Below are 144,179 nucleotides of genomic sequence, written 5' to 3' on the forward strand. Positions count from 1 at the left end.
CAACCTGTTTGGCAGTGAGCATTTTGAACTTCAGTGACATTACTCAGAGGTTAGATGACGTAAGTCTAAGATCAGACGCAACCCCCCATCCTTCTTTGGAACTATGAAATACCGGCTATAAACCCGGACTCCCTGTCTAGAGGAAGGACCACCTCGATGGCCTCCTTCCTTAATAGGGTATTCACTTCTTGTTCCATAACCAGAGCCTGCCGGGGGCCGACTATTGTCGGTGTAACCACGTTGAATGTCGGCGGTGGATGGCCGAACTGAATGCGATAGCCTTTTTCTACTGTGTGCAGGAACCATTGAGATACATTTGGCAGTAGTTTCCACGCTGCTAACTAATGTACTAAGGGAATCAGTCTCTCGAGACTGACCTCTGGTGTAAAAGGCCCCCGAAGGGGCGGTGAGCGTCTCAGCTCCGCTATGCTGACGGGCGGAAATAACTGAGATCAGTGCTCGCTGGAAGCCGCTGCACCCTGAAACTCTGGCAGGTTTGGCAGACCCACCTCCCGAGGGCACTGAGGTGAGACGGGCACCGTGTAATGAGGTGGACACCGCTCTACCCCAGTAGGGGCCGCCCTCTGTAGTCGTGACCGAAATGCGTCATGACTTCTTGGCCGTGGACCTCCCAGCCTGAAGTATGCTCCATCCGATTCGGATTAGGCTGAGAAGTCACTGGCCCAGAGCGTTCCTCTGGTCCCGAAGCAGCAACGCTCTGTTTGTACGCGGAGGGGGTTGCTCCCGCCCAGCAGTCCCTCCAGTACATCTAACTTCATGAGTCAAATAACTGTCATTATATTCCTCAGAATTTAATGCAATCAATCAATTAGACAAGTAAATACGGTCTGGATTGTGATACAATACACATTGAAGTGATATATTGAACTTCTCAAAGTTAGATAACAGTCATTAGATTCCTCAGAATCCAATGCAATCCAACAATCAGACAAGTAAACACGGTCTAGATTGTGATAAAGTACACATTGTAGTGATATATTGACTTTCCAAAGACATCATATTCCTCAGAATTTTAAATAATCAAACAATCAGACAAGTAAACACGGTCTAGATTGTGATACAATACACATTGCAGTGATAGAACTAACTCCTCTTTATTAAATGGAGTTTAAATAACCAGACACCGGGGCGGGTATGGAAAAATTCACATCAAAACTGAAAATGATGTAATACACGCGTTGCCTCGACAGCGCGCGAATAGCTTAGTCACACAAACAATATTAATCCCCTTGGAGATTAAATAACTGTTCATTAACGCTGCCCGTATAATGTTAGGCATAACACTGTTTGTTGTATACTGGTGCTTATGCAACTTTATGTTTGTGCAACTACAAGCTCGCCGACGCCCTCCGTGTCAATCTCCTCGGAGAAAGAAAGGCAGAGCGTCAAGCCCGATGCTCGGGGGGGTGGGGGGGAGGGTGGTGGGGGGGGGGGAGAGAAACGAAGCTCGGGCTTCCGAACCCCGGAATCGGGCAGATCTGGTGGGTAAGGTAGGAGATAAGGACATGCCCGTCTCCATTCCTTCCAGCAGATCGATCTGCGATCCCAACGAATGCCGGCGCCGCTCGCCTCGGCAAAAGCGGGACCGGCATCGCGAGGAACGCTGGCGAAGACTCACTTCTCGAAGAGAGCCCTCCAGGATCGAAGCGCACGTGAAATCATAGGCTACACAGCACGCTTTGATCCCGGGCAGACCACGCACAGACCTTGTGTATCCCCGCCTCTAACGTTAGCTTTGTTGAGTAGGGAGGAACACGCAACTCTGAATTCACCCTTCAGATGCAACACAATGACAGGGTGAAATGGGCTGTGATGCATGGGGCGCCAGGTAAAATCTTGCCTAGGGCAACAAATTGGTCAGGGCCGGCCCTGCCTTCCAGTATGTATGTGTGTGTGTGTGTGCATGTGTCCGTGTGTGTGTAAGTGTGTGTGTGTCTGCATGTGTGTGTGTGCATGTGTGTGTGCATGGGTCTGTGTCTGTGTGTGCATGTGCGTGTCCGTGTGAGTTTGTGTGTGTGTTTTTGCATGTGTGAGTTTGTGTCTGTCTTTGTTTGTGTCCGTGTGAGTTTGTGTGTGTGCTTTTGCATATGTGAGTTTGTGTCTGTCTTTGTTTGTGTGAGGTTGTGTGTTTGTGTTGTGGTTTGAATCCTCATAAATGTGCTGTGTGGACCTGCTGGCGTGAAACCGGAGATCTAGTCTAAATCAGCATTGATACACACGCTTCAGTCTGTCAGTCAGGAGGTCAGACGAAAAGTCCACAACAACAGGCTGAGTCCAGTCTAACCCAGATCTTCTGTTCATCTTCCCCTTCATGCTTCACGCTGATTTAAAGAGACAGTTCTCCCAAAAATACAAATTCTGTCATCATTTACACAAAAACACAAGGCTCTCTTTATTCTGTGGAAAAATTTTTAAAGGATGCTGGTAACCAAGCAGTTTCTGTTCCCATTGTCTTCCTTCGTATTTAGGGGCTTTCACACCAGTAATAGCAACTAGCGGTCATTGTTTTCCTAAAGCCTTTTTACTGGTTTCATTCACAGTTCACCTACAGTTCACCATCAGTAGGAAGCCGGCTGTCGAAGTGTCTGGACTTTACTGTTGGTTCATCGATTGCTGTTTTCATGTTGGTAGAGTTGGTTTGTAAACTGTGTGCTGTCATGGCTTTTTAACCCTTTGATGCACAACATGGGTCTAAAGTGACCCGACTGAGTTTTCTTCGCAATAAATTAATTTCATCATTCAGAATCCCAGGAATTCCTCAATTAACTTGTTTTTGATCATCACAAATCCTTATTTTTCTTTTCCTATGTTATTTCAGTCTTGCCTGAGTGATTCTTCGCTGAATCTTTGAAATAATGAATTTCATCATTTATTATTCCAGGTATTCATTAAATATCTTGTTTTTGATTTCCACAAATCACTATGTTCATTTGTCTTTTCTTTACTTTATAAAATGACCTATGTTGAAAACTTTGATATTTGCAAGTAGGAACATATTTACTGCAGAAATCTTTTCACCTGCCCAACATTTCAGCAAGGCTGCTTTTGACAAATTGATGCATTTAATCTTATTTTATAATTTATTACTTTCTATAATATGTTATTACAGTATATACAAGTACTGTATATATCATTGCTGTCAGGCAGAAACCTTGTATTTTCACATTACATCGTTTTTATTTTTGTCATAAATCAATACTATTGGTAACCCTTTATATCTGTCACTACAGCTTCACTACAGACAGCTTAATTTCAGTGTTATCTGTGATATGTGTATGATACGTGTGACAATGGGGCAAATAAACCTATTTCAAGTGTTAAATGTGCTGGTGTAAATAACGCTAAAATAATAATTTTAACAAAATGTCTTCATTCTTTTGTTTTTTCATGCTTGCATATGTGTAAAAATGATGTAGAAACAAAAACCTAGGGGGAAAAATTTAATATTTATTTGTGGTCATTTATAGATCAGGGAATATTAAATGCTGAAATAAACTGATTTTAAAAGATAAAACAAAACAAAAACAAAAAGCCCAGCGAAGTATGAAATAACACTGGAAACTAATTTGGGTCATTTTAAAAGCATGCTGTGTATAAGAAGAGGTTTTCATAGCTTGTGCATCAAAGGGTTAAAAACGGTGGGTGACGGTGTTTCGTATCCGGCCAAGAAACATGCGCTTACATCACTGGTAGTTCCTATTGTCCCTACCATTTTAGTTTCCCAAAAAGGCGTTCCTATGACTAAAATCAATCCCAGTTGTGGTGTAAACTCGTCAGATAGCAGGCACTTCTGCCAATGGTTATAGGAACTATGAAAACATAGTTTCATTTTTATTTGTCCACATAATGAAAGTTTTTATATTAACATTCAGTCTTAATTGCATGCCTAATTTGTGAAAACAGCTCTATTTGTCTTGTCAAATGCAGTTATAAATTACATGAATCATGTAATTAAAAAATACAGTAAAAACATCAATATTCTGAAAAAAATATATAATTGAAAATAATTATTTTCTGTGTGAATCTCTGTTAAACTGTAATTTATTTCTGTGATGTGCAGCTGTATTTTCAGCATCATTACTCCAGTCTTCAGCGTCACTCAGAAAATATTCTCATATGCTGATTTGCTGCTCAAGAAACATTTCATTATTATTATCAATGTTGAAAAAAGCTTTGCTGCTGAATATTTCTTGTGAAAATCATGATAATATTATTTTATGTATAGAGAGTTCAAAAGAGCAGCCTTTATTTGAAATATAATTCTTTTGTAACATTATAAATAACATTAAACAAAAGTTTCTTCATAGTGACCCCAAACTGAACATTTTGGCATGACGTATAGGAGAGGGTCTTTGAACTTGTATTTTTCAGTCAGATGAGGAAACCTGGTTTGTAGGCTCACTACAGCCCCCAGAATAAAGGGAAACACTTTCATATTTCCTCCTCACTTCCTGCTTCACTTCCTGTCTTCATGAAAGGCATAGCGTTGTGTGTCTGAGAAGTGTGTTACTGACCCAGCTTGTGCTTGAAATAAACAGACTCACTTCTGAATAAACAGACTCATTTACAATCGCAACACTGCTCAGGAGTCCATCAGATCAGCTTAAAAATGTGTTTCATACCAAAAGTACACTACCAGACAAAAGTTTGGAAAAATAAAAAAAAACGTAATATATTTAAAAAAAAGTCCCTTCCTCTCTATAAGGCTGCATTTATTTGAACATAAATTGAGTAGGCCTACATAAAGTAGTGAAATTTGTGACCCTGGACCACAAGACCAGTCATAAGGGTCAATTTCTCGAAATTGAGATGTAAACATCATCTGAAAGCTGAATAAATAAGCATTCCTTTGATGGTTAGTTAGAATAGGAAAATATTTGTCTGAGATACAACTATTTGAAAATCTGGAATCTAAGAAAAACTCCTTTAAAGTTGTCCAAATGAAATCTTAGCAATGCATATTACTAATCAAAATATACATTTTGATACATTTAAAGTAGGAAATTTACAAAATATCTTCATGGAACATGATCTTTACTTAATATCCTAATGATTTTGGGCATAAAAGAAAAATCAATCATTTTTACCCACATAATGTATTGTTGGGTATTGCTACAAATATAGCTCAGAGATTTAAGACTGGTTTTGTGCTCCAGGGTCACATATTATTACAATTTAAAATAACTGCTTTCTATGTGAATAAATTGTAAAATGTTATTTATTCCTGTGATCAACACTGAATTTTCAGCATTCTTCAGTGTCACATGATCCTTTAGAAATCATTTTGATTTGCTGCTCAAGAAACATTTGAAAACCATTTCAAAATGATTCTTAACTGTATAAAATCCTTTTTTCCATCACAGTTTTTTACAATAGTATGAATATTTGAAGTGAATGAGAACTCCAGCCAATCTTTTCCAATTTCTTTGCTGCTTGTCTGTGCGCCTCTGAAAAGAATCGTCTGTTGGGAAGTTGACAGTAGACTTTTCCTTTTGAGATGTAAATATTTCTGTGAAAAAAGGAAGACACGCTCATTATTCCGCTCCGTCATTATGAAAATTTCTCTGACACTTCAACCAAAACACTCCCGATGTGTTTACTTTCCCACCACCCATTCATCTGTGTTACCAAGCCTTGATGGAAACGCTCTCCTGAGGGAAGTTTGTGTGGTTTGTGAAGGGCCACTCTAGATTCTGCTCTTTATGATGGATTGGTTTCATTGGGTTATTGTCACGGTGGCGTCTCGTTTCTTTCTTCATCCTGTTCAGAAATCACAGTCTGGCTGCTACTCATGGAAGCAGAGCTTTTGGTCTGGGAATTTCAAGAGGCAGGTGCATTAGACAAAAGGACCGGCATGAAATCAACATCAGCAGCCAAATCTGCCTGTTGAAGCTTTGATTGGGTGCCAGACACTCTTGTGGAACAGGAAGTTTGATTGGAGCCTATAGTTAAAGGCAGGGTCAAGAGAGGTCACGTCACATCCTGAGAAGAGGAAAGTATGTCCTACTCATTTGTAGAAAATTCTTTCATTTTTTATTCACCTTCATGTAGTAACTATACTGTTTACTTACAAAAAAAAAAAAAACAGAACTTTACCATAAAAAAAAACAGTAGCAAAATTTTAGGTTTTATGGACTGAACTAAACACCGTAAAAAAAAAAAATATATATATATATATATATATCAACCCAAATAATCTTAATAATAATCCCCAAAAATATATATATACAGGTGCATCTCAATAAATAAGAATGTTGTGGAAAAGTTCATTTATTTCAGTAATTTCAACTCAAATTGTGAAACTCGTTTATTAAATAAATTCAATGCACACAGACCGAAGTAGTTTAAGTTTTTGGTTTTTTTAATTTTGATGATTTTGGCTCACATTTATCCATTTTTGTGAACTGTTGGCTATTTTTTGGCTCTTTTTGCTTTAATGACTGCCTCAGTTCGGCGTGGCGTGGAGGTGATCAGTTTGTGGCACTGCTGAGGTGGTCTGGACAGTGGACAGATCTTTGACAGTGGCCTTCAGATCGTCTGCATTGTTTGGTCTCTTGTTTCTCATCTTCCTCTTGACAATAGCCCATATTCTCTGTGGGGTTCAGGTCTGGTGAGTTTGCTGGCCAGTCAAGCACACCAACACCATGGTCATTTAAAGGGATGGTTCACTTTGAAATTAAATTTTGATAAGTTTTAGCTTACCTCAAGGACATCCAAGATGTCGGTTTCTTTGTTTCCACAGTATTTCCCATTTTGATATTTTTAGGTATCACTTCGGAAAGCCCCGGAAGTGATCTCTCACGCGTGTGCATCACTCATTGTTTACACTTACTGTCTATGGTTTACACAAAGATTTCGGAAGTGTTACCTTTCACTGTGAAGATCTAAACATATTTAGACGTACAGGAAATTGCAATGGAAGACGATTTCAATATATCCATAGACAACGTTTAATTTTTTTTCACAACTATATTTATTTTAACCAGAATACACAGATCAAGTACTCAGGAGCGATCCGCTGCAGCAGCACGTCTTCAATTCAATTCAATTCAAGTTTATTTGTATAGCGCTTTTTACAATACAAATCGTTACAAAGCAACTTTACAGAAAATTATGTTTCTACAATATTTAGTAGTAGCTAGTAGTTTGTGCACGTTTGACAGGATTTTAGAAAAAATAAAAAATAATAATAATAATTCAAGCCTCAGAGAGACAGATCTCTTCAAAATTGGTGGTGTTTTAGTAGAAAGTGTTGCGAGATGCCAACAGAAGTGGAGAGCATATGTTGTCATGAATGGAACAACTACAAGATGACGACGAGGACATTGACAGTATCGCATCACACACCTGCCTCACTGAAGATCCTGAGTTTTCTCCGCTGTTGAGACGCAGCGTTTTGCACGTTGTGTTTAGTTTGCCACTTATAAGCTGGAGGCGACGTCCAATGCCAGAGGGACCCGATGGGACGCTGTCAATAGAGTGAGTAATGTGTTGTATATTTATTTTAATCGCAACGATTATAGGGTGCATTATAAACAAATTAATTAATTACAATTACTGCATTATATTTATTATATTATATATTGTGGTAAACAGTAAACAATGAGTGACGTTCATGCGCGAGAGATCACTTCCGGTGCTTTCCGCGCTTGCACAGACTAAGCCAGAGCGCGCGCACGTCACATCAGGAAGCACTCGCGCACTCAGATCAGTTGGACGTGGTTGTGTACAAGAGGTAACAATGTTATAAATACTGTTTGTTTTCTTACACAAACTGCTCGTTTCGTGTCTTAGGTCTTCAATGTGTACTCACGATGGGGTATTGTTTAATTTGGACTCCTCTGTGCATGCTCTTTGAGGTGGTGACCATAGACCTCCAGTATATGAGTCACAGACAAGAACGGTTTGACCTAAAAATATCAAAATGGGAAATACTGCGGAAACAAAGAAACCTACATCTTGGATGTCCTTGAGGTAAGCTAAAACATACCAAAATTTAATTTCAAAGTGAACTATCCCTTTAACCAACTTTTGGTGCTTTGGCAGTGTGGACAGGTGCTAAATCCTGCTGGAAAATCAAATCAGCATCTTCAAAAAGCTGGTCAGCCGAAGAAAGAATGAAATTTCTCGGTAAACGGTGCAGTGACTTTGGTTTTCAAAAAACACAATGTACCACCACCAGCAGATGACATTGCACCCCAAATCATCACAGACTGTGGAAAAATAACACTGGACTTCAACAGCTTGGGCCATGAGCTTCTCCACCCTTCCGAGGACTTTGGACCACTTGGCAACAGTCCAGTTCTTCTTCTCCTTAGCCCAGGTAAGACACTTTCACACTTTTTCCTTGCACTCAACATTCTGTTAACATGCTTGGATACAGCACTCTGTGAACAGCCAGCTTCTTTGGCAATGAATGTTTGTGGCTTACCCTCCTTGTGAAGTGAAGTGACATTCAGCCAAGTATGGTGACCCATACTCAGAATTTGTGCTCTGCATTTAACCCATCCAAAATGCACACACACAGAGCAGTGAACACACACACACACACTGTGAGCACACACCCGGAGCAGTGGGCAGCCATTTATGCTGCGACGTCCGGGGAGCAGTTGGGGGTTCGATGCCTTGCTCAAGGGCACCTAAGTCATGGTATTGAGGGTGGAGAGAGAACTGTACATTCACTCCCCCCACCCACAATTCCTGCCGGCCCGGGACTCGAACTCACAACCTTTTGATTGGGAGTCCGACTCTCTAACCATTAGGCCACGACTTCCCCTTAACCACGACTTCCCCTTAGAAGGGTGTCAATGATTGTCTTTTGGACAACTGTCGGATCAGCAGTCTTCCCCATGATTGTGTAGCCTAGTGAACCAAACTGAGAGACCATTTTGAAGGCTCAGGAAACCTTTGCAGGTGTTTTGAGTTGATTAGCTGATTGCCATGTCACCATATTCTAATTTGTTGAGATCGTGAATTGGTGGGTTTTTGTTAAATGTGAACCAAACTCATCACAGTTAAAAGAACCAAAGACTTAAACTACTTCAGTCTGTGTGCATTGAATTTATTTAATACACGAGTCTCACAAGTTGAGCTGAATTAATGAAATACATTTCCACATTCTAATTTATTGAGATGTACCTGTATACTGTATATTTAAACTTTATGACAAACTTAATTTTTTATTCATTCACTTTCATATAGTAACTGTTAACTACACATGAGGGGAACTTAAACATTTGGAGAATTAAGGAATTAACAAGTCACAGGTGTGACGGCAGCTGAAGTATTTAATAAGATAATGATGGGGAGGGGAACCACAAAGACAATGAGCACATGGTAAACTGTCAAAACAAAGACAAAAAACAACAACCTGCTGATCAGACTGAAGTCATTACAGTAACTACAAAAAATTAGCTTCATGAAATAAGAAATTACAGAACTTTACCATAAAAAAATACAGTAACAACAGGTTTAGGTTTTATGGATTGAACTATATATACAATGTTATTATGAAAAGAATCATCATAATAAGAAAATAAAAATTTTTAATTAACCTTCATTTATCAAATATTTCATATTACACAGTCATATAGTAATATAGTAAATATATGTGAAAATCTTTAGAAAATGTATGATAAAACTGACAGAAATGTACCATTAAAATACAGTAGCAACATATTCGGTTTTATGGTTTTAACCAAAAACACAGTGAAAAATTTTTTTTGTATAGTTTTATTGTGCTATTTTCGGTCTCAAATATTTTTTTTTAGTTTAACCATCACTGTCCACAGTGTGGACTTTTTGATAAAAGCTTTTGTGCTTTACAGAATAACGAATATTCGCATTTACATTTAATCATTTATCAGACACTTTTATCCAAAGCGACTTACAAATGAGAACAATAGAAGCAATTAGATCAACGAGAGAACAACAGTATACAAGTGCCATGACAAGTCTCAGTTAGTCCAGGACAGAACCCATAGCTGTTTTTTGTTTTCTTTTTTTCTCAAGAATAGGACAGACAAGAAAAGGTAAGTGCTAGTATTAGTTGGTCAAGTGCTTGCAAAAAAAATGAGCATTTAGATGTTTTTTGAAAATAAGTAAAGACTGAGCTGTTTGAATTGAGATTGGGATGTCATTCCAACAGCTGGGCACAGCCCAGGAAAAGCTCTGTGAGAGTGATTTTGAACTTCTTTGGGATGGCACTACAAGGTGTTGTTGCCTAGCAGAACGCAGGTTTCTTGAGGGCACATACATTTGAACTAGTGAGTTTAGTTATATTGGTGCCTTGCCAGTGGTCGTCTTGTAGGCAAGCATCAGTACCTTGAATTTGATATGAGCGGCTACTGGTAGCCAGTGTAACCTGATGAGGAGAGGAGTAATTTAAACTTTTTTTGGCTCATTGAAGACAACCCTCACTTCTGCATTCTGGATCAGTTGCAGAGACTTGACAGTACATGCAGGAAGACCCACCAGGAGAGCATTACAATACTCCAGTTTGGAGAGAACAACAGCCTGGACAAGAAGTTGTGTGGCTTGCTCTGACAGGAAGGGTCTAATCTTCCTAATGTTGTATAAGGCAAATCTGCAGGACCGGGTCGAGGTAGAAATATGGTCTGTGAAGCTTAACTGATGATCCATCACAACTCCTAGGTTTCTGGCTGTCCTCGAAGGAGTTACGGTTGATGAACCCAGCTGTATAGAGTAGTTTTGATGAAACGATTGGTTAGCTGGAACCACCAACCACCAGTAGTTCTGTCCTAGTAAGATTGAGCTGAAGGTGATGGTCATTCATCCAGCTAGAAATGTCACTCAGACAGGCTGAAATGTGAGCAGCTACCGTCGGGTCATCTGGTTGGAATGAGAAGAAGAGTTGAGTGTCATAGGCATAGCAGTGATAGGAAAAAGCCATGCTTCTGAATGACAGATCCTAATGATGTCATTTAGATGGAGAAGAGAAGTGGTCCAAGCACTGAGCCTTGAGGGACCCCAGTAGCAAGAAATTGTGACTTAGAAACTTCACCCCTCTAAGACACCATAAAGGATCGGATCTATCTGAGTGGTAGGATTTGAACAACAGGAGTGCGGTTCCAGAGATGCCCATCTTTCTGAGGGTGGACAGGAGAATCTGGTGATAAACGGTGTCAAAAGCAGCAGACAGGTCCAGTAAGATGAGTAATGAGGATTTGGAAGCTGCTCTTGCCAGTCGCAGGGCTTCAGTAACCGAGAGCAGGACAGTCTCATTTGACTGGCCACTTTTGGAGCCAAATTGGTTACTGTCCAGGAGGTTGCTCTGTACAAGAAACATAGATAGTTGGTTGAACGCAACTCGCTCAAGTGCCTTTGCAATGAATGGAAGAAGGGATAAATGCTGAGGCAAATGTACCAGAGTGAAGAGGGGTGTTGATAATGTGAGTGTATGACTGAAGGAGATATCACTTGAAGGAGTTGAGTGGGGTTAGGATCAAGGGGACAAGTAGTAGGATGATTAGTAAGGATAAGTTTGGAAAGTCCATCTCTGAGAGTGGAGAGAAGGAGGAGAGAGAGTGTGTATTAGTTGTTATGAAGTCATCATCACTCTGCGGTGTGGAGAATTGGTCACTGATGGTTGTTGTCTTGTTTGTGAAGAAAACTGCAAAGTCATCGGCTGTAAGAGTTGATGAAGGTGGAGGCGGACAAAGAAGAGAAGAGAAAGTTTTGAAAGGTGTGCGAGAGTCAGAGCAGGTGTTAATTTTGTTGTGGTAGTATGATGTTTTAGCAGTGAAGACATTTGCAGAGAAGGAAGAGAGGAGAGACTGATACACACTGAGGTCGGTAGAGTTTCCTCTCTGCAGCCCTGAGTTTAGAGCGATGTTCACAGAGAACATCAGACAGCCAGGGGACAGATGAGTTGGTGCGTACTGGTCTGGATGACAGTGGGCAAAAGTTGTCCAATCAAGAGGTTAGAGTGAAGCAAAGAGTGTCAGTAGCACTGGTCGTGTCCAGAGCCGAAAACTGAGAGAGTGCAGGAAGCGAGGATGAAAACATAGAGGATAGGCGAGATGGAGAGAGTGAGCGTAGGTTCCCGTTGAAAGGTGACCTGCGTTGGAGTGTGTGCCACATCAGGAATAAGTGTGATGTTAGCAGTAATGAGGAAGTGGTCTGAGGTGTGCAGTGGAGCAACTAAAGTGTTGTCCATGGAGCAACAGCGCGTGTAGATGAGGTCCAGTTGGTTGCCTGATTTGTGAGTCGCTGTAGTAGACGCTCGCTTGAGATCAAATGAGGCGAGCAGAGTGTTGAAGTCAGCAGCCTGGGGTTTATCTAGGTGGATGTTGAAGTTACTAAGCAGTACCAGAGGAGTACCATCCTCAGGAAAGTTTTCATTCCTATATATAGTATATAGAATAATAGAATAATATCTTTATTTCTCTCATTCTATAGTTTCCATCAATCCATAATTTTTGTATTATTCCATCCATCCATCCATCCATGGTTCTTTTGATTGTTCTATAAATCCTTCTATCCATCAATACATCATCTTTCTATTGTTCTATTTTTCATTCTATCATCCAACCATCCATTGTTCTTTCTATCGTTTTATCCATCAATCCATCCACCAATTCATCTGTCTATTTATTGTTCCTTTTATTTTTATCTTTTATTCCATCCATTTATCCTTCTTTCTTTATGTAATTCTATATATCATTCTATAGTTTCTATCCTTCCATTTATAGGTCATTTTTTATATTTATATTTATATTGAGTTTGCTTGTCCTACTTACAGATGCTCTTTGTGCAGGTTTATACAAGTTTTATTTTGGACAGAGTGGGCCGTACCAGAGACAGTTTATAAGAGACATGCCACTTCCTCAATCCTCAATACAACTACATAAGGAAAATCCGTAACAGCAAAGATGGCGGTTGTGTGCACATGTCCCGCCCCTCCCGCTGGAAAGCCAATCATCTGCTTTTAACAGTCAAGCCGGGAAACATTTAAGCCTATCGTCTGGTTCCACTTACGTATGCGCACAGTTAAGGAACCCTTGCGGATACGTAGTAAAGGTATAACCTGTGGGGAAAAAGGTGTTTTAAACCTTATTTTGGGGCAAAGTCATCAACATTTTTCAGCGATTTTTATCATATTTCACTGCTGTTTCTATACATGCGGTTTTTATGTCCTAGTGACCAGTGAAAGTGCAGTTTTGACTCTCTGCCCATTCATTTAGATAGGAGCCTGGTCTTGTTATTCTGAAATAGCTGCCCGGAGCCAAGATGGCGGCCGAGTGGCACGACTTGCTTAAAAGGACTTTGGCCGTACAGCAGGCAAAGTAGCTTCCTGTTGATTCCTGTTGATGTTGTTAATTTCTAAGTCTTGGTACTGTAGTTGTTGGGTTGCTAAGATCAGAATGGCATGTGTGTCTGGTCACCTTCGCTGAGTGTGTGTGTGTGTGTATGAGAGAGAGACTATTTATGTGCTTCTGTTGCTGAAACGTGTGGTATGAAGTGTGTATAAATGAGTGTGAATTATTGTGGAGTCAGTCTGGGGACAGCTGGCATCTTCTCTCCTCTCACACTGTTTTTATTAGTGTGTTTTCTGAGGCACGCTTTACTAGAACTTTCACTTCTGTCTGGATCAAATCACTTACAAGAAGCTTTAAACTTCAGTATTACACTTTGGCCCCAAACTTTCAGGAAATTAAAGTGGACTTTGAACTGGAATTTATGACAGAAATAGGAATTTACTGAAGTGTTCAAAGTAGTTCAACACAGGTAGTGCATTCTGGGAAATGTGTTCTTCCACCCTGATCCACAAAAGTTAATTTATTAAATAAGATGAAATAAAAACACTAAATACAGGCCCATGGATGACATTTCATGCATCCATTCATCCATCCATCATTCAACAATCTATCTATTAATCCATCCTTCTATTTATTCATCCAACCATTTATCCATCAATTCACCCATTGATGAAAAAATGACAGGTTTTCTCCAGAGAATATGAAGTTGTGCTGTCTTTATTTTAGTTATTTATTTTTTGTAAAGACTTTAAAGGTGTGTCCCATTTTTCATTTCTGCCTCACTTTCCTTATCTCTCCTCAGTAGTTCTCTCTCACACCCACACACACAAACACACACACAAACACAAACACACACACACACACACACACACACACACACACACACACACACACACACACACACACACTCTCTTTCTCTCTCTCTCTCTCTCTCGTGTCCCCCTGCATCTCACCTTGCATTGTGGTAACAGCTTGATTAAATTTCAGAGATATTAAGCAGAGGTGATAGTAAATCTGCTCCTGCTTGCGCAGCGTCATCAGGAATGCTGCCTGTTCTGCACTTTCTCAGCTTTCCTTCACGGTCCGTCCCAGATCCTCTCTGGGTGAAACATTTCACACATGCACTGATCCCAGAGCAGCTAGATAAAAGAGCAGAAATACTAGTGTTTACAAACAGCTTCTCTAAACACCACAAACCAGCTGCCCTTGACATAAATGATACATTGTATTTTAATTTATTTTAATTTAATATTGTCACTTGCTTTAAGCATAAACCTCACTCTAGTTATTTTTAGTTCTCATTTTCTAACAGCTATGTTTGTGAAGTGATGACCTTATTTGCTAACTGATTATTTACTTGAACTTTTGATTTCAGCTCCTTTATAATTTGGCACAAAACAGATTCGAATGGCAGTGCCAGTTCAGATGATGTGCTGAAATAGTTCTTTATCACCATAAAAGCAAATATTATTGTCTTAAAATGGAAACACTGTATCAAGGTCCAAACTGATGAGCACGCTGTGATCATGTCTGCAGGTCACAGGATGATCACGCCAGCCTTATTTGGGTTAGTCCTCTCTGCCTTTGTTCAGCACTGATGTCACACTCACTCTGAATCAATCGCTCATCTCTGTCAGATTTGCTCACCGCATGATACTAATTTTGTTGTCTTTTGACAGCCCGATCACAAGTGACCTGCAATGTTTGCTCAATATTTAGGTTATTCCCCTGCCAAACACTGAAGGAGGAATCCACAAAAATAAACTGCTCCCTCTAAGAAGGTTTTGCATGCATTGTCTGTGTTGTTTTCATAGAATATTTTTAATTTTTTTGTGCTAGTTTTAAAAGAATTGTTCACAACTTAAAATGAAAATTTGTTGAACATTTCCTCACCATGTGGCCATCAGTAGATGAGTCTGTTTCTTCATAAAATTTTGAGAAATGTAGCATTGCATCAGTGTCTCATCAATAGATGCTCTGCAGTGAATGGGTGCCGTCAGAATGAGAGCCCAAACAGCTGATAAAAACATCACAATAATCCACAGCACTCCAGTCCATCAGTTAACATCTGGACAAAGGATGTACTTATAAGAAACAAATCCACCATTAAGGTGTTTTTAACTTTAAATGGTTGTTTCCAGCTAAAGTATGATTCTCTCCTGATTCAGACCAGACCACTTTTTTCATTGGAGGAGGCTTTATTATGGACTAATATTTTAGCAGGAAGCAATGGTTTAAAGATTAAAAACATCTTAACGATAGATTTATTTCTTACAAACATGCAGTTTTTGTCTTCTCCAGATGATAGCTGATGGACTTAAGTGGTGCGTATTACTTGTGGATTATTGTGATGTTTTTACCATCTGTTTGGACTCATTTTTGACGGCACCCATTCACTGCAGGGCATCCATTGATGAGCAAATGATGCAATGCAACATTTCTATAAATCTGATGAAGAAACAAACTCATCTACATCCTGGATGGCCTGAGAATGAGTACATTTTGGGTGACTGTTCCTTTAAGAACAAACAAGTTACAAAACAAGTGAAAAAATATGCCCATGTAGTAAGTCAAAATGCACTTACATAGTGTTAATATCATTTGCAGCAATGTTTGGGTATATTTATCTTATTTCAAACCCAAAAAGTCTAATTACAAACTCATTAAGAAGCCAAAAACACTGTTGCAAAATGCACATTGCACTATTCAGGGCATTATAAATGAGTCCAGCAGATTGGATCTTTACTGTGAATTCCTCTTGGTTTAGTCGGTGTTTCACTATTATCTGATGGGAAGATTGTTGGTTTTTTGGTTTTCTTATCTGGGAGAAAATGGACATCTTTGTTTGAGGGTGGGCTGGTCATTATATCACTTATGAGATTCTGGAATTTGTTTGATCATGTGAGCGTGTCAGAGGTCAAAGAAAGGCACCTTTACATGTATTAGTCGTCCATCATGTATGCTTCATCTGCTCCGCTGAGACCACAGCGGGCCGAGAGCATGGAAAAGGCCATCTCTGTTTCACCACAAGCCTTTGTGCACTAAAGTTCTTCCTGTCTTTCTGTCCTATCCATGACAAAAAGGCCTTTGATTGAGAAAACAGAAAAGAAGAAGATCCCAGGAGAGACGGGTGCTTTCTTAGGAGACTTCCAGACCTCAGGAAGATCCAAAATACGTCAGACCTCTGATGTGATAGGAGTCTTCTGTTTGTGTTGTGCAATAATGTGAAAGGAAGCAGTCTTCAGGTTTAGAAAGAGCCCATGAAAGGTGAACACTGAGACCAGTGAAAAATGGAAGGTGGTTTGATTTTGCTAAATTCTTTCATTTGTAGTCTTATACGTAAAATGTGTATATTTTCTTACATTAAAATAATCTCACATTTTTGTAGAAAAACATAAGAAAGACATTTGTAAATTTAGCTGGATTGCTGTGATGTTGTAAATAAAGTTGTACAATAAATACTTTATAATTCAGTATTTAATCTTTAGAAATGTCATAGAATTGAATGCTAAATGGCATTTCTTTGTATAGCAATTTAATGTGAATTTTTAAAAGAATAGAAATGTGCATTGGTCAGACTTCTAATATAATGAATGTATGATTTCATGCATAAAAATACATGTATGCCAATTTTGCATGAATGATTTTACATGAATGTCCAGCTTTTTGAATAGCAGTCAATGGAGAATGATGCTTTGTTTGCAGATACGGTAGGAGCCAATCCAGCCAAACACTGGCCCCTTTTAATATATGATAAATATTCCCATGACATTTATGGTCAGGTGGAAGAGAATATGTTTACAGAGCTAAGATGTGCAGGTCTTGTATACTGTATACATTCATGGCTGAAGGCATTGAGATGGATGGGAATGTGAACAGGTCATTCTCTCACTGGTTTGGCAGATTTACGTCATCATGCCAATATAAGTGAAATATCGCATTACATCTTTGCCAGCAGACGTTACAGATGCAATATTGGAAAGATGTTTTATGACTAGTCTCATGTTAATGTGTGTAATGTTGAAATCTTGTAGCTGAGCTTTACAAACTGTATATTCTGACATTTATTGCATTTATAATGTTTAATGTCAGTGTTATAGACATTATGCTGTGAAAGCTGTTGGAGCTGCACTTACAGTACACTGAACACAGATGAATCCTTTGACAAATGATGACAAATTCACAGCCTGGAAGACCACCAACACTGTTACTGCTATATATGTGTGTGTATGCTGTATATATATATATATATATATATATATATGTTTTGATTTCTGAAAATATTTGTATTTTTATTTTTTAGTGTCCACAATGTAAAAACACTGTTAGAAAATAAGAAATAAGAACTGTATTGAAGTGTATAATAAGTAATCTATTAGTTGTTTCTTAATCTTTATGGTAGGAAAAACTGCTTCTGTGTTTGTCTCCGAGTCCTTGGAGAAGCAGTGAACTGTCAGGTTCAGACTGCAGCGTTCAGTGTGAGTTCATTAGAATCGGATTAGATGTTGACATGTGTCGCAGACTGAAGTAGTGAAGCTCGTTTATTTGGGAATGTGAGACCTGAGCAATTAAATCTCACCTCGGAGACACTGATAACAGACACAGACAGAGATCACCGAACTCTGCCTTAGGAAAATATTATCTCCCTGTGTACGGTCATTCATGGATGAGGAGTTTTGTGTGGTGATCCCTTGTGCATTTACTTTACATTAATACAATGCATATATTTATACTCCATAGTGTCTGAGTGACTTGATTATGAGAAGCACATTTGACTGGTTTAAAATGCTATTTCACTGCTTTTTCTAAAGGGCTAAAGAGATCAATGCTATTGCTATCTAAGAAATGTTTTTAGTAGTAGTTTTATACTTCAGTTTTACTTCAGTTAGGTAGTACTTTTAGTTTGAGTTTTAGTAATTTTGTTATGTGCATTTGTCATTCTTATATATACAAAAGCTTAAATTTATTTTCATTTTAGTTTTATTTCATTTTAGGATGGAAGCTTGAATTCCACCTTGAAAAAAAAAATATATAAAAAAAAAATAAAAAAATAAATCGAATAAAATAGAAAAATATTAATAGAATAAAATAAATAAAATTGTAATTGAGTTTTTTTTAAAATCTCAAAATTCTGACATTTTTCTCTGATCTTTTTTAAATGTATTGCTTTCATATTTTAGTGCTTTAACAGTTGGTTTTCAATTCTTTCATATGAATTTTAATTTAAAAAATTATATATTTTATTTGATCATGATTGATCACTTAAAGCAGTTTCACTGGTGCAGAAATAACATACTTTAACTTTGTCTTAAATACTGAAAAATGACAGAATGCGTGTTATTTAAAAATGAAATGCAGCCATTTATTAGTATACTGGAATGCATTCACTATATCATTAGCAGTTACATCATCATAATATCATCAGTGCATTCTGACGGGTTGACAAAACTGACATTTTCAACGTAAATGAAGATTAAATGTCAATATGCACAGGCAGGAGATGGCCATTCAGTGATGCTTTGCTGTTGATTTGAGTGTCCAGAGGTCAAATTCATCAATGCTTTCAGTAATAATACACATAACAAACAGCAGCGCTTACATCAACATCCTTACATACAGTACATATATGTTCAGAAAACTTACATATAGATAACGTTAATGTGTGTTATGAGTACAGACATTGCACGTTTCCCTGTTTGTAGACTCTGCACGCCATTTAAAGCAAATACTAATCATCATATTCATTTTCTCCAGAAAGAGCATCAATGCATCACTTTTAGTGTGTCTGAGACCCTCAGAGTTTATAAAACACAAGTCATGTGTCCTCACAACTGACTCAACAGAATCTTTTGGATATACAGTATAAGTTTGTGCGCAAGATGCATGACTTCAAGACATCTACAGCAAGTCCAGATGTGTGTAAATATCATGCCACAGACTGTAAGTGTTGTGAAATTCTAGTTAATTATAACCAAAATCTTGTCACAGAGAACACACCGCTTTCACTTTGACCATCGCTGTGATGTGTCTGTGTGAAGCAATGCATGTCTGGGTTAAACTTAGAAATGCAAAAGTACTTGGTTCCCTTTATTTCCACACTTGGCACATTTTTAGGGGTCTGAAAGCAGTTTGAAAAAAACTGGACAGGAATATATATATATATATATACTGTATGAAATAATCTATATGTATGCATATTTAAAAATGTAATTTTACATATACAGTATACAGAGTGCATGTCTATCACATTTTAAATAATTATAAATAATATCGTACAGTTTATATAGGCATATATATATATATATATATATATATATATATATATATATATATATATACGTACACACACACACACACACACACACACACACATATAAATGTAAATTCTCAGTTCTCGATCAGTTGATTAATTTAAAGTGAATTTGATTCTTTTGAACTCAAGTGTGAAACACTCGATGAAACTCAGATTTAATGTAGATGTATTTGTGTGCCTGCTATTTCTGGGTTTCTCTCCGATCTATTTTCATGGCTCTGTGACCTTTCACCCTTGACCTCTGTGACCTTTCATCAGTTGAGAACTGATCATCGCTGTGTGTGTTAGTAATGCACATCTCCAGCACATCAAAGTCTTTGTAAATATAGCCCACGTGTGTGTGTGTGTGTTTGCCAGATGTCTATAACAGATAAAGGTCATGCATTTATTCCCCGTCAGACCTTCACAGAAAGTCAGAGTGGATTTAGTCCAACTCTATTGATAGATATGAACACACATCTACTGGTCAGATTCTACACTATCTTCTCTCGTGTGCTGTGAACACTAGACTTTCGTCTGCTGGTTTGTGTTGATTGTGTGTCGGTATCGGGTTGGTCTTGCTCTAGTTCGGACGGGACAGGCCTAACGCTGCACTGATGGAGGCCAGAATCAGGACGGCGCTGGCGGTGACCGCTGCTCCGCTGGACCGGTAAACCACACGCCCATTACGTGGCTGTACGGGTCTAAACGTTCCCACCATCGAGTTCCCATCGTGAAACTTCAGGGTGGAAAAAGCCCGGAGCTGTTTGAAGACACATATGATCAGAGCTTTATCACACAGGTTCAAAATTATGACAGGAAGTAGATTTTTTAGGGTGAGCTGGCCCTTTAAGTGCTCACTTCTGAAGTCCTAATAGAAAGAAAATCCCATTCATTTTCTCCATAGATAAATGATTTCTTTAGCCTTTAAAAAACAGAGCAACAAATTAGCTATTCGACGGTAGATCCTTTCTTTGAGCCATCAGTTCCCATTATTTCAACTTTTCTTTTAAAGAATTGTTTAAAAGCAGAATTTCTGGTGAAAAACTGCATTACCCATAATTCTGCAAGATAATACAAATCAAAACAAGCTGCCAAAATAACTCTTTAGTGTCTCGTGTATATATATATATTACTATTACTATTAACTTCAAATATGTTGTTTACATATCTTAGTTATTTTAATAAACTAAAACTAAGATCATAAAAATTGTTTCTACAAATAAAATAAACATTAACTGATATTGAATATAAAAACATTGACTATTTTATTTCTGCTAAAAAATAGACACATGAAAAAACTAATAGAAATTACAAAAACACACAACAAAATGACTAAAACAAGAAAACAAAAAAGATGGCAGAAAAATCTGACAATATACAAAAAGAATCAAATTGAACACTAATAAAAACTATATTAGTATTTCAATTATACTAAATTAACGCTGTTTAACATGACAATCAAATAAAAAAATGATGTATACCAAGAATTTAAGTTGATCATTTTATTATTCACAATGCTTCACGGGTTTGTAATTATTTCTTCCATTATTTCACATTGTTATTTATTTTTGTATGATTTTCAAATACTGGTTTTCTTCAAATCAGAGTTTGTTGTGATTCTTCTCATTCCTATATTAATTATTGTCCATTTATTGGGGAAATCTTATCAAAGTAAGAAGCTATTGTAGATATTTAGTCAATATCCAATGGATGCTGAATAAAATGTAGCACCCCATTCATGGTCAACCTAATAAATGTAACCTGCACTATTTGTATTATTCACTTCAGATTCTGAAGTTTAATGCAAGTAAATGCTAAAATACATGCAATGTGCATAAACAGTTATTGAAATACAGCTGACTATAATGGCAAGAGATAGCAAATTAAATGAGTTTAAATACGAGTTCATGTCCAGTTTTTGATATGCAGGAGGATAATACCTGTTCTCTGTCGAGGGGAATGGGGTTTTCAAACACCGTCCACACCACAGCCTCCGTGCAGCCCGGTGTGGTCAGAGAGCCGTCATACCGGTAATAGTTCGTCATGTTGGCTTCAGGCAGAATGAGCTGATTCAGAGAAATCTTACGGAGCGTCGTGTTTCCATCTGCGCAAACGAAAAGAGTCATTCAGACAGTTTTGTTGAACTATGTCTCTTCTGATTAACAAGGCTGAATTTAATTGATCAAAAATACAGTAAAAATTGTTAAATATTATTATAATTTAAAATAGCTGTTTTTATGTGAATATATTATAACATGTGATTTATTTCTGTGATGCACAGCTGTATTTTCAGCATCATTGCTCCAGTCTTCAGTGTCACATGATCTTCAGAAATCATGAAAATATGCTGATTTGCTGCTCAAGAAACATTTCTGTTTATTATCAATGTTGAAAACAGTTGTGCTGCACAATATTTCTGTGGAAACTGTCATGCAATTTATTTTTCAAAAGAACAGCATTTATTTTAAATCATAACACTATAAATGTCTTTACTGTCGATTGAATGCCTCCGTGCAATAAAAGCAATAAAAGCATTTGTGTCTTTCTTTCAAACACATTTTAAAAAATCTTACTGACCGCACACTTTTAAACGATGCAAATGCATAAAATTATCTCTCTAGAAATTTCTAGAAATGCATAAAGCTTCCTTTCAGAGTTATCATTCAACATCCAGAACAATAGCATAATATTACATTTTTCGTGAAGATTTCAGGATTTATATTTCATCAAAATTAATTTTACTTTCTTGTTTTAGAGAATACAATATTATATATACATGTTTTTTATCAAATTTATTTTAAACAATTATAATTAAAAGTGTGTAATTTCTTTGCTAGAAACAACACTAAGCGGAACAAAATAAAGATAGCAATTGTTTCCAGATCGTCCTTTTGTCCCTCAAGCTCACGTCACTAGTTGAGTCATAATAAATCGTCTCGCTCAATCAAACAGATCAATGTCATGAAAGTATCAGTGTTTCACTCTTCAGGAAGTCAAACTATGACCAGTGACTGACTGACACATCAAACTGAAACACTAAACAAATGACACGCTTCACTCTTAAAAGAAATATTACAGCATATATTCATCCTGATCAGGATGCTATTGAATAATGCAGACAATGCATTCACAAGTAAAAGAATCAGAGTGCCATCAATATATGTTTAAAATATAAACGGTGTCAGAGATGCACATATTCAAACCAAGTCAAAATGATTGTCTGTGCTGATCGACAGCATGTCACATGAAATATTCCTGTAATATCGTAGAAGCGGTTGTTCAGATTGAGGTTGCTTTCTTACTTGTATTCTGGATGCTGCGCAGGCCGTGTGTGAAGAGATCGTACTTTCTGTTAGAGCTGCTCGACTCCTGAAAGTTAGAATCAGTGTTGTTTTTTATTCAACAAATGAAAAATCATCTCTGAGCATACTCATATTTCTTGATTTTAAAGCACATGCATTTCAAACCTCATAGAAGAATCCCAGCACCGCGATTCCTGAGGGATCTCTGAGTGCGTCTTCAAGTCTGTTGTATCTTTGTTTCATGTGCACAATATGCAGCTGGTGAGAGAGTAATACACATAATAATACGGATTTTTATATGTAATAATAAAAGTCAAAAACTCGAGGAAAACAGTATTTTTGGAATCAGCACCACACTGGTATGGTGTTGGTCGCACCTCCATAGGATACTGCTCTCCATCGACGGTGTGTTCAGATCCAGGACCTCCGTTGTTGCCCCAGTGGAGGTGAAACTGCACAGCTTTGTACGTTTCTCCCAGGTTTCCTCCAGACACTGTGGCTGTGATGGGTATACTGACCTGAACTGATGTGGAAAACACAACATTACAGTCCAGTGTCACACAGAGCAGTTTGTTTCTTCATCAGATTCTGAGAAATGTAGCATTGCATCAGTGTCTCATCAATGGATGTTCTGCAGTGAATGGGTGCCGTCAGAATGAGAGTCTAAACAGCTGATAAAAACACCACAATAATCAGTGGAAGCAGTTTTACCCGAGTGGCCGTTGTTCTTCATGGTGCTCTCGAACACGGTCTGGTAGCCGGTGAATTTGAAAGGCGTCAGCCGCTCGTCCAGCTTGGTTTTCTTGGTCACTATGTTGATTGGTGACTGTCTGCTCTTCCCACAGTCTGCATTGACTTCACTCCATCGGTCTGGTCCTTACAGAAACATGGAGAGGTAACGTTAGATTTAGTTATATACATCTTAGATAGTTGATGTGTTGATGTGATGACACAGAAAATGCTCAGAGGGTCTCAACTTACCTTTACAGTGAGATTCACAGCTCACTTGTGTCTGGTAACACCAGTCTGTGTGAGTATAGAAGATGAGTTAGTAAACTCAAATACTTCATATTTGCTTTAAAGCTTGATTTTCAGCAATTTTATGCTTTTGTTTATCAATATTCACACTATATCCTTTAAGCCTTTTTTTGGGGGGGGGGGTATTACACTATCAGTCAAAATTGGGAATAATTAAGATGTTTTTGCAAGAAGTCTCTTCTGCTCACCAAGGCTGTATTTATTTGATATAAAAATACAGTAAAAACAGTAAAATTGTGAAATATTATTACAATCTAAAATAACTGTGTGAATATCTGTTAAAATATAATTTATTTCTGTGATTCACAGCTGTATTTTCAGCATCATTCCTCCAGTCTTCAGTGTCACACGATCTTCAGAAATCATAATAATATGATGATGATTTACTGCTCAAGAAACATTTCTGATTATGATCAATCCTGCAAAAAAATTTCTGCTTTATATTTTAGTAGAAACTGTGATAGACTACCATAAGTTTGGAGTAATAAAAATATAAATATATTAATATGTTTATCCAGAAAAACAAAAGACATTAAATTGTTTAAAAGTGATTTAAAGCTTCTATTGTTTGAAAATATTTCTACTTTCAACATTGAATAAGTCCCATCATTATCAATAATTAAACACCAATAATAAATGATAGTAATTAAACAGCAAATCAGCATATTAGAATGATTTCTGAAGGATCACGTAACATTGAAGACTGAAGCTGAAAATGCAGTGCCGCATCACAAAAATAAATTACATCTTAACAGATATTTACATAGAAAACAGTTTTTTTATTTGCAATAATATTTTACAATTTTACTGTATTTTTGATCAAATAAATTCACCCTTGGAGCACAGAAGAGGCTTCTTTCAAAAACATAAAAAAACTGTTTTAGTGTATTAAACAAGTTATTAATGTTAATGACTTCATTCCATTGACTCACGATGAGCACAGGCTATATTACATTGATCTGAGAATTGTTGATGATGACTGAACTATCTTCATATTCTGAACAGAAGTAACTAACGGGATGTTTGAAGTCTCTCAGTCATCATGACTGGATTTCATGTCCTCGAGTCTCCTTTTCAGATCCTGTTATTTTAGAAATTAAAGAGAAATGTCACTGATGACCCAAATGTTATTGCTTGGAAATTGCACTCGGTTCTCGTTTGTTTCTTTGTCTCGTCTTCAAACTGGCTGTTATTAAGCCTCTCATCAAAAAACCACAAATTGACCCCAAAGAACTAGTTAATTATAGACCAATCTCGAATCTCCCTTTTCTGTTCAAGATACTAGAAAAGGTGGTATCCACACAATTATATTCCTTCTTAGAGAAAAATGGTATATGTGAGGATTTCCAGTCAGGATTTAGACCGTATCATAGTACTGAGACTGCTCTCCTTAGAGTTACAAATGACCTGCTCTTATCATCTGATCGTGGGTGTATCTCTCTATTAGTTTTATTGGATCTTAGTGCTGCGTTTGACACAATTGACCACAACATTCTTTTGCATAGACTTGAACACTTCGTTGGCATCAGTGGAAGTGCATTAGCATGGTTTAAATTGTACTTATATGACCGCCATCAGTTCGTAGCAGTGAATGAAGATGTATCATATCGATCACAAGTGCAGTATGGAGTACCTCAAGGCTCAGTACTAGGGCCGCTACTCTTCACGCTTTATATGTTACCCTTACATTTACATTTATTCATTTAGCTGACGCTTTTATCCAAAGCGACATATCACCCCTTGGGAGATATCATCAGGAAACATGGTGTTAGCTTTCACTGTTATGCTGATGATACTCAGCTCTATATTTCTTCGCAGCCCGGTGAAACACACCAATTTGAAAAACTAATGGATTGCATAGTCGATATAAAAAACTGGATGATGAGTAATTTCTTACTGCTAAATTCTGAAAAAACAGAGGTGTTAATTATAGGACCTAAAAACTCTGCTTGTAATAACCTAGAACACTGTCTAAGACTTGATGGTTGCTCTGTCAATTCTTCGTCATCAGTTAGGAACCTAGGTGTGCTATTTGATCACAATCTTTCCTGAGAAAGCAACGTTTCTAGCATTTGTAAAACTGCATTTTTCCATCTCAAAAATATATTTAAATTACGGACTATGCTCTCAATGTCAAATGCAGAAATGTTAATCCATTCATTTATGACCTCAAGGTTAGATTATTGTAATGCTTTATTGTGTGGTTGTTCTGCACGCTTATTAAACAAACTACAGCTAGTCCAAAATGCAGCAGCAAGAGTTCTTACTAGAACCAGGAAGTATGACCATATTAGCCCGGTCCTGTCAACACTGCACTGACTCCCTATCAAACATCGTATAGATTTTAAAATATTGCTTATTACTTATAAAACCCTGAATGGTTTAGCAAATCAGTATTTGAATGAGCTCCTTTTACATTATAATCCTCTACGTCCGCTACGTTCTCAAAACTCAGGCAATTTGATAATACCTAGAATATCAAAATCAACTGCAGGCGGAAGATCCTTTTCCTATTTGGCGCCCAAACTCTGGAATAACCTATCTAACATTGTTCGGGAGGCAGACACACTCTTGCAGTTTAAATCTAGATTAAAGACCCATCTCTTTAACCTGGCATACACATAACATACTAATATGCTTTTATTATCCAAATCCGTTAAAGGATTTTTAGGCTGCATTAATTAGGTAAACCGGAACCGGAAACACTTCACATAACACCCTATGTACTTGCTACATCATTAGAAGAATGGCATCTACGCTAATATTAGTCTGTTTCTCTCTTATTCCGAGGTCACCGTGGCCACCAGATCCAGTCTGTGTCCAGATCAGAGGGTCACTGCAGTCACCCGGATCCAGTACGTATCCAGACCAGATGCTGGATCAGCACCTAGAAAGGACCTCTACATCCCTGAAAGACAGCGGAGACCAGGACAGCTAGAGCCCCAGATACAGATCCCCTGTAAAGACCTTGTCTCAGAGGAGCACCTGGACAAGACCACAGGAAACAGATGATTCTTCTGCACAATCTGACTTTGCTGCAGCCTGGAATTGAACTGCTGGTTTCGTCTGGTCAGAGGAGAACTGGCCCCCCAACTGAGCCTGGTTTCTCCCAAGGTTTTTTTCTCCATTCTGTCACCGATGGAGTTTCGGTTCCTTGCGGCTGTCGCCTCTGGCTTGCTTAGTTGGGGTCACTTCATCTACAGCGATATCGTTGACTTGATTGCAAATAAATGCACAGACACTATTTAACTGAACAGAGATGACATCACTGAATTCAATGATGTACTGCCTTTAACTATCATTTTGCATTATTGACACTGTTTTCCTAATGAATGTTGTTCAGTTGCTTTGACGCATTGTATTTTGTTTAAAGCGCTATATAAATAAAGGTGACTTGACTTGACTTGACTTTTGCATTTGAGTCTTGAGTCCTAAAATTACTTAGGAAAATTCACAAATTATTTGATTATTGTCATATAATAAGAGTATAGAGCTGTAAAATTAACGTGCACGGAGCAGCTTAGATCATTTTATGAGGATTTCTGAGTTCATATTGAGATCTTTGACTTTTAATTGCAGATGTTGCTGCACATTTGAGACATTGCTGAGATAAAAAATGACTGGATGTAAAGTTGGTCAGACCTCTTTAAAGAGAAAGTGAGGATAAAATGCACATCACACAGTTGAGGAAGGTCATTTCTTGGCTAATGCATGAGATATTCTCTTCTGCAAGAAGTTATTCATTCATAAACTGATTTGATGAACTTTCATTGAGCTCATATGATCTTGTATTGACACTGATGACAAAATATTTATTAAAAGAAAGAATGACAGTAAGATAGTAACTTCCTTCTTATTACTGATGTAATAAACTAGATAATTATCATATTTAATAGATCTGACTGTTAAATTAGAAGTAAAAACATTTTATTTTTAAATGTGCATTTTTTTTATCAGAATATCAGCCAATTTGCATGTTCACATTTATTAAACATTAATGACTTATATAGAATAAATATAATTTAAATTAAGATTAATGTATTAATGCACATAAAATGCATTTGCATTACATAGGTTTAACATAAAATAATAAACTTAATGTGATGCACATTTTCATTTTTATTTAATTCATGCATAAATAAAAGTAGTTGTATTTCTATAATAATACTAATAAATTATGCCATGATTTTTTGCCATGCATGACTGAGAAATATCCATCACATTAAATTCATTGTTTGTGTTAAAACTTTGGATGGACATTTTATCAAGCTCAAAATCACTGTTCTTAATTTATTTAAATTTTTTTCGAGTTTTCGTTTGATTCATTTCTTTATTGAAGTGCATCAGTTTTCATTGCTTAGATTGACCTCACCAAGATTAAAAGTTCATGGCCTTGGCACCAAACTTGTTTTGAGTCACTTCAGTGTCAATCAAATCGATCATGTCATGTTTATTAAACTCTTCCTCGACTGTTCACTTGTTTTGTTTCCTCACAAACAAAGTATTGTTCCCACGTTTCCATCATTACCTGTTATTTTCTGCCATTCAGATGCCTCTTATACACAGGAACTGAGTTTCTATTGTTCATTAGCTGGACAGACACGAGTCGAGGGTCCAGCACTCTTATCTATCTCCGCTAGCTCATAGACGACTCTTATTTTATTAATCTTTCACTATGGAGACACATGTCTCCATCTCACAAAATATTTTGACCCTATCTCTGAAATCCAGTGTCCTGTTTATCATCTCCCATTGAGTGCTGCCTGCACCCAGAATGCACCTGATCTCATTCCCATAATAAGTGCAACAGTCGCTTCCAGATATTAAAACTTAAGAACAAATTATTTGTATAGCAAACGTTTCAGTCCCTTCCCAACCAACTGGAAACAGGCTGCCTAAGAAGATATTAAATCAAAGGTTCAATCAATATTGAATTTATGTATGTATGCATGCATGAATGAATAAATACATTAAATTTTTTCATTCTTTTTTTTCTACATTTTATTTTTTCCTCTTCTTTTTATTTATGTTTTTATTCTCAAGAAATACCATCCATAATCAGATTGCTTTAGGAGATAAAAAAAAAGTCTTATTATTTTTTATTATGTTTTTATTTTATTCCTATTCTTTTTACATTTTTATTCTCAAGAACTACCAAGCAGAAACAGAGCGCATTAGAAGACATTAAAGCAATCAATCAATAAATTTTTTTTTTCGCTCATTAATTTGATAAAAAATTGTAATCTTCTTTTTATTTATTTTGATTCACAAGAACAAATGTTTTTATTCTCAGGGAACTAACAACCAGAAACAGACTGCCTATCAAACAAAAGGTTACACTAAATAAACAAACAAACAAATGAAAATATGATTTAATTAAAATCATAAATCAACCAAAAACAGACAATATTAAATAAAAGGCTACAATCAATAAAAATGAATGAATAAATAATTGGAAAATAGTTTTTTAAAGATAACTTATAACCTACTTTTAGATCAGAGTTGTTAATCGATCCATTGCATATGCTTTTGTAGAAGCTGCGAGCCTGCATTATTTCAACTTATTTTAAAATCATTATTTAACAGAGTCTGTGTTGAAAAACAACTTTGCTCATAATTTAAAGTCACGGCGAGGAAATAGTGTCAAAAGACCTCCGCCCACTCTGTGAAGCACAGCAAAGGAAAAAATAAAGTGTACAGGTGCTTCTCAATAAATTAGAATGTCAGGAAAAAGTTCATTTATTTCAGTAATTCAACTCAAATTGTGAAACTCGTGTATTAAATCAATTCAGTGCACACAGACTGAAGTAGTTTAAGTCTTTGGTTCTTTTAATTGTGGTGATTTTGGGTCACATTTAACAAAAACCCACCAATTCACGATCTCAACAAATTAGAATACTTCATAAAACCAATTAAAAAAATGTTTTTGTGAATTGTTGGCCTTCTGTAAAGTATGTTAATTTACTGTACATGAACTCCATACTTGGAAGGGGCTCCTTTTGCTTCAAGCAACTTGGGCTATGAGCTTCTCCACCCTTCCTCCAGACTCTAGGACCTTGAAATACAAAATTTGCTCTGATCTGAAAAGAGGACGTTGGACCACCGGGCAACAGTCCAGTTCTTCTTCTCTTAGCCCAGGTAAGACGCCTCTGACGTTGTCTGTGGTTCAGTAAATTCCTCGACACGTCTGTGTGTGGTGGCTCTTGATGCCTTGACTCCAGCCTCAGTCCATTCTTTGTGAAGTTCACTCAAATTCTTAAATCGATTTTGCTTGACGATCCTCATAAGACTGTGGTTCTCTCACTCAACTTTCTGTCAACATGCTTGGATAAAGCACTCTGTGAACAGCCAGCTTCTTTGGCAATGCATGTTTGTGTCTTACCCTCCTTGTGAAGGGTGTCAATGATTGTCTTCTGTACAACTGTCGGATCAGCAGTCTTCCCCATGATTGTGCAGCCTAGTGAACCAAACTGAGAGACCATTTTGAAGGCTCAGGAAACCTTTGCAGGTGTTTTGAGTTGATTAGCTGATTGCCATGTCACCATATTCTAATTTGTTGAGATCGTGAATTGGTTGGTTTTTGTTAAATGAGAGCCAAAATCATCACAGTTAAAAGAACCAAAGACTTAAACTACTTCAGTCTGTGTGCATTGAATTTATTTAATATATGAGTTCCACAATTTGAGTTGAATTACTGAAATAAATTAACTTTTCCACAACATTCTAATTTATTGAAATGCACCTGTACTGTTTCTATTGACATAATCAACAACTTAAATAAATAGATTACTAGTTCGCCATTTGATGATGTCATCTGCATTGCTTCATGTGATTGGAGTGTTTTCCCCTCATTAAAGTTCACTTTCTTGTGTCTTTGATTTTTTGTTCGCTTTTCAAACACCTGTTTGCTTCAAATCAAAGTTTGTGTAGTTGCGATTCTCCTTGAGGCTGGTTTGTTTGCCTCGTGGCTTATAATGCTTAAATAGAGACTTGATGAAAATCCCTATGGGAAAAATGTATGGAAAAAAATACTTCCTGTTGCAGAAAAAGTGAATGGCACAAGTGCAAACACTCATGCTTAATTACTTCTGACCATAATACATACATTTCTCTATGCATACTGTAAATGTGGATGAGAGATTGTGTCTGCTGATCATTAAGAATTAATTTGGCATTAATGAGCAGGAGTTATGAAGGTATATATTGGTTTCGAGTTCGGAGCGCACGTCAGTGGAGAACAATACCTGTCTGTTCACTGATATGAATTCACAAACAGACTTTGATCTTTAGAGTTGCGCAAAAAAAAAGGTGATATCTCAAAGAGCAAAGACGCAACTCTGCAGATGAACAACGACACAAAAGACAAAGAAAACATGGGTTCATGCAAACCAAAACTAAACCATCACAGTGAACATGGAAATCTGCTTAGAGACAGAAGAGTTCCCTCATTTATACAGCAAGGCATTTTGGCAGAGCATGCAAACTGCATATCAGCCAGTTTTTTTTTTTTTTTGTAAATGTATGCTGTTTGATATTCTACCCACATGACTGCATTTAAGCTACGGTATAACACTTTTGCTAAAGTTTACCTCATATTTATTGCTTTTCACACATTATTACTTGAAGACATGTCACTTTTCATTTTGGTTAAGAAGCTGCACTAGAAGGAAGCTGTCTGTGTAGACGGTGAGATCTGCAGTGTTGCATTCTGTACATTTTCTCTCTAGGTATTACGTTTAATATTTTAGCATGTCATTATGCAGTTCTTCTGCGTGTAAATATTCCCACTGGCTTCATTAGTACCATTAAAGGAGCAATTCATAAATCATATTGACATTCACTGACCTTTTATTTAGAAGGCTGCCATTTAGCAGATGCTTCAATTAAAAGTCATTTACAGTTGACTTCACGTCAGGTTACTACAGAGAGACTGAAGCCGTGAGACAGTGTGTTGATTAAAAGATTCATAAATGATGGATAGTTATGAATGCTGATTTGAAGATTACAGTAAGTGTTTGTTTGTTCTATACAGAAGCACTTGAACATGCATCTAAAGTGGCTCTTAAATGGAGACATTCAGTCTTTTGATGACTAAAAAAAGTATATTTGGATGCTTGTCACACTTAAAAAGGTTGGAATGTCATTGCATTAGAAATGATATCCATCAAATGCTGCATTATCTTTTCCATCCTTTTCAAAGTTTTAATCACATTATCTAACTATCAACAAACAAAGTCACTGAATACCGACTGTCCTCATTTTCAACACTCTATCTATTGTTTTAAAGTGAACACACTTCCTTTTGTTGAGTCATTTTTATTTATATAGCGCTTTTCTACAATGAACAGTCATTTCAGAGCAGACACAAAAAATGTGTGTCAGTGTTTAAATATCTTTAGATCCTAGAGAACAGGAAATCTAACATCAAAGGCAGGAGATTTCATGTGTTTTAATGTCTTTAAGCTAGAATCATTCATGTCGATTATTTACAGTAACTGACACTTGCTTTGATATTTCGTAATCTACAACTGAGACGTTTTTAAGTGTGACTTAACTGTCTAAATACGTTTTGGCACCACTGGAATTAATCCGTCAATCATCAATTTTTTTATTTTATTTTATTATTATTATAAATATTTTATATAAAAATCGCCTTTTGTCAAGGCAATCATATAACAGTGCGCTGCCCAGCCACTTCACGTCTAAAACAACAACAACAACAACAAAAAAACAAAAACAAGAAGCATATAGGCTACTGTAATTATTTAGAACTTTTTTGTACATTTAGCTGCCCAAATACGTTTCAACTAGCTTTTCAAACGTTTTAATAACCACAAGTTTAGAACCCGTGTTATTTACACTGTAATTATGCATCCCTTTATTGTTTTACATAGTACTTATAAATAACAACAAAACCTGACCAATTCAACCCGGCTATTTTCATCTAGGTAGCCTAAATAGACCCTCACAAACTTTTTGAAATAACTTTTTTGGAGGTAGCCTATCGCAACAGAGCGCTTCTAGAGAAATGTATTGCTTCGGAAAACCAAATAATTATTGATCACCTTCTATTAAAAAGATAGGTTGCACAAGTCGATAGCAAATAAATAAATTAATTAAATGCTACCTATCAGATTGTGCTACCAGCAACGTATTACTATGGTTTGAGGCTTTTTTAATGTCCATACCTACCCCCTGTCCTAAACTTACCTAATGCAGATATATTTTTGGTAGCACGGTCTGATAGGAAGCATGTTTCGTTCGGTGCAAAGGGCGCCAAAGGACAAATCCGACGCACTTAACAGATCACGCACGGAACATTTCTACAGCATTTCTATGGTGCAGAAGGCACAGGTGCAGCTCTAGTCACGAATCATGCCTCTGCATCGACCGCATTACTCTGGCAAACACTCTTTGGTGATTTTAGGAGCTCGTCCTATTTAAGCGAGTGTCTCTGAGCGGAAAGAAAGATGCTCCTTCCTCCAGAAAACGAGCTAGTGACTGCCTGCCTAGGTAAGCTTACATTATTTAAGAGACTTACTCAAATAGCCTGCAAAAACGTGTTTTGGGTTAAATTAACTGTGTGTTAATTTGTCATTTTCAAAACTGTAATAAAGATGTTTTAAAGAAAAACATCATGCGTTTACATTGTGTAATTTTGAAAAGCTTAAAACTTGCTTAAACGTTCAAATGTTATTGTTTTAGTGTCTTTTGCATAAAAAATAACACTAAGCAGCTTTTTAAAAGGTCTAGTTATATAACTGTTTGAGAATATGTTAATTTCTAGTCGGCTACTCAGAGGAGTCGGTCTGTTCACCTTTAAATGATGCACATCAGCTATTACTGAATACTAATACATTTGATATAGGCTAGATCATTCAGTAAATCTGATCAGTTCGAAATGTCCTTATGGCTATATGATCAAAGTGATGTTACCTGCACAGCACTGAACACTTGTAGATCTGTAGAGTTAGTAAATCACCCTGCAGCAGCATCACTGAGAGGCTGTGAGGACTCACCTGCACCGGAGCACAGGTGCACAATCACAGACAGAAGAGCAGCTGAAAGCAGACACCGCATCGTCAAAGTCCTGGGACTCCACCAAATGTGACCCTTGGAGAGTGAGATCGTCTCTTATATAGTAATATATCTATCTGTGGTCAGGATGGAGTCTGCTGGCCCCTCCCATCACATTCCTCAATAACCACAGCATCCATCCATCCATCTATATATCTATCTTAGAGAGTAGAAATGTGCAACTTACAGTTTAGATAAACCTATATTTATAGATAATCCAACTGTGCATGGCAGCATATAAGCAAAATAAGTAATGCCCAATCAGGGTTAATCTTATTCAAACTTTGCATATTTATCATTGATTATTTTTTCTAAGCTGGAGCCAATTCCATGAATCTGATTATTCCAGGTGAAGTCCTTAATAATGATCCCTTCAGTATTTTTGTTTGGGGCTATTTCAGGGAAACTTATGTTTAGTCAGGAAGTATGAAGTGTTGAATTAGGCTTTTGTTATTGTTTTATTTTCATTTTTTTTTTTTGGTTCCTATCTTTACACACATGCAATATTCCGTAACCTTACTGTGCTCTAAACATATTTCTGTTACTCATATACTTTATATTGTGCATATGGGAGATTATTATATCTTGTATAAAGTTACCTGAGTAAACACCTACTTTATCCACAAGAGAAATATGCAGTTATGAATACTGAGCACAAACCCAACATTAATGTGAGTCTGGTGACATCTAATGGCCAGTTCAAGCCTCTTATCATCAGCTGAAATCTGTGATGTTGAACTGGAGGCTTTTTCTGTTGCTTTTTTTTTGTATAACTGGCACTATCTGTTGGCTTTCTTCTCTTTTCTGACTGCAAAACGCTGAACCTTGTACAGTCTGTATAAGAAGAAACTGAAGGGTTGGCAAGTTTCACTCTCACTAGTCTCATGTTTATTTTCATAATGTTGCAATGTTGTGATTATTCTTTTGATTTATTGTAACAGTAGGCCTGATGCTGTTTTTCCTTTTTATAGAATTTTTTAAATGTAATTATTTTGTTATGTTATGTTCTTTATGTAAAGTGTGCGAAAGGTGCTCCATAAATAAAACTGCTAAAGATCAGACTGTTGTTTGTCTGTTTTAAAACCAGCTTCTGGATGATATTATTATAGCATATTACTGCAGTATTAAATATAGGGTGAAGTCAGCTAAAACGGGTCATCACGTAAAATGGGCCAAATTAGGTTAAAGAGTCATATCTCTTAAAATTTGTAGTCAGTCACAATAACTGATCTTGCATTGTTGCTTCAAGACTTGTTGACATGTAAGAATATTTGAGATTGTTCTGAGTTTTTTAAGGCAGGCAGGGCAGAGTGTTACATGAAGCATGTCAGAGAAATTGTAAGGTAAGTGAGCATGACATAGTACACTTCATTCATCACCAATAATAGTACTAAAGCAATTATACACATGCTTAACAACAAAGCAAAGGTTTATAAACAATGTTTTGACATGCTCTATAAAATAAAAAAAGTTTTATTTAAAAAAGAATCTTCGGTTTATGTGAAAAACGGCATTTTAGGAAAAATAGCTGGTTAAGCTTAAATGGGCTGCATACACACACACATATTTACACAGAAATTGAGAGTGAAAATAGGTTTATAGGCCAAAATATGTATGAATGTAAAATCTAGTCTTAAAAAATACAAACAAACATTAACTACAGTGAGATTAAAAAATGTTGAAATGTTGAAATATTTTTTGATATTTAAAATAGCTGTTTTCTATTGGAATATATTTTAAGATGTAATTTTTTCCTGTGAACAAAAGCTTAGATTCTAATATTCTGATTTGCTGTTCAAGAATCTTTTTTTTTTTATTCAGTTGAGTACATTTTTTCAGGATTCTTTGATCCGCATTTAGTAAAAAGCCATTCAAAAGCTTGGAGTCGATATTAAATAGTATATATATATATATATATATAGCATTTTATTTTGAATTTGCTACTTTTAGTTTTTAGTATTTTTTTTAAAGTAATTTAAAAAAAAATTTTGTGGTTATTTTAATACATTGTTAAGAAGTTATTTTGGGTTTCACTATTCACTACACTATTATTTGCATTATGTAAAATTTTTTGTAAATGCTTTTATGGTTTCAATTTTTATTTCAGTTTTGTGTATTTTGGTGCATCACTAAAAATATTTACATATTTCAAATTAGTTATTTTTAAATTTGAACTTCATTTAATTTTTTTTTTTGTTTTTTGTCTACATAGCTTTTTAGGTTTATGAGAAAAATGAGAACAGTTTCCACTAGCTTCATTTATTTTTCCTTTTATATTTTATTCCAGTTAACATTTTCAGTTACATAAAAGGTTTATTTCAGTTAACTATAATAACCATGTTCACATTGGTTATCATGATAGAAGTCTTTAATAATAAATGTATATAAATTCAAGCTCCATGCTTGATATGATAACGAACAAAATGATAAAGCACAGATGAATAATCTCAACACAGGATGCAGACGGCTGATAAAGACGTATCTTTTTATTTAACCCATGGGATTGACTTTATACAGTGCATGTCTTTACAACAATTTTTCACTAAGTGACAAAGTTTAGCCACTATTACAGACCAAATAACTATACATCACATTTTTGGGTTCCTTTTCAATGCATTTAACTCAAAATGTGTCCTTCATCAACACCACAGAGAAGAAAAATGAATCCGTCAGACAAAATCAAACCGGTTCTCAGTGTTTTTAATCCTCTGATTGTTAAGCCTCTAGCTATTGCACCATCCAACATGTTAAAAAAATCAAACACATGGCACTGTTGAGAAAGAGGTTCACCAACATTACAATACACAATCAACGAAGGGCCTGAAGACGCAGACGACGAGAAAATAAATCATAGCACTTGTTTTGAACGTGTGATGGACAGCAGCGAAACGGTGCTCCAATACAAAAGTCCTTTCAATCGCTACCAGCTTCCACTGATTCACCTGTTTCAGCTGCACATTTTAATTATCATCATTGGTTTGTTCAGATGAAGTCACAGAAAAGAAACTAGTACACTAGTAGTAGTAGACGGAGCAGTGCAACATGGCTATAGGTTTACCGTAACACACACAACAACATACAGCATAACTACTGCTCAGCTTGCTTGGCTTTTTCTTGCTTTTCCTGCTACAAAACATCCACATGAAACATGAACTGATTCTGTTAAGATATTACTGATACGTTAGAATTTGAGTTTGGCATTTAAAGTCAAGAGTGAAACCATTTCAGAGTTCAGCGAAAGCGCAAGTTTTGACGGGAGTGGCTGAAAAAAACAAGAAACAAGAAGAAAAACACAAAACTGCCATTAAATCAATGCAAACTGGCAGCTTTAACTCTGCACGCGCCAATCCCTCCAACTAACCAAACAGCCGTACATTCAAGCTTCATCCTAGCAGACGGACAGCTGGAGATCTCTCTGTTTTTGGTCTCTAACCCCCTCCGTAGTGCACAAAATAATAAAGGATAAAAAAGTAGAATTATTCTTTTTTAAAGGACTGTAGCAGCTTGGTTGGTTTTAAATAGAAAGCCTCTGGATGGACGCGTGTCTGATGTGTGTGGTGAAGAAACGTATCTCTCTTTGGAACCCAAGGATCCTTTGGGTCCCATTTCTGTCCTCAACCAGAGAAGCTTGGAGTTCACTTGCAGTGATCAAATCGCCCATCCATCGCAAACCGCACTGGTGTTTTGGAGTAGATCCGTCCCGTTCCTCGAGTGGATCAGTTTCAGAGTCGATCCGGACTGCAGAGGAGAGAGCAGCTCTTGCTCTAAAAGACGGCCGTCTGATTGGACACCGGTGTGTGTGGAGCGCTGTGATTGGCCGTCTCAGCTGGAGGCGGTGGCGATGGGCTTCTCCAGCTGTTGCGAGCGCAGCTCTCGCGTGCGGGACTCCAGCAGCAGATCGTGGCAGGCGTTACACACCAGAACCGGGTCGTACAGCTGCTGGTCTGGGATCGGCAGCTTCAGGTGACAGCAGTCCTTACAGAACACGTTCCCACAGTTCCTACGAGAAATCAGGACGGAATCCGAATCAAGCATTCAGTCAAACATAAACTATAAACTATCCATCCATTATTTGAAATCGCATCCAAAATAAAAGGGGTCGTCTACATAATATGTGTGTATGCATAATATATAAATACACACACATATAGTATATATTTTGGAAATATTTACATGCATATACATTTAGATTTTATATATGCATTTAAGATATAAACAGAACATTTTTCTTTAATATGTACATGCATGCGTTTGGATTTATATATAAATAATAAATATACACAGTATACACACATATATTATGCAAACAAAAACTTTTATTTTGGATGCGATTAATCGTTTGACAGCACTAATTTTAATACAATTAATCAACAATTTAACCCTTGTGGATTGTTCAAATTCACTACCCTTTCGAGTTGTTCGGGGTTGTTCAAAACTACCAAATGTTTTTAAAAAATCCAAGATTTTAACTCTTAAATTGCCAAGTTCATAAATGATGTCACTGATTTGGGGGGATAAAAACACACAAAATGACTTATTTTCAATATTAAAGTAATTGTGGCTGGATTTTTTTTTTTACTTTTTATAACAGTCTTGGGCATGTCAAAGATTAATAGCAACATTGGCTTTGATGCATTTTTAGTTTTTGTGCAACATTAGATTTAATTTTTTTCTCCCTAATTTGTTGTTGGTGGCTGTTTTTGCCCCATTGACTTCCATTATAACGACATTTTTTGATTGCAAAGCCATGACACCATGTAATCATGCATTCTTGATTGTTTGTGGTTTTCCCTTTTGGGAAGAGGTAACTCCATACAAGCCAGAAACGAAGCCTTTTTTTGCACAGGCCTATCTAAAGGGTTAATGGTCCCACCTAGTGATCAACTGTAAAAAATAACAAATGTTACCTCTTCCCAACAGGGAAAACCACCAACAATCAAGAATCTCACACACACACAAACACTATAATTTGCTGTTATACTCCATATAACTCCATATACAAGCCAGAAACTAAGCCTTTTTTTGCACAGGCCTATTTAAAGGGTTAAATAGTGATCAACTGTAAAAATAATTTTTTTTACCTCTTCAGAAAAGTGAAAACCACAAACAATCAAGAATGCATGATTTTATGGTGTCATGGCTTTGCAATCAAAAATTGTCGTTATAATGGAAGTCAATGGGGCAAAAACAGCCACCAACAACAAATTAGGGAGAAAAAATGTAAATCTAATGCTGCACAAAAACTAACAATGCATCAAAGCCAATCTTGTTACTAATCTTTGACATGCCCAAGACTGTGATAAAAGGTTAAAAAAAATCCAGTCCACAATCACCTTTTATATAGAAAATATGTAATTTTGTGTGTTTTTTTCCCAAATCAGTGAAATCATTTATGAAAATCTTGGATTCTTTTTTAAAAATTTGGTAGTTTTGATCAGGACTGAGGTTGATTAATAGATTTATGCAAAAAAAATTGAAAAAAATATTTATCTGATACATTTTTACAGCAGTTTAATTTAGTGGATGTTTTCATCCACGAACATCCCGAAAGGGTAGTGAATTTGCCCACAGTGTACCGTTGAGTTTTTGAAAAATTTCAAAGCATTTTCCCAAAATATGGGTCAAAATAAGATTTGTCACCAAAAATGATTCCATTAGCTCAAACACAGAGAAAGTTGTGGCCAAAATAAGACTCAACTTTACCCCCTAGTGGACAAAAATGGTTCAATTGCCACTGACAAAATATATAGTAAAGTCCAATATACAACTATCAATAACTGGACACTTTGATTGTAAAAACAATTCGATATTTTAGTTATCTGTGATAAATCATATTTACTAAACTAGCATTTAACTAGTGGTCAACTGATATATTGTCAATGCTGATATATCGGCCGATATTTGGCATTTTTTAAATATCGGCACTGGCCGATAAGTTTTCTGCTTGGCCGATGTGTTCGATGTGGTCTTTTATTTTGACGGCACTGAGAGCAGCAGCCCCTGAGCGCGCACAGTGCTCACACTCATTAACAGTTCTGTCTAATACAGATAGAAGTCTGTCTAATAATCAGATAGAACGGTAAAATGAATTAATGTATACAGAAAGTATTATAATGATTGCTTTTATATTATTAGTAATAGCAAGGCAAACATTATATTACTTTCTCGTTTGCCATCAGCATTAAGCAAATATGCATTGTCAGACAATGTCAGAAAAACCCAATATCGGTCGACCACTACATTTAATGTCATTTAAAATCTCAGAGGGACAGAGTCTTGGGGATCCCTGAAAAGTCTGAAGATGAAGTGATATGTAACTGATGTGCTCCTATTGGGCCGCACCTGCAGTGATGCCGTCTCTTGACAATCCAGAACTCACAGTCGCAGTTGAAGCAGTGAGAGGCCATGTGATCCGGCACCCATCTGGTGACCTGTGCGTCCAGAAACAAGCTGGTTAAACTCTCTAAGCATCATCAGCTGTACTGCGCAGCGTCAGAGAGAGAGACTGACCTCTGTGTCCTTCCTCTCCACACGGTCCCAGCTGCCCTCGCTGAAGCCATCCTCGCTGTGACTGGACAGAGAGTCTTCCTCGTCACTGCCGTCCGACTCCCGCAGACACGTCTGGAGACACGAAAGAGACGTCAGTGGAGTCACAGACACAAGAATGGAAACACATACGCATCTAAAAGGACCGACGACACAGCTGTCAATCAAACACTGCACTGAAACAAGGGTTTAAACTGTGTTCTTATTTTAAACTCGCCAAAATAATGCACATTTTGCCCAAAACAACACTCTTGTGTTGCAATTGAGAAAATATATAATTTATCTAGTCATGAAAGCACAGATTGTACCTGGAATAAAATCACAAACATCTCAGGAGACCGGTGATTTTATATGCAAGAGTCAATTATATAAAATATATTTTAAGATACGCACGAATAAAATACACAATATCATCTGAAAATCTGAATCTTTCACTTAAAAAAACAAAATGTTTTAGTTAATAATTACTTTTTTTATGTTTTTGAAAGAAGCCTCATGCTTTCAAACGCTTAAGATATATTTAAGTAGAAAAATGATACAAATACTTCACAATATGGATGCTTTTACTGTATACAGTGTATTTTTTTATTTATTTTTAAAATAAATGCAGCCTCAGTGACCAGAAGACACTTCTTTTAAAAATGTTTTTATTCCACAAAAATAACTAAATTAAATAAATTAATAACAAATAAATATTCTTATTTTGGATATATTTATTACGTATATATAAATACAAACACATGCATGTATATTTCTAAGAAAAAAAAAGTGTATATATTAAATATATGTATACAAATTAATAAAATAATTAAATACTATAAATATATAAACGTATATACATGTAAATATTTAAAATATATATAATATGTGTGTGTATTTATATATACACATAATAAATATACATGGTATATATATGCGATTAATCATGATCAATCATTTGACAGCACTAATATAAAGTTTTTTTTTTAAATATTTTACTTTTTAAAAATGTTTTTTTATATATATATATATATATATATATATATATATATATATATATATATATATATATATATATATATATATATATATATAGCAAATATGAAAAAGGACCCACGGAGAGCATGATGAATGCACTGGGAACACAGACTCACGATATCGTCCTCGTAGTCGACGTCGGGTTCGGAGGGCGTTGTGCAGGACTGATTTCTCTCCAGTTTGAGCTGCAGCTGTCGAACCTGCCGTCTCAACACCTCCACTTCCTGTTTGTAACTGGCCTCGATCTGCCGCAGCCGCTGCTGCACCGCGTCCACCGCCACCGGCAGGCCGTCGTCATCCAGGTACACCGGAGAGCCGCTGGAGGACGGAGAGGAATGGGACGGGAGCAGCTGCCGGAAGGACGGCCCCATCGCTAGCGAAGACGCCGCCGAGGAACAAAGCGCAGCGTAGCTGGAGTTTCTGACCGCAGAGAACCAGCCCGACTGGATGGGGCTTCCAGGAGCACGCAGAGGGTCTCGACGAGGGCAACACGGCCCGCCATTAGCGCTTCCAGCGTGTGCACGGAGGAGTTTGTTCGCCAGGCGGCGGCTGTGATAGCTGCCATGTTGTATAGCGCCGCCGCAGGCCGACTGGACCAGGCCTTGAACGCTGTCCCATTGGGAACCTAGCAGAGATAGCTCCGTCAGCTGGCTTTGAGAAATCAAACGGCGTGCTGCTTTTGCGTAGTAGGCAGGTGGTGGTCGTTCTCTGGCGGGAACCAGTTCGACCTTTCGTATCGCCGTTTCGAACGCCACGTCAATGGCTTTCCTAGAAGGCGGGACTGCGCTTTGCTCTGTTAGCGTCTCCACTGACGCCTCCATTGGTGCAATGGCTTCAGAGTTCGCAGATCCGCTAGCGTTTTCTATGTCTACATTACAAAGGGGAGGTGGATTTGTGTTTTCTGCAGTCCTGATTTCCTGTGTTGAGCTAATTGGGATTTTGAGGTTTGTGACTGGAAGGGGCGTGGCTTGGTCTAACGCTAAGGGGTGGGGCAAAGATGGAAGGGGCTGGGTTGTCAAACAAGGCTCTACCCCTAAATCGTCCTCACGAGATCTTGAAGAGCTGGTTTCCTCACACGCCGGCTCAGCGGCGCTCTGGATGGACACGGGTGGGCTGGGCTCCAGCGCCGGACGACCCTCTTGGCAGTGCTTGTTCAGGTTGGGGTCACTCGAGGTGCGGGTGAGTGCCGCGCCGTTCTCACAAGCAGACACCAAGTTGTCCATCGAGCGTGTTTTGGGGAGCCTGAGGGAATTGAAAAACTGTGTTTACAATGAGCTTCAGTTCACCACAAGAGGGCAGGAGCTGAACACAAAACATCTCAGAAGAGTTGAAGGGATGATGGTTAGATCTTTATACATGCAAGTACACAAGAGTGTATAAAAATGTTAATTTAAATACGTTGCATTATTCCAAGGTCTGTCTGAATTCTGTCTTGAATTCTGATTGGCTGGCAGTCAGTTTAATCACTGTTCTACTGTTCACACACACACACACACACACACATATATATATGTGACCCTGAAGCACAAAGCAGTCTTAAGTCTCTGCGGTATATTTTTAGCAATAGCCAGAAAAACATTGTATGGGTCAAAATATTAGATTTTTCTTTTATGCCAAAAATCATTAAGATATTAAGTAAAGATCATGTCCCATGAAGATATTTTGTAAATTTACAACCCTAAATGTATGAAAACTTCACTTTTGATTAGTAATATGCATTGCTAAGACTTTAAAGATGATTTTCTCAATATTTAGATTTTTTTGCTCCCTCAGATTCCAGATTTTCAAATAGTTGTATCTCAGACAAATATTGTCCTCCGAACAAACCACACATCACTGGAGAGATCATTTATTCAGCTTACAGATGATGTATAAATCTCAATTTCAAAATATTGATCCTTAAGTAATATATATATATACTAGGTCATTAGGAAAAACGTCCAGCACTCTGTAATTTACTGGCAGCAGATGTGCTGGAATCTGACTGTAGAGAAGGAAATACATCAGGATATTACTTTCAGGAAAGTAGTTTGGAATGTGGCCAAATAAAGATTTAGTGAAGCAATATGTGAGCAAATGTAATTGTGCCTCATTGTAAGCCCTGTAATGAAACGAGCGGTCACCTGTCGATGGAGCGCGAGCTGAACTCATCTCCTCCGGCCGAAGGGCTCAGGTAGATCTCCATGGCATCTTCAGCAGCGGTGCACGGCGAGGACGAGGGCAGATACACAGCCGTCCACAGCTGCAGCGCTCGAGTGTGACAGACCGGCTGCAAGACCTGCGGACATCACCACAACATCAGATAGCCCTTCAACACAGCACCAAAGCTGTGAAAACATTCAGATATCTGTGATTCTTAAAACAGGGATCTCCAATCTGTAAAAGGCACAGAAATGAAGAAAATCTTAAAAAGTTATGGACATTTTTTCTGGTAAATATATAGTGTTTTTAGCTAAAATTGCTTAATTGTTACTTGAATGACATGACATGACTCAAATCAATGTCATCATATAGTTAATTAAAACCATTAAAAAACATTTCAATTACTTGACATAAAAATAAAAAATTGTATTTAAGTTGCCAGGGGAAGATTTATCATTTTTGCTTGAATTTTTAAAACTATATAGACATATATAGTATATATATAAAGGAAATAACCCTGCATTTACAGGGGATTACATAAATAAAGCACAACAAATGAGAAAGTTGAATGTGTCTTTTAAACCGGGTTCTCACAGGAAACCTTTAAACATCTGTGAATTTTAAAATAGCAATTTCCATTCAGGAAAAGACAGAGATATAACACAAATCCTAAAAAGATATGAAAATTTCTATAGTGAATATAAACAGTATTTTTTCAGCTCTAAAACGCCTAATTGGCTAAAACCCATTTTTTTAGCACCTGCAGCTGGAAGCACAGTTATTTTCAGGATGTGAGTGCATCATAAATCCTCTTTGAACCAATCCAGAGGTGTGTTTTCCAGTGTGTTGTGTGTGTTTGTGTTTGGAGGTGTGCTGACCATATCATGGCAGGGGATGTAGAGGAAGTTCTGGAAGTTCTTGTTGCCGTTGCGCAGGAGGGACCAGACGGAGCAGGTGCGTTTATACACGTTACGTGCCTCGCGCTCTTTCGCGTTATTGCACAGGAACGTACCGTACAGACAGGAGTACGTGTGCTGAACCAGCTTCACCTGGAAATACAACAGGATTAATCATATAAACTGAGGGTTTTCCTTCCTGCATAATCCTGGGAATCAGATTTATGAGTCAATTATAAATAAATGAAAAGGACAATTAAATGTCAACGTGCAAATTACGGAAGAATTACATCAAAAAAGGAAGCATAACTCAATTTCTGAGGCTTATTTGTTTATAAAGCAATATTCTGGCCATCAGGCTTTCTTATGGTTTGGCATCACAATGGAAAATGCATATATATTAAGGTCAACAACAAAATAAATTGGGCAATAAACATCAGTTTTTCTAAAACCATTCAAATACATTTGAAAAATCTTGAAAAAATACTGACATTATTCAAGTAAAGCAAACCTAATGTTTTTTTTTTTTTTAAATATATTTAATGCTTTATAAAAATACTTTGTTTCCCATTTAATAAAAATACGGACACAAACTATTTTTGCAAAAAAAAAAATATATATATATATTATATTTTATATAATATAAAAAAATATTTTATATTATATAAAATATAATATTTTATTTAAAACATTTAATGCTTTATAAAAACATTTTGCCTCTTTATGAATAAAAATATTAACGACTAAAATATTCTGACAAAAGTACAATTTTAATATGTCTTCAGGGCATGTGAACTGTTCATGACTTATAAAAAAGACGTTTTGTAAACTACGATTTTTGTTTAATAAAAATACAGACACAAACATATTTGTGCAAAAAAAGATATTTTTTTAAATTTTTTATTAAAAAAAACTTTTAATGCTTTATAAAAACATTTTGCTTTTTGTTTAATAATAAAAAAAAATAACGCCTAAAATATTTTATGTATATATATATATATATATATATATATATATATATATATATAAATAAATATATATATATATTTTTATATATTTATATTTGCTCCGACATTTAAACAAGGCAACATTAAAAAAAACTGAACTGAATAATAATGAAAAAAGAAATAAATATCATAATAATTAACAAGCAATTATAAGTACGTGTTTATTTTTTAATACCATGATGGTACGCATTACACACATAAATGAAAGCGAAGGCTTCGCACCAGAAAGGCCTCGTTGAACTCGAAGAGGCAGGGGAACTGCTTGAGGAGCTGATGAACACAGTCCAGCCACTGCAGGAACACAGGACACTGTTCACTCACATCCTCACCGCTTTCCTGATGACCACAGCGGTCCGCAAACTTATGACCGTAGTCCAGCCACTCGGTCTCCACCAGCACCTGGAAACCCTGCCCAGAGACACCACGGATTCATTTAACCTTTCTAAAGACACATTCACACGCCAAAGCTGGCATTCAGATGAATTCACATCTACACCTGCATGAATACACTGCCTTTGATGCTTCAGTATCACTGACATACTACTAGAGCTTCTCTTGTTAGGTGCTGTATAAATAACTGTGGCTTGACTTAAATTAAACATGCATTTAATATCAGTCTCTCTGCTGCATTTGGCAGATGCTTTTATCTTTGCATTCAAGGTGCACGTTTAAGTTCATGTATTCCCTTAGGATCAAACTAAGTCACACAGAGCCTTCTTCATGTTTACCTCTATGGTCCTGTAGAAGGGATCCAGGAGGATCTTTGCGAGGGCCACGATCTGCGGCGTCCGGTCCCATCCGTCTGAGCAGTGCACCAGCACCGGTCTTCCTTCACGCTCCACCGCGGAGCACACCAGAGACGCCGCCTTCAGCATAACAGACAGGTGCTGCAGCCAACGGGTGCTTTCCAGAGCCGAGAGCCAGCTGGAGAGAGAGCAGATGCATCGGGTTATAAACATCTGAACACTTTACCTGAAGCCTTACATATAATGCACTATAAAAGTATTTGAATGCTTTAATTATGCATTGCACTGCACCTTATAATGCATTGTACGATCACATTAATAATTGCAACCACAGCTATAATACATATATTTTCATCGATACACCTTCAGAAAGCATAATGCATTAAAAACAACCGATTTCAGATGCAACAAGAAATCTGCATCTATAATGCATTTTCACTTTGGTTACACTTATTTATAAAAATATATATATATATAATGCATTGCAATGTGCATCATGACTAACTTTTTATACATTATGCATAAAGGCCTCAAGTAACGCATTAAAAATAAATACATTTACCTTCTGAAGTAGTTTTTTTTTTTTGTAATGTCTACTCAATGATTCACTCATTATATTTTTAATATCTTTGAATTATCTACAAAGGCATATATATATATATATATATATATATATATGCCTGTATATACAGTATATAAGCATGTATATATATATACACATTTATATGTATATGTATATATGTGTGTGTGTGTGTGTGTGTTTTAACGTCAGAAAGGGAGAATGCATGCAGATTCACTTACTTGCCGGGATCCGGGATCTGACTGCAAACAGCTCTGAGTGACTGAAAGCTGTTTCTGATGGAGTGGATATTGGCCATCCCCATAAACATCACCTCACAGTTGGGATAGTACTCTACAAACACAAATGAAGCAGAGAGAAACCAGCCTTCAGCTAACAAACAGACAAACAGTGATGTCCGACAGCATCCAGTGCATGAGTTCAGCGGCGCTCACCTTCACACTCGCAGCCTCCTCCTTTGGCACGATTGGCCACAGCGGCGGTGTAAGAGCGTGCATCCAGAATCAGTAACTTCTGTGCTGCACTGCTGGCATCAGGAGCGGGACAACCTGTCAGAGACGAGTCTGGGGAGAACAGAGAGAGACTTCTGACATACTGCATACTACACTGCATTCACTGCAGGGCTGGAGATTTATGGAGACTTGGTGTCATCGAAATGAACAAAAATTCCCGCCAAATTTAAAATAAGGGGGCATTCTATCACTTGTTCGTCAATGGATGCTCTGCAGTGAATGGGTGCCGTCAGAATGAGAGTCTAAACAGCTGATAAAAACATCACAATAATCCACAGCACTCCAGTCCATCAGTTAACATCTGGAGAAGACTAAAGCTGAAATAAATCCAGCATTAAGATGTTTTAATCCAGCATTAAGACGTTTTTGAATTCAAACTGCTGCTTCTCGCCAAAATATGAGGCCATAATCCATAATAACGCTTCCTCCAGTGAAAACGTCCAACTCCTGTTGTTCTCTCACATCAGAAGTTTGGGTGGTAAACAGTGTTTGATCTGTGCAGATTTCTCTCCTGATTCAGACTAGACCACTTATTTATTTATTTTTTTTAACCGGAAGAAGCGTTATTATTGATTATCAACCGTTTGAAGTTAAAAACGTCTTGATGGATGTTTCTTATAAATACGCTGCTTCACTTAACAAGACATTAACTGATGGACTGGAGTGCTGTGGATTATTGTGATGTTTTTATCAGCTGTTTAGACTCTCATTCTGACGGCACCCATTCACTGCAGAGCATCCACTGATGAAACACTCATGCAATGCTACATTTCTCCATCTCACTCATCTATAACTTGGATGGCCTGAGAGGCCTAAGAATTTGACATCAAAGAAAACACAGATACATTTAATAATGCAATTATATATAAAAATAGTTATAATAAAAAATAGATAAAAGCATATATTGCACCTTTATACAAAATCTCGTTTCTGACCCTGCTGCATACGATCAAAAACAGTGTGCAACAAATGTTTCAAAGCAAATCAGTCACTACTCCATATACACTGGTGTCTAAACAAACATCAACAAAATTGAACTGCTGGTTTGGAGCAGCTTCAATCGTGATCCATTTATGATATTAAGATGCTCTGCAGTGTCTTGAATCGTGACATCTTCACAATACCAGCCCTGCTGCATACTGCAGAAATCAGTATCAGTGTGCCAAAGAAGAGAAGAAGTTATAATTCTTCAGTCTGTCCTGCTGGAAAATCAACGACGGCTGCATACGGAGAAACTTCTGCCATCACGACCATGACAGCCAATTCACTTACGGACATTAAGACTTTACAGAGGCCAGCCAAAACCGAGCAGAAGAGTTAAAGATGAGTCTCGACTCAGCAAAAACAGACACGTCTGCATTCAGTGGAACACATTCAATTAATAAGAGTGATTGCATTAGGTAATGAAACGCAGGATAAACGATTACTGGATTCGAACAGAACCATCCTGCTTTGAATAATTTAATTAACTGCATTTTATGTAGAAGACAAGTGAGGTTCATTCATCCAAAGCTCTTTACTGTTGAGCGGCTGCGGCACAAGACAAAATACAAAGATTATATACAATAAATGGATTTTGAATTTAATATTTAATAATGAAATTGTGTGTGAAATGGTTCCAATTGAAATATTCACATCTTAAATGTACAAAAATGTGTTTCCACACAATTTTTTTGTGCAAAAAATGCAAGCCCTGACAACACAAAACATTAAAACACAATCGTTGTGAATGCAATGCATTTCTCAATTATAAAATTATATAAAAGAAGAGAGAAAAAAACCCTACATATATATTATATACAGGAAAATAATAAAAAAAAAAATTCCTAATGAATAAATATATATATATATATTTTTTTTTTAAATAAATACAAAAAACAAAAATAACTATGTACATGACACTTAAATCACATTTCGGCAGTTTGCGAAATTGTTGATTATCAAGAATCTCTGATTTGGCTGCTGTGAATTAAAACCAACCTGACTCTCTTTAAAGGGACAGTTCACCCAAAAATGAACACATGCTGTTAATGTGCTCAAGCTCAGGCCACACGAGATGTAGATGAACTTGTTTGTTCAGCAGAACAGTAAAGACGACTCTTAGCTAAAGCTGTGGGTCAATGTTATCAATGGCTGTGAGTTCATTCATCACAGGATCAAATTCAACACGATTTAGGTTCATTTCCAGTCGGAGTGACTGTCACATGTCTGAAAGTGAGTTCTGATTGAGTAACTTGTAGATCTCTGAACTGCCAACTGTTTCAGACAGTTCAATCCGATGAACTGACTCAACTAGTTCACTAAAAAGATCCGGTTTAAAAGAATGACGCGTTTACCGTGTGGATTACAGGTAATGTTATAAACAATGTACAGTTTCTTGCACAGACCAAACGTTTTGCTTCATAAAACCTCAATGTATCATCAGGAGGCACGGGTTTAATTTAACCTTGTCTGTATATGCTTTTTAGACTCTTAAAGAGACGGTAGGCATTGATCAAGGATCACGGTTTGAGCTGAAAATCTTCTTTACTGTTCTACTGAAGAAAAACGCCACCTGCATCTTGGAAGACCTGAGGGTGAGTAATTTAACAGCACATTTTCATTTTTGTGTGGACTAATGCGTTAATGCATTTCTGCAAACCATCACAGTTTCATCCGTTAGAGAAGCGTCTGATTGGGGGATGTTGGCATCGGCCCTCGACTCATTAGACGGCGCGGTCACGGCTGTAATTAGAGCGCATTAACTCTTCAACTCTCAGACAACAGCCTCCGAACTCATTTGCAGGCGCTTGTGGAGGTCAGTCTGCAGTCGAGTCGAGTCGAGGCAGCGTCCCCGGGGAATGAGGGTGTGATGTAAAGAGTTTTCCCATGGCAAACCCCATGATTCTTAGCAATCGGGTTGGCGCAAATAACTCATCTGCCGTCCAACAGTGTAATTGTGTCTATACAGGTTTACGCTCTGCCTTTGTGGGAAATAACGAGGGTGAGAATGCATTTTAAGATGGAAACTAATTACAAATGGCATTTCCGTCCAACATGCATGCAGTAATTATCTGACAGAGAAAACACTTTCAAAGGATTCAGTGGTCTAAAACTGGGACTAGGAGCGCCAGGATCAAGAGAGATGCTTGGCGGAAACATTTACTGATTCATGTTTGTACTTACAGCTTTTATTTTTTATTCATTTGGTTCTTCTACAAAGAAAAACAGACCCATTTGTCACAAGTTCCTCGAAATTACTGTCCCAGTTAAGAAAAATGATCACGTAAAATGAAGCAGTAAAATAAAATATACAACAATAAAATAAAATTAGAACAAAACTTTAAATTTAAAGTTAACTTTAAGTAGGGCTGGACGATTATGGCCTAAAATCAAAACCTTGATTAATTGAACATTTTACCTCGATTATGATTAATGAACGATTATTTAGTTTTTTTGCCCTCATAGTTCACTGACAAGGTTTGTACTGTAAGCAGGGCCGTAGCTGGGGTTAGCAGGGCCCCAGTGAAGGTTGTATCAGTGGGCCCTGTTTGAAAGTGTTTATTTTGTATGTTCGTTCTGTTTATTTGTTTGTGCTATTTACACAGTGTTTAAGTTTTTACAAGTTTGTAAGTGTCCAGGTACAGAAACCGAATAATTAAATGTAAAATAGCACTGTAAAAATTAAACATACAGTCAAACCAAAATTTATTCAGACACATTATCAGTTTATTTGCTATAGTTTAGAAAATGGTAATAAAATACGACAAGAACTCAAGAGCTAAACTGTCAGAACAAGTTCATCTTGATCATTTCAGATAACTTTGATTGTAATCCATTACATATCTTTCTATCAAACAAAACTTCAGACAACAGTCAATACTTTTTTGGCCAATAACCAAGCAATGATTAATTGTGTTTAGTCTGTGGTGTGAAAAGGTTGCATTAGCTATTCCGCAAAGGAGAGCTCAGTTCAGTGTTACCGTGAGACGCGGCTCTCTCTCCGTGTGCGTACAGAGCACAGCGCGCGAGTAACCAGCTGCCCAGTTCAGCTTTTCCGCGTCTTGTGTTTGAATGCTTTAAAGTTTTTTGAATGGTTGAATTGGCAAGTGTACGAGTACGAGTGATTGCGTGTGAGAATTAGTCATACTGTCTCTATGTTATTGAGAAGCTGTGGGTTGTAAATTGCCTAGTTTCTTCAAAAGTAGAAAAATATACTATAATAAGTTTTGAGTTTTGTCTGTCGTGGTGAAGAAAGAGCTGAGCCGCAAGGCAAAGCTCTCGATTTACCGGTCAATCTACGTTCCTACTCTCACCTATGGTCATGAGCTTTGGGTCATGACCGAAAGGACAAGATCCCGGATACAAGTGGCCGAAATGAGCTTTCTCCGCAGGGTGGCTGGGCGATCCCTTAGAGATAGGGTGAGAAGCTCAGTCACCCGGGAGGAGCTCAGAGTAGAGCCGCTGCTCCTCCACATCGAGAGGGGTCAGCTGAAGTGGCTCGGGCATCTGTTTCGGATGCCTCCTGGACGCCTTCCCGGGAAGGTGTTCCGGGCGCGTCCCACTGGGAGGAGACCCCGGGGGAGACCTAGGTCACGCTGGAGAGACTATGTCTCCCGGCTGGCCTGGGAACGCCTCGGTGTCCCCCCAGAAGAGCTGGAGGAAGTGTCTAGGGAGAGGGAAGTCTGGGATTCTCTGCTTAGACCCGGCCCCGGATAAGCGGAAGAAGATGGATGAATGGATGGAAGTTTTGAGATTATAAGCTACTTTAGTAATAAATCACAGAACAGCGCTGACAACTAGTTTCTGTGTTCCTCCGTGCCCGCGATCTTCACAGCTAACGTTACTGTTTATATGAGTGTTCATGCCACAGTGCAGCTCCGATCGTCCGATCGTCCGATCGTCTAATCGCTTGAATGCCCAAACCATAAAACAAATACAACTGACAAAGTTTAGTGAAGACGCAAGGCTCACCGCTCACGCGCAATCACTATGTGTTGAACCGGCGTTAACCTCCGCGTTTTGCTTTTATGCCACTGACTGGACGGGGCAGGGTCATGTGGCTACACACGCGCTAGTATGCTTTTAAGGGGGAAGTATTAACAGGATTAAAAAAACGAAATAACAGACATGGGAAAATTAAGTCGGTTAGAGGTTCTGAATTTCGGTTTCGATTACTTTTCGATTAATCAGTTAATAAGTTAGTTTAACTTGAAGAAATTGTGACAGAAATATATGACTGTAGTACAGCAGAATGCACTTCATAAAGTAGTAATATTATATATGCTATATGATATATGACCCTGGACCACAAAACCAGTCATATTTTTTTATTGAGATTTATACAAGTGCTGGGCGGTAAACCGGTTCATACCGAAAACCGGTGTATATTTTCAGTCACATGGGTTTTTGGCTAGGTTTAAAACAAGAAAAAGAGCACTTTTAGATAAACAAGGAAAACAATACATATGTTCACTTTTATGGAAGCAGAAAAAGACCCGTGGGATTGCTTGTGATAAAGATTTAAATGCTAAATGCACAAGACTGTTTCTGTGTGTGGTGTTTTAATTTTAAATAGTTTAACAAGAAAAGTAGGCTAAATATTATGTTTAAATGTTTTGCCGCTTGCTTTAGCAGCTTATTATACAAACCCAGAGCCGTCGCTAGTTGGGTGAAAGGTGGTGACGATTATAGGGGCCCACGGCTGAGGGGGGCCCCCAACGATCTCAACCGTCTGGCTGAGGCCAGCCTAAAAAGATGCTCAGGACAGTTGACGGGCCACTGCAGCGCGTTGTCACGAAAGCTTATCTTTTTCACAAGTTTTTAAGACTTACCATTTGTCGATTTAAACATTAAAGCATCCAAAAACAAGACACGGAAAAGCTTAACAGAGTAATGTTAGCTGGTTACTGTTTGGTGCGCATGCAGAGAGAGAGTTGCATATCACAGACAGCGACACTGAACCGAGCTCTCTTCTGAGAAGTTCTCCTCGAAGTCCCTCCTGCACCTGAACGAACAAATAAAAATTTTGTTTGAACAAACAAAAAGGGTGTGAAAGAGCCCAATTCAGCACCGCGGTGTTCTGTTGTTCAGGGCTCACACAGAGAAAGGCGTCTCAAAACGCTTGAACAACGAGTTTGAATCTCTTTGCTCTTGTGCCAATAAATACATACAAAATATGTATTCAAATTATCCGGCTTGGAAAGTATGCTCGAAAAAACTGGCAGTTATTTCTTAAGTGAGAGTAAACAGTTGAGGTAAAAAATTATTTTGGATGTGTTCATCGTCTCTTAAAGTGACCGCGCCTAATATAGCTACTGCCTGCTGTAATGTTAATCCAAGAAAATGAAAGAAAATCACTCACTGCTCTTGACTGAATTACTTTGTAGTTTTAACAAGAATTTATGCACAGTCAAACCAAAAAATTTTCAGACACCAGATATAATTTTTGATATATATATTTTACTAATAGGTACAGGACACTATAAAACATTTATGTAAGTAAGTATAGCAAAATTAAGCGAATGGTGACATATTATACCCAAATATATATATATATATATATATATATATATATATATATATATATATATATATATATATATATATATATATATATATATATATATACACACACACACAGCCGTGGCCAAAAGTTTTGAGAATTACATAAATATTGGAAATTGGAAAAGTTGCTGCTTAAGTTTTTATAATAGCAATTAGCATATACTCCAGAATGTTATGAAGAGTGATCAGATGAATTGCATAGTCCTTCTTTGCCATGAAAATTAACTTAATCCCAAAAAAACCTTTCCACTGCATTTTATTGCTGTCATTAAAGGACCTGCTGAGATCATTTCAGTAATCGTCTTGTTAACTCAGGTGAGAATGTGGACGAGCACAAGGCTGGAGATCATTATGTCAGGCTGATTGGGTTAGAATGGCAGACTTGCAGAGGTGGAAAGAGTACAAAAATATTCTACTCAAGTAAAAGTACCATTACATTAATGAAATTTTACTTAAGTACAAGTAAAAGTACCAGTCTAAAAAATCCACTCAAGTAAAAGTAAAAAGTAGCTCATTTAAAATTTACTCAGAGTAAAAATTACTTAGTTACATTTTAACAGTGGGAGGGAGTCAAAAATGGGACAGACCAAGGGTGTCAAACTCAGTTCCTGGAGGGCCACAGTCCTGCACAGTTTAGATTTAACCCTAATTAAACACACCTGATCCAGCTAATCTAATCATTTAGGTTTATTTGAAAACTACATGATATGTGTGCTGGAGCAGGGTTAGGGCTATGGCCCTCCAGGAACTGAGTTTGACACCCCTGGTATAGGTCTATTAATCTCAAACTAGTTGTTTTTAATTAAAGGAATCAGTTATTTAGAATAATAAAACATTTGGGCTGTTATCTGGCAAATCAGTATCAACAAACTCATCTTTTCAATACAGAGGAAATGCAAAAGCTTCATCGGACGTGGCATTTAGATGTATTACACTGTTTAGTGCAGGACAAGAATGCATTTAACCTGCAGTTACAAATGCATGAATAATGTTTTGATATGCCAGACATAAAATGTTGAATACTCATTTGAAATTATAAAAACTTAATTATAAAAATAAAAAATAAAAATCAAAAGATACTTTAAATGTGAAATTAAAATGGCCAGTATGTGTCAGCAAGTCACTGTTAATAAGTGAGTCATTGCGATTGAACCAAATCATTTAAACAGTTGATTCATTCAGAAACGAAACACTGTCACGTTGCTCAGAGATGCAAAATTTTGCTTTGGTGGCTGTGTTTGGAATAAATTTTTGTCGTAGAAATAGAGCAAAAACAATGGCAATATGGTGTCTAAAATGCAAGTCTCTTAGTTTACTGTCCTGTTGTAAAAAAAAAAATATATATATATATATATATATCAGTGGCGGCTGCTGGTCTTTCAAAGAGGGGAAGCTCATTTTCGGCCTACATTATAACCCTCTGATGGTCTTCATTTGTAGTGACACTCGGGGTATTTTTGACCCCAGACAATAACATTTCATTTTGTAATAGTAAAATATTTAAATTTTTTACAAATATAATTTTACTCTGTTCATTTATGTTTTTACTAAACTTTGTACAGTTTTTGGAGGATTTAAATCTTTTACATTTCTATAAATAAATAAATATTTATTTAAATAGGCTTTTTTTTTTACAAAAAAAAGAAAAAAGCATTTCAGGTAAAATTCACTTCATAAAAGACCCAGATTTCTAACTTTCATACATGGGGATACCATGGATAATTTTATAAGGTTTAATGTAAGATTTTTGCCCATTTTTGGGGAAATTCAGTTTAAAAATTGTAATAAATCACTTTAACCACTAGATGGCTATAGTGTGTGTGTGTGTGTGTGTGCGCGCGCACATTTTCAATCTGTCTTAGTTACCAATTTAATTTTGTGGTGGTTCTGCATTTTACAAATATCAAGAAATATTGCCGCAGTTTGTCTTTCGAATACACTTGAGAAATCCGCGATCATGGGACTGAGCGTGAAACAGCTTCGCCGACTTCTTATGGTGCAGACCGCTGTCAGTCAAAAGGAGATCGACAGATCCTCCAATCATCATGCGGAAGCCCAGTCTTCATTCACCTCCAGAGACGCTGAGCGTCCGTGGGCGGGACATAATCGCAGCATTTATCCAATGACCGTCTAGCTTCGGAGCACTGAAAAAAACTGTTCAAAGCAGCCCCATCGAAGTCAATGGACGCTCGGCTTCAACAGGGAAATGCACTGTGACGCTACGGGAATGTATGAGAAGAAAATCAGAATATGACGGGGTTTCGTTTTCAGCGGTGTCTGCACCACTAACTCCTGTTTTGTCCGTCTGCATCTTTCTTGTGATTTTAGCGCCAGTTTGCCCTCCTGCCCATTATTTACTGACATACCATCCAGGGAGCGATTTTTTTTTTTTACTCAGTAATTAATGTGTTTTAAAATGTAGCGAAGTACAATTTTTCAAACAAAATATACTTAAGTAAAAGTAAAATTACAGATTAAAAAAAATACTTAAAAAAGTAGAAGTACACAAAAAAGCTACTCAATTACAGCAACGCGAGTAAATGTAATTCGTTACTTTCCACCTCTGCAGACTTGACATGTTAAAAGGAGGGTGATGCTTGAAATCATTGTTCTTCCATTGTTAACCATGGTGACCTGCAAAGAAACGCGTGCAGCCATCATTGCGTTGCATAAAAATGGCTTCACAGGCAAGGATATTGTGGCTACTAAGATTGCACCTAAATCAACAATTTATAGGATCATCAAGAACTTCAAGGAAAGAGGTTCAAGTCTTGTAAACAATGCTTCAGGGCGTCCAAGAAAGTCCAGCAAGCGCCAGGATGGTCTCCTAAAGAGGATTGAGCTGCGGGATCGGAGTGCCACCAGTGCAGAGCTTGCTCAGGAATGGCAGCAGGCCGGTGTGAGCGCATCTGCACGCACAGTGAGGCCAAGACTTTTGGAAGATGGCCTGGTGTCAAGAAGGGCAGCAAAGAAGCCACTTCTCTCCAAAAAAAACATCAGGGACAGATTGATCTTCTGCAGAAAGTATAGTGAATGGACTGCTGAGGACTGGGGCACAGTCATATTGTCCGATGAAGCCCCTTTCCGATTGTTTGGGGCATCTGGAAAAAGGCTTGTCCGGAGAAGAAAAGGTGAGCGCTACCATCAGTCCTGTGTCATGCCAACAGTAAAGCATCCTGACCCCATTCATGTGTGGGGTTGCTTCTCATCCAAGGGAGTGGGCTCACTCACAATTCTGCCCAAAAACACAGCCATGAATAAAGAATGGTACCAAAACACCCTCCAACAGCAACTTCTTCCAACAATCCAACAACAGTTTGGTGAAGAACAATGCATTTTCCAGCACGATGGAGCACCGTGCCATAAGGCAAAAGTGATAACTAAGTGGCTCGGGGACCAGAATGTTGAAATTTTGGGTCCATGGCCTGGAAACTCCCCAGATCTTAATCCCATTGAGAACTTGTGGTCAATCCTCAAGAGGCGGGTGGACAAACAAAAACCTACTAATTCTGACAAACTCCAAGAAGTGATTATGAAAGAATGGGTTGCTATCAGTCAGGATTTGGCCCAGAGGTTGATTGAGAGCATGCCCAGTCGAATGTACATCACAGAAACAACTGAAACAAAGATCTAAAAGCAGTTTAGCAGCAAACCTTTTTATGCAAACTAATATTTATGTAATTCTCAAAACTTTTGGCCACGACTGTACACCTGATTATGCATTAAAAAAAAAAACATCATAAACCAAAAAACCGGTATAATTTTGAAAAAAAAAACAGTGATTTACATTTTTGGTCGAACCGCCCAGCACTAATTTATACATCATCTGAAAGCTGAATAAATAATCTTTACATTGATGTCTGGTTTGTTCGGAGGACAATATTTGTCTGAGATACAACTATTTGAAAATCTGGAATCTGAGGGAGCAAAAAAATTAAATATTGAGAAAATCATCTTTAAAGTTGTTTAAATGAAACTCTTAGAAATGCAAATTACTAAATAAAAAATTAGGTTTTGATATATTTACGGTAGGAAATTTAGAAAATATCTTTACTTAATATCTTAATGATTTTGGCATATGAGAAAAATTTATAATTTTGACCCTTACAATGTATTTTTGGCTATTGCTTCAAATATTCCCCAGTGACTTAAGACTGCTTTTGTGCTACAGGGTCGCATATAATATATAAAATATAATATATTTTAAGAAAATTACTCTTTCTTCCATGTTTTAATTTGAACAGTAAACCTCTGTTTTGCTTACCCAAGAATGGTATTATTAATTTGATTACAAATAGATAAAAAAATAGATAAAAAGTTAAAAAAGAAAAAGCAAAAGCAAAATTGCTGAAAATGTAAACATTTCATAGGGACCTCTTATTGCGAAACTTATTGCAAAAGGTTTCATGAATTAAATTGCATTAGGGGAAAAACTAAACCTTACCGAAGTCACTGTCATACGAGTCGGGTCCCTCTCCTCTGGTCCTGTAGGCCCTCGGCCCAGCGTCCAACTGGCTGGCCTTCGCTATAGACGTCACCAGATACTCGTCCTCAGTGTTCCTCCAGCCCCACCAGCTGATCTCCGGCTGACTGCAGCGGGCGATGACCGCCCCGTTACGCTGGTGCCTGATGGGACACACAGAAGAGATCATCAGTCACCGTCAGGTGTTCAATAGGCCAGGAGGCAGACCAGCTGCTTCTCTCACCTGTACACCACCACAGGAATCCTCTTCCAGGACCTGAAGGAGGCCACGCTCTCCAGCTCCTTATCTGTGATCCAGACGGGCACCAGCAGCTTTTGTGGGTAACTTGAACACAACCTACAATGACAAGAGTCAGACGCTAAAACTCACAGACAAATCGCCCTGAATTAATTTATTTACTAATATTATATTTAACACCATATCAGCAGAAAATGATTAAACATATTAGAAATCAGCATACAACAATATAATAACATGTCGTAAAACCAATCAATTCAAAATACTAATAAACCCCAATAAATGACTTATATGCAGCAAATATATTATGAAACAGCAATTACACAAGCTAAAATGCCTTTGTACTCAATAAATAAACTGATATAAATTATAAAAACTATATATTTATTTATTGAACACCATAATTACAGCAAAATCATTCAACTTGCATACAAGAAAGTTTTTGAACATCAAAAAGAACAAGTAGTTTTCTCGCTCTAGTCTCGTTCTCATGTTCAGATCAATCACATCTCTGTCTCACGCCTGCTGTGTCCGTCTCACCCTCAAATGACAACCTGAGTCCAATTATATGCGGACACTCTCCATGAGCCTGGATGACCGACCCGACCCGACAAACACACACACACACACACACACACACACACAAACACACACACTCAAGTTTGTCTGATGTGACTCATGCCGCACAGCAGGTTCTGGCTCACTTTAATTATCCTTCTCTACAGCACGTCTCACAACACAACACACTCCTGTATGAGTGTTACAAACTCAACGCTCTGCACACAGATCTAATGGATTTTTGCTATACCATGACCTTATACCTACAGCAAAGTTAAGTCAAATTTGTACATTTAGCACTCAAAGCAGCTTCACAGCAAAAAACAACAACAATTATTCAGCCAGAAAGCAGCTCTGCATAAGTGGCAGTAATCAAATTTAGGATCGGATTAGAATTTTTAGCATTTAACGATTCAGGGAAGTCGTGGCCTAATGGTTAGAGAGTCGGACTCGCAATCGAAGGGTTGTGAGTTCGAGTCTCGGGCCGGCATGAATTGTGGGTGGGGGGGAGTACATATACAGTTCTCTCTCCACCTTCAATACCACGACTGAGGTGCCCTTGAGCAAGGCACTGAACCCACAACTGCTCCCCGGGCGCCGCAGCATATATGGCTGCCCACTGCTCCGGGTGTGTGTTCACAGTGTGTGTGTGTGTGTGTTCACTGCTCTGTGTGTGTGCAATTTGGATGGGTTAAATGCAGAGCACGAATTCTGAGTATGGGTCACCATACTTGACTGAATGTCACATCACTCACTTTTCTGAAAACATTATAAAAATTGTGCCACATTCATGATAATAAACTGATTATTGTGCCACATTCATGATAATAAACCGATTATTGTGCCACATTCTTGATAATAAACCGATTATATTGCCACGTTCATGATAATAAACCGATTATTGTGCCACGTTCATGTTAATAAACCGATTACTGTGCCACGTTCATGTTAATAAACCGATTACTGTGCTACATTTATGACAATAAACCAATTATTGTGCCACATTCATGTTAATAAACCGATTATTGTGCCACGTTCATGTTAATAAACCGATTACTGTGCCACGTTCATGTTAATAAACCGATTACTGTGCTACATTTATGATAATAAACCGATTATTGTGCCACTTTCATGATAAACCGATTATTGTGCCACGTTCATGTTAATAAACCGATTACTGTGCTACATTTATGATAATAAACCGATTATATTGTCACTTTCATGATAAACCGATTATTGTGCCACGTTCATGTTAATAAACCGATTACTGTGCTACATTTATGATAATAAACCGATTATATTGCCACTTTCATGATAAACCGATTATTGTGCCACGTTCATGTTAATAAACGGATTACTGTGCCACGTTCATGTTAATAAACCGATTACTGTGCCACGTTCATGTTAATAAACCGAATACTGTGCCACGTTCATGTTAATAAACCAATTATTGTGCCACGTTCATGATAATAAACCGATTATTGTGCCACATTCATGTTAATAAACCGATTATTGTGCCAAATTCATGATAATAAACCGATTATTGTGCCACTTTCATGATAAACCGATTATTGTGCCACGTTCATGTTAATAAACTGATTATTGTGCCACATTCATGATAATAAACCAACAATTATTGTGCCACATTCATGATAAACCAATTATTGGTCATGTTCATGATAATAAACCGATTATTGTGCCACGTTCATGATAATAAACAGATTATATAAACCGGTACAATGGTCAACCAATAGCTTACTATAGAAATTAAATAATAAAGGAATTCAGTTTTAATTTCTATTGTAGGCTATTGGTTGCACATTATACCGTTAGATTAATTTACATGAAAAGAAAAAAAAAGTTATGTGATGTGTCGTGTTAATGCATTATTTCAATTCTGCCCTTTTGTGCGTTTTATTTGTCCTCTTGTTTGTAATTTTGTTCTTTGATTTTATTGCATTACTGTTTACTAGTCTTCAATACTAGTTTTTTTTAACTTAATTAGTTAACCTAGTATTAGTTTAAAACAATGTTTAATTGGGAAATTTCACTGGTATCTAAAACCTTATTTTCTGTTTTATATATATATATATATATATATATATATATATATATACAGTATATATACACACACACACACACACACAATATACACACACACAAATAGCTATGGAAAAAATTAAAGAGACCACTTGAAAATTCCCAGTTTGTCTGGATTTACTAGGAATGGGTTTGAGTAAAATGTTGTTATTTTTTTTTAATTTTCGAATTTCAAATAAAGATATTGTAATTTAGATATTTTTTTGGTACATTGGTCAAAATAACATTTCCTGTGATTGAAAATCAGGGTTATTCAACCAAATATTGATTTCTTAACTCTCATTATGCTCTAAATGACAACATTTTTATTTTAAAAAATTTGGAATAAATGCCTCCAGGAGTTAAAATTACATTTTACTCAAACACATAACTATAAACCAGAAAACCAAAGAAACTGAGAATTTAAGTGGTCTTTTTGCTATTAATATTTTTTCTATCGTTGTTTTTTTTAATTAAATAAACAATTAAATTGTTTTAAAAACAATTTATCGTCATAATTGAGCAGCCCTAGACAGCAGTGCCATTATTGAGCTCAATTTAGTTCAATGTTAATTCAAATTACCGCAACTACAGAAACCATGTTTTAAAGTTCATCAATAGGAGGTAAAATGCTGTGGCAAAAGAAACAATGAGTTCTGGCTCATGAGGTTTCAGTATATTAGTGAAATCAATTTAGGACTGTTTCCATCCATCATCTCACTGTGATCTTACTTGTAGTTGTTGTTGATATCAGACACTCTCCAGGCGTTCTGCATGTCAAATCCCATCCGCTTCACCTCCACCTCCATCCTGTGCCGCACGTGATCACCTGAGAGACACAAACACACATTCGATAAGCTCCAAATTCTCAGTATAATCAAACCTTTGCTGTTAAATCTGTTGCAAACAATCTACTCCATTCTGCCGTCTGATTAGCTATGTTTCCATCCACCTATTTTTATGCGCATTTTGGAACTTTGCATAAAAAAAACACTGGATGGAAACACCAAGATTCTAAAAATGCACATTTAAAACATAAGTACGATAAACTTTTTATCTGATAAGAAAGTGTGCTTAAACAACAATATAATACGATTAAATTCCTCCATGCACATCGAAAAAGTCTTTGTGCTACGAGACGGGATAACCTGACTAGCAGCGGACGATCTTGTTCACAGCATCTATATGTTGTTATGCTCGTTCTGAAATGCTCGAGCAAAGTGTGTTGTCAAAGTATTTCTATATAATTGTCGACTGCGTTCACAAACAGCAGCATCCGCCTCCAACAGCATTTATTGTGCTTCATCTGCTCGCTCTGAGGTGCAAGTAATTTATAATATATGAAAATTGTTATATTCAGTGGCTTCTCCAAGTTTACTTAAAGATATGTAGTGCCAGTTTATCAGGAAGTGACGATTTGGTTCTCTTTAACTCATTGGAAGGAAACGGTGCTCTATTCGCAAATGTTTTATGCAATATTCCAGTTTTGCGCATAAGTTTCATTTGAATCTTTGGATGGAAACATAGCTATTGATAATTAAGGGTTTATTATCCAGTCAAAGCTCTTTTAGTGTAGTTGTACAAACGTCCAGCTTCAGCTCGTGCTTCATGTCTTTTTGCTGTCAAATCTTTTGCTCGTGCGTGTGTGCACCTGGTCTGCAGAGGTGCAGGTGCTGGTCTTCATCGTCTGTGTTTCCTCCTAAACACCAGGCGTGAAACGCCAGCGCGAACAGCTCCTCCAGACGGGCCGGATGCGCTATGGCTCGGTTCAAGCGCTTCAGCCACTCCTCACACTGCTTGAACGTCGAGAAATGACACCTGACGCAGGAAACGTTCACGTTCAGGCAATTAGCAGATATCAGAAAACAACACGGATTACAGCGGATTCAGAAAAAGACACAGAAACATGTAAAGCACAATGAAAACTGTGACAGACTATTATACTTTACATTAATCTCTCATAGTTAATGCATTAACTAAAGTTGATTATCACCAAGTTACAAGTAACAGCACAAAACAAGTATCTTGTTTCCATAATATTTCACACCAATGTGAGATTTAAACAAGACATCAGGCAAAAAACAACAATGTCCAGTAGAAAAGAGACCGTACTTCTGAAACCTGGTAAAAAGACATTTTAGTGATCGAGTTTAATTCAATAATCCTATTATGATCTAGTATGTACTATATAAGCTTCATCTGATTAATATTGATCATTTAAGTAATAATATTGGCCAATACCAAACTGTTAACAAGGCTTTTTTGAATACATTAAAATTCCTGAGATAGAAGAGCAAAAGTAAATAATAATAATAATAAAATATCCATTTATTACCTAAAAGTAATTTTTTAAATATGAATTAATTACTAAGAAAATAATATTAAAGAAGGTATTATTAATCCCAATTTCAGAGTTCTCAAATGATAAATAAATTATGAGTTATTAAAATGTGTTCTTTTTATTTTGTTATATAAATAATAATAATAATAATAGGTATAATAAAAACAAAAATCCCAATTTCATCACAACAATAACTTTAAGACTATAGTTTTTAATCGATTTTGAAAAAATAAAAATGCAAAAGTCAATAAAAAAAAGATATTATTATCTAAAAGTAATTAAAACATAATAATATACATCATATATACACCCTAAAAGTTTCATATTAAAGTAGGTATTGTTAATCTCAACTTCGGCGTCCTTGAGATTATGATTAAAAATGTAATAGTTAAATTTGAGTTCATTAAAATGGATTCATTATATTTACTGTAAAGTTAAAACATTAATTAAAATACCAAAACAACAGGAATTATTATCTAGAATTAATTAAAAAGTATTATACATAAAATATGCTGACAATGTAATCTTAATTAAATACGAGGATTTAGTTTTCATTAATAGTCAAAATACTTCAGTAAAACTACAATTCCCTTACTTCACACCGCTGACCAGGTGTGTGTGTGTGTGTGTGTGTGTGTGTGTGTGTGTAAAAGAGAACGACTTTTGTGTATCAGCCAAATATTATCTGATTTAACAGAAAATCTTCAGATAAATGGCCCAAAGGTGATGATGTGATAAAACAAGAGACGGGAAACAATAAGGTCAGATTAAAAAGAACCAATTATTTCAGGAGGAAGTCAAGGACTGTGTGTGTGTGTGTGTGTGTGTGTTACCTCACTACTTTGGAGTCTTTGCAGATGATGTGTAGCTGGAACATGTCTCTGCTCTCAACGCCCTCAATCAGCCTCAACGGAACCTGCACACACACAATCAGCCAATCAGAGAGCAGAAGACCTCATCACATGACTGTATCAACCAATCATGAGTATCTAACTGCAAACACATGCAACAATGTAACAAGCACAACTCCTGACCTGCAACAATGTAACCGTTTCAAACTTCAAGATAAAGCATGTGACACTGAGAGCATTTACAGATGCATGAAAAGCTGATTCAACCTGACTTCTGAAATTATGTTATTGTGAGATATTAATGCCTTTAATATACTGACATCAGTTCTCTGTAGTTAGTTATTTTAACATGGCCTACCGAGTTGATAATATAATATAGTTCAGTATATTTTACATATAAAGCAGTATAAAACATATTAATAGTATACTTAGTATTTTTAAATACTGACACATAAAATATAATTTAGTGTAATATAATATAATATACATCTTGACTCTCAATGCAATCAGACTACATCAATGTGAGAAACAGAGAGAAACATCAAAACAAACAGTAACGGGAGAAATTACAGACATGAAAAGATGGGATGAAGAGGTGAGAGGTCAAAGGTCAGTGGTGAGCGTGCAGATTACTCACAGAGATCTCACTGTCCACACCAGGATACATCTACAACACCGACACAGGGATGAGGAAGAGGAAGAGAGGGTGGAAAAAAAGAGGGAGATGAAAACATGACTCAGCAAACAATGAGGAGGATATAAATGGAAGGGTATGAAAAATAGAGAGAGAGAGAGAGAGAGAGAGAGAGATCTTTGCTGAAGAGGAGCAAAAAGATCCAGGATTGATAAAAAGAAATAGCCTTAAATCTCTGGGTCACGATGTTGTGATAGAGCTGGGTTAAACGGGGGCCGAGCGCAAGGGATTCTGGGTAACATCATTAAGATTCCAGACCCATTGCTGAAGGAACGTCTGGTTAGAATAGTGCATATTACGACAGAAAATCATTTCATCTCATCCCTCATCTTGTAAAAACAAGAAAAAAAAAAGAAAAACATGGAGGTCTGTGCGATCAGAAATAAAGCTCATTTATGTTCAAATAACAAAAAATGACATACAGTGACTTGCATTGAAAAATAGTGTAATTTTAGTATAATATACACTATTATAGTATTTATAAATATTTTAATTAACTTTTATTTTTGTGATAAAGTATTATTGTATTTATGAATATTTAAAATTAGTTTTTTATATGTTATTTATAAATTATTACAGTATTTATCATTTAAAAATATTTTCAATATTTAAATAAAAAATTCAAAGCATTGAACAGCAGTGTTACTTTTCATTTTTTTATACACTATTATATGCTTTATTAATATTTTAAATTATGGTTTATTTTATATTTTCAGTTTATTTTTTTATTTTGTAAAAGTGACAGGCATTGAACATCAATTTTATTATTATTCATAATAATAAAATAGTTATTATTGTTATAGTATTTATAAATACTTTGTATTAGCTCTTATTTTTATAATTTCAGTTTTTATTTTATTCTTAGTCAGTTCATTATGTTTGTATTTTTTTATATATATTAGTGTTAGCTTTGTTTTCAGTTTTCCAGATAAATCTATTTCAGTTCACTTTTAGTTTACATTACTTTTTGAAGTTTAAGTCAGTCATCTAATGTTTATACTTTATTTATTTAGTTACAATATTAGAACTAAAAACTTTAGATTAGAAATAGCTTATAATTTGTATTGTTGTTGTTACATTTTATAAATACATTTTTATATTTAATATATTGAATTTCAGCTTTATTTCAATTAATGAAAATACATATATTTTTTATAACACTTTCATAACACTGTTAAACACGAAACATCCTTTAAACATGTCACACTGTTGAGATGTCGGAGTGACATGGCAGTTATCAGGAAGTTTATGTTTCCTATGGGTTTGAACATTATCAGCGCGATCAGTGCCGTCAAGAGTGCCTCCATCAACAGACAATTTAAAAAAAGAAACCGAAAATAACCACCAGGCCAAAGTTCCCCCTTAAGAGCTCTAATAAAGCCTCTCCTTTAAGAGCAGAAACAGTAGATGATGAGATGAGAATGAGAGGAGACGAGCTCCTCGGCAGGAAAAACAAAGACTGCAACATCTGGACGGCTATCAGAGCAGGGTCTGAACTTGAACTCTCTTGTGCTGTTGGTGCTCTTACATTGATGAGGGAGTCTTTGAGTTTGATGTGAAGCCTGTAGTTGGAGACGGCGATGATGGCATCATCCGCACGACCAAGGAACTCCACCCACTCGCCCGGCAGGACAGGGAACGGGATCTGGAGAGAGACGAAAACACAAAAACATGCCATTCAACTGTGCCTAAACACATTAATACGACTGAGGCGCGACTTGCATTGTTTTTCAGCATCTGCATCTCAATAAATGAGGACACGAAGACATGAACTTAATTTCCAGAGCTGCTCTGAGACTCACTTCAGCAGCTTTACACGGTTTCATTTGAGAAAAACTACTGTCAAACACTCACTGAAACTGAAAGTAAAATGAAAAACCTACACGACAACCCGTCAAAATAAAAGCCTGGCTTGACTTGAAGAAACTGTGACTATAATAATATATATATGACCCTGGTCCACAAAACCAGTCATAAGGGTAAACATGTTTGAAATTGAGATTTATTTATATGTCAATATCTCCATTGATGTCTGATTTGTTAGGAGGACAATATTTCAAAGGAAATTGACAAAATATCTTCATGGAACATGATCTTTATTTAATATCCTAATGATTTTTGGCATAAAAGACTGCTTGGCTACTTAAGACTGCTTTTGTGCTCCAGGGTCACAAATATAACTATTGTATTCCTAATTCTAATCTAGTTCCAATCCTTATGGTTCCTAATCTAGTTTTCCAATAAACAACTGCATATTGCAAATATTGCTGGCTCTCTGATGAATTGTTTATTAACATCTACTGTAAGTCACTATGGACAAATGCGTCTGCTAAATGTACATTTCTCTTTGCAATACACTTTAAAATGAAAGCGTTTTCCTTCTCAAGTTTCTCTGGAGGGTTGTTTTTAGTCAGCATAACTGCATCCTTTCAGCCTGTAGTGGTTTGAATGTGGTTTCTCAGCTTTTTTTAGTCTGAACTATGAGAAACTGTTTCTTCTGTGGCTCTGCATCACACATAATGCCATCTGTGCCAGCGGTTTGTGCGGTTGTCCTGACTCATGGGGTCTCTGTAAATAGGACCAGAAACCAGAGAACGAATGCTCTTCAAACTCCAAACACTGGAGCAGTTCCTGAAGACCTTCTTACTGGAGAGTAAACGAGGCAGCATTCACCTTTTTCAGCTTTTTCTGAAGCTGGTTTCAGGGATTGCTGTAGGCATAATGTGTGATTTCTGTGTCACCAAATAGAATTGAAATGCATTGGGAAAAGAGTTAACAGAACTAATAGAACAATTTTGTTATCTGAAATAGACTTAAAGGTACAGGTTGTAGGACCTGCCACTAGAGGGCGCATTATCAAAACAATAACAATCGCGTGGTTTGATGACGCTAAGAAAGAGCGTGGAATGATGGGATTTGTTGTCTTCTACCCTGCCGTTGACGGCCATCAATCAGACGGAAAGATAAATCATGGTTCAAGATCAAGTTCAACGATTTGCGCAATTAGATTACATACAGTCAATGCACAGCCGCGATCAGACAATGGATCAGACGCGTCCTCGCGCAGGTCTAAAGATGCGATGCCCCGCGTTTGGTGTGTATGCCCCATAATACTAATCTTGTTGATCGTTATAATAGCATACGTTTTCTTTAAGGATACGAATCAAAACAACTCACCTGTCGAGTAAAATACAAGCGAGATCACTTTCTAGTTTAAGTTTGTCACGAAGCTACTTCCACATTTGTCCAGGACACTGTTGTCATGTGGTTTCTACGACAGTAAATGCGGTAACAAAGAATAACTAACGTCATTGACAGGCGACTGCACTGCCCCGTGTCACTGTTTAGAATGGGGATTTTCTCATGATTTAGAAAACAGAGATATTGTTAGTAATCAGCTGGACAAAATATATAGCACTAGCCTAGTGGTTTTTGGATATTTTACTGCAAGTATCTTACAAATTGTACCATTAAGTTGCAATTAAAAACAAAAACAAAACTAACTTATTTTATTTCAGCTGGTTTTAAAGGCAACATTTCTTATTTTCATTTAGAGTATCTTGATGTACTAAAACAAGTTAAAACTAAATAACATTTACATTTATTCACTTAGCTGACGCTTTTATCCAAAGCGACTTACAATTGCCACATATGTCAGAGGTCACACACCTCTGGAGCAACTAGGGGTTAAGTGTCTTGCTCAGGGACACATTGGTGTCTCACAGTGGATTCGAACCCGGGTCTCTCACACCAAAGACATGTGTCTTATCCACTGCGCTAGCACCACCCCAAATAAAAATGAATGACAACTATATAGACATGACTAAAAAGAACCACAACAATTGCTAAAAGTTAAACTGATTAAAATTAAAACAGAAAATATAAAAATAAATAATATAATAGAAGCTGAAAAAAAAACTAATAGTATCTCACCGATACTAAAATAGCCCTGTTTTATACATTTACATATTTCATATTTATTAATTATTTATATAAATATATATATATATATATATATATATATATAAATATATATATATATATATATATATATATATATATAGAGAGAGAGAGAGAGAGAGAGAGAGATATTAAAGAAGAAATATTAAATTAAATTACATATAAAGAATATAGATTTTAAATAAATGAATTGAAAAATCAATATATAAATACATACATTATGTGTTTTAAATAAAACAAAAACAACATAAAACCAAAACCAATTATTTACTTTAACATGTTTCTGGTTTTGTAGATAATTCTTCATAGCCCAATATTAATATATATATATATATATATATATATATATATATATATATATATATATATATATATATATATATATATATATATATATATATATATATATATATATATATATATATATATATATATATATATATATATATATATATATATATATATATATATATATATATATATATATATATATATATTTTTTTTTTTTTTTTTTTTTTTTTTTTTTCATTAAAATGTAGTAAACTTTTCGGCTGACATCATGAATCTCTTCTATTTTCAGCCCCTCTTTATCTCCAGCTCAATATTTTCCCATTAAATATTCCATTTGACCAAACATACAGTAGATTACAGAAGCAAAATGGTTTGTGAGCAGCATTTCATGCTGACTTTATCTCTGCTGCATAGTCAGAGCACACACTGCCAGACACGCTCGTCCCGATTATTAAGGCCTTTGACTGCTTCCTATCTAGGGAAGGTGACGCTGTCTCACTCTCAGTGCTGTATGAATCAGTCTGATTGTGGAGGTCCACATGAGATCTTACTCATCAACTTCCTACTGTTACCGTCTCTCCACACGTCTGCAGGAACTGACACGGAGCACGACAAAGACAGCAGAAGATGAAGACAGACATCTGAGCAAGAGTCTACAGCCTACAAAGACAACATCCTCTCCAAAATCAACCCCTAAATTAATGATTTGGGACGCTCTACATGCACAGCAACTTTAAAATGCTTATTAATACTTTCAAACCCTTAGGAGTTTAGACTGATCGACCTGTGAGATAATAAATGACCCTGATAACAGTATGTCAGACAAGCCTGGAGAATATATAACAAAACCATAATAAAACTACTAAAACCTAAACTATAATCCAAAAACTGAAAAATATAATAAAACTGATATGAAAAAAAGAAAAATTATAAAACACAAAATAAAAAAAAATAAAAAAAAAAAGTCAAAATACTGATAAATACTATAGCAGGGTATAATTAATTAATACTGCCGATTGCATTAAAGAGTTTGGCATAGATATGACATCACAACCATGAGCTCATTAACATATGCTGACACATATTTACATTTCAAAACATGAATATGTTAGGTAAGCAAAGACTAGCCAATCACAGTAGAGATCTTTTATAAACAGATGTCTTAAAGGTGAGATGGGAGAAAATGGTCAGAAACAGACAAATATGAAAGTAAAAGACAAAACATGCATGCCATTACAAATTAAATAAAGGACTGCTTTTCATCATCTTTTATCAAAACTGTATAACTGTATAGCTCTCTGAAAAAAACTTTCTCTTTCAGAGGCTATTTATATACAGAAGTCTTAAAGGTACAGTAGCAAAACAAGAGATTGCATAAAATGATCACGAAAAGCTTAACTATGGATATTTTGCTGCAAGAACCCTTGACTTACATTATAGTAGACTGCAGGGAGAAATAAAATACTATAGAGAGCAGCATGGTGTGTGTGTGAGTGCCAGTGCATTCTCTGGCTGTCATGCGTATCTATTGAAAACCACATCCATATTTCATGGAGCTGCACACCAACCAAGTGACACTCAACGTGGCACGAAAGCAGCAAGGCTTCAAAGAGATCACGTGAGCACTGGGAGAACGACTCCTGCTGAACTTCACAGAGAGAGTCTGACAGGGAACTCAACGCAGCACGAGCGCAACATGCAAAGATGTGTAAAACCCACAGCGCAGAAAACACAATAAACAGAGACAGAAGACTGTACGATTCAAAATCAGACTCAGATCCAAGTGCAGAAGGATGTTTTGTGTTTTTCAGCAAAGACAGTCGAGTCATTGTGCCTCTATCTGCTCAAGAAGAAGGATGCAATATACATACTTCATGAGCACAGATTCATAGCACGGTTCACTAAACAGACATGAACGTTATAACACAAAATAAACTGTGCCATTCAGTGATTACGTGCACATCTTTGCATTTGCATCCCAGTGCATGCATATGATTATTAAGGACAGGGAATCTCTCATCCAAAAACTATAATTAATTGCATATACAAAACAAAAATCTATACTTTTTTAATAATAAAAAAATAATAAATAAATATTAAACATTAAAATTCCCCCTAATTTGGACAAGGTTACAGATGTTCTCTCACTTAAACAATGCTCAAAATAAAGTGCTCTGTGTCCTATACACGGAGTTGCCGTGTATAACAAAACAGATGTCATCTGAAGCTGCATCTGGAGTGGCATTCGATGTATTTACAGGCTGTTTGATGAAGCTAAGCTGCCATAAATGCATTTAAACTGCAAAATTTTGAATGCATAAATAATTTCATTAGATTAATGTTTTAAATATTTTTTTTAACATACAAATAATAAATGTTGGAAAATGCAATGATTTAAGGTTTCAATATGAAACCAAACCAGCAGTTGGCGTCAGTCAAATGACTGTTTGAATGAGTGAGTCATTTAGTTCTTCATTCAACAGATTCATTCAGACACCAGGCAAGCGGCTACTATCTTTACGAACGGGTTACTGAATCATTGACTCACTTGATTCGTTCAAAAACAGTTCTGCTTTGGCTTTAAATGAAACTATTACCATCAGCGAGATTGAGCAAAAACAGTCAATATTGTCTAAAATGTAAGTGACTTAATTTTAACTTCTTGTTTATTGAACTATTATTGTATATAATCACTCGGTGCATCTCTAACATTAAGTGCTACATCTAGGTTTGTGCAAAGTCACTGAATAAGAGTCAATGTCAAGTTCTGGTGCTTTGTTCCTGTGTCTAGTCTCTGTTTTGTCTTTTTGATGAATTTCACTCTTTTCACCCCCACATCTGTAACCCACCGTCTCTTCAGACCTTGCATTTGATTTTCTTCTCATTTCACCACAGAGGACAGATATATGTGTGTGTGTGTGTGTTAACCCACTTTCTGCACAGAGAACGGCAGGGACATTAGGAATGAGACTGACCTGCAGAGCGTCGTCTTCTTTGAGCAGCTCTTTCTGGGGGAACAGATCCCGGGCCTGAATGTACTCCAGACTGGGCGGCCCCTCCTCACCCTGAAACACACACAAAACACACACGCTATCACAAATCAAGCTCAGAAAACACACTGCTCCAACTGTCAACTCTGAATGGACGAGCCTAAAGTGCCTGACATTGGAATGTTCTGTTGCTTGGCAACTGTAAACAAATCAGCTTTGGCTAAATTCTAAATCGTTTACTTTTTTTTCCTTCTTTTTTTAAAGACACGTATTACCATTACAGCTTTTCTTATTTATATTATCACAATCATTAGTTATTAGTATGATGATGTTATTTATTTAAGAATTTGTATGGAGCAAATATGCCACTGACATTCAGAAACTGCTTGAAAATTAAATGTAAAATATTCTGGAGGTTATGAGTCGTTTACACTACGATCAGTAATAATTCACTGATTAACCACTTCAGCTGTTATTTAGATTTTTTTGAGAATTAGGCATATGCAATATAGAGTTGATGTGGTTAAACAACCTCTACAGAGCAAGATTAATACAACCCCAAAAATTCTATTATTTTATTATTGTATTTAATCACACATCGTAATAGAATGTAATTGTATACAACTAAAAAAGCTAAAAGCAAACATTAAAATAAAATATAAAAATAAACAAGTAATTTGTATTATTATTTAGTTTATTTTATATTAAATTATATCGTTTTATTTTTATATTTTTGTTAATTAAATGTTACATTTTGAAGTAGAAAGACTGTAAATATGTAACCATCTTATATGAAAAATCTGAAGTCACAGCTAAAATCCTAAATAAATGAAAAAATACAATCCCATGATGCACTGTAACAAGTTCCAAAAATATCGAAAACAGCAGACGAAGCGAGATAAATGTATCTACAATTCAATCAATGCTGAAAAGTATTAAATCTAGTTAAACGTGGTTATCTGACCCAATATTTATGCATTATGTTATTAATTTATATGTCATTTAAAGACGCCTGTCTTTTTCCTCATGCACACGGATGAATGATGGAAAGGTTTGTCTCCCATCTGCTGTCAGTGACGTAACGGTTCTGCTCCAGTCACAAACTACAATCAGTCCAGAGACTGATTGTTTGATTGTGATTGAAAATATTATTATATATATATATATATATATATATATATATATATATATATATATATATATATATATATATATATATATATATATATATATATATATATATATATATATATATATATATATACATATATATATATAAAATAATATTATTATTACACAATAATATTTGTCTTTATTTTCAAATGTTAAACCATCAAGGGTTTATTTTGAGAGAAAACTGCACCAGACTGCAGGCCAAAAATAAATCAACAAGACTATAATATAAAATATAAAATTATTAAAATGATCATTATTTTACAATCAAGAAATTAAGAATTGAAAAAAGATAGAAAATGATTTTGTTTTGCACAAATACAGTACTAATATTTAATCTTGTTTTTATTTCCACTTTTATTTTGGTAGAAATCTGCAGTAAGCCCTAAAAGCAGCATCTTTGTTTTCAATGGGTTTTTAAATACTTCTCATTAGAAAATTGTTATATTATTGTTATAAAACACTGGGCTGTGTGTTTTCACTGCAGGACAGAGTTTCTGGTGCGGTGAACAAATGAATTAGTCTGATCTCAGAGCGACATGTTCACTGGCGTCACGTAGCGGATTGAACATTGATCTGAAGGGACATTGAGCCGCCGTTCACATCACAGGACGAGGTGAAAGACCTTCACCTGGCATCAGACGCGAGTGAAGAAACCAACCGCACCAGTGCACGAGAACGCCAGAGTCAGTCCCACACAGAGAAAGCTCTCGGAGGCAAACATGCAGCATGCAACAGAAGACACTGGGACAGGTTCAGACATCATATTCCAGAGTGAAGAACTAATAATTCATTACATTTTTTTTTATATAGCGCTTTTCTAGGCACTCAAAGCGCTTTACATAGTCTGGGGGTATCTCCTCATCCACAACCAGTGTGCAGCATCCACCTGGATGATGCGACGGCAGCCATAGTGCGCCAGAACGCCCACCACACACCAGCTTACTGGTGGAGAGGAGACAGAGTGATGAAGCCAATCAGCAGATATGGGGATTGTTAGGAGGCCATGATGGTCAGAGGCCAATGGGCGAATTTAGCCAGGATGCCGAGGTCACACCTCTACTCTTTTCGAAAGACATCCTGGGATTTTTAATGACCACAGAGAGTCAGGACCTCGGTTTAACGTCTCATCCGAAGGACGGTGCTCGTCGACAGTATAGTGTCCCCATCACTACACTGGGGCACTAGGACCCACACAGACCACAGGGTGAGCGCCCCCTGCTGGCCTCACTAGCACCTCTTCCAGCAGCAACCTAGTTTTCTCAGGAGGTCTCCCATCCAGGTACTGACCAGGCTCAGCCCTGACTAGCTTCAGTGGGAAACCGGTCTTGGGCTCCAGGGTGATATGGCTGCCGGCCATATCACTAGGCACAGTTTGACTGATAAAAGTGGAAGGTTTACATCACGATTAAACCCTGAACATCAGTGGAAAAACTCGCTCGTTTGAACAATTTTTAAAAAATTTTCCCTCAGTTTTCAACTAGTCAACTTGAAAATGTAACTACAACATGATTCAAGTAACTTTTTCTTTATTAACTCTCACAGCACACCTGAAGTTGTCAACATGATGTAAATCTTAAACAAATCACTTGTTAAATATCTTTGCAGAAAAGATGCATGAATTACAATTAGCCTATGTATTGTCCAAAACGTGTCTTGTTATATTAGGTGTTCAGAAATTTTGTTTATATTTTGTTTTCACTTTTAGTTCGATCAGTAATTTTGTTGTATGTTCTTGCAATTTTTATTAGTTCAAAATTAAATTAAAATAACTATTTTTTTATGCACCATATTTAAGTCTTGTACAGATTAAACATTTTACTGTATTTTATAACAGTTTTGGTAAATTTTAACCTTTAACACAACTAAAATGTTTAATTTGTTTTAGCATTTATATACTGCTATAGTTTTTATATATTTTAAATTAAAATTTTATTTTCTCTAAGTTAAGAATTTTTTTGTCTGTTTTTCTCATTTTCATATGGTAAAATGACAATTTAATAAAATACAAACCATATATTTTTTTAAATGTGTCTATACAGTTGCTTATTTGTTTTAGTTTATTTAGTCTTAGATATTTTAGCATTTCAATATAAAGAGAGAAATGATGTCAAAAATTTTAAATACGTTTTTTCACATTTTATTTCAAGTAGCTCTTTTTATGGTTTTAGTTTTAGCACGTCTGCTTCTCAAGCACGTCTCATATGTGGCTGGCACAGACAGAGACTCAGAAAACAGACACGACATGTCAATCACGTCTTTGAAACATGTCCAATCCCACAGCGACCCTCAAGGTCAGCTCAAAATGTCAAAGGTCAATGCGCACAACAACAGGTGGTTCTGTGGAAACAGCAGCAGAAATACCAGCTGAAACTCAGTAATGGATACATCTACTAAAAAAGTTACCAAGTTAGTTTGAACTGGACAGAAATGAATTTAATATGTCAATCATGTAAAGACTGAAATAATGTCATACATGCCTTAAACACATTAAACAGCCATGTAGCTCTGTCTATACTCATAATTACACTTAAAGTAGGAGTACGGTGTTACGTTTTTCCTTTTTTAAATTACAGATACTGTCAAAAACTTTACTCAAATTTCACATTTTTAATTTTACCTCAATGTTCTGACTATGTGAAAGACACAAGACACGAGCGCTGTGTGAACAAAAGCCAGATCTAATGCCGTGTCGAAGTGATGATTACCGGCTGTTTTGAAGGAAGATCATTGTTCGCGGTGAAAAAATATGTGCAAACTGTAATGAAGCAGAGATCAGATAGTTCCTCACTTTCCGCGCTGATGCCGAGATCGTTCGCTTGCTTCAGTGAAAGTATAACGTGCCTAATGTTTTCGACTCGTACATTCCACGTCACGCCCTGATGTCACGTGTCGTTACGGGATCTTTACGGGTTGTGTGTGAAAGCATGCACATATCCCGGGTAATCACTGGCAGTGTGAAAGTGCAAAGTCTAGTGACCTGGGAACAATTGCCGGAACACTTTACCCCTGTATTTGCCGGAATGGCAGTGTGTAAGGGGCTCTAGAGTCTCTAAACTGCATGACACAACAGCAGATGAGCTGGATGTGCTATCACACACACACACACACACACACACACACACACACTCGAGATGTTCACAAAACACACAACCGTGATACTGACCGGACAGATTCAATCAGGCCTGTAAACATCACATATGACGATTTTAGTGACCAGTTCTTAAACTTTTAACATGTGGTCACCCATACCTTAAATGTTTGGATACATACTTGGATTTCCTATAAAATTGACAGGGAGCATGAGACATAAGATGATGTACAGCATCATAATTACTGAAATAAACAGCATTTTATGATATTTTCAGACACCAAAAACACAATATAAAAATCGCTTTAGAGTAAAACAGTCTCTGTTTCTCACCAAGGCTGCATTTATTTGATTTGAACATTTCTGATTATTATCAATGTTGAAAACAGTCGTGCTGCACAATATTTCTGTGAAAACTGATATATTTTATTTTTCAGGATTCACAGATGAATAAAAAATTCAAAAGAACAGCATTTATTTGAAATAAAAAATATTTAGTAACCTTATAAATGTCACTTTTGATCAACTTAATGCGTTCTTGCTGAATTAAGTATTAATTTATTTCAAATAAAGCGTCCTGTCATCAGGCATCTGCACAGACGGACATGTGCGTCCGTCACAGATGAAGAACAGACGCCAACACCTGTCTGACACACATGACACAAGAACATGTGAGTGACTAGACAGTGAACAAACTACTGCAGAATCAGGATCTAACACACCTTCAGCTTCAGAAGGTTACAGAATAACAAACAATCCAGAAATATTTAAAACGCATCATGATTTTATATCATCTTAGCCAGGTAAAAAAGACAGAGGTCAGCCTCTTTTTTCATTTTCCTAAAGTGTAAATTAGTATTTTTTTTAATTCAGTCAAAATGTGTGCTTGTGTTGGATATAAAGAAAAGAGAGACTATATTAATAAAACTGATGAAAAGATGATAAAAATGCAACATTATCAGAATTAATGAAACCGATATTCTCCCTTTCAGTGTGATAAATAAATCTCCTGCTGAAATCGCTGCTGTATAAAGACACACAACACTCCCAGAACTCCCATGGGTTCACTCCCACAATTCCATGGGGCAGAGTGTGGCCTGTTGCTATAGCAGCAGGCTTTGGTAGTTCTCATGAAGACACAGAGGTCATGATGCTCGTGTGAGATCAGAGCGAGACGCCCGCTGACATTTACTGAACCGCCATGAGTCAGCTCTGTGTGTGCATTAATATCAAAATTATAAAGAAAAAAAACTGGTGATTGGGATTTTTCTGAAAACTGTGATTTAAAATGCAATTTAAAAAATATTACAAATATACAAAACATTCCTGCTCTAGGACGAGTAGACGTGTGGAAATTTTAGTTTAAGAATAATAAAAAAAAAAACACTTAAAAAAAAAACTCAGTTTACGGGAAGAGTTACTACTTTTTACAGGAAGAGAAGATTAAATATTTGTTGTCCAAAGTCTCTCTAGACTGTTAAATAAATGCAGTTAGGTTTTGTGAGGCTACAGGAAAGAATCTCAATCGCTAATACTCACAGAGAAGCAACGATGAAGCTGGAAATGAGTATAGTTATACTGCTGTGTGTTTGGCCCACACTGGCACAGGATTTATTCACACCGACATTAGATATCCTTAAAGAACTCAGAAAGATTAAAACTATGGATTGAAAACTAAGATTAAAAAGGTTAAATGCTTCAAATGATGAAGTCAGGGAACTAAGAAGCAAGAATGAAGGTACTGTAAATTTGTATTATTATTATTATTTGACTGGTCACACTGGAGAGACTAGTTTTCCTTCTTTTTTTTGCTAGCATGAAAAGAACCATGAAAGGTTTTTCTTTTCAATTGCTTATCAGTTTCATCTCATCTCTTTGTTTTTGTTGTTGTAGAAAGGGCAAAAGTAGCTTTTTCAGCCACACCGTCTTCTTCACTGGGCTCTAAATATTTTGGACCTCATGCAGAAGCAGCCACTCTTGCGTATGAAAATGCATTTACTAACATTGGAAATGCTTATGACACTAATACAGGTATTATCCGATTGCACAAAGTAGTTTAACGCTTCAACAGTTAAATCATCATCATTATCATCATATAAGTTTTTCTACCATTATCAACAGGAATCTTCACTGCATCAGTAAAAGGGGTTTATTTCTTCAACTTTGTGGTGTTCAATCCTGATGAAGAACCAACCGCTGTGAGACTGCTAAAAAATGGCAATCCTGTGGTCACAGCATCAGATAATGCTCCTGGGCAAGACACTGATTTACATTTACATTTACATTTAATCATTTAGCAGACGCTTTTATCCAAAGCGACTTACAAATGAGAACAATAGAAGCAGTCAGGTCAACAAGAGAACAACAACAGTATACAAGTGCCATATCAAGTCTCAGTTAGTCTAGTATAGAACGCATAGGTAGGGTTTTTTTTATTTTTTATTTTTTATTAAAAGACAAGAAAAGGAAAAGTGCTAGTATTAGTTGGTTAAGTGCAGGCGAAAAAGATGAGTCTTTAGCGGTTTCTTGATAATGAGTAAAGACTCAGCTGTACGAATTGAGATTGGGAGGTCATTCCACCAGCTGGGCACAGTCCAGGAAAGGTCCGTGAGAGTGATTTTGAACTTCTTTGGGATGGTACCACAAGGCGTCGATCACTTGCAGAGCGCAAACTTCTGGAGGGCACATAAGATTTAACCAATGAGTTTAGGTAAGTTGGTGCCGTGCCAGTGGTCGTCTTGTAGGCTAGCATGATGACACTACGACCAACTCGGTTAGTCTTCTTCTTGAACGATGGGACACGGTATATCTTCAGCTCTTAGAGAAACGCCGTGTCTACACAGACACCTACTTTTTACTATGTGAAGCCAAATGTATCACCATTTCCACACACTGATGGGAATTATTGTTTGCTGGTTTTAGTTTATCTTTCATTAATATTCAAACCCTGTCAATATCAATATATTTGTTTGTTGGTTGTGTAGACACTTTTGATTCTCTTGTCATAAATCAAATTCCATGCATAAAACATGAATATAGTCATGCATTGTAGTAAATATTAGTGATGCACCGAAATGAAAATTCTGCGCCAACACCGAAAATTTACGATGCACTTGGCTGAAAACCGAAACTGAAGCCGAAAATGGCTTCTTTTAAAAACGTATATATATATTGCTTGGATTTAATGGATCTGAATTGAAAAATCACAATATAATAATCAAACTTTTATTAACAGTTACATAACAAAACATAAAATATTTTTTACAATAAATATAAATAATAATTATTCTTCAAGTTTTATGTTCCATCAAATAAAATAGTTTTTTAAAAATTTTACAAAAAAAATCCACAATTTTGGAGATTTTTGCAGAACAAATGTTACATATTGCAACTTTGGTGTCCTCTCGTATAGGGCTGTCACTTTTGTGAAAAAAAAATCCTGTTCGATTTTTGAGACATAGGCAAAGTGTTCATTGAATCGTTAGTAAATTGCCTATATTTGGCGTTGATCTGTTTTTCAACACCAAATATAGGCAAATCCACCGACAACTAAACAGACATTAGGGCGAACGTAAAGAGGGCGCTTGAGACGCGCACAAGTCAGCAATGTGGACTGCCATAACATCAATGAAAAACTTTACTGAAGGCTACATTGATATTATGCACTAATAGGCTGTGTGTGTGTGTGTGTGTGTGTGTGTGTGTGTGTGTCAGAACCTGCAGTTGCTGGGTGACGTGCGTTCGCTGCGAGCGTATAGTGACGAGCTGGACGCGCTCCGAGAGAAGGGCGTTAAAATCGATTCCCTGTTTTCGTTTTCGAAACTTGTGTTGGTTGGTCCGATCGATTGTGCAGCTTTTGTGACAAGCTTTTTTTGATTGTGACAGCCTTTTGACATGCTTAATCTTTGATAGGCGTGATAACAGCTCGACCGTGAGTGAAACCTAAGCGCATGCTCACGGATGGGAGGGGCGGGTGACATTCATTTTCGGTTTACGTTTTCGGCTGTTTTTTTTTTATTTCGGCCCGAAACCGATAATGCCATTTCGGCCGAAAATTTTCGGCGGCCGAAATTTCGGTGCACCCCTAGTAAATATGTTGCTTGCATGATTTAGCATGTTGTCCCAGGATAGTTATTACTATACACAGAAAATTTGCTTCCAGTGTGGCAGGAAACACATACGAGTACATTTCACAAATAACTTGTGCAAAAAATATGAACATTGCTTCTGTTGTTTGTGTAAATAAAAAGATGCAACGTTTTTATTGTTGTAATATGGAAATTACATTTAACATTCTTCTTCATACTAGCTTTCGCCATGTTTTTAAGAAATTTCAAATGAAAGAGAAATTACAGTAATGGAAAAAAGTGTTATAAATAAAACGGTTATCGTTGTGGCAAAAACAGAAGTAAAAATAAATAGGCTTGATCCCAAATATCGGTTAGCCGCCACTTAAATAATTGATATCGGTTATAACAATTTAAGGGGTCATATGATGCAATGTCAATTTTTCCTTTCTCTTTGGGGTGTTACAAGCTCTTGCTGCATAAAGAAGATCTGTAAAGTTGCAAAGACTAAAGTCTCAAATCCAAAGACATATTCTTTATCAAAGTTAAGACTCTGCCACACCCCCCCTAAAACATATCGTTTAAACACACCCCACATCTATACGTCACTATGTGGATGATCTGGCGCTTCTGAATCAGCTACTGGAAGTATGTTTTGTTATTAGTTTAAGTATTTGCTATTGACTGTTCAATTGCGGAGTTTTGCGCATTGCGTCTGTGTGTGTGTGTGTGTGTGAGAGAGACGGTCTTAACCGTCTGTGTCTTGTGTTCTGCAAACACATACGAGCTTCATCACTGTGTCTGTCACGAGACTGTTCCTCTTTCAGCTTGAATTGATGGTAAAACTAAGGACATTATTAACTGTCAATACATTTATTTTGAAAGATGAAGCTTGCGCTTATGGAAAGGGGCATAACATTCAGTTCTGAATATCGGTTATCGGGCACATAAACATGCAAACTGTATTGTTTGGATTATTTAAAAAAAAATCACCATCAGTCAAATCTTACCAAGCGCTCCAGCAGACACAGTAGATAGATTTTAAACAAATAAATGACAGTTCTGCATATCGGTTATCGGGCACATAAACATACAAATAATCTGTATCAATTATTTAAAAAAAAAATATATATATATATATTGGTCAATTTATTGGACAACGCTTCAGCAGAAAGAGCAAATGGAAATATTATCATTAAATATTGATTCTGCATACCAGTTATTGTGCAGATAAGCATGCAAATAATCTGTACTGATTATTAAAAAAATTCTATATCAGTCAATCTCTAATAAACACTATAGAAATAAAATGAATAAATAGTGACTGCATATCGATTAGGCCTAAAAAAAAAATTTGTTTGGTTCCGGTTTCCGACCGACCCTGTCAATTTATGTGCGACCCAAATTTATTTTATGAGACTGGGGAAGAACGGTCTTTCACACATCGTTAATTAAATTACAGTTTCCTTTAAATGCTGTTTTACACTTAAGTAATCCGTTAAAAACCATTAAGTATTGCATCAAAACCCTTTAACTGTCAATTCCTAAAGTGAGCTATAACTTAAGGTTTGGAAATCGTAACATTAAGAGAAACACGGGGGGAGTCAACAATATATCGCGGAACAGAGAGGGCACTGACAACATGCTGACAGACAAAACATTAACATTACCAGCTTACTTTTAATATGAAACAAAGTCTCATTTGGTTATTTCACCTTTCAAATGTGGTCATTTTTTAAAGAAATGTAAACAATAAATACCGTTTTGTGGCTCTTGAATGTGTCGAACAGATCGCTGTAAGTTAGATCATCAGTTAAAACTAACTGATCGTCTCTTGCTTCTAGTTAATTTATAGCATCAAAATCAAATAAACCACATAAATGAACATAACAAAGAATGTTGTTTGACTACAAAAAGATGTCTGTACACTCCGTTTTTCAAGTTCAAATCCTCCATATTAATCTACTATGAGATCGCCTGTCAAACTCCCGCGAAGGCTTTTTGTGTGTGTGTGTGTGCGTTTTGCGTGTCTATGGCAACAACAGACTTTAAACGGGAATACAGAATCACTGTCGTAAAAGTACCGGTACACACATTTAAAATCAGCGCGCGTGTGTGTGTGTGTGTGTAAAACTGCCACTGGAGAAAAAAAAAAATAAAAAAAAAAAAAAAAAAAAAAAAAAAAAAAAAAAAAATTCCCTACCGACCAATGACCTCAACTGACAACCAACCGGAACCAAACTTTTTTTTTTTTTAGGCCTTATGAGTCACAAACATGCAAATAATCTGTAATGGTTTTATATATATATACCTGATATTATATAACTAACAATATCAGTCAAAAATTAATTAACAATTAATATTGATTTTGCATATCGTTATCAGGCACATAAAAAGCAATAATAATAATAATTTATATCTGTACCTGTTTTTTTTTTTTTCAAAACTCTAATATCTGATGTATGAACTTGCTGCCTACATAGTGCACTAGATTTTGGAACGAAGCCTAAGTGTGTATTTGACTGGAGTGGAGGAGAGAGAGCAAAACCTCTATCAGTTAATAAAGACAAATGTCTACAGAGCTCTTGATTTAGCTGAAGAAAGCTCCTCACTCTTCAGCCGCTCGTGTAAATGACCCAGCACTTTCTCCATTGAGCAGTTGAATAGAGAGCCATTGTTTCCGAGTCCATGAAGCGTGGAGTCAGCAGAGACTCTCTGAGGACTGAAGTTGGCACGCAACGAGGCTGCGATCAGTCCTTAAAAAAACTCTTCACAGTCCAATCTCAGTATACAGCACATCAACATCCAACTCAAGTATCCTGGAACCACTGTGAGGTCTACACCGACAGAACAACACACAAAACCTGGAATAAATCAAACCTAACATGCACTAATCAACCGCACAACTTATGGGGAAAAAATCTAATTAAAATAAATATAACTGTTATTCAAAATGCAATACAATTTGGTAACATTTTTTATATTTTTTAAGGATTTATTTACATTAACAAACTGACAAAAAATATAGTGCTAAAGCATTTATTACTACATTTAATTATATTTATTAATATTTGTTAAATGAAATCTAAATTGTATGTTTTAATTTTAATTGTATGTTGTATTTTTATAAATATGTAACTAGCATTACATACATAAAAGATCAATAAATACTGTAATAAATATATTGCTCAATATTAATTAGTCATTAATGCATCAACTGGGAATCATATAATAACTATAACTAATTGCCATTGTTATTATTGGTAATATTAATATTCAAATCGTAATAATACATATAGGCAAGACAAGAGCAATACATTACAGGAGAGAGAGAGAGGGGCGCTAGACTTAAGATCAATCTTTTTGATGGACTTGAGTTTTCAATCAATCACTCAGTGAATCCCACGAGCAATTCATCACATTCTCCATCCTCCACGTACATCTGTGCTCTCACATCCAGCCGATAGATCACTTCTGCTGCGTTCGCACTCTAGCTGGTTAAAGACGGAGACATTAACGAGGGGAGATTGTGCTCTCCTAACAAGGATCGGCTGCAGACGCGCTATAAAAAGCTCAGAGTGGCACAGAGATCTTCAAACGGCACTCAGACACACCAATGACTCCTTTAACAAGTTACAGGACAGATATAGAACAGGAACGAGGCCAAGACGCAAGAGCCACCCAAACATACGAAGAGTGACGACGACAAAAGTAGACAGAAAGAAACAGCGAGGCTAGAAACATTCTAGCAACGCAAAACAAACATTCAAACAAGCTGGAAATATATATATAAATATTAGATTTCAAAACATGTTCTAACAATTAGAAATAGTTCTTTGGCAAGTGACTAAAATAATTAGGTTTAAGTACTAAAATTACTTAAAATGAAACTTATAACTTAAAATTTAAATAAATCAAAGCTAGAGAGGAATAAAAAAAAGGGAAAGTAGAATAAAATAAAAAAAATAAAAACAAAACAAAATACACAAACTGAAATTAAAATAAAAACCAAAAAATAAAAAAATACATACTTTATTTAAAAAATCTACAAATATTAAAATATTAAAAATAAGTAGTAGTAGTATATAAATACTGATTTAAAAAAAGGTGACAAAAAATACGCTAAAAACTCAAGTTTATTTATTTCCTTATTTGTTTTTCCAGGGAATTTACATTATTTATTTATATGTTTGATTTATTAATATATTCCCAGTACGTAATATCTAATTAAGTTAATAAATTATGTTCATAATTTTATTAATTAATTTAAAAATTAATAATTTAATAAGTATGTTTTAAACAAAATACATTTTAGGCTAAAAAAAAACATGCTAAAAAACATTTATTTATTTTCAGATAATTTAATATTTTATTTATTAATATATATGAGCAGCAGTAAAAAAAATTGGGTATATTAAGTAAATTAAGCACACTGTAATAAAAAACTTAACTTGTGAAATCAATCATTTACCTATATGCATGAAGTACATTTTATACACATAAACCATGCTAAAAACTTGTCAGAGGAGATTATTATATTTTGAATTTGAATTTATTTGACATGTCTTTAATTTATATTTTATTATTTCTTATTTTATTTATGATTGTAACTAGAAATGTTCATCTAAATGCATAAAGTACATTTCAGGCAAAAAGAAGAAGCTGAAGACCGATCAGAAGAGCATCTCTAAGAGCCCATCCCTGCTGGAAGGCGTCAGCTTTGGGCAGTTTACAGGAAACACAATGTCCTCGTGTCAAAAGATGCTTTATGGATCTTCAGCTGAGGTCAGCTGACCCTCAGACCAATTATCTTGTCACTTCAAGACAGCGGCAGGAAAAATGTCCTGTCGCAGACTTTGAGTCTTTGGGAACACAGTGATTGAGGACGCTGTGTTTCTGCCTCGTCACGCTCGATTCCCTCCCCTCTATCCCACTCTTTACCTCATTTGTTTGTCACCGGTGAGAGAACAGCATGCGCTCGAAATAGAGTAACACAAGACCAAGCACTGAGTCTGCAGTCGCTAATGCATTAACAACACGCTCCACAGTAACACAGTAACACAGCCAGCATCAGATTCACACAACGGCTTCGTTTCAACATTAACCATGAGAAACACATGTGACAGTTCAGTTTAAGGACTAAAATTACTAAACTAGAAAACTAAAAAAAAACTATATAGAAAAACCATAGATATGACAAAAACACATATAGAAATTTATTCAAATTAAAAAGGAAATAAAAAATTAAATGCATAAAAAAACAGAATTTATACTTTATCAATTGAAATATAGCTGAAATAAAATTAATATTATATGAAAGAAAGAATGAAAAAATTATTAGAAATATAAATATATATATATATATATAAACATACATAAATTTAAGTAAAAAAACAGAAGAAAAAAATTCTGTTTCATTTTCAGTAATTGAAATAAAGCCTAAACGATAAATAAATATTAGCTGAAAAACAACACATTAGATCAGCAATGTATACAAAACAATAAAAATGCAAAAGCACACAAAACATACAACTATAGAAAATAATACGACGATACAAAAGCAAATAATCAGGAAAAAAAGGTAAATGAAATGAGGCTGAAATAAAAAATAAATAGATAAAAATAATAATAATAAACAAAACTAAGTAGAAATGTATATCAGTTAAAATAATAATAACAAATAAAAAAATTTAATTAAAGCAAAATAAATGAAAGCTTGTGAATGACAAATATAATTTGGGAAATTATAAAAATAAAAGCTCATTTAAAATATTGAGAAAAACTGCAAAACTGTATAAATAATACTAAAACTATACTATTTTTTGTTCTATCCCATTGTGCTACAGCTTGTCCACGGGAGGACAGGAACATGAATTAAATCATTGAAAGAGCTTTTAGGACGGGACAGCAATCGGTTTAATTTAAGACAATCATCATCTACTGTAATCCAGCGGCAAGCGAAGGAGTTTGATTCACTAGAGATTATTACAGCCATTCAGACTGAAACCCATCCAGACATGCATTCGTCTCGTTTCCTGGATCCCGCAGGAATTCTGTCTCCGCTTTACACTTCCCTCATATTCAGACACACAAAAAGAGAGGTTTCTTCTTTTTTCGTCTGGGTTAACTCAAATCAGGAGGACATCTGCTGTGGATGCTCGTCAGATTTATTTGATTTGACTGATTTAATTCTTTTCAATAGTTTCATTTTCTTCAGGTGGGATGGGAAGTACATAAAGATCCATAATGAGTGTAACAGGCAGCACAACAAGACATAAAGCTACAGTATTCAATAAAATAATCATCAAAATAAACGAGAAGCTTTATAAATGTACAATATTTGTTTTTAGGTTAAGCAATTCAATTAGACAGGATTGTCATTACCAAATATATCTGCAAATCACAAAAATATAAATTATGGCTACCGTTTTTTTTTACTGTAAATGTTAAGTTTTCATTTAGTTGAACACAAAACCCAAAAATTAAGCTTCGTATATATATATATATATATATATATAAATATAAAACAATTATTTGTATTTAATAAATCAACACTTGTAAATCAAGTTGTATATGAAATCACACAAGGCAGTCCTATATAAACTTTTTAATAATACAATTATGTTTCTACTCCAATTTGTTGTTGAAATATGAACATTTAAGCAGCGTCTGTAATAAAAATGTGTCTTCACGACAGATCTATACAATAATATGTAGTAGTTTATAAAACTTGCTTGGTGAGATTAATGCATCGGTAAGAACAGACATCTAGATCAGCCGAGAAACAATCTCCAAAAGCTCAGAGAGGAGAACAGATGCATGAGGAGGAAGAGAGATGAAGAACAAATGCTTCAGTGAGATGGGAGTCGCTCTCTCTCTCGCTGCTACTGAATATTTCAGGAGCAGGAATATTTGAAAAGATCAACCTCGGCAGCAGAGCCCAGCGCTGACGAGAACATGTGTGAAACACGGCTGTTTGTGGGGCGCTTGTGCATCAGGAAGATCAGACCATCACAAATCAAACACCATCTGCACGAGATCTCAGCTTCACACACATCCACAGTTACCAAAAAGGTGATGAAGGCTGCCGTAAAACTGTGCATGCATGTAAAGAGAGTTTACCATCTGCATCGTGTTCAGCAGAGGTAGCTCTTAAAGTGATAGCAGCCAAAACAACCTGATAACCAGCTGCTGAGATCCCTGTACATCAGAAGCAAAAATAAAAGGATTCATTTGTATTTAGTGTAGGGGTGCACCGAAATTTCGGCCGCCGAAAATTTTCGGCCGAAATGGCATTATCGGTTTCGGGCCGAAATAAAAAAAACAGCCGAAAACGTAAACCGAAAATGAATGTCACCCGCCCCTCCCATCCGTGAGCATGCGCTTAGGTTTCACTCACGGTCGAGCTGTTATCACGCGTCTGCCTATCAAAGATTAAGCATGTCAAAGGGCTGTCACAATCAAAAAAAGCTTGTCACAAAAGCTGCACAATCGATCGGACCAACCAACACAAGTTTCGAAAACGAAAACAGGGAATCGATTTTAACGGCCTTCTCTCGGAGCGCGTCCAGCTCGCCACCTATACGCTCGCAGTGAACGCGCGTCACCCAGCAACTGCAGGTTCTGACACACACACACACACACACACACAGACACACACACACACACAGACACACACACACACACAGACACACACACACAGACACACACACACACACACAGACACACACACACACACAGCCTATTAGTGCATAATATCAATGTAGCCTTCAGTAAAGTTTTTCATTGATGTTATGGCAGTCCACATTGCTGACTTGTGCGCGTCTCAAGCGCCCTCTTTACGTTCGCCCTAATGTCTGTTTAGTTGTCGGTGGATTTGCCTATATTTGGCGTTGAAAAACGGATCAACGCCAAATATAGGCAATTTACTAACGATTCAATGAACACTTTGCCTATGTCTCAAAATTCGAACAGGATTTTTTTTTCACAAAAGTGACAGCCCTATACGAGAGGACACCAAAGTTGCAATATGTAACATTTGTTCTGCAAAAATCTCCAAAATTGTGGATTTTTTTGCACAATTTTTTAAAAAACTATTTTATTTGATGGAACATTAAACTTGAAGAATAATTATTATTTATATTTATTGTAAAAAATATTTTATGTTTTGTTATGTAACTGTTAATAAAAGTTTGATTATTATATTGTGATTTTTCAATTCAGATCCATTAAATCCAAGCAATATATATATACGTTTTTAAAAGAAGCCATTTTCGGCTTCAGTTTCGGTTTTCAGCCAAGTGCATCCTAAATTTTCGGTTTCGGCGCAGAATTTTCATATCGGTGCATCACTAATTTAGTGTTTGATAACTTTATGAAAATTCTGTAAATTTCTGTTTAGGGACACAGGTAGCTAAATATGACATACACTCACCTAAAGGATTATTAGGAACACCAAACTAATACGGTGTTTGACCCCCTTTCGCCTTCAGAACTGCCTTAATTCTACGTGGCATTGATTCAACAAGGTGCTGAAAGCATTCTTTAGAAATGTTGGCCCGTATTGATAGGGGAGCATCTTGCAGTTGATGGAGATTTGTGGGATGCACATCCAGGGCATGAAGCTCCCGTTCCACCACATCCCAAAGATGCTCTGTTGGGTTGAGATCTGGTGACTGTGGGGGCCATTTTAGTACAGTGAACTCATTGTCATGTTCAAGAAACCAATTTGAAATGATTCGAGCTTTGTGACATGGTGCATTATCCTGCTGGAAGTAGCCATCAGAGGATGGGTACACGGTGGTCATAAAGGTATGGACATGGTCAGAAACAATGCTCAGGTAGGCCGGGGCATTTAAACGATGCCCAATTCGCACTAAGGGGCCTAAAGTGTGCCAAGAAAACACCCCCCACACCATTACACCACCACCACCAGCCTGAACAGTGGTAACAAGATATGATGGATCCATGTTCTCATTCTGTTTACGTCAAATTCAGACTCTACCATCTAAATGTCTCAACAGAAATCCAGACTCATCAGACCAGGCAACATTTTTCCAGTCTTCAACTTTCTAATTTTGGTGAGTTTATGTAAAAGTATATTTAAAAACTTTAATGTTAGGTGGAATTAATCGCGATTTCAGAAAAAAAATGTGTGATTAGTCAATTTTTGTAATTGATTGACAGCACTATAAATATAAACCGCAATTTTTTTTGAGTAATATTTGATTTTACATTTTCTGTTTACACTTTAATTATAGTTTAAATTTCAGTATTTTTGTTGCATGCTTTGTCATTTATTATATTTTATGTTTGTTTTTATAATATTTGAAGTTGTTTTTTTTTTGTACTTTAACCCAAACAAAATAAATATTGTATAAATAAATGTGTATAAACCATGCATATTTATAAACAACAAAAAACACATTCCATAACTTCCGCAGAAGTCTCCATTGTTTATTAACTCACTAAATACACAATGTATGCAGATCTAAAACAGTATGTGCAATAGATGAGTTTACATTGTTAAATATGACTGTGCTCTAGTTGAGAATTATGCATGAGAGAGATTCACATCCAGATAACCTGTGAGTGATATCTTTCACATAATGCTTTCAGACTGCAGGTGTGTTCATCACGACTCTCCATCTGCCTCAGGCTTCACAGCGGCTCATCCTCGTCTGCGGCGAGAGCCGTGAGACACACACACACACACACACACACAGAACTCTCCACATATAACTCCAGCATGCCAGGAAGACACATGCAAAACACACACATTAACACACATCACAGAGCTCATAGTACTGTTCTATCAGACACTGAGAACACGTCACCGCATGGAAAAATCATTCTTCATTCAATAAGAGCCTTTCACTGCTCTCACTGAGAACAAAACACTCACAGCAGGAGCAAATATAAACACACTTCAGTCTAATGTATGAGATATGATTAATATCTTACATCACGCATGAGTGATTGAGTAACTGTAAATCTCAAAGCATGTTATATTTACATGAATGCGACTTTTATAACAATTTTTGGATAGAATTTTACAATTCATCAAAGGCTAAATATAATTTTGATAATTAAATATAATTTTCTAATAATTAAAATGACTAGAAAACTGAAAATGCTTTACAAACTTTAAAAACCAAACAAATATGGTATATGTATAGTTATTTATGTTTTTTCTTAAGTCTAAAATCAAATTTTCCAAGTTATTTTTGCTGGAAATTTAACAAATGCTTTACATGCAGAAAATCCTGTTATTTTTATAGTTATTTTGTTAAGGTTTATAAAATATCACTTTATAGTAGTTATTGTTGCTGGAAAGGGAACAAATAAAACATTGCAAATGCTAATTATCCATCATACGTTATTTTTAACGTTATGCCATTTTTTATATTTCTTTTATAACAGTACAATATTTTACAATTGTTATTCTTTTCTGTAAATTGAAATTCATGAAATGCTTCACATATTATAAACCCAACATGTAACTTATAGTTGTTTGTTATTTGTATAAATATTTTATAATGGTTTATAAAATATAACTTTAGAATCAACATTTTTCCTGGAAATTGGCCAAATATGATGCTTTATGCCTTTTATTTACATTTTCTATTTTTGGCCAAACAAGAGTCCGGTACAGTTTGGGACACGTCCCACTTCGTCAACACTCAAATATAAATAAACCTTACCTAGAAATACAGTCATCCTCATGCTTAGAGACATGTAAAAATACATATCTTCATAATCTATAAATATATATTTTTTTATTAGTTTGTCAACTAATTACTCTTAAGGAAGCCCTGCATAAAAAAGGCTAAAAAAACAAAATTTTATTGGTTTAATTTAGCCATTAGAGACTGACCGATATATCGATTTACCGATAATCGGATATCGATTTTGATATTTTAAAAAATGTTTGAACAAAATGTTTTTTTCAGTTCAGTGGTGTTGTAATCATTGTGTCAAAAACATAAGTATAACAGCAAATAAATATCAGTTCTGCATATCAGTTATCGAGAGAAATAAACATGCAAATAACTGGTATTGTATCGGTTATAAATTCAATAAATCAATATCGGTCGATCACTACTATTGATAAATTGAAAAAGTGCCACACTAATGCATGACATCTAGGGATGTGCAACAGTGATCGAGTACTCGAGTACTCGACTGCGACAGCGATGATCGATCACGTAAACGATGATCGAAATTATTATTTTTTTTTTTTTTTTTTGATTGGTTATGGCAGCACGTTGGGCGCTGAAATTGTGGTGAAAGATTTGCTGCCCATTAGTTTCAGGGACAGAGAATGTTCCACTAAATGTGAACAGGCTGCGCACTCGGCTCTCATCTGAGCACGTAGACGACTTATCTTTTTGAATAGACATTTGAATTTTTCACCGGTCGTGGCAAATATAATATTCATTTTTTTTTAATAATTATTATTTTAGTTTTGAGTTTTAGCCATAGTTAAAATATCTAGGCTATTTTGTCTCTGTTTTATACCTTATAATAGTTGTTTGGTTAAACTTGGTGAACTTTTTTCTTTATCTTTTAAAAACTACGTTTCACCCCTGGATCAGCTGCTAAAGTTATACTGGAAGACAATGTTTTGTTTAAAAAAATGCATTTGAATAAAGTATCTTTGTGTGTTAATTTTTAAATCACAGACAAATAATGAAATGGTCTTTATAAAATAAAAAATGCACTGGATATATTTGTAGCCCAATTACATTAAACATATTCGTAGAGAACAAAATTATTTGTTTGTCATAGTTTTTATCTTAAATATATATTTAAATCTTATTCAATTATTTAGCAATAATCAGTGATCTCCATGCTGTTAAATAATATTTTGATTGATCAGAAAGTGCAAATTGAATACAAAATATTAATTAAATATTAGAATACATAAAAAAATAACGATAGTGACACTAATGTGACTTTATTGTACTTTCGTGTTTGTAAAGCGCAATCCGAGTTACACTTTCGGTCAAGTTCACATCTGCATCGGCAAATTTTTTTCAGATAAACGTTGCAAGAGCTAGTCTACATCTGATTAATTAACATGAACAATTATGCTGAAATCGCTGCATATCAGCGATTCGTTTTATGCACATATAAGCAATGCCCGATAATGATATTGCTTTTAAATGTTTTATTTTTCCATTATTATTGTTATTATTTTATTATTGATGTTATAATAATGCAGCCGAGCTTTTTTTCCGTCATATTTGTGGGCATAATGCAATTCATATGGCTTCGAAAACGCCCAGGTGGTTTATGGAAAATAAAACTTAATTACAACCATTACACTTAATAACGTAGATGAAAATATAGCACAAATCTGCCATACATTTATAATGAGAACTTTATAGGAATCTATAGTAAAATCTGTCCTTGCCCATCTTTCAGAGCGCTGTCATGAAAACGCGTCAGAAGGAGCTGGCGCGCGCTCTCTCTCTCTCTCTCTCTCTCTGTCTAACGCATAACTTAGCATCCTATTGTGCTGATACAAGTTGTAATGTTACGTCTGATATGTATCTCAGTTATCTGATTTATCATAGGATGTGTCATAGAATTAGCTTCCGTTTATTGGTATACTCTTCACTTCAGGCAGATATTTCTTGCTCCTTTATTAATAACATTGCTTAACCATAGTCATAATCTAACCTGTCCTAATCATGTGTTCATGTTTTCATAAACAGATTTTCATGTCAGATTTATTTATTTATTTTTCATTTTCATAATCTTCAGATTTTCTTTCATTATATACATTATGGCCATGCCCCGCCCCCCGGCATAAGCCCCACCCCCGATTAATCGATTAATCGTTTTTGAAACCTATCGATGATCGAAATGAGAAATTTCCCAAAATGCCCATCCCTAATGACATCAACATCAATCCTTCCCGAAAATATATTCCTGATGAACCAATCAGACAATAAGAAGGTCACCGTCAAGATCTTCTGACTATGAACACCAAACACTCATCCAGGTACTGCTTGTAAACATCAGAAGTGCTGAGTGAGCAGCTGAGACTTACATCCCCTCGACATGCTACACTTCTACTAAAAGAGATCAACACCAAATCACAACAACACTGAGACACGGAAAACCTCACAGAAACATGGGAAACAAACCAATTACTAATTCAACACAATGTTCTGTTATTATTATTATTATCATTAATAACACTTACTAATAATTACAAATAATATAATGATTTATTTCTTTGTACACTTATACTTTATTATTTTTAACCAATATATTTTACTAATATAACAACATAATAAAATGATTATAATTAAATCACCACATTTTATATCACGCTTATTACATATTATTAATAGGTAAAATATAATTCATAGTAATATTAATGTTATAACTATTATCAATAATAATATCATAATTATAAGCATATTTTTATACCAGTATATTATAAAATTGATCATTTATTTTCATTATATTTTATTTTTTCTTTCAATTTTAGCTATTTGTATTATTTTATCTTAAGATATATAACAATAATTATTCTTATTTTTATTCTTCTTATTGTCATTGTAATTGTAATTATTTAGCATGATTTAAAATACTATTTTAATGTAACAATAATGATTGTAACAATTATACGTATATTTAAGCATTATTTACAATATTATTTACAATAATAATGAGCATAGTATACTACTATAATATAATTAGAAAAAATTTGTTTTATTATTTTTGTATGCTAAATAATAATAATACATTATTATTAATATTGCACTATGATATGACAACAACTTTTAGTTATCTTCATACAAAGATTTCAAAGTATCAGAACAGAGACATTCTATAAAAACATAAAACCTAAAGACCTCAAAATATTCCAAATCGGTCACTCTTCTGAACTTCTCTCCTGCTGTTTGCTCAGATATTCCCGCTGCTGCCGTCTTTATGACAAACACCATCACTCTCGCTTTCTCTGTAGAAACAGCACTTCTATCATTCACACACACATCTGTACGGTCACGTGCCGTCAATTACTTCACCCACAGTGGCAGCGTTCTCGCTCTCTCTCTCTCTCTCACACACACACACACACACACACACACACACACACTTACGAAGCAGTTGAGCATTGAGCAGGAGGCGCGGTTGGTCCGGCTCATGGCGCGGTTGCCCAGGAGACAAAACCAGCCGGCAAAACCATCCTTCCCTCAGACGAGACCAGTGTGGTTTCACCTCACACACACACACACACACACACACCGATCCGACGCACAATTCCCTGCCCTTCCTGTCGCTCCGAATATTCCAGAACAAAGACGGAGTGGCTGGAGAAAGCAGGACAGGACAGACAGGTTCACCGGCATCAGCGCACAGAGATCAGTGATGAAGAGAGACAGAGAGAGAGAGCATTAGACGAGGTATAGCCAGATGCTAAGCTCCACCCTCCAGCACTGCATCCCCTCACGTGCACACGCTCTCTCTCTCTCTCTCTCTTTCTCTCTCTCTCTCGTTATTCCTGCGTTCACCCTTCACCGAGATCTCATCTGTGCCAGCCTGCAACCTCAGCAAGACGTCAGCGCTGCACATCTCACTCTGAAATGAATGAGACGGGAAATAAACACAACAAACATGGCTTTCTACTACATCAGGATCACTAGCTGCACATAACAATGAATGAACGAGACGAAATGCAGAGCAGGGTTATTATAGTTACCTCAAATTAAAACCATAATCAAATAAAATAAAATAAATGTTAACTGAAAAAAAAAGTAAAAATTTGGCTATTTGCCAAAGCAAGATTTACTTATTTTAAATTTGTTACATTGATGTATTAAAATAAATCAAACTAAAACTGAAATTAAAAATTGTGTAGCCTATTAAAAAGGGAAAAAAGCAACAAACAAAAACTTTAAATAAAAATGTAAATGAAAACAAAATCTGACGCAAAACATAGTAAAAAATTTAAAACATATCTTACCATAGTATCTTAAAAGATACTAAAATAGGATTAACTCATTCCATGTAAACATACATATTAATATATTAAATAAAATATTTAATATAAAATAAAAACAGGAAATATATAAAAATGGGCTTGAAATAATTCATAAAAACTGGCCTACTAAAATTACAAAAAAGCAACAAAATCACTAAACCTTTAAAAACTAATTTTATATATACACACACACACACACAAAATTAATGCATGTATTTATTTTCTTTATTTACTTCATAAAGTTGTGTACTTATATTTATTCATTTTTTTGAACACTTTTTTTATTTTCTATGCATATCATAAAATATTTTATCGGATTATATTGTTACATTTATGCATTTGGCTTTTATTCTTTGACTATAAATGTATAGCCTATATTTGAATCGGTTTATTCAGGAATCAAACCCATGACCTTGAGCTACAGCTAATTACAATTTAAAACAAATATAATTTTTTTTTTTTAATATTCATGTTTTATATTAAAACAGGTATTAGCTTATCTCCTCAATTAAATTATTAAATTATTTTCTCAATGCACGAAATTAAAAAATGCATTACATACATACATACATATATTAAATCACATGCTCATCAGGTTAATGTTTCCTTTGCTTGAGTTCAGACAGAAACGCTGCGATGCTGCATGTCTGCGGGTGTCGGGGGGGATTCATCAGCGCACTTCAGTCACGACGGGCGAGAGACACTGACAGACACAGAGCGAGAGGGATAGAGAGAGGGGATCCGCAGCGGCTCCAGTGACACAGCATTCTTCAGCATCTCCTCCCTCCCTCGCTGACTCTATTGTAACCTGCTGAGAGACACTCGCTCTGCAGTTTCCCAGCATGCATCGCATTCTGCGCTAAAGGACGTGCTGTACCTCGCTGCGCATCTCTAGGAGAGACTCCACAGCGCTCCGAGCGTGAACAACGTGCCACGATGTGCCTCTACTCCACCGTGACGTCATTCCCAGCATGCACAACATTTCATGTCCACCTCACCCAAACGTGATGTCTTCAAATACAATTTTAAATTCACTTTCTACCACACAGAAAATTTTTTATCTTCATCTTTAAGTCAGCAAAAGGGCACATTTTAAACCAATTTCCCACTTTTAAGCTTCTTAACAAGACATACATTCTTAGGTTAGTTTAACTTGATTTTATTCTCTTATGTATTCTTTTTGTTTTATAATTCTCTTCATTTTCTGTACTGAAGTCACAGAGCTCAAACAGCTCTGCAAATATGTTGAAGAAACTTTTAGATTTTTACATTTTAAGGACAGCTTTTAGTAGATTTTTATTGAGAAGCTTGCTCAATGTAAAATACAATTTCACATAAAATGAAGATATTTTTATTTAATAAAAAACATGTTTGTTCAACAAAAAACAAACAAAAAAACAAGTAATCTTGGGAATTTCTTTGATTTAAATATTAAAGCAAAAAGATACGAGACAGAGAGGAAGAGTACAATGAATGAGTACAGTGAACAGTCTTTTATCTGAAGTCACGACTCAAATAACATTTTTTTAAATGCATTATTTAAATAAAACATAAATGTTAACTAAAATAAAAAAATTAAAATTGTGTCTTGTTTAAAAACAAATCTTTGGTCAAATTAAGTGAACCGACGACCAGGTTCTTAATGATGTGATGTGGAACTTATTAAATATTAAAGTTCATCCAAGGCAAGGAAAGAAGGCAATGCAAAGACTGTTTTATTTACTTTTTTCGTCTTTATCATTTGATTGCTGAGTAAACCTGTGTTCGCCTCTCTCTTTATTTACATGCACAAATCAGTGGGCGGGGCTACAGAGGCAGTGATGTGGAAGTGGGCGTTAACCTGATTCTGCAGAGGCGGGCTTTCATCACACTATGATGTCATGAATAACACATTCCAGAAGCGGTCATTTTAGTAGCTTGCCTTCAATATAAGTGCTGCTGGAGCTGATGGGACTGTGTTTCACTGCAGACGTGGCCTTATGACTCCAAGACACATATTTTTAGGAAAGGAGGACACCCTGCCACAGACAGGGCAACACACACTTCACGTCTTACACACACACACACACACACACGTTGTTCCCCTGAAACCAGCTGTGCACTTCACACAAATGCATGACACAGGGCCATAAAGAAGAAAAACCTACAACACCTCCACAAACAGCTCACTCTGTTTGACTGCATGAGCCATCAGAACACATTAGTCTACAGTAAACAACCACTGTCATAACCATTCATCAATATATAACAACATCAAACAGTGAGTCATGTCCAACACTGGGTAATGCATAATGATGAATCAAGTTGACAAGCACCAGATTATCACTGTACTTAATGACTCTACGTGAGCACAAACAGAGAATCAAACACAGCTATATGTAGAGAAATTTATATTCTACATGTAAACGAATGTAAACAATTAAAAAACTAAAAAAGTATTTAATTTACACACACACATATATATATATATATATATATACAATATATAAATTCTATTAAATATGACAATTTTATATTAAGAAATTAAAGAAATTTTAAATTATACAAAATTTACAATTTTTTTTTTGTACAATTTTATTGTGTTCATAAAGAAATAGTTAAAAAATACCACTTGCAATACTTTCTATAAAACTTTCATTGTTGGCTATTTAACCAATGATTTGTGTAGATCTAAATTGAATGATTTCACTGTAACGGAGTCTTCAGTTGTTTGCCTGAAGCTCCTTGTTTAGCCATAAAACTGCTCAGATCAGCCCATTTTTTAGCACTGAAACTGAACCCATAGATGTTTTTATATGGAGGATGTACACGGGTGAGCTCTGAGCCTGACATCAAAAAAACTAAAAGGGAGCCTCATTGTCATGAGAGAAAGGGAACGAAATATGACCGAACAGGAACAGACTGTGTAAGTCATTTGTTCTCTCTCTGTGTGTGTGTGCTAAATAAGAGACACACCAGCTCTCACAACTGATCTGAACTAAACTTAAAATGACTTTGGAAAAAGATGCAGAATTATAATAATAATATGAATAAAATTAATTTTGAATGAAAATTCTATAAAATTCATTTTGCGGCTGTAAGTGTAGTTGTTAAAAAAAATTGATAAACTGATTTTAGGGCTGTCACTTTTGTGAAAAAATCATTTTCGATTTTTAAGACAAGTGTTCATTGAATCGATTGTAAAATCAATTTTCCATGTCAAAAAAAAAAAAAAGACGTTTCCTTTTTCAACGTCAAATAACGGACCAATGTAAAGAGAGCGCTGGAAACGCACAAGTCTGCAATATTTCTTATTTATTAGCATGAAGTTTCATGCAGAATAACAAACAGCAACAGGAGTGCAACATTCTCGAAAAAATATATGTGCAGAGGGGACGGCTGCCATAACGAAAGAAAAACATCACTGCAGGCTTCAACCCGGCAGCATTTATGATTTAGGCAATTCAAAAATCTCCAGGATTATTTTAAATAATGATTCAATCCATTTCAAACAACTGTTCAAAAAATTAAACTTTAAATGGACTTGAGAACAAGCCATGTGTGTTTTTTTATTGAACGTAAGCGACATAATTAAAGGCTAGGGCCATTACAAATTTATTGGACAGGAAAACAAGTCGATCAACATTTTCGGGGTCCAGAGCAGAGCGTTTTTTATTCACTATATGTCCAGCTGTTGAGAAGACGCGCTCTGACCGCACTGATGTCCCAGGGATACTCAGGTACAGCTGCGCAAGGTGAGGGTATTACTGCCAATTTTCCTCCACAAAAGCCGGTCGCTGTCAGCTTGCAATGGTCCTTTTCATAACTCAGAATCTCCTGTAACTAGATGCGCGAATGAGGCGAATTCGCGAGACGTCTAGACGAGCGTAATCGCGTCTTTACATTGACTTAACATTGAAATCATTCGCGCCATACGCTCTATTCACGTTTGGTGTGAACGCAGCATAAGAGGTCGATTTCGACGTCACTGGGTCTCATAGGCGCGTAAAATTGCTGGTATTTTATGTCTAGCTTTCGCAAGGCATACTGCACTTTCGGATTTCTTTATTTTCTTTTTCTTCTTGTTTGTGAGTTTTGTTACATCTATATTTTTTAATTGTTTAATTATTTTAAAATTAATAGTGAACATATTTGGTTAAAATCGATTCCCTATTTTCATTTTCGAAACTTTTTTTGGTTGGTCCGATCGATTGTGCAATCGATTTTCGAAATAAAAGTGACAGCCCTAATTGATTTAAGATGCTGTGAAACAATCAATTAAATTATATATAAATATTTTCAAAAAATGAAAAAAATACAAAAGCACATACAAATTTTTTAAAACCTAGAATACAATTCAAATGTGAAAAATGACTGGTTTTGTGGTCCAGGGTCACAGATTCTGAATGGAAACACATGAAAACCACAATTTCTACAACTATCAGGAGACTTTAGAAACGCTCTTACAACAACAAAAACAGAAGCTGCTTTACCACATGGAGTCTCAAGAGAACAACTAATACGAAAAACAGCCCAAATGACCACATTCAGAACATTTGCACTTTGCTCTCCACACAATTAAAGACGCTACACAATAAGAAGCGCGGCCGCAACAGAAGCATTGACTGCCTCCACTCGACCAGAACACTGGCCTTCAGTTCCCATCCAATCACACACCAATTACTTCTAAGAGCGCTTCTGCAGAGCTTCTGAAATCTAACGCAAACATCATCTATTCATCAAAGGTGCATCATACGCAAGCACACAATATTCACTAGTAGCAAACTGTTAAATGTGCAACAGCTCCAAGTTTTGACTTCTGTAAAAATCTGTACCACATTAACTATTTTTCCATCCTCAAATTCAAGACCTCTTAAAAAATATATATATTTTTTTACTTTATTTAAGATTTCGTATGAGCAAATTTAAGACTCTTTGAGAATCCGGTAGAAAGCCTGTATCAGGAAAAGAGGTTTAGGAACGGTCCTGAGGAGGACGAGGCACAGGCTGTGCTTTATGGAGAGTGCTAAGTGTTTAATGAGTGTCGAGGGTGCATTCATTCGCTCAGAGCGACACATCATCACGGAAAACCCACGGCTTCACACTCCGCTGCTCTCACACTCTTAAAGTGTGAATGATGCTCAAATCAGCAGCACAGAAAACATGCACTAACTACAAGACAGAACTGTTGGAAAAACTGCTTCTAAAACAGATTATAAAATAATTCTGATCAGGAGTCAACCTTCACTTTTAAAAAAGTTTTAGTAATATAGTTTTGACATTTTACTAACAGATGGACCAGCGTTATTTTAGTATCACATGGATACCATTACAGTTATTGCTAATATTTAGAAACAGATTTTGTGTTTACTTTTCGATAATATATTTCTATCTGTTTTAACATTAATATTAATAGAAGTTTTAGTCATTTTGTGTTGTTAGTCATTTTTATATATATATATATATATTTTATATTTTATATAATATATATATATATATTTTATATTATATATATATATATTTTATGTATCTATATAGTTTTTTTTTTAAATGTATTTGGTAACACTTTATTTTAAGGTCTCTTAACTAGTTGCTTATTAGCATGAATATTACTAGAATCTTAGCCATTTATTAGTAGTAATTTAGCACATATTAATGCCTTATTCTACATCACTAATTCTACCCAATAACTAAACCTAACCACTTTACTAACTATTAATTAGGAATTAATTGAGGGGAAAAGTCGTAGTTAATAGTGAATAAGTGTTCCAGTTCTAAAGTGTTATCATGTATGTATTTGCTTTAGTTTTATTTATATTAGCACTATTAGCATTAAGCTAAACAAAAATGAAAAAAAAAGTGCTTTGGCAACTAGTTACATTGAAATAAAATAAAGTTTTTTGTAATTTATATTAAGTTGATGTTAATTTTACTTAATGTGGCTTTTTATGGTTTTAGATTAAGTTAACGATACTTTCTGATAAATTGATCAAAATTAAATGAGTTTGATTAAAAACTCCAAAAAATAACAACAATGCAATTCAAAAGAAAAGTTTTCATACCCCATTGACAGATTTGTTTTTGCTGTCATCATAAACATCATTTAGACCAATTTATCAGAAAAAAAAAGTCTTATCTGATGTCTTTTGCTTCTCAAATAAATGTATTTTGATTTAAGGTTTATATATTTGTGCTAGAAAACAAAACAAAAATACTGAGCAAGATATACATTTTTTATTTTTTTAGTACAAGCAACATGTAATTCCACGACAATGAATTAAAGACTTTCTGCTTCTCTGCTTAAGGCCTTCATTTGTAAGGCCTGCAGAACCTCTGATTGTGTCAAAACATACTAAAACTACAGCCAAACATGGTCTAGAAATTGTCTGACTAAAAGACAGAAATAACCTCTGCTCAACGGGTCGGACAATTAACCTCAAACTGCAATTTTGCAGCAAAAGGGTTTTGAATAAAACTCCAAGTCAATGCATCAGTCAGCGTTTAAGAGGCATCAGCATTCCCTGAACTTTCTTCAAACATATGCATGCAAACATCGAGGATCTTCCCAACATCTGTTCACCCCTGCAAAGCTGTTTTATTGGGAAAGTCCACTCCGGGAGAGCAGAAAATGAAGAACAGGAAGAGCGCGGAATGTACACCATCATGACGGTTAATAACACAGGGTCATGACAAACACACAAAGCACAACATGCGATCTAAAGACAGACATGCATCAGTCTCTGATATGCCAGTAATGAATGGATTGTTTCATAAAGGTGATAGATGTCATCTTGGCTTGCTCTTCCAGCCGGAGGGCATTTCTTTATCATGCACTGAGCCAAACACATGAACACATCCCGTACACTCAGGGTGGATCCTTAGATTTAAAGCACACAAAATCTATCTAACCAAATATAAACTATCAGTTTTTTTCTCAGGTGACCCTCGGTCAGCAACAGCACAGCAGATGATAAAAAGTTGCCTGAATCTCACAAAAAAGTTCTAAAATGTCATATTTCTAACCCAGATCAAAAGAAAAAGCAAGTCATTGCACTGTTAAAATACTTGATTCGAACCCCCCCCCCAGACTCACCATTTTCTCAGCAGAAGTGCTTTGATTTAGTCTCGGCGATGGCTTCGCCAGCTCTCCTCTCCGCGACGGTCTCTCAACTCCGTGACAGCTCACCAGACACACAATCTACAAGAAATCAGATCAGAAATCAGCCAATGGCTAAACGTAGTGATGACAACTGTCCACTAGGGATGGGACGGTATGAAAATTTAATATCACGATTATAGTGACTAAAATTATCACGATTATCAATATTATCACGGTTTTGTTGAAACGAGTTGAAAGTGTTCAAAAATAGTTGATGCTCACACTGAAAACATTTCAGCAAGTTTTATATTAAATAATCAACAAACAACTAATAAAACAAGCAACTCTATGCACTTAATTTAAAGAAAGATTAAATTCTGTGGCATTTCCTTCCTTACAATGAAAAGTGTAGAAGCATAGAAAAGCATAGAAAAGTCACTGACTTTCGCCATTCCTTCTCGAAAAAAAACAAAAAAAACATTGTGCGCTGCGCTTGCATCAGACTGTTGCTGGCTGGACATGATTTAATAGTGAGTTATTAAAACCGCGATAATCAAACACGGTTTTAATGATAATTCATTTTTAAACGATATTACTAACCTTCAGCACATTTTATCACGGTTATCAATAAAACCGGTTATCGTCCCATCCCTACTGTCCACTAAACACATAAGCATCAGTGAGGTGAGATGGGGAACAAATTCAATGTAAATAAAACCAGAAGTCTATTAAAATAGAAATCTTCACCCTCCCTTTTTTATAAATGTAACATGCTTGCTGAATAAGAGCACTCATTTCTTTCAAAAATCAAAATAAATCAATATTGAGCCCAATTCCTTTATACATAAAAGAATCCTGAACAAAGCATCACAGGTTCCAAAAAAAAATACTTCTTAAGACCCTGCAGCCTCATATGAGGACATTATATTTTAGTGGATTTCTCTGAGACTGTACATGTCACACTTTTAAGTCTGGATGTCCTGTACAGATCTCATTCAGGGCTTTTCAGAGACACCAGGACCACTCCCTCTCCTTGGTCTTCAAAAATGTCTGAAATTAATTTAGTGACACTCTTACAGAAATATGATAATATTTTGTAATTATAATTTAAATCTTGCGTGTCATAAATCAACATCTCAGGAAAATGTTATGGGGTTTCAAATCAAAATATGTCTTTCTGTTACGAAACAGGACTTTGATTTCATACATGTCCTCATATGAGGTCATCCGGGACTAAAAGCATGTTTATTACGCATTATGGGAGACATTATAAATGAATATGGAAAGAAACTATATTTCAATATTCTACAAAATATTATATATTATGAAACTCTCGTCAATTATTACTGTTATTTATAATTATTACTTTTTCTATATTTTTGCTCAAATAAATGCATCCTTAATGAGCACAAAATACTTCTTTAAAAAAACAAAGAAAAAAAAATCTTTCTGATCCCAAACTTTTGAACAGTGCTGTTTGTATGCATGTATGTACACACACATTTTGCTGCAGGATGACAAAATAAAGGTTTAAAAACAGGCAGCAAAATATGCTACTTGAAAACTGGCCCATTTATGAATGCTCAAATGCCTTTCCAATTGGTGAACACACAAAAGAAAATGATGCTGGGTTTCTGAAGACCTGTCCAGGCAGCTGAAAAGTTGACCTCAAAAATATGCAGCTTTGCACATCACTAGTATTATGTGCATGTATCTTATTTCTGTTATTGCCCATGCAAGCAGCAAGGACACACATCAGTGTTGTACCATAAGTGATATTAGTGTTCAGTTCTGCTCAGATCAAAAGTCTTTCTCAACTCTTCTCTGGAATGTTCAGCATGTGTGTTTTTCCTGCTCAGAGTCCAAATACTGGCAACATTTGATAGAAAAATGTTGAGTCTAAGACAAAGATGAGCAAACAGATGTGAACACAAACAGGTTATCAGTGCAGTCTGTCACTGTCAGGTGCTCTTAACACACACACACACACAGTTTAATGATCCTGCGTGTTTGTATGAGCTCATGAACACACCCATGGAGTTCCTCCTCACCCCACGCTGCAGGCGACCTTGATCTCCGGCTACAAGCGGACTAATAGGACGAGCTTTGATTTACAGGAAAGGGAAAGTGAAAACGCCACAGGAGCCAAGAGCTCATGAGAAACACAGAGATCACCAACTATGTGTGTGCACACTTTCTGACAGGGTTTCCTAAAAAAATGTCCACTAAAAAAAAAGGTAACAATGAAAGTTTTGTAAATAAGCAACAAATGCACAATTCATATGTATTTGTATGTATATTAAGGATGAAAATTATATAATATTTATGTACATGTTTACTAAAGATGCAAACACGTATATATCATTTTAAATTTATCTGTCTTATTGTATCTATAAAATATAAATCTAACTTTTTCCAGCAATGAATGTATCTGTATATGCACAAAACTACATACACATTTACATGCGTGCAGCGTACATATATCAATATGTAAATATTCTTTAAATATACAGTGTGGTGGATTTTAATGCAGAACCACTTAATACATGTACAGTCCACATGTACATATAGAGCAAAAACTATATGAAAACTAAATAGCTGGGCAAGAAAAAAATATCTACTTGCAAGACAAGTAAATATAAAATAAGTATATATATAAAGAATTTTTATAAAAAATGTTGCTCGAGATCAATTAAATAGCCAATATTATAGACACTCAGAAAAAAAGGTGCCACAGATGTCACTTTTGTACCTTTTCAAAAGGCTCTAACTTCTACCTTTTGGTTACCATGTACTTTTAAAGTACTAATATGCACTCTTTAGGGACAAATATGGTACAGAAGTGTAAATATGGTACAGAAGTGTAGTTTTTTTTCTTTTCTGAGACTTTCGTTTCAAACATGACAGATCTACCTGACTGCAAGAGGGCAGCCTTTACCCACAATGCATTTGAAACACACCCTCTGATTCTGTTCCACTAGTGCAAACACTCTCTCAGCACAAACTCTCATGAGACACGTCAAAGATATCAGACATACCTCTCACATTCCATCTTATTTAAAATGAGAAGAGAAGCTGTTTAACTCGCGTCTGAAGCCACACTGTAACACTGAGCGCTGAAACACTGTAACAGTTGCTGAACGTTCCAAACTTCCGAGAGCGCTACAAATGTAACGAGCGCAACGTTCCACTCGCGCGCAACAGCGTGTCAGTGAATGAAACGCTCATTCTCAAAGAAGCTGAGCTCTTACCTGAGCGCGTCCGTGTTCGTGCGTGGACACAAACTCCAGTGCGCTTCACGATCACGCCTGTCCACGCTCAAAGCGCGCGAAGTGGGAGGAGCCTCGGGGCGTTGTTGTACGTACTTGAGCGCGCTGTTCCTGTGCGTGTCTCAGCACGCTGTGTTTTGTTTACGTGTAAAGCCCCCACCCGCGAAACATTTCACAATCACAATAGAGTCTCCAGACTGAGAAAACTGTATTATAAAGCCGGTCATTTACTCATTCATTTCAATTGATGATGTAAAAAAATAAAATAAATAAAAATATATATACACTAGGCAAAATGTTATATTATATTATATTATATATATATATATATATATATATATATATATATATATATATACACACACACACACAGGGTTTAAATTGGGCCGGATCACATAGACTCCAGACAAGTAACATAAGTAACCAAAAATTACTTTGTAAACACTCTCTGTTATGCCTGTTTAATAGTTAAATTCATTAAATGAATGAGTAAACAACCTTTTTAAGCATCTGATGTGGTGCTGGACTATGCCTATGATTTTAATTGATTTTATTACTATAGAAAAACTCAAATACCATTTTATTGTAAAACATACTCCAATAATCATTATTTTATTTCACAACTTCAATTTTTTTTATAAAACACAGTTTATTATTACTGTATATTGGGGAAAAGTACACCTTTATAACAATAATACACTCCAGTTATAATGGACTCAAGAAACCAGATGAACAGAGTAGGCTATATGATCCATTAAAATGTACATTTATTAATTTAATTAATTATTAATTGTACAATTTATGAGAACCAAAGCTCTATATTTTTCAAATTGGCAAATAAAAAACAAATGAATACTTTTGAAAAGTCCTTTTCTCTTTGGATTACAATCCAAAAAACTCTTGCTATTTTAATCTAGAAACCACATGTTTTCTGATCTTTCCATCTGTTCCAGGATGGCTGTTTATTATTGAAGACTAACATGCAGAAAGCCGACAAAGCTAAAAGACCCTCACACCACTTATATTTATGAATCAATGATAATGTGAACATACATATTCTATATCAGCGTTTATTGCACTTTTTATCTAATCACATTACACACAAACTTCCCCATAGTTTCCAAGCCTCCAAACATTCTCCTTTAAACATGGCACAAACGCCTTTTATGGCAGTAACACACGCAAACGCTTTACGACGGGACTTCTGTGAGCATCTCACCTGTGAGGTGTTATCGACAAAGTGAAAAGGAAGTGAAAGCTATGTTTAGCCTCCATGAACTTTCCATTCCCCACAAGAGGGACCAGCACCAGTTTCTGCAGCACTTGGAAAACTTTGTTTGGTGCCAGTATTTCACAGTCTTTAGGCGGCTAAAACACAGAACAGTATGTTGTTAATAAAACTGATTCTTTTGGTTTTTCTGAACCTTGCATCAGGAGTAACTGTATATCTGAACCTGAAGAGTTGCCACACATCTCCAGAAAAGCAAAGCCTTGGTGTACATGAAGAGATCGGCATTCCCACACAGAACCAAAACACGCCAGACCTTTTCTGACTTCACACAACACACACTGATGCATTTCAGAAATCACTCAACAACTCAAATGATAGATAGAAATGTGACTTATTACCCCAAAATATGAATCCACAAAACCCTAATGCTCAAAATGTAGGCTGCTATTACATTTTAATGTGATATATATATATATATATATATATATATATATGAAATGCATTGCAAAGATGTGGCCAGAGTTGCTGTGACTTCTTTTTTCTGTTTTCAGGTCAAAGCGAAGGGAACGGTGAACTCAAACTCAGGTCGACCCGTCCATGACCTCGCTGACCTCTGAATCTCAACACAGATACAAACACTGTCGTCATCAACAGAGCGAATTCAATAAACTGAAATCATCTGTCTGGTACAATCGGATTTGGAGAGCCTGTGTTTAGCATAGATGACAATCTGATCTCATTTATTTCCCTGATCTTATGAGCACTAAGTGGTGAGAGGGAATTAAAAACCACGGCAGGGCCAATATAAATGCATTAAAATCTATGATATTAATGATAAATCAGATCTTTCCAATTTGTTGAGGAGAGATGCGCTTTCAATTTGATTTTCTCCAGAGAATAAGTGAAATAGGCACATGGCATCAGAATATACTAGATCTGATTTTTAGACAGACTGTTCAAACTTGTATGTGGTTGGGTCTGAATTAACAAGTTTACAAACACCTGGCATAGTTAGCTGTCATTTCATATCATATCTGACAAAAGAAAAAGAAAATTACTTCAAATAATAAAACATCTTAGTTTGAGATTGAGTGTTTGAGATTTGAACGAGTAAGGCAATAATGACTCGGTTGGTTAAAAACCACAATTTATAATAGCTACAAATTTCCCTTTTAAAGTTGTTGTTTGTGTTTCTAGGCAGAATTGGATTTAACTTCCTCTGCTTGTCACATCGGTATCACTTCCCTATACCAAGAAAAGAAAGTTTCACTTCTAAATTCTTCTGAAATCTGCTTTGAGGTTCTGCTAAAACACAGTAGAAGATATAAACAAGCATCTGATCTGGCTCTAGCATAGTAAACCCTTATCTTACATGTCAAAGTTTCATCTAGTTTGCTTATCATTCCAGAGATATGAAGGAGCAGTTATACACAAACACAACATGTCAAAGTGCAGGAGCGGAAAGGTAAAAGGATTCAAAATATGTGATGAAAAAATAAAGCAATAAAACAAACTCAGATGACCTAGACTCAAGCATCTGACGTTTGTGTCCAAATATTAAAGTTCATAATCATAAGTGCTTTGTTTACAGCGATAACCAAGGAAACACTTTAAGCGCCACCTGCTGGCAGAGAGTGAATCTGCATCTCGTTCAGCTCGTCTGCTGTTTCTGTTTCATGCTGATATTAATAATGTATAGTTTCACAAAACTGAAGTCAAACCATTCTGTTTTTGCATCAAATTTGCTTCAAATCTTAAATGGAAAGAGCCCAGACAAAGCTTTATTTTGTATATATGAACAGATCTATTTTATTCGTGTTACTTATCTGATTTGGGGCTTGTTTTAAAATTTCAATTTAGTTTTGTTTTTTTACGTTACATTGTATTTAAATTTAGTCATTTAGCAGACAAAGCAACTTACAAATGTGGACAATAGAAGCAATCAAAACCAACACAAAAGCATTAATATGCAAATATATTAGTATATTATTATAGTGTTATATTTCAATTTCACAAAGAAACGTGCATTTTGTCCAAGCAATTATAAAAGGACACATTTAATGTATAATCTGTCTTAAATCTAATTTTCTAAAAAAAAAAAACGTGAATCGAATCAAATCGTGAGTTGACTGAATTGTTACATCCCTAATAGTTTACCCTAAGATGAAATTTTGCTGAAAATGTCCAGTTTTCACTGGAGGAAGCAATATTTATGTATTATGGACCATAATAACTGGAAGCAACAGTTTGAAATGAAAAATGTCTTAATGATGGGTTTGATTCTTTTGACTTCTCAAGATGCAGTGTGGATAACTTGTAATGTTTAAATGAATCTGTCGGTCTATTAACACACTTTATCACCACAAACACACATCTTCAAAACTCCCTTAAACTTAGTCACAAGATAAGCGAAGACACACACAGCTAGAACGTCAAGCTTTCTAACAGGAGTTATTAAAGAAATCATAAATATACTGTTATGGGCTACAGGGACCTAGATTCAGAGCGGTGCAGGAGTAGTCATGAGGCTATTTAAAGTACAGTTTGACCTGTAACATGAGCATGAGCAATCAATTAGATATTTCACCTAAAGCACGGAGACGGATCGCTGAGCTTCCCGCGCAGAGGAATGAGAACGGGATCCATCCGGTGGGTTTGAAACGGGGCTAATCACTGGTGCTCACTGGTAGACCTCGCCGATTACAATCAAACACAACCGGAGCAATTATTCTATGTGAAAATGCTTTTGCGTCATTAGCTGCAGGCCACAAACTGTCTGTTTCACATGTAACTGAAGAAGGACAAATAAATCCACCAGTAAACACTGAAAGCATTCAGCAGACACCCTGAACCAGAGTGTTAACAAAAAAGTGCTTTAAGTGTCACATATGAGACTGTTGTGATTAACAGATATCAAAGTAAACACTTCAGTATGACATGTGCTAGAAAAACAAACTAATTCAAACGCAAGTTCCTTCTCTTATATCTAGTACAAATAATTACATACAGATATAGCAAAGCTTGAAGTCAGACCTTTGATAATAATTAAACTATAAAATGGCTATATTTACCATGCATGTATTTCTAGCACATTATTTTACACACACACACACAAAAAAATAATAATTAACAATAATTTTAACCAGATAACAAACCTAGTCAGTGGTTAGACTTGTGAAAAGTACAAATAATAATAATAATAATAATAATAATATATATATAATAATATATATATAACAATATAATATAAGATACATATGATAATAATAACATATTTTGAATCTATATTATATACATTATATATATATATATATATATATATATATATATATATATATATATATATATATATATATATATAGAACAATAATACTCATTGCAAGAAGTGTTATAAATGTAATTTAATAATTTAATTATAAATTAAATTAAAATGAAAGTAAATAATGCATAAATGCTATGTGAAACCAATATTTTTACTATGCATGCATGGCTTATGTTTTGGCTTTACTACAGAAAAGTGTTATTGGCATAACACAAGCAGTCCAGATGTGTGAGCAATATCGAAAACAAAACTAACAACGCCTGTGAATTCATTAAAAAGTGCTTGTGTGTGTGTGTGTGTGTGTGTATGTGTGTGTGTGTGTGTGTGTGTGTGTGTGGTATGGGTTGAGGATTTCACAGCCTGTAAAACATCCCAGCTGGTCAATACAACTACATACATACACATGGTTGGCAGAAACCAGACAAAAACCACGCTAAATCATGCGTATTTAGTTTATACAACAATCCGCATAACGTAACCGCAAACACATCAAATAATAATCACGTTAAATAAACAGAAAATGAAATATGATCAAGATACTCACTGTGAAAGAATCAGCTGACACAACGAACGGTGACTCAGTACAGCGCACTACTTCCGCATTCACTGGCGATGACCTATGCGCCAGCCAATCAGGATAGAGCGTGTCCCTAGAGTTGGCCAATGGTGAGGAGGAATCGCCGCGTATTAGACGTTCAACAGCCAATGGAGAGCTACGGTGGGTTAGCGGCTCAAACAACAGGACGCCTGAATGCCGCGAGCACACCCACATGCGAACCAATCAGGCGAGGCTTCGGCGGAGTGGGAGGAGGAGGTTTGAGCCAATAGAAAATCACAGCGCGGCATTGGGGACCACGTGGTTCGCGCAAGGCTTGGTATTAAAGAGGCGGAGCGCGCGTGACGTGAAACAAGAAGTTTAAAACAAGAACGTGTTGTGTCGACGACAACATTAAATAGTTTTTTTTGAGAAATAGAAAATGCTTAAGTAGACATATACATCATTTATTTAATATAGGTGAAGGAGTCACGTATTAAACAAAATATCACCTTATACACACAACTTACACTGTATTTCAATGAACTCCATGGCAAAGGACCCCAAAACTATCATTTTACTCAGCTACCAAGTCTAATAAACAATGGTGACGATGTGTATTTATGCAATAGAGTATAAATGACTAATCACACTCTTCAGCTGAGTGTGTTTAGATCTTACTTAGATTTTACTGCTCAAGAGGTTTCAAGGGTTTAACAGGTTTATGTCACACTATCACAGCAATAGAGTGAAATAATGATTTCAGTACAGAATAGAATGCCAGTGAAATGTTGAACGATGCAATACAGGACTGAAGATCATGAACACACAACAACATATTCTATATTGAATATTGCTTTGTTTTGTATAATATATATTGCATTTATTTAATATTTAAATTCAGTGGAATTCAAATGTAATGCACATGAATATGGCTCTGCATTAGTAATGCTGCTTATTTTAATTGCTTTGCGATGCATGAATAATAAAACATGATGCTGTAGGCCTACACTTGTAGTTTGTCATTGCAGCAATGGTTGCTGTTCATTAGATGATCATTAACAGTGAGAAAATGCATCAGAAGACAAGAAATCATTGATTACTGGTTTTTTAATACGATGTGAAGACATGAAGCTCGTCTGATATGGTATCTGATCTAACCCACAGTAGCTGTGCACGTAGAGCTTGGGCTATTTCTGCACTGGCTTTCGTCTTTAATCACAGATTTGACCGTCTGACAGCAGCCCTCAGCAGTCAGTGATGGTACACCTGCCTCATCCAGGAGCCAATACTCCATCAGTGTCTCCGGCTGGGATCTGATTCAGAGATCTGAGCAGAACCTGATGCATCTTTACATACTTTAGATTTAATATTCAGATGATCTAAAGGTTCATCTCTACTGTCACTCAGAACTTTTGTCGTGTTTTCTGGTAAATAGGTTTTTTAAATCAAGAGATATTTACTAAAATGCATAATGGCATAAGATATTTAGTTTTGCTTGTTCAAAAATCATTAAAATTACGTAGCTAATCCAATATAAGTAATTGCCACTTTTCTTAAAAAATATATGACAGTGTAGTTACTTATATATCGTAATGCATGTAATTATATATTCAACAATACACTTCATGCTATATAATTGTCCATAAAAGTGATAAAATATGTGCAATATATAAATTACACACAATTATGAGGAATATATATATATATATGGCTTTACAAAGACCCAAAAAATCCCAAAAATTTTAATATAACGTTTTAAGTATATACCACCACACATGTTTTATGAAATACATAACTATGCAAACAATGAATTTAGATAAAAATGTATGATTATATATTCTGATTTATGTAAGCCCAAGCATTAAATTAATTAATTGAGTTGTTTAATGAAGCTATTTTGTGAATATGTAATGCAGTTTTTGTTTTCATTGCTATATATATATATCATAAATGGTCCATTAATATATTGCAGTATGTTGAAAAATATAAGCACTAGTATACACCCCCCCCCCCCCCCCCCAAAAAAATATATATATATATTACATGCCAATATATTACTATTTTAGTTTTGATGAGCTTTTAGATCAATATGTTTTTAAGAATCTTATCTCAGAAGGCTGGCTGTTGATTGACAGACTGTAGCCCCGCCCACAGCTACTTACACATCTCTGGGTTTGTTATAAGTCACGTGGCTTCTCACCTGCTCTTCAAGCGTTAGTCGTTATGATGAAATGATGGTGAACTGGGCCAAAGGCAGTTCAGTCTCTCAGTGTCCTTACAGACAAGGTCAAAAGACAGAGGCTTCCCATTCAGACAGTCTTAAACTGTTTCTGTACAGCAAAATGCACCTGAAGCTCTGTCGAAACAGCAAATATTTGGCAATGTTCTAGATAACACTTCTGTCAGATGAGCTCGGGTTTCTTCATTTGCTTTATGTTATTGGTTATAGCACATTACTGTCCAGTCAGATGATCATTTCTGAAGGATTCGAGACACCTGCTTGCATGGTTGTTTTTTAATGAAACTGTAGATTCATAATTAATATGTCATGATATAGTGACTCCATCTAGCGTACAAATCAAAGTACTGCACCGATCCCCTAATAAATGTACAGTGCATGTGTATGTATATATATATGTATGTATATATATCAAGATACTCACTGTGAAAGAATCAGCTGACACAACGAACGGTGACTCAGTACAGCGCACTACTTCCGCATTCACTGGCGATGACCTATGCGCCAGCCAATCAGGATAGAGCGTGTCCCTAGAGTTGGCCAATGGTGAGGAGGAATCGCCGCGTATTAGACGTTCAACAGCCAATGGAGAGCTACGGTGGGTTAGCGGCTCAAACAACAGGACGCCTGAATGCCGCGAGCACACCCACATGCGAACCAATCAGGCGAGGCTTCGGCGGAGTGGGAGGAGGAGGTTTGAGCCAATAGAAAATCACAGCGCGGCATTGGGGACCACGTGGTTCGCGCAAGGCTTGGTATTAAAGAGGCGGAGCGCGCGTGACGTGAAACAAGAAGTTTAAAACAAGAACGTGTTGTGTCGACGACAACATTAAATAGTTTTTTTTGAGAAATAGAAAATGCTTAAGTAGACATATACATCATTTATTTAATATAGGTGAAGGAGTCACGTATTAAACAAAATATCACCTTATACACACAACTTACACTGTATTTCAATGAACTCCATGGCAAAGGACCCCAAAACTATCATTTTACTCAGCTACCAAGTCTAATAAACAATGGTGACGATGTGTATTTATGCAATAGAGTATAAATGACTAATCACACTCTTCAGCTGAGTGTGTTTAGATCTTACTTAGATTTTACTGCTCAAGAGGTTTCAAGGGTTTAACAGGTTTATGTCACACTATCACAGCAATAGAGTGAAATAATGATTTCAGTACAGAATAGAATGCCAGTGAAATGTTGAACGATGCAATACAGGACTGAAGATCATGAACACACAACAACATATTCTATATTGAATATTGCTTTGTTTTGTATAATATATATTGCATTTATTTAATATTTAAATTCAGTGGAATTCAAATGTAATGCACATGAATATGGCTCTGCATTAGTAATGCTGCTTATTTTAATTGCTTTGCGATGCATGAATAATAAAACATGATGCTGTAGGCCTACACTTGTAGTTTGTCATTGCAGCAATGGTTGCTGTTCATTAGATGATCATTAACAGTGAGAAAATGCATCAGAAGACAAGAAATCATTGATTACTGGTTTTTTAATACGATGTGAAGACATGAAGCTCGTCTGATATGGTATCTGATCTAACCCACAGTAGCTGTGCACGTAGAGCTTGGGCTATTTCTGCACTGGCTTTCGTCTTTAATCACAGATTGACCGTCTGACAGCAGCCCTCAGCAGTCAGTGATGGTACACCTGCCTCATCCAGGAGCCAATACTCCATCAGTGTCTCCGGCTGGGATCTGATTCAGAGATCTGAGCAGAACCTGATGCATCTTTACATACTTTAGATTTAATATTCAGATGATCTAAAGGTTCATCTCTACTGTCACTCAGAACTTTTGTCGTGTTTTCTGGTAAATAGGTTTTTTAAATCAAGAGATATTTACTAAAATGCATAATGGCATAAGATATTTAGTTTTGCTTGTTCAAAAATCATTAAAATTACGTAGCTAATCCAATATAAGTAATTGCCACTTTTCTTAAAAAATATATGACAGTGTAGTTACTTATATATCGTAATGCATGTAATTATATATTCAACAATACACTTCATGCTATATAATTGTCCATAAAAGTGATAAAATATGTGCAATATATAAATTACACACAATTATGAGGAATATATATATATATATGGCTTTACAAAGACCCAAAAAATCCCAAAAATTTTAATATAACGTTTTAAGTATATACCACCACACATGTTTTATGAAATACATAACTATGCAAACAATGAATTTAGATAAAAATGTATGATTATATATTCTGATTTATGTAAGCCCAAGCATTAAATTAATTAATTGAGTTGTTTAATGAAGCTATTTTGTGAATATGTAATGCAGTTTTTGTTTTCATTGCTATATATATATATCATAAATGGTCCATTAATATATTGCAGTATGTTGAAAAATATAAGCACTAGTATACACCCCCCCCCCCCCCCCCCCAAAAAAATATATATATATATTACATGCCAATATATTACTATTTTAGTTTTGATGAGCTTTTAGATCAATATGTTTTTAAGAATCTTATCTCAGAAGGCTGGCTGTTGATTGACAGACTGTAGCCCCGCCCACAGCTACTTACACATCTCTGGGTTTGTTATAAGTCACGTGGCTTCTCACCTGCTCTTCAAGCGTTAGTCGTTATGATGAAATGATGGTGAACTGGGCCAAAGGCAGTTCAGTCTCTCAGTGTCCTTACAGACAAGGTCAAAAGACAGAGGCTTCCCATTCAGACAGTCTTAAACTGTTTCTGTACAGCAAAATGCACCTGAAGCTCTGTCGAAACAGCAAATATTTGGCAATGTTCTAGATAACACTTCTGTCAGATGAGCTCGGGTTTCTTCATTTGCTTTATGTTATTGGTTATAGCACATTACTGTCCAGTCAGATGATCATTTCTGAAGGATTCGAGACACCTGCTTGCATGGTTGTTTTTTAATGAAACTGTAGATTCATAATTAATATGTCATGATATAGTGACTCCATCTAGCGTACAAATCAAAGTACTGCACCGATCCCCTAATAAATGTACAGTGCATGTGTATGTATATATATATGTATGTATATTGCTACCAAGCTCTGTCATATGCCATTAGAATAATCCAGAAACATTTTAACAACTACAAATACATTCACGATTTACGTTTTCCCATATATTCAAACCTGTACCTATATTTTCAGATTTACGTCTATACTCATAATTTTTTAATTTTACATATTCAGGTTTGTATCTATTCAGATTTATATCTAATTCCTATTTAGATTTATATATTCAGAATTCTAACAACATTATATTTTAACTACATATTCTATACATTCACAATTTGCATGTATACATTTAGATTTACATCTATATATTTACATCTGTACATCTATTATGATTTATACATCATATATTCTGATGTACTTCTCTGTATTCACATTTATATATTCAGATTTTATAAAATGATTTCCTATTTGCCCAAATTATATTTTAGATTACTGGAAAAGAGAAAGTGAAACAGTGTTTATTTTAGTATCCCTGATATACTATCATAGTTTTTGTTAATAAAAAAAAAAAAAAAAATCTGTTTTTACTTTCATTTTAGTTATTTTTAAAAAAAAATAAAAATTCTATAGTTTTTTAAATACATTGTTGTGTATTAGTTAATTAGTTTTACTTTGCTTTGTTATTAACATTTCTTAGAATCTTAACATTTATTTTATTTTAGATTGTGTAAACGGGTTTTATGGTTTAGTCAAATGATGCACTTCTTTATGATTCTAATGACCCTCACCTCTGGAAAGCTTTGCTGTGTGTGTGTGTGTGTGTGTGTGTGAAAGAGAGAGAGAGAGAGAGAGAGAGTGTGTGTGTGTGTGTGTGTGTGTGTGTGTGTGTGTGTGTGTGTACCTGGTATTCCCTACAATATGGGGTCCAAATGTCCCCACAAGTATAATACCACTAAATTTTAATCTTTTTCTCAATTTTGAGCATTTGAGTCCCCGTAAACCACATATACAAGTGTGTGTGTGAGAGAGAGAGGCTGTGTGTGTGTGTGTGTGTATGTGTGTGTGTGTGTGTGTGTGTGTGTGTGTGGTTGATATTATGTAAGTTAATATAAAAGATAAACATGTAAATATTATTGGAGCATTTATACTTATATCTTCATCATTGCAGAGAATGTGCAAATATTATCTAAAAATAATAAAATTACACATGACCTTACATGATAATTCCATATAGGGCAATATATGTTGTATATTACTTTTCCATATGAGACTATAAAATTGATTTCTTTCAACTGCTTTTTTGATTAATTCAGTGCATATTTATGATCTCTGTTATTTTTGTAGACTTCCTACACTGACAAAGGAGAGAAGGTAAATCTGTGCATTTAAAAAAAAACAGTTATGAGATTATTACTGTATTATAATACTAAACAGCTTTGAAATTAAATCAAGATCATTTTGCACTTAATTAATTTTTTAGCAGTAATGCTTTTATACTGGAAACTTTAGCAAAACTGCTTTGATGCAGAAGGTTTAAATGAGAGTCTCTGATAAGATACTGGCACTGAATTTAAATTAGTGACACAATTTAATTTTTAATTAAGTGAGTTGAAATGAAATGAAAGTAGTTTAATTTTTACTAATATTGTTCCTTATATATTTGACTTGCTAATGTTAGCAGAAGATCAGAGAAGCTTCCAGAGATCCTGAACTAATGCAGATGATGAAGGTTTCTCTGAAGATGAAATCAATAACCTGATTTTAATCTAACAGTGATGCAATAGCTCATCTCATCTGATCTGGATAGTCTCGGTGAAACAGGTTTACATATTAACACTTGACTTCATAAGTTTAGAGTTGAAAAATTGGTGTGGAAACAATTGACACTTAGAAACTGTAAAAAAAATGTAACAATTAATTACAAAAAATGTAAATAACACTGAATTAAACATCAAATTTTGAATTACAAAGAAACAAGCTCAATACATGCAGCTATTTAAAATATATATTTAAAAATTGTTTCTTTGCTAAAATATATTTCAATAAATGTAATTGAAAATATTTTCTATAAGTATATACTTTGGCCATTTCTTTATATATTTTTCAAAATATAAATGTATTTTCATAAGCATTTAAAAATATATTTTCCCATCCACATATTTCTAACCCTAATCCTAATATCAGGATTATTATAGTTAACTAAAAAACTAAAACAAAATAGTTAGTTAGTTATGTTAGTTTCCATGACAGGATTTTTCACTTTCACATAGTTTAACTAAGACTGTAATAAAAATGAATAAAAACTACAGACAAAAAAAACTATAATTAATATGCAATTTTCAGTATGTTTCATTGAGCTGCAGAGTTTGCAACATATATTTAAAATATATTTTGGCCAGATTTATATATATATATATATATATATATATTTTTTTTTTTTTTTTTTTGCCATATAAGATAATATTTGTTTTAATTGCATAACATTAATGCTTTAATAAACCTAATTCATTATATTTAGCATTAAGAAAATTCTTTTAGCATTAAGAATTCTCAATTCGGAATTTATTGTAAAAGCATGCAATAACAACGAAACATTCTGTACTTTTTAATCAAGGTTAATCATATTTAATACTGTTCAAAGATAATTCTGATACTGCACACTATATGTGGTACAGAAGTATGTTACATAATCCACACTAATAATGTTGCATGATTAATTCAGTGAGGATGCCCAGTTAACATGTCGAAATAGCTTTATCTTTTATCTTTTTTTTTTAAACCAGTCAGCTCAGACAGTTCAGAAGCAGCATTTGTTTTGTTTGTTATATATACTGTAGGACTGTACGAATTGGCCAAAAAATTATATTGCAATTATTTTGTAAAATAGTGATTTAACAGCAATTTCACATTTATCTATGTGTCATTTAATTAATTGATTTATTATTATTATTATTATAAACAGTATTGTCATTTTTATTAGTATTTTAAATATATATTTTTTTGTCATTTTCATTTCATTTAAAATGTATTTAAATTTACTTTTTGCGTATTATTTGTCCTTTTTATTATTTTTCAAAAAACAAGCAAATAAAAACATTTCTACACTGTAAAAAATAAATATGTAAAATACCAAAAGAAATTACACATGGCATTAATTATAAATTTTACTGACATTTCTGTTAACAATGCCATGAAGTGTAAAATACAAAATACTGGTAAAACACCTGTAAAAAAATAAGTACGGAAAAATTCCTTCAGCGCCCTATTTTTATAGTTTTTTTACATAGTTTGTGTTCATAGTTTTTATTCTAGGTAGTTTTAGTTAATTTAGTTAATAATAGTTTAATTAAAATTAAATTTGTCCAATACTTATTTTACATTTTGTAAATTTATTTTATTTCAGTTAACATCTTTTTTTTAAAAACATTTTATGGTTTTAGTTTTAGTTAATAATAACCCTGATTATAAGTATATAAATTAGAGATGCGCTATAAAACAACTAAAAAACAACAACAAAGATATTTATAAAACAAATGTTATTTTTTTTTACCACACACTGTTGAAACCCTCAACCCTTTTAACATTTCATATATTTTGGCTGAATATTGGTGAAACGTCCATCTAGAAATGCTGGAAATTATATGACTGTATAAATAATGTGTAAAGTAAATAAAGTGAACCAAGCAACATTAAAATTATATTAATTATTCGATTTTACATCCCAATTAAAATAATGATTATATTTTCATTAACTCACGACCCCCCATGTGTTTGTAAAACCTTAACCTGTGTCATTTTTGGATGAAAATATATGGAGACAGTATTTTGGATTTTACTCAGTCAATAAAATGTTATTAACGTTGCAACACATTGCTAAAACAAAAGAATTTAAGCATGATTTAGTACATTGCTAACATTTTAACATGATTTAACACATTGCAAGCCTGTTCTATTATGCTGCTAGCATGATTAGCACATTGCTAGCATGAATTAGCATATTGCTAATATGATTTAGCATGTAGTCCCAGGATAGTCGTTAAGTTTTGCTAGTAATAGACAGCTTAAATACTTTATATGTGATATTTGTTCAAAAGTTTTCACACCCCCTTAATGAAAGTCTATGAGACTTTCTGTAGATTTGATTGTCCGTTTAACGAAAACCGTAACTCCGATCAGTTAGAAAAGCTATAGCAACCCAAATCAGACCAATCTTAAAGTCTGACCCAAGTTTGGTGGTTGTAGCTTAAAAACTCCAGGAGGAGACACTGACTAAATTTAGACTCAGAAGAAGAAGCAGATTAAATAGCAAATCGCTGTTGGCTTTGTCAAGTCAAAATAATTAACACAATTGTGATATACACTTCACCTTTGGCTAAAACATTTGAAATCTATAATATAACATCGCACTAAACACCCCCAACATCATCCAAGCTGTACGGTTCACAACTCCTCTCAATGTGATTCATTCCTGTAAGACTACAATAAAGTCAAATACAAGTTTCTGTCCGCACCCGATCATTACTACGACACCCTACGACAGAGGTCAAGGAGGACCTCAAAACACTGCAGGTCAGAGAAATGGACACATTTGAATGGTTTTTCTAATGCATTTTTTTAATTCATACGTTCTTTTATCCAATGCAGGAGTTAAAAATCTTAGTAGACTATGACGATAAAGGTTACCTGCTACAGATCTTCACCAACAGACCGATGCTCTTCCTGGAGGTCATCCAGAGGAACAACCACTCCGTGAGTCTGTGTTTAACCTTATTTATCCAGACTTAATTTGGAAGCCCGTATTCAACACTGAATTAAAAATAAAAAATGTCATTTGACTTTTCCGCAGAATTTTGGAAAAAGACTTATGGCTGTATTAGATCAAAAGGGTGCTTTGCTAAATACTGAGCAAAGAGCAATATAACAAAGAGTGAAAAATTTAAGGGGGTCTGAATACTTTCTGTACCCACTGTATATATATATATATATATATATACACATACAGTATATGAATATAGTAACCTTGAAACCAGGATTAGGCATAAAAAAATGTCATACTGATGAAATATATGAGATCAAATATAGTCTTTATGGAGTTTGAATCTGAGCTCTGAGAAAACATGTTTGAACAGGCTCATAGTTTTATTAGGGGCTTTTTAAAGCTTGTGAAGCGAAGGAAATGCCTAAAGACAAGACATTTCTATTTGAATCGCACTAAAGGGGGCTTTACTTTCCGCTGTGGTGTTTAAACTGTAAAAGAGGGCAAGAAACCGAACCCAGTGACACTAACAGATCAAATCCAAAGACTGGTTCATTTATTAAAGGACATTGAAGCTGTAAAATACATTTTTTTAGATGTTAGCAGATATATACAGGTTGCACATTGCTGAAAACAGTGTTAGTACTCATTATGTTTATTATTAAGGGGAATTTAGTTTCTGTGCCATTTAATTCTTCTGGTCTGAAAGCAAAGTTGAAGATAAGTAGAAAAATGTGTAGAAAATTATATTACAAAGTTGATTATTAGAGTATGTATTTCAGGAAAATATTTTGGATATTCTACTTAAAGTTTAATGTTTACTTCAATATTACTTGCTGTGTGATTATTAGTGGAATTTTCTCAGTAAAGTATACACTACACCTCACAGATGTTTATGTTTTTTTTTTTATCTGGGTCTAATTCTCAGTTTTTTTTTCATCATAAGAACCTAGTTAACCCTCTGCCATGTCTTCTTATCCTTTAGGGTTTTGGAGCTGGAAACTTCAAATCTCTGTTCGAGGCCATTGAGAAGGACGAGGATGCCAGAGGAAACCTCACTCAAACCTCGCGTCCCAAAGGCCTTTTACTAACACACACCGCAGCATTAAGCTGATTTACTCAAGCCTCATGCTGGAGTGAAATAATATGACACCATCAATTCAAGTGTCCAGGACAACATTAAAGACATTTAATATAAGAACTGTATAATGTATCGGTATCATTTTTTTTTATTTGTTCATCTGCATCCAGTTTCAGAGTCAAATGGGATTGAAAAAAAACTACAACCAATATTTTTGAAACTTTTGAAGTTGGTAAAACTCAAAAATATTGATGGTGTTTAACTCAAGTACTTATTCAATTTTTGGATATGGCTTGAGTCCCTTCCATCAGACAAAATAGTTACTATTAACTAAATAATACAAATAATAATAAATAAATAAAACATTAAATGAATCATTACTTCATGTGTGTGCACAATTATATATTAAATAAAATAAAATGAACACCACATTCTCTGCATTTTTATTTCAAAATAATTTATTTGTATATAATGGGAATGATGGCAGGTTTATACATCTATGATGGCAGCTGTACGTTTCATAAAGAAAATCATTCCAAAATTGAGAAAATAACATTCTGAAAATTTTTCTCAGACCTGGAAAAAAATGGATAAATATATTAGGAAATAAATATATTAGTGACATTACCATATTGAAATGTTCTATTATATATAAAATACAACACTTTATTTTTTACACAAAATATTGAACATATACTGGCATATCCCTTGATTTCTGAAGGGATTTAGCTCTATTAGAAAAGGCAGTTTTAATTGATTTTCTGTGGAAAAGAGAGCATATGAACAATACAGACATAATTGATGGCCAGCACAAAGGACCGATGGTAGAGAAAATAAAATCCTCCTCATTCTTTAATTTGATTGACATAAAACTTGTAGCTACATAGTGCTTCGATTGTTTTGCTTTGCGTTCCTTTCTTGAATCTCATGCAGATTTAGTTTTTCCCAAGGCAAAGTGCTGTTTGCATCCTTTCTAGACAAAGACAAGGGTTTTACATGTGAAGCTGTACGAGATGGATGCCAACATGGAAATGTAAAGCGGATCTTCTGTTATCTGTGGCAGCTGGTAGCAACAGATCTGTTTATGTACTGTCTCAAAATTCACTGTAACTTAATGAAAATACTGGATAATTCTAATCTTTGGTTCATGAAAAAGTGAACAAATGACTGTCTAGATGCATTAACAGGGTTCCAACACAAACTATTGGAAATAGAAGGTTGTTTAAAAAAGAAAAATAAAATTGAAAAAACATGATTTCCATGCCTAAAGAAGCTATAATAAACAATAACATCTCAGTTAAAATAACTTCTTGCTATTATGCACGGCTTTAAAATCTTTAATAGACTGGTTGTTTCTCTTTCTGAGTGTGATCTCTATGAAATGACTTTAAAAATCTTTACGATAACCAAAAGCAAGTGGAAAAGTCATTTGACTTAAGGTGTGGGAACCCTGAATGAGGAAACCCTACACTTACTATATTTTGTCTTGCATATATTTTTATTTGGGATTCAGCCTCATTTTGATGAAAATTAACATGTGACGGGATGAAGCCAAAAAGACTCATGAGAGGTGTTTGTGGTGGAGAAAAGAAAAGAAAATAAACATTCAGGTGTTTGTCATGGCAAGATTTCCAGTGTTTCCTTTTCTTTACTTAAAGGAATGGTACAGGTTCAGAACTGCATCAGATATTTTTACAAACTAAAGGAAGGGTTTACTTCCAGCATGTCACATGTTTTAGCTTGTTTTGAACCCAGACCATTCCTTTAAAGGCTGGATTTTACAATAAATGACAACAGACATTTCTGGGTAACAGAGTATGACTATGCTTGCAGGCAATATACATTGAGTCAGCTTTTTGTGTCGGCTGGTATTGCCAGGAATATGACAGCAGGCTACATACAGTAAATGTATGTATAAACTTCATGAAGTGTTCATTTCATGGGTTACAGAGGCACTTTTGGTAAGCTTGTATGCTGGTTGGTTTCTATGAAATGTCACGTCCCTTTAAGAGAACATGAGGGTCACAGAGGTGAAAGCAAAGCATTCTGGGAAACGTAGTCCTTCTCAGCCTGAACACATTACAGGCTTAATAGACCAAACTAATGAAACAAAACAAAATAAAAAAAATCTTCACAACTTTCCCTAAATATATTCAGTCAATTCATTCAGTTTTGACGAGCAAAATTAATAAATGAAGACACAAACATTTGTAAATAACAGCTGCCATTTCTGAATTAACAAAACCGAGACCTGAAACCTCAATGAAAAGCTCCAAGGACAGATGATATAAAGTAAAGCTCCCTATCGCTGCTCTGAGTTAATATCTGTCAGAGGTAACGAGAGGCCAAAGCACAAGCACCTTTGAAGTACCATCTCGCTAACAGGACTTTCTGATTGGTTATCTGAGGTAGTGCTGGAAAACCAGGCCAGATGCTTGAACGTAGCCCAACACATAGTTAAAAAGCTAGAAATGAAATGGAAGAGGCGTTCTGCATCGCAATGACTAGATAGTTAAAAATTAGCCAGTAGGCTCAGTGAACTAATGAAACATACTTAACGCAAGTACACAAACTCAGAATTAAGTGCACAGCTGATGCATTACAAGCTCTTGGTTTCGTTGTACATGGTTCGTATCTCAGTCTTCAAGGTATAATGATACCTTCATATTACGGTAGCTGTCGTAAACAGAATTCAGCCACGATAGTAGTTAACCTAAAAATGAAAATAGATCAAGACAAATTACAATAGTGTTGCATTATGATTCGGTTTTGACACATTTCAGAACACGACAACTAGGCTTGTGTGGATAGAAGTGTCTACGTACTTACATAAAGTACATATGCCAAGTCTAAATCTCAATGGAAAACAGAAAGACACGTTTATATCTTGAAGGGCTTTCATGAAGATCACCAAGGAGATCTCAGACTTGTTTACAAGAGAAGATACAAATCGAATCCTGTTTTAAACCAAAGGAAAGGAAGAAACCATAATCAATCTCATAATCAATGCGCATCTTTCAGATCCTTTGATAACTGCCTTAATTAATACCACTTGTTTGCCTATGAAAAGGACCATGCATTTGGACCGTATTGGGTAAAGTACCAAAAATGACTTGTTCTGGACATTGGAAAGGTGCTAGTAACAGAGCGTCACTTCTGAAGAGCATTTTTGAAAACCCATCTTATCATCAGTGACTGCTTAATTCTTTGTTAGAATGAAATCTGAGGTCTGGAGATTCTGAGTAATTCAGTTTGATATTGCAAGAAGATGTTTGGAATTATCTGGAAGACTCAACATATGAGCGAAAGAAACAGCGAGAGATCGCCGAAGAGTTTTGTCCATTTCGGCTCTTGTGTAGCAGCGTGAGGAGTTTTGGATGAAGAGTTTCTCAAACACCAGACTCTTCCTCTGACCCTGTGAAGAAAAAAAAAACATTTCCATGTAAAACTCATTAAACTGAAACAATAGTCAATTAAAACTGAAAATCAGCTGTGTACATTCAGGTTATAACCAGCAATAGAGAATTTTATACACCAACCCCATCACCCTAGTTTCCTCAACAAAAAGACGATAGGGTTTTTCAGTTGGCTTATGGCCTACTGCAAAAAATAAGCTTTGTGACAAACAAAAGTTTATGATTCTAACAAAGCTTTCTAAATAAAAGCAAAAATTTAGGAAACACATGAATTACACTAAGGTTACATGACTTCAACTTCAGCATCACTAAATTTCCAAATCTACAAGTTGGAAAGTCTGAGTTGGAGTAGTTTGCGGGAAAGTGACTAAACACAGCAAGGCTCTAAAAGAAGACTATTGGGTAGATAAGTTTAACTGTTTGACTAAATGTATAAAAACTTTAAAAAAATAAGTGGTAATAATGGTGTATATTATGTGGTAGAATACAATGTGAAAATATCTTGAGCCTGTGGTAATCACAGATCTCATTTCAGGCATTTCACCAAAAAACAACTGACTATCACACAATGGAATCATAAGTCCAAAAATGCAACTCATGATACTGGGGGAAACTTTTTGAGCTATTTTGCTTGGGCACTTTCCCACTGAGAATGGGTAACAAATTTCTATCTAGATACTTTTTTAGATTGGTTGTGGGCCCTGTGTCTCACCTAATGCAACATTAACCAAAGTTGATGGCAACACTGCTCAAAAAGTTGCCCTGTATGTCATCAGCCTTAGGAGTCATTTCAGCAGTACTCTATAGTGGAGCACTACAGTCAGACATACTCACCCTGACTATTGTGTAGAGTTTGGCAGTGCAGACAGATGTCCATGGGAAGTTCGTCCCCTGGGCCATGATGGGTCCTACAAAGGGGTCTGTCCATTCCAGAAGTGGGTCCCAGGAGCTGAGGCTCTGAATGGGCCTGCTGCACCTCCTTCTGCCACACCACATGTGCCCCACTACAGCACGGCCAGTCGGTCATACCCGTCGAGTCCAAGATCAGGGGCACTGGCAGTAGCGTGGGGGCCATGTCTGGCGGAGGTGTGCAGCAATAGCTTCCCGCTCCCTGTCCGTAATGTATATGAATGCTACAATCATCCTGAAGGTCCAAGCTTTGATGAAAGTGAACAACCGGCGAAGGCACTTCCATTGGACATCCAGCTGCTTTCCGACCGGTCATCCACCCTGGGCCTTTGTGGCAACAGGGTGGGGACGGAGAGGTTAAAGGAGGAGAGGGAAGGATTACGGAGGCACCTGAGGAGGTAACAGGTTCCAGGTCTCTATCCTCAATCCTCCTTGAACTGAGGTCTGTTTTGGGGCAGTGGCAAGATTGTACCTGTACCTGACACCCAGAGGAGTCTTTGTCTTTAGTTATGAGACAAGGCCCGCTTGCTGCTGCGGCTGAGGACGTGGCTCCTTGATCCTCGTCATAGCCTCGGCCGGGCCCTTGACTGAGTTCCCCATCCTCGTAATAGTGGTGTCTATGCCTGTGATAGTGAACGTGACTAAACACAGCCACCTGTTGCTGCTGTTCTTCCAGGCCAATGGCACCGGCATCACCAGTGCTTCCACCACCGGTTCGGTTCACTACAGAGTCCAGGGAACGAGGCCTTTGCGTGGCCTCTATGCTCCCTCTGCGTGGAGCTTTGCCTGGTCCGCAGTAGATAAACGGGTCGTAATCGCTGCTGAGCGAGCTACGAAAAGTGGACCAGCTGCCATAGACACCCTGCAGGCTGATGTCCGTACAGTTCAATACGGAGTCACTGGACGAGCCGTGGCACGATCCCGAGCTGGAATCACTGGCTGGTCCATCTGCAAGGTAACCGCTACGCTCCGTATGGTAACTCCCTCCTGAGGCGCTGCCGTCATCCTGGCGACTGTGCGAGCCTCTTCCATGCGGCAGGTGATGATGAGTTGCATGGTTTGCAGGCGATATCACATGATGCATCCGAGAACCCGAAGAGTTCCGCAAAGGTCCTCCAGGACACCGGTGACACGACCTTCTGGGAGCTGCATGCCCGGTCCGAAACCCGTGCCCACCTGTCCTTTGCAGACGTCCATGATGGGCATCTGGAGCCAAGTGGTACGCACAGCTAGCACCTAGTGGTCTGCTGGGAGAGCAACGAAGAGTCCGTGGATGAAGAGGGGGAGAGTTGCCATAGTTGTCCAATTGGGGTAAAGGTCCAGAGGGATTATGGGGGAAATGATGCCGCAGGGAAAAAGGAACTTGGTGCTGGGGATAAGGGTGTTGGTTTGAATAGTTATGGGGAAGGAGGAAGGCTTGACTGTGCTCAGGTGGAGGGGGTGGCATTTGACTTCTTTGGGGCTGACGGGATGCCAGATCTGAACCTAATGAAGGATAGATGGTGAATTTAGTTAGAAAACTTTTGGTTCTTGAAAACAGCTCTTTTTAAAAATCAAGAACTAGAGTTCAGGGTACATTCAGGCTTTGGTTCTAAACAAATTAAATCCTGCTTCAGGTCTTGCCAATCCTATATAACCTTCTTCCTTAGAACATTGAAAGATATTTTGAAGAACATTGGGGTCCAAACAACACTGTATTCTTTTAGATTTTGTGTTCCACAGAAGAAAGTCACACAGCTTTGGGCATCTTATTAAACTGGATGTATTCATATTTAGGAAGCATATGATAAAGAAAGAAAAGGAATTTCAATACAATGCTGACTCGGAGGCTCTATAATAAAGTTATTGGAAAAATATATATGTACCCTGAGGCTGTTTACCCATGATGTTGTGCATGCACAGTGGGCAGGTACGGTGTTGTAGGAGCCAGGGGTCGACACACTCCTTATGGAACTCATGAGCACAGGAGATGATTCTCAATTCCTGCCAGAGAGACAGTGAAAATTTAATATGAAACGTACCATTGGTTTGCCTCAATACAAAAGTGGTCCTTTTCCTGTCTGGGTTTGATGGTTTCTCTCACCCCTCTTCAAAATTATGTAATGTTTTAGTTATTTTCATCTCCTACCTGGCCATCCATGAATTCCTCAAGACAGATGGCACAGATTGGACTGGAATTGGAGCTGCTGTTTGACCCTGGAGCCCCACGAGAGCGCTGGGAGCCAGAGCAACTCTGAGAACTGTATGTGCGCGTTTCCAACCTGCTGATGGCACGCAAGGTCTGCTGGTGCACAGAGTCCTGGGAGTTGAGAAAAAATTATTAAAAGATTTCTAGATTGAATTTAAAAGTCAAAACAATAAGTTATGATCATGCAGAACAGGAGAGAAGTAGAATGATGCAGTGGAAAAATTACGATACAGACAAAAAGTAAATGTAGACTGCACTGGTATATAATGCAGGTGTGCTCCTGGAGAGCCACAGTCCTGCAGAGTTTCATTACAACTCTAACCGAACATGCCTGAACGAGCCAAACAAGGTCCAAGGGTTACTAGAAAGCTACAGGCAGGAACATTTTTATGAAGGCTGGAGCAAAACTCTGCAGGACTGTGGCTCTTCAAGACCACTCCTGTTATAATTTGTGTTGTGTTTTCTTACCCAGGTTCTGTTGGACCTGCAGTGGAAGCGTAGAGCAAAGATCATGATGATGGCCAACACAACCAGAGACACAGTCAACAGGATGCCAACATCATAATGAGGCTGTGTACATAACATATGAAGAGTGAAGCTTGAGTGTCCTGTCCTCAAACCACCAACTAATTAATTTTAACCCAATAAACAGCCAGAGAGTTCTATCCCCAAAACACTTTAAGTTAAAGCAATTATTTGACACAAATGAAACAACCCCCTCATGGATGGTTGGTTACAAAAGAGCACCATTTCTAAATAACTAGTATGTACACTTAGGAAACTAATGTTCTTTTAATATATTAATATACATTCTCTAGGGGTAAATAAGGTACAAAGGTGTACCTTAAATACTACCCCAGTTACAATTTTTTTTAATGTATGTAAATTGACTTTTAGATGCTGTCATCTATTAACTTGCTTAACCAAGAAGACTTGGCCAACCAGCATCTCCAGAGGGACCATCCTGGTTGACCAGCCCTACTAACTAATATTTTCAGGCACTTAAGACAGCTATAATGTGACCTGACGTGACGTGACATTCAGATAAAGTATGGTGACCCATACTCAGAATTCGTGCTCTACATTTAACCCATCCGAAGTGCACACACACAGAGCAGTGAACACACACACACACTGTGAACACACACCTGGAGCAGTGGGCAGCCATTTATGCTGCGGCGCCCGGGGAGCAGTTGGGGGTTTGATGCCTTGCTCAAGGGCACCTAAGTCATGGTATTGAGGGTGAAGAGAGCACTGTACATGCACTCCTCCCACCCATAATTCCTGCCATCCCGAGACTCGAACTCACAACCCTTCGATTGCGAGTCCAACTCTCTAACCATTAGGCCACAACTTTCCCACGACTTGATCATAACTGTGATAATACTGGATTAACATTGTTTCAGTTTAACCAACAGTGCTAAGCCTGTCCTCCATTGATGACATTTATTTCTTAACAATTCTTAGAGATTCCACACATCCAGCCAGACGTTTTTTTTATTCCTTTACCCTCAGGCAGAAGACTTAGAGCAATTAAAGCCACTTTTTGAACAGTACCTATTGTAGGATGGTCCAATTCTGACAATTAAGCATATGATTTAGCATCATATTTCATTTCTGAATTTCTGAATTTGTTTGTGTTTGGGCTTGGCAAGAAATTCCAGGCAATTGTGTTATTTGACAATAAATAAATAATTATATTGCTAAACTACAGTGAACAAAATTATAAACGCAACCCTTTTGTTTTTTCCCCCCATTTTTCATGAGCTGAACTCAAAGCTCTATTTCTCTCAAATATTGTTCACAAATCGGTCTAAATCTGTGTTAGTGAGCACTTCTCCTTTGCCGAGATGATCCATCCACCTCACAGTTGTGGCATATCGAGATGGTGATCAGACAGCATGATTATTGCAAAGGTGTGCCTTAGCCTAGCCACAATATTACACCTTTTATTGCAGCCAGCCTCATGCACACCTGTGTAATAATCATGCTCTCTAACCAACATCTTGACATGTCACACCTGTGAGGTGGATGGATTATCTCGGCAAAGGAGAAGTGCTCACTAACACAGATTTAGACAGATTTGTGAAAAATATTTGAGAGAAACAGGCCTTTTGTGGTCATAGAAAAAGTCTTAGATCTTTAAGCTCAGCACATGAAAAATGGGGGCAAAAACAAAAGCATTGCATTTATAATTTTGTTCAATGTATTTTCTCGTTTCAACCCCAACACTTACATCAGGCCTAAACATACTGGTCAGTCAGCTGATCCAACACTACAAGCCATGTAAAATCATGCTGGGTTAAGCTGTTGTTTTCAGCAGGAAGACTGAAACAGTAAAGCCTAGAAATTAAAAGACATCAATTAAACGTGGATACGATTACTCACCCATTTTTGAGTCTCCATCATGATATCTATGAACACCTTGGCTTCTTCATTTTTATTAACGAGTCCCATCAGTTCTTCTGCATCTGATGACTTCACCAGCACCACTGGACGAGGCAACAAACCTGAATCACGCAGCTGTGTGTAAAAGACAAGCAAGAGCAAGTGTCTAAATACGAAATGGGATGTATGGAATAAAGTATATTTTGATCTACATGACCTAGAAACAAAATGTTTTAATATTCACAATGGTAACAATCTTTAGTTACTTTAGTTACTTGAGTGATTAAAAAAAACTGCATTAAGTTGCTTTTATGTGCAATTGTCTTACAAAAATAACATAAAAATATGATAATATAAATATAAAATAAAATAATTAAAGAAATATATGTTTATTAATTAAAAACTAAAAAAAACTAAATTCCAAACATAATAACAAATAAAATATAATAAAAACAATAAAAATAAACTGAAGGACATCCCATGTTTTGATTTGAAGTGATTGCTAAAACTGGTCATTTGCTTTTTCAGCAACTGTCTTCTAAAAATAAATGAATAAATTAAAAAAAATAATAATAATAATGAATGAAAATAGAAAACAATATATTTTTAAAAAGCTGATTAAAGGAGATGATCTTTTTTTTTTATTTAGTGATGACAAGTTGCTTTTATCTGCAAGTGTCTTTCAAAATAAATAAATGAAAAAAAAACACAAATAAATATAATAAACAATAATATTAATAATAAATAAACTAAAATAAAAAACTATAAAAAATGATTGGAAGAGATTCATGTTAATTCATAATATTCTAAATTATTATAGTGATTGTTGGCTACTGTCTTCCAAAAAAAAAAAATACATATATATGATACACATTGATTGAAGGAGAACCCATGTTAATTTACTCTGATTTTAAGCTGGCAGAGACTATGGCTACCAAGGTCTATTATTACAAGGGACACACACACACACACACACACACACACACACACACACACACACACACATACTGACCTCCTGAGCAGCTCCGGGATCATCTGTGATGTCAAAGATGACTGCCTGAGCGCCTCTCTGAAGAGCCAGACGAGCCTGAGAGACACAGAGAGACAGAGCTTTAGTTGTGCTGTAGAAATCCCACGAACCAGCAGATGGCAATCCTACTGTAGCAATACGTAGACACTGAATCCTGCAGTTATGCAGTTCAGCACTGTTTCTGACCCCTGTGAGGCAGAGAGAGGGTGTCTGCACATTCAATAACTTCTTACCAAATTCCTAAGACATTTTAAGAGACTACGACACATGTAAACTCAGTATAAAGTGTCAAACCTTTTCAATTCATCCAGTTGAAAGGAAGGCCTGTACCAAAACACACAAGCACTACATTGTTGCTGACAACAAATGATTTATGACTTCAGGTTAGGAGTTTAAGTTTGCTTCAATTAACAACTAACTAGGTGGTAAACACACTCATTATTGTGAGTTCATATACTACAGAAACACAAGTACTTCACTAGAAAAACACTAGTCTTTGTCAAGACAGATGCTCTTCTTGTGCGATCGGGAGGGAATTTCACCCAAACACTGACCAATAGCTCACCAAAGGTCTATTTTCTGCCCAACTGCTGAGAGTTCAAAGGTCATAGGTCACAGTATGAGCTGCAGAAAAGCATAGTGCTGTGTTTCAGACAATGATTGTGCATCTGTTTAGCCGTGGTAAAGTGATCGAGCGGTTATAATGAGCAGTGCCTGCGAAATCAAGCACTGCTATTACTGTAAATTAGACTGAAGGTTGGTGATTTGAACAAACCCAAACTCTAATTAAACTTGAATGTGTGTGCCGTCCTGAAGAGTTTGTGCTCCAGACGTGAATGATTCCTCAAAGCATGTGTGTTGTTGTTGAGAAGTGTGCAATTACTGGGGGATCAGATGCACCATTTTCACCCGCTGGACCAGAAAACAGGCGGACAAGGTTTTTTTTTTTTTAAATCAGTGCATCTCAAATCTGATCATCAGGATCTTTTGAGGAGCGTTTGTTTCCATAAGCTTTACTTTCAAAGTTGTTCACAATATTCTCACTGTATCAGACTATATGAGCAATAAAAGCCTGACGTATCAAATTTGATGCTCAACAAAACCAAATATGCAAATCACCACCATGCAAATTACAGTAACTCCATGGTGTGAGACACATTTTGTTTTCTCTATAATCGACTGATAAAATCCAAATGGTGAGAAACTGTGGTAAATGTGCTGTGTGTTAAAGGTTTAATAACAGCCTCATGGCTGCAGACGGACTCTCCAGAGACAGGAAGTACAATCACAGAGCCGTAATTAGAGAAATCGAATGGAGTTCACACTATTCTACTGTACAATGAAAACACAAAAAATTACATTAAATTTAAATTAAATTAAATGTATGCATATAGCAGACGCTTTTATCCAAAGCGACTTACTTTGCATTCAGGCTAACAATTTTTCCTAACATGTGTTCCCTGGTATACGAACCCCCCAACCTTGCGCTTGCTCTACCACTTGAGCTACAGGAACACATTACATACAATTACATAAAACGTATTATCATAAATATAGTTCAAGTGTCTCTGAACTCAAATATGGTACATACCTAGGCATTTCTTTAGTGCTTTTTTGTCCATTTTCAAGACTGGCATACAATAAACAGAAAAAAAAAAAACAGGTTTGGAACATGACGTCGAGTAAATAATGACAAAATATTTGAGTGAATTATTAATTTACACAGGCATTACAAGCGGTTGGTGAGATCAAGGTAAGAAATGCATTGAGATCATAATTAGACGCCCCCTCCTCATCATCTTTCTTTCTTTCTTTCCCTTCACTTAATCACTCGACGGTTCATTCGATCGCACTGAACAATCATCGCTCTGTCATCTTCATAAATGGATATTTGTTAATTCAGCTTGATCCCTTGTTCTGAGAGCTGTTGGTTTATCTCCAGCCCGCGGGCGAAGGGAGCCGGTCCAACACCGGAGAGACAAAACCCTCGGAGAGATTCCCTCAGATAACCTCCCGTGATTACAGTTAAAACCACACACAACGAATGAAACTCAAGTCATCTGCTGTAATAACCTCACATTCCTGAAATGATCTTCTACAGTAGCCTGACGGTAACATCTCACTGCATCCTCGCACTAAACTACAATCTCAATATCAGGCCGATATACTAAAGCTCAATTTGGCACATATATCAAATAGAAAATTTAGATATAAATATATAGCCTACAAAAAAATCTTATGCATTGCAATCCTTTAATTTTTTATATTTGGCATGTTTGTGTGCTGCTCTGCGCCCTGTGTTTAATAAGCAGTGTGTACACTCTTTAAATAACAAAGAAAAAACATTGCACCAGACTTTAGACCAGGTTTGAGTTGGTCTAAGGCGCAGTCTATTTTCAGCTCCTTAAAATAGCAATGCACCAGCAATGGACCTGAACACACCTCTTTTTTAGACCAGCACGCACATGGGCGCACAAATGAGTGCAAATGCATTTGCTAATTAAACGACGTGGCGCCAGACTGAAACTAGCAAACACACTTGCACTGCGCCTTGCGTCCCATTGTGCCGGGTGTATGATAGGGCCATGCATGTTTAAAATCTGGACAGGTTTAGAGTGAAGCATGATCTGTGATGTGAAGTCTTTCCAGCGTGTCCTGGAGCTCTGAGCGCAGTTTTATGAGACGCTTCTTCCTGTGCTTTCATTCGCCACATGAAAACATTCCTGTTGTGATCCATATCCTGTTATTCCATAAGACCCGTGAATCCGATCCACCGAACTATTGGAGCGCTAATAACCCGGCCTACACAGAAGATCTGCACGCTTCCTCACATCTTGTGCTGATCGAGGGAAAATCTGTGGAATGGATTTAAACATGGTAAAGAGAGCTGGAAAGGCAGTTGTTACATCGATTATACCGTGGTAGATTCATTTGCATGGCTGATTTATGTGCAACACAGCAAAAAATGGACTTTTTACTTAGTATTTTTGTCTTGTTATCCAGTATATCTAAACGTTCTTAAATCAAGATATACTTACTTGAGATACAAAATGATAAAAGATTATTAATTATTAATAACATGTAAATGCATTTGATTTAAGAATATTTCAATATCTTTACTAGGAAAAGAAATACTGAGGAAGGAAATGTTTTTGCAGTGTTGCACATGTTAATAACAAAATTCAGCCATGCAAATTCATCCACCACAGTATAATTAATGAAACTGCTTTTCCAGCTTTCTTTAACATGTTTAAGGAAGGAAATGGGAAATGTCTTTTTCATAGCAAGGTGTGACTTAATCTCTTGTAAGGAGCCTGAACGTCAAACTATAAATCAGAGATTGTTTATAAAACATGTGAGATCCTGCATTGTTATAAACATAAATAGGTTAGGGGTCACTATATTATTTATTTATTATGCACCTTTGACAATAGATTCATTTATTAATTACAGCAATTATACTATATTGTTACAGATTTTTTTTTACATTGATTATATTTACACTAAAAGTATGGGGTCAGTACGTTTTTTTTTTTATAAATTAATATTTTTATTAAACATAGTTGACTTAATTTAACCAAAAGTCACCTTAAATTCTACTTTATTACAAATAAATGCTGTTCTTCTGGACTTTTTATTCATCAACGAATCCTGAAATAAATAATCTATCACAGTTTCCACAAAAAATAACATTGATAATAATCAGAAATGTGTCTTGAGCAGTAAATCATCACATTATTCTGATTTCTGAAGATCATGTGACACTGAAGACTGAAGGAATGATGCTGAAAATACAGCGGAGCATCACAGAAATAAATTAAACTAACATGTTCACACACAAAAAAACTGTCATATGATATTGTAATAATATTTCACTATTTTACTGCATTTTTGATCAAATAAATGCAGCCTTGGTGAGCAGAAGAGGTGAGCTAAAAATGTAAAAAATCTTAAAGACCCCAAACGTAAACAGTACTATACTGATTTATATTAAAGATATCAAATTTAATATCTAAATATTAGTGCTATCAAACAATTAATCATGATTAATTGCATCCAAAATAAAAGTTTTTATTTACTTAATATATGTATGTGTGCTGTGTATATATATTATGTTTATATAAATACACACACATACAGTAAGTATTTTGGAAATATTTACATGCATATTTATATTCTTATATTATAGATAAATATATTCAACAAATAAACAATTTTCATAAATATATACATGCAATATATAATACATAAACACATATTATGTAAACAAAACCTTTTATTTTGGTTGCGATTAATCGTTTGACAGCATTAATAAATATTCAAACCCATCCTAAGATGCGGGATATCATTTTAACTAGCCAAACACACAATAAAGTTTATTTCCACTTCCTAAATCCACAAAACCCCACTGATTTCAGGATAGTTCACAATCCCAGCATCCACAAGGAGTTTTTTTTTCACTCTCTCTGTCACCACAGGGCTTCACTTTTGCAACGTCTGCGTTTTGCAATCGATTCAGGAATTTCAGCTTTTAAAGCACTAAGAAGAGAGCAAGAAAGAGAAGAGCTGCGGAGGAGCAGCTTCATTCCCACTGCGAGTATGTGTGTGTGTGTGTGTGTGTGTATACACACCTGATAGAGCCATCCAAACAACATCTGTTCTTGCTTTGAACTGAGTTCTCCAGCTTAAACACACATTTATTTGTGAATAAACGAACTGCAGCAGAAGTAAACTTCTGTGTACTTGTGTACTAGAGACGCTCCACAACACTGAACACTTCAAGTCCCTCGCTCATTCACAGGGTTTCCACAGGCTGGATGAAGGGACATTTAAGACTTTTTAAGGAATAAACTGAATGTTAAAATACCTCAATATAGTCTCTAAAGGTAAAAGTCTTGCATTAACAATACTACGAAGTTTAAAAGCACAACTTCCAGTATATATATATTACTTAAAAAAAATAGCTTAAGTTTTGAATAGATCTGCTTTCGATTAAGCCTCTTTTCTTCACTTCAATAAGAATTAACATTATTACCTTTGTGTTAGTCATTTAGTGTTTCAAGTAAATGTATATTGATTGCAGACTGATTCGATATTTGTACAAAAAAAAAATATATATATATATATATATATTTCTTGCAGTGTTGTTTTATAAGAAGTTGACCAAAAATGATGTGAGTTTATGATGACAACAAAAACAAATATCTGCCAACAGAGTCAGAAGAACCCACCTAGCTCAAAGAAAAAGCCCGCTTTCATTCCCTAACCTGCTGACAGATATTTGCTCTTGTTTTAAGCATAAACTCACTTTATTTGGTTCAATTTGATATCTTCATTTTGCTTCTGAAGTAAATACATCTTGATATAAGGAAATTTATGTAAGGATTTGATTTGTGGAGGGGCAGATTATGACATTTTAAGACCTTGTTAAGACCCACAAAAAATCTGCATTTATGATTTGACTTCAAGCAGTTAAAAGACTTCTGATCGGAATATATATATATATATATATATATATATATATGTGTCATTATTTTAGATAAACAAATGCCAAAGCAAGTGATATTTATTGCAAAGAAAGATGTACAAACATGCTTTACAAACACAACATTTGGAAAAAAGGAAGTTTGATAAAAGAAGTCTGCACTTCAATTTAAATAAAAACTTTCTCAAAGAAGTCTCTTCTGATAAAAAGCTGCATTTATTTGATCAAAAACCCAATAAAATCTGTAATATTTTGACATATTATTACAATTTCGAACAACTGTTGTCTAAGTGAATATCTATTAAAATGTTATTTATTTCTGTGATGCACAGCTGTATTTTCAGCATCATTCCTCCAGTCTTCAGTGTCACACGATCTTCAGAAATCAGAATAATATGATGATTTACTGCTCAAGAAACATTTCTGATTATTATCAATGTTGAAAACAGTCGTGCTGCCCGATATGTTTGTGTATATTGATATTTGATAAATAGAAAGTTCAAAAGAAAGTTGATAAATAGAGAAGTTGATAAATAGAAATAGAAAGTTGAAAATATTAGTATTTAACAATCCAAGATGGCCGCCAGGGTGCAGCAGCATGGTTTGGCAGGTCCCATTTGTTTGCAACAAAAGTACATCAAAAACCCTTGAACTTTGCTATGTTTGTCTGGTCTTCTCCTGTCCTTTTACATCCTCTTGAATTTAACATGTCCAAGGAAAATGGATAACTTAACTCTCTATCCAGCAAAGAGGAGCCAATATCTTTTGTATGCAAGAATCCTGGATTGTGGACATGCTAGACCGCCCTCAGGTAAACTTGTTCAAACAGCATCTACTGTAGATCATTCCCTGGGGTTATGAATCTTTTGATGATACTACTTCTGGCTGGTGATGTTGAGCAAAATCCTGGTCCTGTTTAAAGTCCTGTGTCACAACTACAGCTGTTCTCTTGGCTAACACCACCTTTGCTATCTAGGCTACAGCAGTTCTTTGTGCTAACACCATTACAGCTACCTGGATTACACCAGCCCCCTGGGTTAATACCATCTCTGCTACCTGGGCTACAGCAGCCACCTGGCCTATTACCATCACTGCTACCTGGTTTACAGCAGCTACCTGGGCTAATACCATCATTGCTACCTGGATTACAGCAGTTCTCTGGGCAAATTCATTCTCCGCTACCTGGGTTACAGCAGCCACCTGGGATATTACCATCACCGCTACTTGGTTTACAGCAACGACCTGGGCTAAAACCACCTTTGCTACCTGGGCTACTGCAGCTACCTGGGCTAATACCATCACCTGGGCTACAGCAGCCATCTGGGCTATTACCACCTCTGTTACCTGGGTTACAGCAGCTACCTGGGCTAATACCATCACTGCTACCTGGGCTACAGCAGCCACCTGGGCTAATACCACCTTTGCTACCTGGGCTACAGCAGCCACCTGGGCTAATACCACCTTTGCTACCTGGGCTACAGCAGCCACCTGGGCTATTACCACCTCTGTTACCTGGGTTACAGCAGCTACCTGGGCTATTACCACCTCTGTTACCTGGGTTACAGCAGCCACCTGGGCTAATACCACCTTTGCTACCTGGGCTACAGCAGCCACCTGGGCTATTACCACCTCTGTTACCTGGGTTACAGCAGCTACCTGGGCTATTACCACCTCTGCTACCTGGGTTACAGCAGCCACCTGGGCTATTACCACCTCTGTTACCTGGGTTACAGCAGCTACCTGGGCTATTACCACCTCTGCTACCTGGGTTACAGCAGCCACCTGGGCTATTACCACCTTTGCTACCTGGGCTACAGCAGCCACCTGGGCTATTACCATCTCTGTTACCTGGGTTACAGCAGCTACCTGGGCTATTACCACCTCTGCTACCTGGGTTACAGCAGCCACCTGGGCTAATACCACCTCTACAAGATTCTGTTACAACTAAGTCTAGTATGGCTTCACAACGCATCATATCCATGTGCACACAAAGGAACCCGGTATTTAAAAAACATTGATCATGTAAGTTATTTCAGACTCTTAATCAAGCCAGGACTATGTGGGATCCACAGTGTAAAAATAAAAGGCTCTTAGGAGGCCATCTGAATATACGCAGTATGGCCCCCTAAGAGGGAACAATTAGAGCATCTTCTCTTTAACTCAAATGTGGATTTCATAGGACTTTCAGAAACTTGGCTTAAACCCTCTTCCCCACAAGCAGTGGTATCATTACAGGGCTACGATGTCTTTAGAAAAGATAGGCATCAAGGGAAGGGAGGAGGGGTGTTAATTTATATGAAGGACTCTTTAAAATGTACACAAATAATTTGGCCTAATGAAATATCAATTGAATGTGTTGGAGTTAATGTGTCACTTTCAACAGAAATGTCATTTACTATTCTATGTCTTTATCGTCCGCCGTCAGCAAAAGTAGATTTTTATGATCAATTTATTAATTAATTTCTGAGTTGTTGTGACTTTAATAATGAGGTTATTCTAATGGGAGACTTAAATGTAAATTGGGACAGCAAAAGTGACAGAAAGAAACTGAAAGAAATTACAGATAATTTTGGATTAACACAAATGATCAGTGATCCCACTAGAATAACAAATCGTTCTAAAACTTTGATAGACCTGGTGTTTTCTAACAAACCAGATAGAATAATAAAAACGTATAATTTCCTAACTGGCTTGTCTGACCACAATGCTATATTCTTTTCTAGAAAGCTGACTAAAAAACGATTGAGAAGTGTCAGTAAAAACATCAATAAAAAACAAAAGTTTATTCCAAAGAGCCAAGAACAATGCTTAATTGCAACCCTAAATACTTTTGATTGGTCTAGTATAGTATTATGTGATGACACTAATCAATGTTGTGATTTAATATACTCTACTATTAAAATGGTTCTGTCTCAATTTCAGAAATTGGGTCATTTAAAAAAAAAAACGAGTTTATTCCTTGCCTTGGATCAATAATGAGTGTAAACAGCTTATGATACTCAGAGATAAATTACTAAAAAAATCATTACAATCTGGATTAACTACTGATCGATTACATTTTGTATCCGCAAGAAATAAAGTCACACAAACCTTAAGAATGGCAAAAGCAAATTTCTTCATGTCTGTAATTAATGGAGCCAGAGAAAAGTTGATTTGGGAAAATATTAACAAACTCCTGGGCACAAGTAAGCATATTGCTGATAAAGACCTTGAACTCAAATTTGCTAATGAATTGGTATCAGAGCCTTTCAACCTAGCAACTAAATTAAATTATTATTTTCAAAATACCATTGATGAGATCGCTGAATTGTTTTCTAGCTCTTGTGACTCTCAACAACATATGGCCCACATTGACCTTTATATGGATGCCGTAACTCTAAATTCTAAGTTTAATATTCAAACAATTACAGAAAATGAAGTAGATAACATAATCTCTAAATTAAAAAATTCTAAAGCAAGGGATGTGTTTGGATTTGATACCAATCTTTTGAAGCTTTTTAAATCTTGTATTTTGGTGCCTGTGACCCATCTTATTAATTTGTCAATTACGCAGGCAGTCGTTCCCTTGAGTTGGAAGGTTGCAAATGTCATACCAATATACAAATCGGGTGATAAACTAGACCCTGCTAATTATCGACCTATCAGCATACTTCCTATCTTTTCTAAGATAGCAGAGAAGTGGGTCGCCAACTCTATCATTGCACATCTTAATGATTCCAATCCGGGTCTGCACCCTATGCAATTTGGATTTCGATCTCTTCACTCAACTGAAATGGCTATTTGTGTTTTTGTCGAGAAGGTGAAGTTCTATTTAGATAAAAACAGTTATGTTGCTGCTGTTTTTGTTGATCTTAACCGTGCGTTTGATACTGTGAATCACTTAAAGTATTTGTCTAGACTGTTAACATTTGGCTTTAGTAATCAAACAGTTAAATGGATACAGTCTTATTTATCGGATAGAAAACAATGTGTGCAAATAAAGAATTGTAAGTCACCCTATCTTGAATATACACAGGGTGTTCCTCAGGGATCAATTTTAGGACCTCTGCTATTTTCATTGTATGTGAATAGTTTGCCCAATGTATGCAATGATTCATGCTTGTGTCTTAATGTTAAAAAGATTGTATCAATGTTTTTTAGTAAACCTAAAACAACTGTGGCCACAGTAAAAGTTTGCTTGGGTGGACAAGAATTAACTAATGTTGAGGAATTTAGGTATCTGGGAGTTCTGATAGACTCGAAATTATCTTTTAAAAAACATATCAAAAAAGTTGTGAATACTGTAAATGTTAATTTACGGAACTTTAAACAAATTCGTACCTCATTAACAGATACAGCAGCGATTACGTTCTTGCACTCTATGATACTGGCTCATATTGAGTACTGTATCACAAGTTGGTCTTATACGAGTTATGCTGCTATCGGGCCAATTGAGGTATGCTACAAAAGAGCATTGAAAATATTAGATAAGAAACCTTCATCATATCATCATTGTAATATTTTAGATAAATATGAGTTTTTAAATTTTGCGAATTTCAAATTATTTAAATCAGCCTGTTTAATCTATAAAGTTATGCATGGTCTGGCGCCTCTACCATTGAGTGATTTTATTAAACAAAAGTCTATCAGTGCTGTCGGGTCTCGAGTGACTAGAGCCAATATGAGAGGTGACTGTGTCTTGGCGTTTAGGCGGACATCCTTTTCACAGAACGCTCTATCATATCAGGGGGTGAGCTTTTGGAATAGTATCCCTCAGTCAGTGAGGGAAAGCACAAGTTTGCCTATTTTTAGGAATCGTTTAAAAGTATGGTTGAGGAACACACAAATATGTGAGCATGTTTAGTAATCATTAATATGTATACCAGATGTAAAATAGAGTTAGTGTTTTGTAAAAATAATGGGGAGGGAACTATCAGTGTGATATGGGTTGTGTAATAGGAGTTAGTGTAGCATGGATATAGTGTATTAGGGACATGTATGTTGTGATCACTGTTATTGTCCTTGCTTCTCTGTATATAGCCTGTGCATAGTGTGTCTGTATGTAGTTATGTGTATTTATGTGTAACATCTACCTGTTTGGGGGTCTGCAGATGGAAATTAGCCTTTGGCTATAATCTGGCATATTTACATTTGTGAAAAATGTTCATTAATATGTATTGTCCCTTTTGTCTTTTTTTCTACAAATAAAAGAAAAAAGAAAAAAAAAAAGAAAACCATTTATTTGAAATAGAAATCTTGTCACTTTTTCAGTTAAATGCATCCTTACTAAATAAAAGCTTAAAATAAAAAATAATTTCTTTAATATTTTAAACTGACCACAAACTTTTGAACAGTTAAGACCCCCCATCATTATTTTGGGGATTTTAGGTCTAAATCAGTAGAGTTATATATCTCCCACTCTGGTGGTCTTCTGAATCCTGGGCTACACTTTAAACCCAAAACAAAACACGTTCTCAGAGGCCAATTACACCACGGCTGATCTTCAAACTACACTCGCCGCATCAAAGACAGACAAATGATGACAGCAACACTTATACAGAAACACTGACGCAATACCTGCATGTGTGTGTGTGTGTGCTCTTGTTTTTGTGTCATATCAGGACACAACTCTGTATAATGACATGGGTATGACACAGGTATTACAAGGAGAGGGTGACTTATGAGGACATAACCCATGTCCCCATTTTTCAAAACACTTATTAATCATACAGAATGAGTTTTTTTGAGAAAGTAAAAATGCACAACGTTTCCTGTGAGGGTTAGGGTTAGGTGTAGGGTTGGTGTAGGGCCATAGAATATACAGTTTGTACAGTATAAAAACCATTACACCTATGGGATGAACACACTTTACACAAAAACAAACGTGTGTGTGTGTGTGTGTGTGTGTGTGTGATACTGATACGTCTGTGTCCAAACAGAACAGCAGAGCTGAAGCACAACTCAAGCAATGACAAAGTAACTTCTGTTTTACACTTCAACCACTGGAGGGCCAAAGTCACAGCACAGCTTTAAATGACCGCAGGTCACTGTGTGCACAGCATCAGCCTGGAGTTATATTTAGAGTGGCATTCCTCACACTCTCACACACACACGACCATCTGACACAAGAAAAATGAGCACACCTTCAAGAATGACACGAGACACAAACATTTTGCATTCCCCGTTTCCAAAAGCAGCCTCCATATAAACACTCACACGTTAAGCTCGCTCTCTACATGAGCTACACAGACATTTCATTAAATAAAATTTTTTAACATTTCATATTATATGTAATATGACTTTGACTGCACTGACGCTATCAGATGAGAACAAAACATGACCTATGGATGGGGAAAAATAAGAGCGGTCACTCTGCTCTGTATTCTTCTAACACCTGTACATGTCAAAAGACAGATTATCACACACTTCTCACTCCAGCGAGAGAAAGGAGAGAGATA

General features: G+C 35.9%; 3 protein-coding genes and 1 long non-coding RNA gene across 9 annotated transcripts in view; 1 reads left to right on the forward strand and 3 right to left on the reverse strand.

Annotated features, from left to right (window-relative positions):
* Nucleotides 1-20,143: 20,143 nt before the first annotated feature.
* On the reverse strand, nucleotides 20,144-34,251 carry LOC132140572 (carbonic anhydrase 4-like). The gene is made up of 8 exons (XM_059549380.1): nucleotides 33,956-34,251; nucleotides 23,880-23,924; nucleotides 23,610-23,774; nucleotides 23,276-23,421; nucleotides 23,064-23,156; nucleotides 22,899-22,965; nucleotides 21,537-21,700; nucleotides 20,144-20,356 (listed from the first exon to the last, which is right to left on the reverse strand). The coding sequence occupies exons 1-8, from the start codon at nucleotides 34,014-34,016 to the stop codon at nucleotides 20,177-20,179; spliced, it is 921 nt and encodes a 306-aa protein (XP_059405363.1). The 5' UTR covers nucleotides 34,017-34,251; the 3' UTR covers nucleotides 20,144-20,176.
* Nucleotides 34,252-37,370: 3,119 nt separating this feature from the next.
* On the reverse strand, nucleotides 37,371-111,512 carry LOC132140571 (myotubularin-related protein 4-like). Of its 5 annotated transcripts, none has more exons than XM_059549374.1 (20): nucleotides 111,270-111,512; nucleotides 102,898-103,002; nucleotides 72,476-72,565; nucleotides 66,778-66,894; nucleotides 65,193-65,222; nucleotides 64,538-64,620; nucleotides 63,015-63,181; nucleotides 62,096-62,192; nucleotides 58,712-58,825; nucleotides 58,450-58,631; nucleotides 47,382-47,510; nucleotides 47,169-47,280; nucleotides 46,350-46,545; nucleotides 45,844-46,029; nucleotides 44,597-44,767; nucleotides 43,700-43,854; nucleotides 41,693-42,818; nucleotides 40,524-40,634; nucleotides 40,356-40,444; nucleotides 37,371-38,013 (listed from the first exon to the last, which is right to left on the reverse strand). In XM_059549374.1, the coding sequence occupies exons 1-20, from the start codon at nucleotides 111,495-111,497 to the stop codon at nucleotides 37,836-37,838; spliced, it is 3,666 nt and encodes a 1,221-aa protein (XP_059405357.1). In that variant the 5' UTR covers nucleotides 111,498-111,512; the 3' UTR covers nucleotides 37,371-37,835. The 5 variants fall into 5 exon arrangements, with proteins under 5 accessions (XP_059405357.1, XP_059405362.1, XP_059405359.1 ...); XM_059549379.1 differs by lacking the exon at nucleotides 111,270-111,512 and adding an exon at nucleotides 106,155-106,282; XM_059549376.1 differs by lacking the exon at nucleotides 111,270-111,512 and adding an exon at nucleotides 104,671-104,689.
* On the forward strand, nucleotides 78,235-79,014 carry LOC132140211 (uncharacterized). Its single transcript, XR_009433732.1, has 3 exons — nucleotides 78,235-78,492; nucleotides 78,648-78,785; nucleotides 78,876-79,014. It is a non-coding gene; the product is annotated as an uncharacterized LOC132140211 (long non-coding RNA).
* Nucleotides 111,513-125,065: 13,553 nt separating the features above from the next.
* LOC132140574 (E3 ubiquitin-protein ligase RNF43-like) overlaps nucleotides 125,066-144,179 on the reverse strand; it is a 77,596-nt gene continuing 58,482 nt past the window's right edge. Inside the window, exons 3-9 of one of the 2 annotated variants that reach the window (XM_059549384.1) lie at nucleotides 132,240-132,314; nucleotides 131,228-131,362; nucleotides 129,308-129,409; nucleotides 128,780-128,950; nucleotides 128,532-128,634; nucleotides 126,577-128,136; nucleotides 125,066-125,741 (exon numbers count right to left, since the gene is read on the reverse strand). In XM_059549384.1, the coding sequence (XP_059405367.1) occupies nucleotides 125,716-125,741; nucleotides 126,577-128,136; nucleotides 128,532-128,634; nucleotides 128,780-128,950; nucleotides 129,308-129,409; nucleotides 131,228-131,362; nucleotides 132,240-132,314 (2,172 nt within the window). In that variant the 3' untranslated portion in view covers nucleotides 125,066-125,715. Of the gene's footprint in view, nucleotides 125,742-126,576; nucleotides 128,137-128,516; nucleotides 128,635-128,779; nucleotides 128,951-129,307; nucleotides 129,410-131,227; nucleotides 131,363-132,239; nucleotides 132,315-144,179 lie in introns of both variants that reach the window. The other variant, XM_059549383.1, reaches the window with a different exon arrangement.

This window comes from Carassius carassius, chromosome 5 (genome assembly GCF_963082965.1).
Source record: "Carassius carassius chromosome 5, fCarCar2.1, whole genome shotgun sequence".
In the NCBI taxonomy this organism is placed as follows: Eukaryota; Metazoa; Chordata; class Actinopteri; order Cypriniformes; family Cyprinidae; genus Carassius; species Carassius carassius.

What these genes read in the sequence shown, in the direction of transcription:
- LOC132140572 (XM_059549380.1), bottom strand. Translation starts at nt 34,016, where the DNA reads ATGCGGTGTCTGCTTTCAGCTGCTCTTCTGTCTGTGATTGTGCACCTG. An exon ending in CTGTGAATCTCACTGTAAAG is followed by an intron (nt 23,775 to 23,879) that starts GTAAGTTGAGAC and finishes TGTTTCTGTAAG; the next exon opens with GACCAGACCGATGGAGTGAA. An exon ending in TGCTGGGATTCTTCTATGAG is followed by an intron (nt 22,966 to 23,063) that starts GTTTGAAATGCA and finishes TCTAACTTTCAG; the next exon opens with GAGTCGAGCAGCTCTAACAG.
- LOC132140571 (XM_059549374.1), bottom strand. Translation starts at nt 111,497, where the DNA reads ATGTGGGTGTGCTCGCGGCATTCAGGCGTCCTGTTGTTTGAGCCGCTA. An exon ending in ATTCCTGTGGTGGTGTACAG is followed by an intron (nt 58,632 to 58,711) that starts GTGAGAGAAGCA and finishes GTGTCCCATCAG; the next exon opens with GCACCAGCGTAACGGGGCGG. An exon ending in AGCTCGCGCTCCATCGACAG is followed by an intron (nt 42,819 to 43,699) that starts GTGACCGCTCGT and finishes CAATTCCCTCAG; the next exon opens with GCTCCCCAAAACACGCTCGA.